At 47.4% G+C, this 144,179-nt stretch overlaps 1 protein-coding gene and 1 non-coding gene across 2 annotated transcripts; one reads left to right on the top strand and one right to left on the bottom strand.

Annotated features, from left to right (window-relative positions):
- Window positions 1–548: 548 nt before the first annotated feature.
- Window positions 549–119,418, top strand: NEU1 (neuraminidase 1). The gene is made up of 6 exons (XM_078645894.1): window positions 549–888; window positions 53,763–53,961; window positions 59,025–59,290; window positions 103,722–103,904; window positions 104,411–104,630; window positions 116,309–119,418. Exons 1-6 carry the CDS (start codon window positions 688–690, stop codon window positions 116,524–116,526), a joined length of 1,287 nt encoding a protein of 428 aa, XP_078502020.1. The 5' UTR covers window positions 549–687; the 3' UTR covers window positions 116,527–119,418.
- On the bottom strand, window positions 23,092–23,192 carry LOC144756933 (small nucleolar RNA SNORD16). Its single transcript, XR_013595412.1, has one exon. It is a non-coding gene; the product is annotated as a small nucleolar RNA SNORD16 (small nucleolar RNA).
- Window positions 119,419–144,179: the final 24,761 nt, after the last annotated feature.

The following is a 144,179-nucleotide window of genomic DNA, read 5'->3' on the forward strand; positions in this document are numbered from 1 at the left end:
GTAATTCAATCAGTAAGTATTTTACCTATATTCCTCCTATAACTTACTTCCCTTCCGTTGAAGTTAATGGAGAATTAAATCTACACAATTGTATTTTCCTAATTCTCCCTCTTGCCTGCGAATATTGGCATGTATATTCTTAATAGATGTCTTTTATGATCTTTTGTGGGAAGATATTGACAATAAAGCGCCAAACGTTTTTAGTGAGCTACCATTAGATCCCAGGTACCGTGGAACACTACTCAAATTCTTAAATTCAGTTGTGTCTCTTGCTCTCTCAGCTTATGCTGCTAAAAAGATAAACAATGAATGTTTTACAAATACTGATGTGTATATTTCCACTTAGCAGTGAATTACGTAAAACAAGGCTGCTGTTCCTCCCATTTGGACATCTAATTCTTTTTTTTGGTATTTTTTGTAAATGAGGTATAAAGGGACCCTTATTTACCTGCTCTGCTGCAGGCAGCTGGCAATAGCCTCTACAAGATGGCCGCCTGTTGGCACGGAGACGGCGTCAGTCAGGCTTCGCGCAAGCATTCAGACACTTCCGCGTGTCAGACACTTCCGCGTGCAGGTCAGCTGACCCAACCCAGGGCTGGAGATGGGAAGGAGAGATAGCAGAAGTGTCCTACCAGTGTCACAGGTTCTGGAAGCGGTTGTTTGTTGTAGGTTCACAGGAGGAGCGACATGGAATGCGGAGGGGCTCACCGTGGGGCCGTGGACCGAGGGGGTGCGCGGTGCCCCCGGAGCCTGGCTGTCACCAGCAGCAGAGACCTAGAGAACCCCCTTGTGCGCGCCCTAAGCCCCCACCGGCTGTCACTGATGCCCCTCTTCCTCGGTCTGATCTTCGCTCTGTGCCCCGGCCAGGGGTCTGAAGCCTTCACCCAGGTGAGGGGAGGCGGGGTCTTTAGGACTGGGTGTTGGGCACATCTATCCCTGGCAAAGGGTATTTGTGCCCAGTCAAAGTGAGAGAATTCTGAGAGAGGTAGCCCTGGGGGTGTTTATGTTTATTGAAGCATAACTGATTTTATTATTGTGATTAGTGAAGCATATTAAGCTGTCCTCTCAGTATGTGTCGATATCTAGGTAAGGTGCATGCCCCCAACAAGAGGAAGCTATGAGAACAACTTTGAAAAAAACCATTCTTCAAGGGTTTCTGTGATGTATGTGCTTTACCTGTGTACGTAGTTGCGTCTCCCATGTTTTCATACCTGAATAAAGTGACTGGGCTGCGTTATACAAAAAACAAAGACGTGTTGGTGTGTGCACGGTACGTGCGCACACTGAGTACATGCCTGCCCCAGTGTATGTACCTTTGAGGTTTGCCAGACAGAGAACGACAGGTGGTTGACAGAGGGTGTAGCTGTACTCTTTGGAGAAGGAGAACGCTCAGAAACAAACTTACGGTCTTACCTGTGCAGAGTGGGGTGCATTCTTGTAGTGTCATCCTGCCTGCTGTCAGGGGAGAGTGTAACTGTATTAAGAAACGTCTTCTAGACGACCGTATGTACTGAGGGAAACAGTGTATTCTGGAATGTCTAGAGCTTTTTTTTTTTTAAAGAGTTGTATATAACTACACCCGAAGATATCAGATGGCTTTACATGAGCACCATTATCGGAAACATATATTTTTGTTAGGCACAAGGAAATTAAGTCGTTCCCAATACTCAAACCCAGTTCCCTAGCTTCGAGGTCGACCGCCCTGGCCGTAAGGCTACATCCTTTCCCCAAGACCGCTTTGTCGGGCAGAGTCATCCTGTGAGTAGCAGTAGAGTAAGAAAGAGAACATCCTGAGATAAGTAACCTTTTTGTCTTACCGGTACTGATGGGAGAGGAGGAACTTCTGGTATTTGTGACCCTGTGTGTTTTTGGGAGACTGTAACTAAACAAACGTCATTTAATAGTGCGTTCTGGGATGGGTATTCCTGTATAGCATCTATTTGTTTAGAGGGACAGAGTCGTAGCTGTACTGAGTGAAAGAGAACTTTCGGTGACATATAAGCTCCTGGTCTTAGCTGTACTGACTGGGCGGGGGTTCTGGTATTTGCAACCCTGTGTAAATGTACTGAGAAACATCTTGAAGAGGGTTAATTTGCTGAGGGACGCAGTACATTCATGTGGTAGTAATTCTGGGGGGGTCATTTGTACTAAGAGAGACAATTATTTGTGGGCCTTGCAGTCCATAGTGGTATCAGTGATTGGTGAAAGAATGCCTCATGGGAACATAACCAGGTGTTCCATATTTGCATACATACATACTTCAACATGCTCTAATTTTATATTGCAAAAGACACAGATGATGGACGGAATGCAGAGCAAATCAAACATTCTCTCCCAGTCAATAGATGTGGGTTAAGTCCATTGTTCTTTTGTTCACCATGTCACCCCAGTTTAGACTAAGCTATAGGCAAATCAGTCTTGACTCTGTGTCTCATGGGAACAGTCCAGACCGAACTGCCAAGCCAGGTCCTCCCTGCACCGGAAACAAGCATTCTGGGGCCGGTTTCAGGGCATCACCCCTCATCAGCCAGGCTAGCTTGAATCCAGTGGCACATTGAGCCAATGATATATTGCAAAAGATACAGATGATGGACAGAATGCAGAGCAAATCAAACATTCTCCCCCAGTCAATGGATGTGAGTTAAATCCATTGTTCTTTTGCTCACCATGCCACCCCAGTTTAGACCCAGCTATATGCAAATCAGTCTTGAACGTGTGTCTCATGGGAACAGTCCAGACCGAACTGCCAAGCCAGGTCCTCCCTGGACGGAAACAAGCGTCTTGGAACTGGTGTCGGGGCATCACCCCATATCAGCCAGGCTAGCTTGAATCCAGTGGCACAGTGAGTGTAATTTTACATTGCTCTTTACGAAACATGTATTCTTAATTGGATATATTGCACTGATAGACCTGATGTAATTTAAGCCATGCACTACAGCGCCAGCATACTTCACTGGGTGATAGTGCACTCTACAAATCTTCATAACAATTAGAGATTTGCTGTTCTCCCAGGTTCTGAGACACCTAGTTGAACAAACATCATGTTATCCAATGGATGTGTGTGATTCATCCAGTACAGGTTAACTATTGACCGTGGACAATATAGGATCTCTGGTTTAGGGTATGTTTAGCTTTAGGCAGCCTTTAGAGCAGTTGCTGAGGCAGCTTCAGTTTGAAAGGAGATGCTTTGATGTGAATTACTTGGTTTTGTGCATACCACCACTATCTGAGGTTTGCAGTGGTGTGCCCTTTTTATTTTTTATTTGTCTGTTATGATTAAGGCAGGCATACATCATGCACTTTTTCACGCATCCAAAACTGAATACGACATAACATATACGTAGAAAACTGATATTTCTTCCATCACTGAATAAAGAAAGCTTGGCATAGTGTCTTGTAGGCACTATCTTGCATTAAGGGTACCATCTCCTTGAACCATGAACAGATGATACTACAAAATACTTGGCGTCAATCAGTAGTCCTCCAAGTCAAATGATGTATAAAGGGCGGTACAATTCCTAATAATGTATTAAGTCCACCAGCCTTGGGCAGTAAGTACACTGAGTTGTCCCTTTTTCAAAAGCCGACCCAGGTTGAGTGAATGTCTCGATGATATTCCCAATAAAAATAGCACAGGCCTCTCTAAACTCCTTGTATTGGCTGTTTTCAGAAACCCATAGTGGTTTCACCCTTAGATCTTCTCATGGGGGCTATTCAACCAAAGAGTACATGTTGCCAGACGGTCATTCCAAATGAAAGTACAGTTCGACAGTTTGAAGAAATTCTTCTAACTAATGCAAACATTTTGGTGACATTAAGTATTGTAAGCCAAACGCTGTAGTGTTATGTTGTCGATCTGGTTATCCTGTCTCAGTGAGTCCATATTATGAGTAAAAGAAAACCAGTTAAAATATGTGTAGACTATATTTTCTGGTTGGACATCCAGTTTATCAGATGAAGTGTGAATAGTGACACACAGCCCATCCCAAATTTAATTATGTCACTGCACACAGGCTAATAACATGTGTTGTCATGCAGTGTGACTTTTTTGACAGGTTTGTCTGTTTTCGAGATGGGGCATTTTCGCTTGGTACTCTGCCTCTTGGCATCAGGGTTGGTATTGCAGTACCCCACAGTGTGCTGAAGGTTTGGCCCCAGAATACACCTCGCCTACTTGATGAGTTGGCTTTGATTAGGCCACACTCGTGGTAGTCCAATTGCTGGCTTTGATGAGATACCTTTGCCCAAAACTGGTGGTGAAGTTGGCATTTAGGACGCATGCTGCAACCAGCCCCAGGACATTCAGACAGTACCCGACAGGCTGATCTGACTGGTCAGTGTGTGAGCCAGCCACGGCCAGTGGTAGGTGTAACTGCAGGGCGGTGACGTAGGGAGGGGGAGGGGCAGGGTGGGCGTTGTAATGTATGGATTACGGACTTTAACAGGTAAGTAAACATATAAATAAATAAAACGAATTTCTATGCATGCACTACATCGCATTTGGTGTCCTTTACAACATGCTCCCCTCCCACTGTTTCTGCTCCCTTTCACTTATGTTCACTGTCCTGCTTCCAAACCCCGCTAACACCACCTGTCCACTGCCATCTTCCATCTTCTTGCTTCACAGCTTCAAAATTATCATATTTACAGGAAAGGCAATGGTGCGAGTGTCAAACACATTTCCGCTGACAGAATTGTATTTTTCTTATTGCACTCAATGCAGAAAACAAATTGCACAAAATACATTAAAAACGTGAGCAAAGTGTCTTCGCTTCACACTCCACAGTCATCTTCTTGACAAACAAAAAGGAATGGCATCCTGCATTGAGCGGATAGGATGTGGCATAACAGGCAGATCTACTGACTTTGGAGCTGGGGATCCAGATGGGCAAATCACTTAATCTCCCCATACCTTTAAACCCAAAAAAACAAGTTCTTGTATAATTCAACTTTTACTCGCGTAAATTGCTAAAGTACCTTCTGGTCGGGTTCGTTCTTTATAAAACTGCTCCTGTGTTATTTGCTATAACTATTGACTTTTTGCATCTGAGCTCGACTATGACCGCATTTCTTTGATGTCTCTCCTTTTGTAAAACAACCAAAGCATGTAAAACAACCAAAGCATGGAAATGAGGATGGTATTAAGGAATGCGGAGTTCAGAGAAGAAGCATAGCAGTGTAAGATGCACAACTATAATTCTAAAGCAAGGAAAGCTCCTCCCCCACAGGCTTCTTTAACCAACTTTTCCATGTGTAACCTTTCCACTGTTTTGTTCTCCATTTTACCCAGTAAAAGCTTGTGACATTGTCAATCACAATGGAAATGTAGTGACCCTTTAAATAAGATCTTTCCATCCGGAGGAAATATATTAACAGAACAATCATGGAGGTCCTCTAACTTTAACATCTTGTGAATGCTAGGAGTATTAATGTGCACTGCCCTGTGGAAAACCATGATTGGTCGGATTATTTAACAGTTATCGCAACAGAAATAAACATCTTTAGATTGGGGCTTTCTTTACAATTTTGATTAAAAGATGTCTATAAGATTAATAAGAATTGCCAAGCACTTGAGAATCAAGCGGCGTCTAGAAATGCACAAAAGAAAAAGGCAAAGTGTTCAACTATAAAATGAAACCAAAACCACAGCCTTAAAAGTAGCTCCTTGGTCGAGTTTGTAAACGGACTCTTCCTCCGATGTGAAGCATGGCTGTATTGAAACAAAACGAGCATTGGCATTGCCCGTAGGTTTTGCCTGTGCAAGACCTAATGGTGTTGACATTTTTTTTAGGTCGCTCTTCCGCTATCTCTTAGAGACATGCTGTATTCTCGATATGAGCATTAAGCTCCGCTCATTTTTCGCCCATCTTCACAATTGGTTCCTCTTTCAGTTGTTTGTAAATTATGCCTTTTGATTCGTCAATAGGCTTAGTATTCCTTCCATAGTACATCCATCCCGTAAGGACAGCCCCTCTTACATGTGTCCGTACTCTGTACCTTTCATTAGGAGTTTGGGAGAACTGTTTACTTAATTAGTGTCTTGCTGAAGCACACACACCTGCCAGACACATCACTGCCTCTTTAAAGCAGCTTTAGCATGGCGTCACCCCCTCCTTCTTTTTTTTTTTTTTTTATTTGTGGCTTGCTGCACAATTTTTTCCCCATCAATTTTGTTTACTTTTTTAAGCAGTAGCAATGGCTGCTGTGCGGGTATAGCTGCTTGCCAAACTCTTTTTTAGTAATTCAGTGTGGTGTCCGCGTTATGGACGTTGTGAATGAAAATGAATGAAAAAAATTATTGTTCAGTTACTAAAAACTTACAATTAAAACAACATTATACAATTCTTCTTACATTTCATACATTATTAAGACCACATAATTAAAAGAAACTTCATCAATGTATAAAACCAAATATACATAAAACTATCCTCATTGTCCACAGTTAAGCAATTTCTTCTCCACTATTTCTATAAACTTCAAAAGTCTACCCGTGAATTGCAAGCTTTCTCCTTGTAAACTAGCTATGACTGCTTGTCGGCATGTTCGTATAATTTGACTATTAAAGTCCGACCATAACAGCCTCCTACGTTCCTCTATTAGTGCAGGGCAGCTACAGATGATATGACAAATGTCTTCCCTCTTGTAATAACAGAGGCGACACGCCCTCTCACTACTCATCAATTTCCATGTAGGGGCGTCTCCAAGAAATTGGCTATTTCCAAATCGGTGATTCATCAGTTTCAGCTTTGCCCTTTGGCTATTTGAGTCTCCTAAATATCTTTGGGGTTTTAGCATACCGTACGAAGCAATAACTGTCCATGCATGGGATCTCTTTGCCAGTACTGCTTTATCCCATAAAGACGACCTTTTTTTGCTGCACCCATTTATAATTTTATTAAAAGCCACCTGTGAAAGAGGTAAGGCCCATAGTTGTTCCGCATTGAACGTATCTATCGCCAGTTTGAAATATTCATGGGCCTGCTTGTGTTTATTATCGCATATTGCCTCCCAAACCACTGTCATAAGCGAGGAATTATTATCCCTTCTAATTTTGTGGCAGAATTTTAAATAAGCTCCTAAGCTATTTAGGTTCTGTCGTTTAAGTCCGAACTCAAGTCGGATTTGTGCCGGTGAAGAATGTCGCTGGAGATTAAACAGGCGTCGGTAGGTCCCTGTCACTAGCTTATCTATGGTGTTGTCAGCACAACCTCTTAAGGTCTCTACTCCATATGCAAGGGTTGGCACATGTTTAACTGACATCATTTGTAATAGTTGGTTAAGGGGAAGCCCTTTTAAGTTATTCTGAAGTTTGGAAAATGCAGCAATTAATGAGTTGTTTCTTCTCTGTTGTGCAGCACACTGGTTTTTACCCGTGCCCCTAGCATCTATTATAACACCCAGATATGGACGTTGTGTTATAGCTTTTAAATATGCTCCATTCCCCCCCACCCCTCGCTGCACAGACACTGAGCTTCGTGGTTCGTGAATCATGCACTGTATTAATTAAAGAAATCTGCGGATGCTTCCTCCACTGCCTTCCCCAATCCATGCCGTTCATTTTTTTTTTTTTTTACCAGATGTGGTGTCCGCTTCATGGTGTTTGTGTTTTGTTTTTGCGTGTGTCCCCATACTGGGGCAGCCCTCACCTTTCGTTAATCAGTCCCCCAACTCTGCAGCACACACAGCGCTACCTCTCCTCGGGTTGCAGTCAGTGCTCCTACAGCTGCCCAAGACCCGCCTTCGCCACTTTCAGGCTTGCAGCCTGGCCATGCACGAGGGGGAGGAGGAAGAGGAAGGATCCGTGAACCTCCCCTGGGCGCGGGTCAGAACTTGATTAAACTAAAAACTACACACTTGGAAGAGTTGTGCATGCATATGAGATTTTTTATTTATGTTGAATACATTATAATGTTTGCTCAAAAATAATTGGTGACTTTTAGCCCATTTCATATGACCATATATTCAGTTTATTTTTCATTGTTGTCATTGTCTTGGAAGTTACTCTGTTCACTACTTAATGTTAGTCATAACTAAGACAATGAAGGCGTGTTGGTAGACACTTAAGAGTGTGGTGGTTTTGTCGGCTTCCACCCAGAAGCATGCAGCATCAATATTTTGGCACAGTGACCACTTCTCAGGGCTGTGATTTATGACTGCGGTCCACTTAATGGTTTCCTTGTAGGTCAAGCCTTGCATGTCTCGCTTGTAAATATAATCTGAGCCCTCCATATGGTATGCAGATTTTCCACTTTCAGATGTACCCGCCCACAAAATGACTGTGGTATAACTCAATTTGAGTTCTGCTGCTGGGGCCTTTCTTACATAATGTTTTCTAATTGACTCCCATAGTTTAATAAGACTTAACATTTCACCAGAACACTGACATTTTTTATGAACAAAAATTGATTCAACCTTAGCGTGTTTATCCATTTTACCTAAAGTGGATAAACACGCTAAAATGGAACCTATATTTGTTAAAAAAAAGATTGTGCGCAGTGGAATATTAGCCATATAGTTAAACGGTCAGTGTGCATAAAATCATTATTTAGTTTCACGTGCTGCCAAGACTATAGAGCTGTATAAATATTTGAGCCGCGTGTATTTTAATCCCTCCCCCAGCAGTTGCCTGTTCTTTTTACACAGGCGACCTGTATTTAGAGAATAGTTTCTTTCTCCTTTTTCTATGGGTTTGTCAACCAGTAGTTCAATACAACGAATGTCTTGTGCACACGTTCTGTTAAGTATATTTTGGAAGTCCTCAATAAACAAAACAAAGTGATAATGAAATGAAACAACAAGGTAGACCCATATGTATGGTTTCTTTTCAAAAGGCAATGTATTGACTCCTCCTTGCTGGAAGAGTAACTTCAACGAAGCCGACACGTGTTTCGTCAAGCGAGCACTAGGCCCGTGGCTCTTCAGGGCTGTGTCAATCCAATGATGTGGGGTTCACGCTGCCGGTGATAATTCCGACCCGGAACGTGTGCACAAGACTTTCGTTGTATTGCATTTACGGAGTGGTCCTTGGCCACTCTCTGAAGAGGTTTCTGGGGGTCTCCTCTGACTTGTAGCACCGTCCAATATCTCTTTTCTACAATTTACACTAACCTCTACCAGCACAGGCGCCAATTTTCCTGTACACTCAGAAACTCCACACAGAACTTTAAACCAGTAGTTCACAATGTTTATATTTATCTATTTGCATTCGGTTTGCAATAGACGCAGCTCAGTTATGTCTATAAACTAAACTACCTGACCTGCCTTGCAAACTGAGTCGCTTAAAAGCATCCCATTCACATTAGTCTTTAATGGGTAATAAGGGCATGATGCAGTTCCATTGGTTTTTGGAGGGCCTTTCATAAATTCACATAGAACGGCGGACCTTCTTTTGTTTCCATACATTTTATACCTTATAATCTCATTAAAAGTAAAAGAATAGTTTACAGTGAAATGTTATCTGGTTAGACTTATCAAAACCAGTGACACGCTTGTTAGAATATGACTGCCTGGACCTTCTTCAGAACGGTCGCTCCCCTACGCTCCTGATCACTTGCAGCTACGACGCTCTGTGCTTACGCATAATCGGTATCGTTACTACTGTAATTACCATAACTCTGTTTTGCCGATCCTCATAACATTCTAGCGCTTTTCACGCGTAGCGCCGCACGAACTGATTGACACAATAGCGCGACCTTGCTCAGGGTGTTGTGATTATTATTTCTATTGTCTGCATCGCTGAGGCTGTTGTGCATATATTTCATTTGATTGCTCACTCGGCGCATTTGTGTATTTGCTGCCCCTGTCTCGCTTTCCCTTTGACCCTCCATTTTGTTGTTGGTATCCCCTGGCCCGCCCCTCATCCCCGCTACCGCCTCCCTGCTGCCCCTCCCACGCTCCGCCCCCTCCACTCTCCATTTATGACTGATGTCCACACGCGCAGCGTCCACGCCCTTCAGCCGCGCCGAAGGTGCGCCAAAGGTAAGCCCGTCTACGCCCGTCCGCGCCTGGACCGCGCCCAGAGCCAGACCCCCTGGTCCCCGCTTCACCCTTCCTCCCCGCATTACATACGACGCCTCCTCCCTCTTTGCACTCAACCCCGGCCGACTCACTAACTGCGCCCAAGCAGCACCAGGACACACCCATGGACCCTTCACCTGCCACTCCTGCAAATTCATCTGCGTCAAGTCCCAAACTAAATCCACAAATACCAAACAGAGAGCCAACACCAACCACCTCAAATGCATCCTTCTCAACACCCGCTCGGTTCACAAACACGCCATCGACCTTTGGAATCTACTCGACAACATTTCTCCGGACATCGCCTTCCTAACAGAAACCTGGATGAATGCCTCTTCAGCTCCAGACATCACCATAGCCATCCCGGACGACTACAAGATCATCCGTAAGAACCGCCCCATCCAAACAGGAGGAGGCATCGCCATCGTCCACAAGAACACCATCCGCGTCTCAACCAGCTCAGATGACAACCTCGCTATCGCCGAACACCTTCACTTCCAGATCCACACCGACCCCAAGACAACACTTAGGGGCACCCTCCTCTACAGGCCACCAGGACCCCGTACTAAATTCAACGAAGACATCACTGACTTTATCACCCCACACGCCCTTCCTTCGGAAGAATACATTCTACTGGGAGACCTCAATTTCCATCTGGAAAAGAGCAACGACAGTAACACCACCACCCTTCTGGACAATCTCGCCAATCTCGGACTCAAACAACTTGTCAACACCCCCACACACTATGCAGGACACACACTCGACCCTATCTTCACTTCTAGCAAGCATATCTCCTTCACTCATACCACACCCCTCCACTGGACGGACCACAGCTGCATCCACTTTATTTACAATAAGACCTCGATCCACAACCACCCTCAACCAACTTTGCGAAGAAATTGGAACAAAATCACCATCGACCAGATCTCAACATCGCTTCTTCAAAAACCCCCTGCCTATTCAACGAACCCTAACCAAGCCGCCATCAACCTCACACAATGGTTAACCCAAACCGCCGACAAATTAGCACCCTTGAAAAAACATCAAATCAAGCAAGGAAGCAAGAACGCCCCCTGGTTCAACGATGACCTTAAGAAATCCAAGAAATTCTGTCGTTCCCTTGAGAAAACTTGGAAAACAGACCCAAACACTATCACCCAAGCCGCCTTCAAAAACGCCACCCGCAAACACCACCAACTAATCCGGACAGCCAAGAAATCAGCACTCAAAGACCGACTAGACAACAACGCCCACAACAGCAAGGAACTTTTCAACATCATCAAAGAATTCACCAACCCTACCGCCAGCTCTAACGACATCACCCCCTCTCAAGTCCTCTGCGACTCCCTTGCCTCATTCTTTCATGACAAAATCGCCGACATCCATAACAGCTTTGACAGCCAACCTGTAAACCAGTCTACCCCACTCACCTCCGAACCGCTACCTCCTCCGAATATCCTTTTCGAATGGAACCCAATCACCACAGAAGAGACCATTCGCCTGATGAACTCCATCCACTCAGGATCCCCTACAAACCCATGTCCCCATCACATCTTCAACAAAGCAGACTCCATTATCGCACCCCATCTCCGAGATGTCATCAACTACTCCCTTAACTCCACCACATTCCCAGAAAGCTGGAAACACGCCGAACTCAGCGCCCTTCTGAAGAAACCCACAGCTGACCCCACCGAACTCAAAAACTACCGCCCCATCTCGCTCCTCCCATTCCCTGCCAAAGTCATTGAGAAAGCCATTAACAATCAGCTCGCCACCTTCCTCGAAACCAACAAATCACTCGACTCCTCACAGTCTGGCTTCCGAGCCAAACACAGCACCGAGACCGCCCTCATCGCAGCAACAGACGACATTCGAACACTACTGGACAACGGAGACACAGTCGCCCTTATCCTCCTTGACCTCTCCGCAGCCTTCGACACAGTCTGCCATAGGACCCTGATACATCGCCTCAGAAACATCGGAATTCAAGGAAAAGCATTGGACTGGATCATTTCGTTCCTCGCTGGAAGAACTCAAAGAGTCCGCCTCCCCCCTTTTAAGTCAGAGGCCACCGAAGTCATCTGCGGCGTCCCGCAAGGATCATCACTCAGCCCCACCCTCTTCAACGTCTACATGAGCCCCCTCGCAACCATCGCACGTCAACACAACCTCAACATCATCTCCTACGCTGATGACACTCAGCTGATCCTCTCACTCACCAAAGACCCAACCACCGCCAAAACCAACCTACACGAAGGGATGAAAGAAGTAGCCGAGTGGATGAAGCAAAGCCGTCTGAAACTGAACTCGGACAAAACGGAAGTCCTCATCTTAGGCTCATCCCCTTCCGCCTGGGACGACTCTTGGTGGCCAACGGCCCTAGGAAAAGCCCCCATACCAACGGACCACGCACGGAACCTGGGCATCATCCTGGACTCCTCACTCTCGATGACCAGACAAGTCAACGCCGTCTCATCTTCATGCTTCAACATCCTACGCATGCTCAAAAAAACATTTCACTGGATCCCCACCGAAACAAGAAAAACGGTCACCCACGCACTGGTTACAAGCCGTCTGGACTACGGAAACACCCTTTACGCCAGTTCCACCGCGAAACTACAGAAAAAACTCCAACGCATCCAAAATGCTTCAGCTAGACTCATACTAGACATTCCCCGCACAGACCACTTTTCCGCTCACCTGAAAGACCTTCACTGGCTCCCCGTCAACAAGAGAATAACGTTCCGTCTCCTCACCCACGCACACAAAGCCCTATACGAACTTGGACCCGATTGTCTCAACAAGCGCCTTTCCTTTTACACCCCCACCCGCCAGCTGCGTTCGTCCAACCAAGCCCTCGCCGCTGTTCCGCGCATCCACAAAGCCACCATGGGAGGAAGATCCTTCTCCTACTTAGCGGCCAAGACCTGGAATTCCCTTCCCATCCACCTCCGCCTTACTCAAAACCACCTAGCCTTCAGAAAACAACTTAAAACATGGATATTCGATAAGTAAACCTCCCCCCCCCCTTCCTCAAGCGCCTTGAGACCCTATGGGTATGTAGTGCGCTATATAAATTCTGACTTGACTTGACTGCATATTTGAATGGCTCACCCCAATTAGGAAAAAAAAAAACAAGAGCTTGGATACATACAAACAATTCTATTTCCAAAACCAATGCAACAGGATTTGCGAAAAAAGTGAAAACTCACAATGGTCAAAACTGGTAATCTAATTCGTATGGCTGTATACACTGCAATCCCTTTTGAATGGCAGTGGACCGGAGGAGGCCAAGAGGCATTCTTCTCTTTGCTGTTTGCAATGTTAGTTTTTTCGGGGGGGAGTTTCGAGTGTAAAGCTTGAATGCTCTTCTATGCAAGTTCATCTAGGAGAGTGTTTAAGATGGATGGAGGGTGAGGAGGAAGGAAGGATTGGAAAAAGACTCCTGATCACTTGAGCTTCGTTGAAGGAAGGAAATATCTAGTAGATGCCCGTCGGCCTCTGAACGGTCGGGGTTGTTGGCTCTGTGTGTGCACACCTTTGTTTTGTCGCGCTTCAATCAATGTCTGACCTGCTCATTTCTTTATCCTCCCTCTCTCTTTTCTCTCTCTGTACTTCAGTCTTGTTTTCGGTAGTGCTGCCTGATGTATATTCATACATTGCTATTTTTGAAACTCGTGACTTCACTGAAATTCAAGCACTCAGGAGAATGTCGCCCATTCCTGAATACAAAATGATGGCCTTTGCTCCTGAATTTTTTGGAATGTGCAAGTTTACTAGTTACTAAATGCATTTTTTTCTGATTAATTTTATTCTTTTGGTGCAGTTTTCCTGGCTTATGGGCACCTGGGTACTCTCCTTTGTAGCACACATATTTACATGATAAAAACATACACATTTTTATGCAATATCCACAGTTAAAGTGACATTCTGATTCAACATCAAAATATAAAAACCCGGAAATTCCTCAGTTTTGGTCTTCTACGCAAATCACAATTCATACCCCAGCTATGGAAACTATAATTTACCCCAAAATAATCTACTCATGATCTTGCATATGATGAGCCACTGACACTAATGGCCTAATTGGTGACCTTACATATTGCCCTAGTAGTGGCAGTGGCATCCGGCATGGCTTGCAGGTGCCGGGGGTGCCGGGGGTCCGCAATATAAAAAAATAATAATCTTACCTTGCAGCTGGGTCCCACGTCACTGCTCTCCTCATCTTGGAACAGCAAGCACAGCCAGGCCCCACTGGCTAATTGCAACACTGCAATGCAGCGTTGTGATTGGTAAGCACCCAGGTTCCCCTGTCCAATCACAAGCTGGTTGCGATTAATCTGAACGCCGTGACGCAGCTCTCAGCTATGGGCTGGAGGGGTGGGCATGTTCTCCATGCAGGCTGTAATGCAGCCTGCATGAAGAACAGGAAAAGTGCACATAACTGGTTTGGGCGGCCCGAGAGGACTGACTAAACAGTCATTTGGCACTTAGGAGTATGCAAACCATTCCTCCCCTGCTCGGAAAGTGGAGCAGCCCCTCCCACCAGCAAAGCAGCACGAAGCATAAAATGTTAAATCATAGTTATTATTATTTTATGTTTCGTACTTTGCACAGCTTAAAAGCAGTGGGACGACTCTCCTCCGCCAAAGTGATCCATTTCTTTCTTGTCGCTATGTAAATGTGAAAGCACCCGCTACACTCTAAACCAAAACATAAAAATTAAACGCTTTGTTATTTACAACACCAATAGCTCGAACTCTCGCAAATGCAAGACCTATTGCATTGTAAATACTTGTTTCTACATTTTGCAGAGCAGCGTGGGCTGTTGTGCAGCATAGCTTAAAGTAAACAAAAATAGCGCTGTGGCGCTGCTGGCGTCTACCGCGTCATGTCGATTTTTAAAAAATGTTTATTTAAAGACATGTTGCACAGCAGCGCGCGCTGTTCTGCAACATGTAAAACAAGCATTTACAATGCAACGGTTTCGCCTTTGTAAAAGTTAGAGCTATTGGCATTGTAAATGACAAATTTTTTATTTATGTGTTGGTTTTGAAAACAGATACATAAATGGCATTGTCATTTACAATGCCAATAGCTTAATCTCTCGCAAATGCGAGACCTATTGCATTTGCACCCACACGCACACACACAGAGAGCCACCCACACACACACAGAGCCACCCACACATAGAGCCACCCACACATAGAGCCACCTACAAAAAAAAGCTAGCCACACAGACAGAGCCCCAACACACACAGAGCTCTGTAATGAGTACACATTTGCAGGCAGCTGCACACTGTAAAGAATGCATGCTTATTTTGTACATATATATTCAACCTAGCTCGTTCACATATTGTAAGCACAAAAAATCATAACTTTGAAAAGATACAGTAAACTGTTTTAAACATGATGCTAATTTCAAATATTCATAGAATTCTTTGTAAGTTTGCAGAACAGGTTGAAAAAAGTCCAAGAAAACATTTTGATAAAGTTCAGCAAAATGTTGATAGAACAATCTCGTGGTCTCTGTTAAGAAGTCTAATTGACACTCGAGGTGTGTGGGGGGTGGAGGGGTGCAATAGTAAACTTTAAAAAATGAAGTGCATCCTCTGAAAAAATGGTGCAGACATTTTCCCAAAAGTGTATATATAACGAAAAGTTGGGTAAAACCTTCTGAAAAGGTGGGAAGAAATGTAAAAGGTGCACACAACTCTTTCAGAAAAATGCCTTGAAATGTTTGAAAAATAATTCATAACTCTGTTTAAGTATGCTGAATTATTTGAAAATGACACCAAAAGTTTTGAAAAAGTGTGCAGAACTCTTTGGAAACGTGTAAAGAAGTCTTTGAAAAGTGAAAACGAGTCTCAGAAACGAGGAAATCATTGTTAGAAAAAACAACCTAAACAGTTTATGCCGACAGAACTCTTTGAATAAGAGCAAAAACATCCCTTCAATAAGCGTGCAGATATTTTGAAAAAGTTTACTGAACTCTTTCTGAAGTCTGAAGAACTCACTGATATGTTAGCCCTTCTTTTCATGAAGGAACAGTCCTCAAGAAAGGTGCACACACTGCTTTATAGAAGGGACGGGACTGTGACAGGAGTGCAGAGCACTTTAAATATGTACAGGCTTTTCGAAGAAACCTGAAGAGAATGGTTGACAGAGGCGTCTCACAGCCCGAGGTGTCCAGGTAAACACCTGCCCTGTCCTCTTCAGACAGCCACTGCACCTCCCAGACGCGGAATACCTCCTTTAAGCCTCACAAGCCCAGACAGCTGTTTCATGGAGAGTTACGTAAGCAGGAAGGGCGCACTTGTCTGTGGCGAGCCATCACTGTGCATCTGACACTCGCTGGTGACAAGGCAGCGCCTGGGTCACTCTGCTCGCTCAGTTCTAATCCAGGCTGCCCCAAGAACATTTTGTGTGACTCTGAACAACCCCCCCTCCAAATTCCTCGGTGTTATAATCTGGTAGAAGTTTAGAAACAAGCTAACATATGACTAAAGACACACATACGCACATAAGCGCTATGTGTACAGAACATGTATCAGTTTACCAGAGAGTGTGCGCAGTGCAGGCCTCTCGGCGCTATGCTGATGTCCTGTCATTGGTAGCGTTTAGAATGCACTAGTGCAGCAGCATACTGTACAGATTAATTAATGCATGCTGTCATACAGCATGTGAAAGCAGACAGACTTGTTTCTAAGCACTACCTGTTTTAGCATAGTCATTTTAAGGTAAAGGGCGTGAAAGGGATTAGGTAAAGGGCGCGAAAGGGATTTGATGAAGGTCACACAATGGGATCAACAGATGAAGACAGCATTCCAGACCATGTCTGCGACCTAGCCACTCTAGATCACATGTTCTACCTGGATAAAGAGCAATGCGCGTGGAAATTAATAACAAAACGCCTGCGTGACGCGCGATCGGAGCCCCTTACCTGGGACTGCGCCTCTTCCGGCACCTCTCGGAGCCCCCCCACCATTCCGTTCAGCGGGCGCCCCTCTCCAGAGTTTTCCATTCACACACTGCCCGCACCATCCCTTTCAGCAAGCCCCGGCCACGCCCTCTGCCCCAGGCCCCGGGGTACAGGAGGCACTGCACACAGCAACAACAGCACGCTTCTATTCGGCGCTTAGAAGGGAAATCATGAAACAAGCAGTAAAAATACAGCGTTTCTCTGTTTTGTTGTTTGGGAGTACAGGCCACGCACAAAAGTGCAGTCTAAAACCTCTCAATGCATCTATCGGGGAAAAAAGCATTGTGTGCGAAGGTATAGAAGTCGCTCGTTCATCCTCAAACTACCAACATCTCGATGATCCCTGCAGGAAACGGACGGCTGGCTTTGGAAAGCGAGGCCGGTGGGGGAGACCGCCCGCACAGCCTCACTCCGTATAGCAACAGCTCGTGTAGTGCTCCCTCGCCCAGAAAGTGCCCTCTCGCAGCCGGACGCCTCTACTGAAACCCCGCCAGGAGCATGTCTGGGATGTTCAGCTGACTGGATGTGTCAGATAGGCTCAGAATGGGTTTTCGCGGGTCAAGTTCCGTCGGCTGCAGGAGCAAGACTATTACGGGCACACGGACAGCGGGAGGGGGGGCGGGAACACGAACAGCGGGAGGGGGGGCAGAACAGGCACACGGACAGCCAGAGGGGGGGGCAGGAACGGGCACACGGACAGCCGGAGGGGGGGGCGGGAACGGACAGCGGGACATCGCGCAACCCACCCCTACAAAGGACACTTCCGAAATGGTGGAAAACAAAGCTGTAAAAAAATAAAAATAAACACCGCCCACCGCCGCATGATGATCGCAAGGGGGCGGATGAGTAAAAATGTCCGGAACGCCCACGAATCTGCTCCGGCCATGACGGACAGATCTCTGTTCCAATGGCTAGCCTCCATTTATGGAGCTAGCCAATGGAAACGAGGGGCGGGACATGAGTACACATCTCTAGACATAAGCTTTCGCCTTGCGCGGAAAGTCTGCTGCGCAGCCTTTCGGCGAGGCGAAACCTAAAAAACCATTGACGATGCCAATAGGTTTCGCATATGCGAAACTAATTGGCTATGCCAATGCTTGTTACTATTCATTTCCCAGATATTAAAACACGCATTTCCTTCAGTAAGCTCAAATCTACGCGATCTTCCCTACCCAGAAGAAAAACGTATACACCTGTCTTTACAAGTTATGAACTGCCCTAATTTGCAAGCATGGATATTTTTTTGGGCTATCTGATTCACTAATGGGGCAACTTTTATTTTGGTGCCTGAGTTCTGCCCTGTCCCAGTCTGACCCTGGGTGCAGAACCCGACCTGCTTTAGGCTAGGATTTACACGGGCCCTGGGACTGTCCTAACACATTTTGTGCCTGTGAGTGTGGTTTTTTTTTTTTAAATATATACTGGCATGTAGGGCAACAGTGAAAGGACACAAGATATTTTGGACTGATGTAAGTATTTAAATGTTTTTTTCTTCAGAAAAACCGTCCTCTCGCACGAGAGGCTTTGTTCCTACATGGGTCTGGTTTCCTCCCACTCCTTCCTGGTCGGGGAGACTCTTATTTCAGTCACTAGGGTTGAGCTGTAACTTGAAACGTGTCTGGATTTCTGGCACCGGCGTATGACTGACTCCCACCCGACCCTACTGGCAAGCCATGGAGTTTTCAGATTCCTTTCCAGCCCGGTCCTGAGAGGTCACTCAGACAGCGGCACGCTCATCGGACTTCTCTCGGGAGGTCACCCTTCTCCCTGTAGGCCGCTTCCTCCTGCCTTGAACCCAGGCCCGGCTTCAGGAATATTTATTTGGGTGGGCCAAAAGTACATTTGGGTGGGCCACTGCTGCCCCGATTTATTGCTTATATATCTAGCCAGGCCTGCTTCTGGGCCCTCCTTTCTCTCCTTAGTCTTACAAGGCGCAGTAAAACGCACTCTATTCAAAGTCTCTTTCTAAATGTTATCACACTCAAAAGTGCTTTTCTTCCATGTAATGTCCCTTTGATGGGATTGGAAGGGGAGGTTTCTAAGGTGGGAGTATCAAGCAAGTGACACTACTGGGGCTCCCTCTGTGCGAGCCTTCGGGATAAACCCTCTCCATTACTACCTCCACCTGACCCCCAACTCTGCAGCACACTCCCTTACAGGCTTGATTATCCACTTTTCTACCACCCCTCTCCATTACACCTTATTTCACAGCTGACCGTGTTCCCCAGCCCCATATCAGCCACCATTCAGTTCCACTTTCATTATTCCCAGTAAAAAACAATAGTAAAATCACCTTCAAACTTGAAACATTGAATATAGCAGTAAATGTAATTGGCATGCATGTTAGTTCTAATCGGCCGACTTTAGTGCCGGTTCAAAAGTCTTTTTGACCTCTTCTTTTTTTTTTTTTTACCTCTTTCTCTGTAGATAACTCAACTACCACCCTCCAACAGTGCCCTTTATCTCTCCTTAGCCACTCCCCCTCATGGTCTCCGCCTCAGACTCCCCAACTACCACCCTCCACCAGTGCCCCTCATCTCTCCGTAGCTCCCCCACACCCCATGACCTCCTCCTCAGATTTCCCCACTGCCACCCTCCACCAGCACCCCTTATTGCTCCGTAGTTCCCCCCACCCTGTGACCTCCTTCTCGGATTCCCTAACTGCCACCCTCCACAAGTGCCCCTCATCTCTCTGTAGTTCATCCCACCCCATGACCCCCTTATCGGATTCCCTAACTGCCACCCTCCACCAGTGCCCCTCATTTCTCTGTAGCCCCCCCACCTCATGACCTCCTCCTCAGATTCCCTCACTGCTCTCTCCACCAGCACCCCTCATCTCTCTGTAGTTCCCCCACCCCATGACCACCTCCTCGGCTTCCCTCACTGCTCCCTCCACCAGTGCCCCTCATCTCTCTGTAGTTCCCCCACCCCATGACCACCTCCTCGGCTTCCCTCGCTGCTCCCTCCACCAGCGCCCCTCATCTCTCTGTAGTTCCTCCTACCCTGTGACCTCCTCCTCGGCTTCCCTCACTGCCACCTTCCACTAGTGCCCCTCATTTCTCCATAGCCCCCCCACCCCATGACCTCCTCCTCAGATTTCCTCGCTGCCACCCTCCACCAGTGCCCCTCATCTCTCTGTAGTTCATCCCACCCCATGACCCCCTTATCGGATTCCCTAACTGCCACCCTCCACCAGTGCCCCTCATTTCTCTGTAGCCCCCCCACCTCATGACCTCCTCCTCAGATTCCCTCACTGCTCTCTCCACCAGCACCCCTCATCTCTCTGTAGTTCCCCCACCCCATGACCACCTCCTCGGCTTCCCTCACTGCTCCCTCCACCAGTGCCCCTCATCTCTCTGTAGTTCCCCCACCCCATGACCACCTCCTCGGCTTCCCTCGCTGCTCCCTCCACCAGCGCCCCTCATCTCTCTGTAGTTCCTCCTACCCTGTGACCTCCTCCTCGGCTTCCCTCACTGCCACCTTCCACTAGTGCCCCTCATTTCTCCATAGCCCCCCCACCCCTTGACCTCCTCCTCAGATTCCCTCACTGCCACCCTCCACCAGCGCCCCTCATCTCTCCGTAGTTCCCTCCAACCTGTGACCTGCTCCTCGGACTCACTCACTGCCACAGTCCACTAGTGCCCCTCATCTCTCTGTAGTTCCCCCCACCCCATAACCTTCTCCTCGGCTTCCCTCACTTCCACCCTCCACCAGTGCCCCTCAACTCTCTGTAGTTCTACTCCACCCCGTGACCTCCTCCTCGGCTTCCCTCACTGCCACCCTCTACCAGCGCCCCTCATCTCTCAGTAGCCCCCAACCCCATGACCCCCTACTTGTATTCCTTCACTGAAACCCTCCACTAGTGCCCCTCAACTCGCCATTGCCCCTCTCTCATATCCATTCCATTTGTTGTATAGCGCTACTCATATCAGTGTAGGGTGTCACAGTACTTTACATAACCGCACACATTATACAGAGACAATAAATCAGTCTACGGGGAATGTCACATAAGCCAATGAGGATTACAAGGTGTAGAAATCACATGTCATCCATACTGGTGGGCAATATATTTTACAAGGGTTTGGTCTGGGGAAGCACAAACTCAAGATTTAAAGAGTACTCCAGTGGTTGGGGGTTGGCTTTACTGATAAAAAGATACAACTGCCCAAAAAAACTATTTTTAGTAACATTAGAAAGTTGAAATAATGTAAAAGCTCTAACCATATCACAACACAAAAAAGCGAAGTTTGTATTCAGCTCCTTGATGACATTTCATAGGTCACTGTCCTATGTTAGGATAGTAACTTCACTGCTGCAAGTAACACAAGGATATCTGTGACAGAGGTAGTAACCCACTGAGCGATTCCCATAAAATTCAGTTTATCTGCATTTAAAAACTACCAAAAGACAAATGGTTGCTCTGCAGCAGTATCGTAAATCACCAGTTATCTGAACAGTTGTTGTTGTTGTTGTACGTCAGTGGCAGGTTCAGTGCGAGGGCCAAGTCTCATGTTTGGGTGGGCCAGGCTCAAGTTTGGGTGGGCCTGGCCCACCCAGCCCACCCTCTAGAACCGGGCCTGCTTGAACCCACCCTGCCGCCCTGACTGCCAGGGCTCTCCCCGGAGCGGCGGGGCCAAGGGAGACTCATACCAGGGTGTGTTCACAGCCGGGAGGGTGAATGCCTCAGGTGAGGCTCACGTGAGCACACCTGTCTCCGCCTGGTCAACAGCATCACGAGGGAACTGCAATTATGTGGGCGGGAAAATACCAGCTTCAATAAATGGGAAAGTATTTAAAACAAGTATTTGCAATAGGTCTCGCTTTTGCGAGCATTTCAGCTATTGACATTGTAAATGACAAAGACTTTTGTTTTGAAATTTCGTAAGTGATGTGTAAACACGCAGTTTGTACTTATAGTTGTTGCTTACAGGAAGCAAGGCTAGCAATAACTGCGCCTCTTTTACTGACAGCTTTCTTTCTCGTAATCAAGGACTATAAGTACAAAGTGCGTGTTTATGCACCGCGTACAGGTGTTCAAAACGTATAAATAAAAGGCATTGTCATTTATAATGCCAATAGCTCAAACTCTTGCAAATGCGAGACCTATTGCATTGCAAATGCTTTTTTGTGAAGCACACAAGTCCAGTTGCATCAAAACGTACTCCTGGCTCCGAAAATGAGGGTGGAGGCTAAACCCCTCTTCAAGTAATACTCACACTGAGCATGTGGCGGTTGAAGGAGCAACTCCAGGGGGGCAGCTGGAAAACGTGCACTCCTGAGTGCTTACATAAAAAAAGTAGTTCTTTAAAAGCGAACCGTAGAAAGATACACGTCTGGCAATTAATTAAAATAATGGAAGGGAGGCTGTGGTTTAGACTGGTTTAGAGGAAGGACAAACACGAGAAAGTAAAACAAGGTATCGAAGAATTTAAGTGATAAAGCCAACCAACAGTACGGAATGGTTAGTTAAGCTGTAAGCTCATAGGTCACTGCAACCATTCAGCTTTCACTGTCTGGTAGGCACGACATAAAAAAAAACCAGTATAATTGGAGTGGTGAAAGCATCCCAATTTGCACCGAGGGTGAATTGTAACTGATCAATTAAAAAAAATATTGAAAAGAGAAGTACACATTGTGACCCATTATATAACTTGCTTTACTAATGCCATTAGAACTTTTATCATGGATTTTAGAAACGCAGACCAATGAAGTAGAAATCATCATTCTGTGAAGCGGTAATATTGATAATCCATTCTGAAATTAACTGGCACAACCACCACAATCACAAATTCAGAAATAATACAAGTAGAAAAAGCTTCATATCAGCTAATTCACTTACAGCATAGGGTTGTCTGTTGTTCTTCTGCAAGTTGGTGTGAACAAAGTTCACAATATCTGGACGAATAGGAGCCTTGAACACAGTAGGCAAGGTGACATTTTTCCCCAGATACCTCCCCCTTTTAAAAGTAAATAAATATCAAGGAAATTGCGCAGGCCTGAAGGATAAAGACATTCAGCATTAATTGAGCTCCATGTATTATGGATCCACACAAACACTTTACTTCTGGATATTAAATCCAGATCAATCAAGTTGGTCAGACTCAAAATGATAGTCAGCCTGTAGCAGTAGTTTAAGGACAGCATGCAACTGTCGCTGACCACCAAGTAAGGCGTAAATGACAACATCATAGCATCCACCATCCTATGTCAGATGGACATTGTTATTCAGTTTAGGGGCACACATTTTAAAACGAACAAAAATGGCCACTTATTGTCATATCATTGGTTTCAGAGATGAAGTCATGTTTTGCCATTTCAATACATGCAGATGACCGTTTAAAGGCAAGGTGTGAACAGTAGTACCTCAAACTTTAAGACCGTTTATTTTTATTTTTTTATTTGTTTGATTAATTAAAAACTTTAAGACAGTGGAGCTGCGGCTCTCATATAACACTAACAATCACATAAACAAAAGAATTCATAACCACCAAGGCATACATTGTGGAGGAGTGTGGCTCAATGGTTAGAGCGGCAGACCCTGATGCCGAGTTCTGGGCAGGGACCAGGGTTCGATTCCCACCTCGGCGGGATCTCGGGCTCAATTTCCTCGGACCTGTTAATTCTCGCCTCGGTGCCTATTCTAATCATGGGCCCCACGCTGCAACTCTGGGCAATAGCTTGCTTAGCCTCCACACCGGCCCCAACAGCGCTAAGGATGCCTGGCTTCACCCTGGGGGTGCCCAGGAGTGGACACTTCACAGGGAAAGCCAGGAGGGGTTCCACAGCGGTATGAGTATCAGCGCCAGGAAGCCGAATAGGCGACACCGCAAGGTGACCGTCTGGTGACAGTGCGCTCTATAAGTACCATGACATAAGTACCATGACATTTACGTTCCCACAGGTTGTATACTGCCTTGATACAAAGTAGCATACGTTCCCACAGGTTGCATACTGCAACCTGTGGGAACGTATGCTACTTTGTATCACGGCTGTGGCGAGGGACAGAGGAACTGTTAAATGGCACAAACCTGTTTGGGGAACAACAGCGTGGTACTTTCAAAAGGGACTGGCAGCAGGCAGCATACTGAAAGGTACTTTGAAAGGGAGAATGTTTCGTTTTTTCAATGTGCAATGGTGACATTCTGCACTGTTTATCAGAGACTTCAAGAACTTAAAACGAAGCCAGTAAGTACTATTTGAACTTGAGATACACACTGAGATATGGCTGCCAAAATATCGCTAATCAGAGTACGAACTATACCAGTCCTTTGTTGTTGTCAACTCATTTGAGCACTCCCAATGAAATCACCTGAGAAGTATTTAAACTTGTCATTCCAACATGTGGTTTGCTGGCGTTTTTGAACATGAGCACTGAGGAAGGCAAAAGCCGAAATGCATTTGCTCGCAATAAAATCTACTTGAGTCCCGTGAGCGCTGAGCCTGCGTTTTGGAGCTGTTATGTATAACGTGATTCACCCTTCACGTCTGCAGGAGAGAGCGCCCGTCCCGAGTTCTGTAGCGAAGGGTGAACCTGGAGCCTTGATAGATCGATCTATCTATCTATCTATCTATCTATCTATCTATCTATCTATCTATCTATCTATCTATCTATCTATCTATCTATCTATCTATCTATCTATCTATCTATCCTCCCCTCCTGGCTTTCCCTGTGAAGTGTCCACTCCTGGGCACCCCCAGGGTGAAGCCAGGCATCCTTAGCGCTGTATATATTAAAGGAAGCAGCTAGGCTGGAATTAAATGAGTTTATTAAATGGTTGTAAAGTAGCATGGAAATTAGATGTCTGGCTATGTTGGTGTTAAGCACACGGAACATCGATGCTCTCAACGTCCAAAATTGAATACTGCAGCAGCATTGCTGTGTGGTGACTCCAGGTCACGGGGAGATAGGCTGCAACAGCAGGAAACAAAAAAAAGATAAAGACAGTCGCTGAATACTTATGACAACGAAGACTCGAGCAGGGCTTGAATTTTATAGTCGGGGGGGGGTGGTAAGGTGGTGACAAATGGGCAGCAGCTCAAGACTTGCGAACCGACGGGGTGCAAGAAAATGTCTTCGATCTGGGGTGAAGGGCAACAAAGGAAAAAGAGATCTCCTAAACAATAGAGAAGTACTGTAATTGTATGAAGACTCTACTTGGCCGGTGCTCCAGTGCGTTGAACGGAAGTGAGGTATCGTCTGCAGAACCAGTAAGGAGAGAGTAAAGAAGAGCAACGCTGGAGTGAGCAAATTGTAAGCAGGGGGCGGGAATAAAGTAGTTTTATTCATTACAGCAGGTCTTTCAGACAGCGAATGCGCGCTGATGCTCGACCTAAGAAAGGTAAAATAAAACAAAAGACGTGAGACACCACATGATAAATCTGTTGAACGGCCAAGTAACCTTTAGGATACCCCAGTGGGTGATAGTGCGCTTTACAGATACTTTTAACACACGCGTCATGTGACATGAGAGTCCAATACCAAGTGGGCTAATGAGGGTGCAACTTGTGGGTGAGCCGGTGAAGAGAAACCGAGCCCCTGTAAGCAGGTTGGACAAACAAATGCACTTTCAAGCTTCAACCCCCGCAACAGTGCCCTGGAGCGCCAGGAACATTAATGGCGCAGAGCTCTCTAGTTCTGAAGAGTCTTAGAAATGTGTGCTAATTACAGTATGTGATGACATCATAGGAAGAGCACTCGACTCCTGAGGCTTCAGTCATGTGATGGGCATCCTCCCTGGCACTAGGTGGTAACTGAGGAAAGTCTGGATCTAACATTGCTTTGTGACTACTAAAGAAAACAACATGTTGGTAAAGCGGTCCATCATGCAGAAGATGTGGGTCAAAGGAGCCTGTCCAGTAAAGCTGGGTGTCTTCCTTCCCATCCAGTACGACCCAAAAGCCTCCGTTTAGAGCTTAAAATCACTGGTGAGGGGAGCATTGATGATGGCTGCAGGGGATATGAAGAAAGACATATTGGCAGCTCAGTGTTTCCATTGCATCTGATTCTGAATGCAAGGGTGTCGAATAGCCCTAGGATTAGAAATGTTCCTATCTAGGAGGTATTTCAAACAAGTACTATCCAGATCTTTGCACTTTCTTCCACACCTGAATCTGTACCTTCCCTCTCCTCCTGTTCTTTTGATCCACTTAACTAAACAGTTTACCATTCCTCCATCTGCTTAACTCCATCACCGTTGCTGTTATCGTTACATGTTAAGCACACACATGTTCTTGTAAAGCGTGATAATGCCTTGTTGTGCAGTTGTACTAGATAACCATATCCAACAAATTAAATAGCTTTTCGAAGCCATAAAGGACTATGAGAACGTGTCATTGCCGTAGCTAGTTCCACTTCAGTTAAACGTGTTAACATTAAAATAAGCATCATTCCGGTTAATGGACTTGGGACCAGTCCCCTTATGGGTAAATGGTGTCTGAATGGACGGAATCTGGGTGAGTTCAGTAAATTGAATTACTTTAGTATGTGCTTTACTGGTAGAGGGGGGTGTATGCCATACAACAAGCGCCAGCACACATGAGCACTGGATATATCGTACCTAGTATTGACATCATATCACACTCCTGGTAAAATGGTGACCGCTTGCAAACACAACAAGATGATGGATGGAGTGTTGAAACTTTTGAAACAAGAGATCTGGGTTAGATCCATTATTCTTTTGCTCACCATGCCACCCCAGTTTGGACCCAGCTATATGCAAGGGATGACAGCTCACATAATAAGGATTTCTTTATTTTGGGGAGGGGGAAGGTGCCAGGAGAAACAGTTTGGCTCTTTGTAATGATGTGCTAAATAGGTATTCAAGCTGGTCGTACACTTGAAAAAGAGCTTTAAGCAGCAAATTGTTTAGACATTGCGCTTTTTAAAATCCTCATTTTGAAAGAGTAAATAAAAATAAAAGATTCAATAAAAAAAAATTCTCATGAGGAGGAAGGTTAAGACTATACCTTGGCTCTGGCCTTACAATGGCTTTCTCTTTGCACATGGTGCATCTAAATAGATATATATGCCTTTTTGTAATCTGCGCCAAATTGGGCAAACTAGGGCATTCAGGCTGGGCCAAGTAAAACTAAGGGCAATCCCAGTCAACTGGTGTGCGCAATATATAAACAAAGGTAAGACCAGTCTCTGAGAGCAAAAGGAATAAGGTGCCCATGATGTAATGTCGTCCTGCCTCCTGTATGAGGGTGAACAATACAAAATTTGCTAGCCCCCACGGTAATAATTAGATAAGAATTTTTTAGAAACGCACAAACAAAGAGTTTCTTCTGCTCGTGCAGGTATTTTATTTAAACCTGTTTCAATTTTTGATCAAATTTGTTTTTTTCATGGAAGAGAAAGGTACTTATTACCTACATATAATACATATTTACAACAATTAACCAACAAACATATATACATTTATAAACACTTATTGTGTAATCTTCTTTTACACAAGGTACGTCTTCACAAATATTAATTCTTTGTGATATATTCCTCGTTTTATGATTACCAAAGAATGAAAAACAAGAAAAAGCAACCCAATCATAACAAGGGGGAGATCGAAAACAATAAATGATATGATCAGAAATAAATTCCTGTTCCCTTTGTTTAGATGCCGACGCGTTTCGAATCTGAAGATTAATAACAGATTCTCTTCAGGGCGCTTTCATTGAGGGTAATCTAAATGAAAATGTGAAAGAAGATCATTCAGTAACTCGTTCTACATACTTCTACCTCCCTTTGCAAATGCCTGGTGTCACACTGCCTGTTACCTCAATTTGTGGACAACGCGGTCCCGTGGGTCCCGTGTCTGTGACGAAGCTTATGACTCCTAGGGTCCTTTTGCTGCAACTGTGGACCTAATACACGAATGAGGGATATTTACTATTTACATTTCTAGCCATTCGAAAAGACAGTCTGTGAGACAAACTGAAAAGCTCAAAGTTCATACCTCTGGCGGTGTTTGGAACGTGGAAATATCTTTTTTTCTCTTTCAAATTCCTGTTTTTGTTGGAGACACCCTCCGTGCTCACACAAGGTTTTAAAAACTCCTAAAATATGTGAAGAATGACACTTATGAGGGTCTATTTTTGCTTTTACTTTTTGCTGTCCATTCACGCTTGATTTTACACAGGAACCCGACATACCTGCGCTGTTTTCTTTTCTTGCACTGAAAGATGTTTCGCTCGGGTCTCGTGAAAGTCAGCTCTGTTTATGTCACCAGTTGCTGCTGTGATCCAGCATGCTGCACGATGCCCTCGGCTGCGTATTAATTCGCTCTGAAAGGTCTGCAATGAAATATTGCGGTGTGGGTTACGGGACTGCAAAATCTATTTAGGAAAATCTATTTAGAAAAAGGGGGGCAAGCGGAGCGGTGTTTTCCCCTTCCTTCCTCGCTCACCTTCTGCTCCGTATGGATTCTTCACGTTTGTCAACCATCCACCAATACCAAGACCGCGGATTGGCTACTCTGCTATATTAAGGTACCGCTAAGCATTATGGTCCCTGTAGTTTGAAAATCTTTTATTGGGAACCAAGTGCTTACAGCCTCGCAATCTCTGACAGCGAGTTCAAGCCTGTTTGCGCACTGTTAAATTTTAAAATCAAATAGGCCTCCTTTTTGAGCAGCACTTGTTCGATATTTATTCCTGGTTTCATTTGATTCATACTGTACAGCACAGTCCACTGAAAGTTATTATCCACATGATGATTCTCAATGAAGTGCTGAACCAGTGGTGCCGTCTGGATTTTATTTTTGAGCCTTGAGCGATGTTGTGTCATGCGTGCATTTACTTGTTGGGTCGTTTTCCCTACGTATACTTTTGGGCAGGGGCAAATAATGGCAAATAATGGACATAAGGATAAACAAACCAAAAAGCGATCTGTTGTCAAAATGGGGCTTAAAACCAATCGAAGGACACCATAGGTGTGGAAATTGTGTGGCGTGTGACTCTACCATCGAAGGTAATACTTTTCACCATGCGAACGTGAGTTGGCCACATACTGCCTTCACAAATTGCAGGACAAAGAATGTAGTATATGCCATTATTTGCCCCTGCCCAAAAGTATACGTAGGGAAAACGACCCAACAAGTAAATGCACGCATGACACAACATCGCTCAAGGCTCAAAAATAAAATCCAGACGGCACCACTGGTTCAGCACTTCATTGAGAATCATCATGTGGATAATAACTTTCAGTGGACTGTGCTGTACAGTATGAATCAAATGAAACCAGGAATAAATATCGAACAAGTGCTGCTCAAAAAGGAGGCCTATTTGATTTTAAAATTTAACAGTGCGCAAACAGGCTTGAACTCGCTGTCAGAGATTGCGAGGCTGTAAGCACTTGGTTCCCAATAAAAGATTTTCAAACTACAGGGACCATAATGCTTAGCGGTACCTTAATATAGCAGAGTAGCCAATCCGCGGTCTTGGTATTGGTGGATGGTTGACAAACGTGAAGAATCCATACGGAGCAGAAGGTGAGCGAGGAAGGAAGGGGAAAACACCGCTCCGCTTGCCCCCCTTTTTCTAAATAGATTTTCCTAAATAGATTTTGCAGTCCCGTAACCCACACCGCAATATTTCATTGCAGACCTTTCAGAGCGAATTAATACGCAGCCGAGGGCATCGTGCAGCATGCTGGATCACAGCAGCAACTGGTGACATAAACAGAGCTGACTTTCACGAGACCCGAGCGAAACATCTTTCAGTGCAAGAAAAGAAAACAGCGCAGGTATGTCGGGTTCCTGTGTAAAATCAAGCGTGAATGGACAGCAAAAAGTAAAAGCAAAAATAGACCCTCATAAGTGTCATTCTTCACATATTTTAGGAGTTTTTAAAACCTTGTGTGAGCACGGAGGGTGTCTCCAACAAAAACAGGAATTTGAAAGAGAAAAAAAGATATTTCCACGTTCCAAACACCGCCAGAGGTATGAACTTTGAGCTTTTCAGTTTGTCTCACAGACTGTCTTTTCGAATGGCTAGAAATGTAAATAGTAAATATCCCTCATTCGTGTATTAGGTCCACAGTTGCAGCAAAAGGACCCTAGGAGTCATAAGCTTCGTCACAGACACGGGACCCACGGGACCGCGTTGTCCACAAATTGAGGTAACAGGCAGTGTGACACCAGGCATTTGCAAAGGGAGGTAGAAGTATGTAGAACGAGTTACTGAATGATCTTCTTTCACATTTTCATTTAGATTACCCTCAATGAAAGCGCCCTGAAGAGAATCTGTTATTAATCTTCAGATTCGAAACGCGTCGGCATCTAAACAAAGGGAACAGGAATTTATTTCTGATCATATCATTTATTGTTTTCGATCTCCCCCTTGTTATGATTGGGTTGCTTTTTCTTGTTTTTCATTCTTTGGTAATCATAAAACGAGGAATATATCACAAAGAATTAATATTTGTGAAGACGTACCTTGTGTAAAAGAAGATTACACAATAAGTGTTTATAAATGTATATATGTTTGTTGGTTAATTGTTGTAAATATGTATTATATGTAGGTAATAAGTACCTTTCTCTTCCATGAAAAAAACAAATTTGATCAAAAATTGAAACAGGTTTAAATAAAATACCTGCACGAGCAGAAGAAACTCTTTGTTTGTGCGTTTCTAAAAAATTCTTATCTAATTATTACCGTGGGGGCTAGCAAATTTTGTATTGTTCACATTTAATTGGTCCAGCTTCCCCTGCATCCCAGGACCACACTCCCCCTTTTTTCACATCCTGTATGAGGGTAGCAGAGATCTTTGTAGGAACGACTTACCTTTTCTATGTGGTGGTGCTGAAGTAAGAGAACTGCAAATGGTTGACCAGTAGAAACCTGCACTGGTGTTGTCTTGTGATAAAACCGCATTCAGCATTAGATTTTTAGAGTTTGCAGTGATTTTTTTTTAAATATATTAATGCACGTTAAAACTTTGTATGTAGTATGTTTTACTTTTTTATACATAGCTTGTATATTTATTTTGGCTGTTCACTGTACTTGTGTACAAAAAAATAAAATACATTCTGTGAAAAAAAGGTGGTAAAAATGACGTTATGGTTAAGTTTTGCAAAGTGAGACGTGAGTTTACTTTATAAGACTCAAATGCAACCGTTCTAATTTAATGAGCTAACTATAATTTACGCCCCATCATGCACTGCCTGACAGCATTGATGACCTCACTCAAGTTTCCACCTGGCCTTTAGATCATGCAACTTGTAATTGGAGCCAATTAGGACCCTGATGGAGGGGACAGACATGTCCAACCACGGACGACAATCATCTCTACCTAAAAACGTAATCCATCCGGGCCAAATTACAGGCAAGTTAAGGGTTCAGTGGGGAGCAATAACGAGCAAATGTAAGGTCTGGCTTTAGAAAAACGACGACACATTATCAGTGCTGTTCTCATGGAAATATTAGTGGTTGCACTTCCCAAATCATAACTTTATTTTAACTGTGGAAGTTTGTTAGTAAATTATGTTTATAATCGAATCTTTAGCTGTTCAGGTGGGGCTCATGCGTCCACAGAGGTAGCAATATTGCTTTAAATATGGCACCATAGAAATACATATATTAATAATGGTACTTGGATAAGTAGATAAAGACATGGCACATGATATACATTAATACGTTTTATAAAGTGCAAAACAATCCGAACACTGTATGATAAAGGTATGGGTAACTTAAAAAGGCTTATTCTGGAGGAAACCGGAAATGAATTTCATGCACAGTCACTGTAAATCAAAGGTCATGTTAAATCCTTGGATTATGGTTACCTAGGGAACGGCAGCTTGATTCCATGGCAGCTTTGAACTTCCTGTGTGTAAGGGGTTGAGTTGCTTGCTGCCTGCCCTTGTAATAATCTCCCCCTGAATTTATTTCGCTGTCAGCCTACGCTTCAGTTAAGGTCACAGCGACCAAGAACAAGGTGTTAAGGACAGAGCTCACTCTATCAAGATAGATGGTAGCCCCCAAATAGCATCAAAACCTGAGATTTGTCACTTACATATCTATGTTAGAATTTGTTTGCTTTGATTGAGCCCACTGATTTACCAGATGATGTCATGATGCTAAAACCAGGGATCACCCGATTAGACTAGTTGTCTGCAAAATTGCCCAAGTCCCTCCTTCTATTTTGGGGGAGAACTCCCACCTGTCCTCCTTCAGAAATGCTTTGCCCACATTGAGTATTCCACATTTGCAATCTTGTACTCTGCCCGATTTATCGCCATTTAGTAGTGCGGTGTCTCAACTATTTCATTATAATTGGGAATCTTGTGGCCTTGACCACTCCGCAGCTTGTACCCCTGTGTCTATTGATTGTTCCAGAGCAGTGGGAGTTGGAGATCCCATGCTCCTTGGTGATCCATTGGCAGGCAGTCCTGCATGTCCTTCTATGCTTGTGGGAACTTTCATATGCAGTTACTTTTGTAACTTTATGATAAACCAGATTCCTGTCACGTTTCCTGCCATGCTCACATGTTTCCTCATAACTTAAGCCTTATTTTCTGCACCCTTTGCCATCCTGGAAAGAAGCCATGTGGTGTGCTGAGTTTATGCAGCCTAGATGACAGAGGTTAGTAAATGTAAGCAGCATTTACTATGCATTTGCTAATGTGTTTACCCATCAAACCGAACCATCCATTGCTCAGTCATCCACCTCATTTGGCCTTGTATTTCTGCCGCTCACATGTCCATTTTAGTCTTCTCTTCAATTTTCTTTAATCCTTCCCACGGCGCTGGTGTTTTGCTTGTTGGCTCTGGACAGATGAGCTACAATTCACCCAGTTGTGGGAAAGATTAGAGAGAGTGAATTGGAGCAAAACACTAGAATGGCAAGGAGAAAGCCGGTTGAAGGAAATGTCTGTTATGGTATTCACTCTGTAGATTTGTAAATATATCTTGCACTGATAAGTTTGAAAGGTCTGCAGCAAGTGCTAATTACTCAGTAACTTTAATTCATGTGAATATGTTTTAAAACCTGTGAGTAAAACAAGCAAGCTTGAGGAAAAGAGATGCATTTAAGATAAGAATATTAACTATCCATCCTAATGCCACAGGAGTGGAGGAGGAAACATCAAGACATTAGCAAGGCCACTCAAGAGAAAGAAGTTGGTAGCAAGTGTGCTGCTCATGTGAAGGGGACAGTAGTTTCTTGTGAAGGGTAGCACCATGCGAAAGTGCTGCAGCGGCGGTGTCTTCATGTATTATACATGTAGATTGACTACTCTACAAGAGGAATCCGTGACCAGAGTCCCATAGTTGGATCCTTAGTGTGCAGCACTACTACTACAGCAGACGATGAGAACGTAAAATCTATACAGAACCTAGAAAAGGATTGGTACTTACTCAGAATAATTTTCAATTATATATGTACAAGTAAACAGTTGTGGATGCATTGTACGTGCCAGTTTCCAAATGCATACTTTTGTTAAACTTGTAGTGGAAATTCCCAGTGTCCTTTTACCGAAAGAGTGCTGTCTCTGTTTCAGAACACCGAGTATGGGTTGCTTACATTTGTTGGAACCTCTAACTGCAAATATCAGCCTATGAGCTACCTCTCATTGGAAGCACACTCTCTTTGGGGAGCAAAGAGTGAAAACCAGAGATGGAAGGCAAGGCCAAATCATGGAATGACTGAGGAGAATGAATAACCTTGTCAGAATGAAGTGCGATCAAGAGATGAAATGGCAGACAGGCAGAACACTGAATATGGCATGTAAAGCAGGAAAGTGATTCATGAAAAGAGTTAAGTGAGACTGAATGAGTGACGGCGAGGCAGTGAAAGCATGGGCACCACAATTTGAGGGAATTGAGAGAAGAGCAGGGGGTGGTAAGAGGGGAATAAGTAAACATGCATTGGCAATACTACTAGGCCTGTCTTTAATGTGCTGCACTTGGAAATCACATAGGCACACCGCTCACCTTGTCTTCATGTGGGCAGAGTCTTTTACCATTGGTGTATTGGGAATTGTAGCTAGAGACACAAAAGACAGTTGTCTGCTTGGATGTGATGGAACATGGGCGTAGCCAAAAGTGCTTTAACACCAGCGTAGTAACCGATGTTCATTTTGCACAGTTAGATAATTAGGTAAATCAGGCAAGATTTTATTCCTATAATCCAGAGGCGATGAGATAGCTGCCTGAATCACCAACCACCTCCTTTTCAACTCGGAGGCAATGAATAATTTTACTTATGTTCTTCAAAAGAGTAAAGTGTGCCAGCAGTTATGATCACATGTATGTGGATGGTAAGATCGTCAATGATAAAAAACTCAATGTTTGCTCATAGTAGCAGGGGCATGGGATGAGACAAAAGCCAGCAATTATTAAAAGGAGGTCTAGGTCTAAGAATGATTCGCTAAAGCCAGCACCTCGGTTGTATCTTGCATTCAACTTGAAAAAGTTAATTGTCATCCAACATGCAACTGAAGAAAGGCATTCTCAAATATAAATGAGGAAGTCAGAGGTCCTACCATTCTGTTTCAGCAGGAATAGAGTATCAACAGCATAGTTTTAAAAAGTAAATCCAAAAGAATGAAATGAAGTAACGAAAGGGGTTGTTTAAATGTTAAAGAATTCCACATAGTACACTAATTCTTTAAATAAAATAATGTTCAGTGTTTTTACTTATGAAATGAAAAGTAATTTAGTTAAAACATTAAATACTACACGTACAAATACAAATGTACACCATGAGGACAAGACCTCTCCTGCACCACTTGACCTAGAGATCTGTGTCAGACATTCTTCTTTTGGTGTTCAATATTGTATAGCGCCTCCATATGTTCACCAAGGAGTTCACAACACGTTCTTCCTATTGTGGTTACTACAGTGGAGTTCTGAGTGTAAACTCTTTCCTCTTTCATTTTGTCAGAGAGTTCACAATGTAAACCCCCTTCCTATTCCATTCTTAAAAAAGTTCAAGATGCAAAATGCAACTCTCAAAGTAATGAGCCAGAGCAGTCCATAGATGACGCGGGGAGTAGCTGTGGGCTAGAAACCTAGAATTGAGCAATGCAACAATAAGTCGGTGTCAAACCAATATTTATTTTCGTTAAAAATGACAATTACTTTAATGCAAACTAAATACTGTACTCCACATGACAAATATTTTCAGGTGGAATTACAAATTATAGCCACTCCTTTAAGGGCATCACAGGTTAAATATGGAATAGATCACTTACTGTAAAGAAAGATCAAAGGGGGCAACTAACCCTATAAAGGTAGTTTGCTTCCGTAATCTGGAGTAGCGTGTGGAAATTTGAGCCCTAGCCGATTTAATCTTTTTATATGGGCATATTGGAAATAATGAAGCTTTTCACGATGAAAAAGGTCAAGTCAGCAGGTTTGTCAACCCTTTTCACAAAGTAAAATGAGAGGCCTATTACAGCAGTGCAAAACCTCTTTCTATAATTTTCACAATATTAACCTTCCCAATGTATTGGTGGAAGGGCTACAGTACACAAGGCAAAAATATCTTCCTACTGTATTTGAGGGGGTCTTCTTTAACACTGTTCCTATCAGTTATGAGCAGCGGCACTACTTTTTTTTAAGGTGGACTAACCCAACAATATTTCAATTAAATGCTTTTCGATAAAATCAACATATGGGCAAAGCTGCAGCCTCTTTTTTAGGACCTCTTCTTACAGCTCTTTTTGTGCTGTTCACATTCATTGTGTGCTCTCAAGCCAGGCCTCAATACAAATAAATTCCAAAAAAAACAGGGCTTGTCAGAGGGGAGAACCGAAACCCTTGCCTGTCACTGTAATATGTGGGAATCCATGTCAGAAAATAGTTGCATGTAGGCTTTAACACACTGCAATAACAATCCACGCATGAAGGCCTATTGGCTTTAAAATGTTTGTTGCAATGAATAAGGCGGGCCTATGGTGTTTGTCATAACTTTACATAACTAACACATCTGACAGAACTTTTCCCAGTGACTCATTCGGGCCTAAAGACTTGATCATGTCTTGTCACCATAACCAACTCAGGCCTACTGCATTTAGAATAATGTGTGCAATCAAAGAAGCTTTTTTAAGTAGAAGAGCAAAATGTCAAAGACCCTCTCTCAGTAGTGTGTTTTTTCAAAGCTCTTTTTCTGTTGATCATGTAAGGTTAAGCAACCGCTGTGCTGCCAAGCCAGACCTAAAAAGGCGTGAAGAAGAGAAAACACTTCAGTGATTTAAGGGAAGTGAACGAAAAATATGGAGAGAGGAGTGGAGGTTTTAGAAAACCCTTGTAAGTTCATAATAATGCCAGTGACCTATCACGGACACTAATCATACATGAAAAAAGATTAGATATAAAATGAAACTACTGTAACTGCTAAAATAGGCCCACTCATCACAGGGTATGCATGAAAAGGGGTCTGGAAGAGTGGTCGAAACTAAAACCTGGGTTCCTAGATATTTGGACATAGTCTGTGTCTTCTGGCCTCATATGTTAACTGCATGTGTTAATCGACTTGAGAATTCTTTCAACTGAGGTGTGTGACATAGGGTGGATGACCAGACATGCAGCTTTTTCTGATCTAACCTCGCAATTGTAACTTGATATAATAGACCCTTAAGCCAGGTTATTTGGGCTTGCATCTCTCGTAATGCCGCACAACAAATTAACCTAAGCATCCGCTCAGTAATCAGCATTGCATTTCAGTAGATTATTACCGCAGGTACACTCTGTCTGCCAATATTTGCAAAGTCCTAGGAGGGTGATCTAGAGCGGGGTAGTTTTAAGAGGGAGAAAACTATAATAAGATAATTTTTTTACTTCTGATCTATCCTCTAACCTAGGTTTGCAGAGACCAAGACGAGGAATGAAAATAAGAGTGCTAATAATGAGAGAAGCCAATCTAAATGCATGAGTGCTAGCAATGAGTGAGTCCAATCTTTGCACGCGAGTGCCGGCAATGAGGGAATTCCCTCGGAGTACGCGAGTGCCGGCAATGAGTGGATCCCCTCGGAGTACGCGAGTGCCGGCAATGAGTGGATCCCATCGGAGCACGCGAGAGCTGGCAATGAGAGGATCCCCTCTGGGGGTCGCGAGAGCTGGCAATGAGGGGATTCCCTCGTAGCACGCAAGAGCTGGCAATGAGTGGATCCCCTCGGAGCACGCAAGAGCTGGCAATGAGTGGATCACCTCGGAGCACGCGAGAGCTGGCAATGAGTGGAGCCCCTCGGGGAGCACGCAAGTGCTGTCAATGAAGGAATCCCCTCGGGGAGCACCCGAGTGCCGTCAATGAGTGAATCCCCTCGGGGAGCACGCGAGTGCCGTCAATGAGTGAATCCCCTCGGGGAGCACGCTCGTGCTGGCAACGAGTGAATCCCCCTTGGGGCACGCGAGTGCCGGCAACGAGTGAATATCCTCGGAGCGCGCGAGTGCCGGCAACGAGTGAATCCCCATCAGAGCACGCGACTGCCGGCAACGAGTGAATCCCCCCTCGGAGCACGCGAGTGCTGGCAACGAGTGAATCCCCCCTCGGAGCACGCGAGTGCCGGTAACGAGTGAATCCCCCTCGGAGCACGCGAGTGCCGTCAATGAGTGAATCCCCTCGGGAAGCACGCTCGTGCTGGCAATGAGTGGATCCCCTCGGAGCATGCGAGTGCCGGCAATGAGTGGATCCCCCTCGGAGCACGCGATTGGGACCTGGGCCTGTGAGCCTGAAAGAGCCACAAACACCCTGGCTGATGGTCCGCGAGATCTCCAACCTGCTGCCCCGTGAAGGGGGGGACACACCCGCGCGGTTTACTGTGGAGACCCCTCTTCCCTCCTTCTGTCGCTGACTGTGTAGGGGAGATTGGAGCATTATCCTAACCCCCTTCCCCTCTACGCTCCTTTCATCTCATCTTCTATGCTCTTTAAATGTTTTTCCATGGAGACCTAGCCACTTTGCAGATTCCCGGTGGAGCTACTGGATAGCTATAGAGGAGATGGGCTGTGGACTTCACCCTCGGCCCTCACCTACCCAGCTGGACCTTGGGCTGACTTTCCCTTCGTCTCTCTGTCGTATCTCCCTCCAACCCCTTTTGCCCTACCCCTTTACCTTCCTTCTCTCCATTTCCTAGTCTTCTATGCTCGTTAAATGTTTTTGTCTGTGACTAGTGACCGTGGAGATCTAGTTTTCTGGCCGACGCCCGGTGGAGCTACCTGGTCGCTAAAGAGGAGATGGGCTGTGGACTTTCCCCCTCAGCCGTCACCTACCCAGCTGGACGGTGGGCAGATTTTCCTGCGTCTCTTTGTCATTTGCTCCCTCCTACTCCTTTACCCTACCCCATTATCCCCCCCATGCTCAATTTATTTCGTCCTCTATGTTCCCTAAATGTTTTCCCTTTGAGACTAGCTAATTGGCCAATGACCGGTGGAGCTACCTGATTGCTATAGAGGAGATGGCTTTTGGGACTTCCCTCCGACCATCACCTACCCAGCCGGACTTTGGTCAGTCTTTCCTTCGTCTCTCCACCTTAGATCCCTCCTACCCCTTTACCCTTACCCCCTTCCCCTCTACACTTTTACTTATCTCGTCTTCCATGCTCTTGTAATGTTTGTCTAGCAACTGATGCAAATTGTAACTGATGTAATTTTGAAATTTTGTGGAACCTCATGTAAAGCGCTCTGATACCTCCGGGTCTAGCCAGCGCTATATAAAACTCTTAAAATAAATAAATGAGTGGATCCCCTCGGAGCACGCGAGTGCCGGCAATGAGTGGATCCCCTCGGAGCACGCGAGTGCCGGCAATGAGTGGATCCCCTCGGAGCAGGCGAGTGCCGGCAATGAGTGGATCCCCTCGGAGCAGGCGAGTGCCGGCAATGAGTGGATCCCCTCGGAGCAGGCGAGTGCCGGCAATGAGTGGATCCCCTCGGAGCACGCGAGTGCCGGCAATGAGTGGATCGCCTCGGAGCACGCGAGTGCCGGCACCTTGCACACCTTCCCTGAGGTTAGTTACAGTGATATTCAGACACTAATAAACAACATGAAAACAGGATCCCCTCTTGATTTGATACCAGCTAAGCTAACTATCACCTTGAACAAAATACTCTGCCCCACAATTCAAAAGATTCTAAACCTCTCCTTTAAAGAAGGTCAGCTCCCTCGGCAGTGGAAGGAGGCAGTTGTGAACCCAATACGGAAGAACACGGCCTTGCCATGGACAGAACTTTCCAACCTCCGCCCCATCTCTCTTACCTTTTTTAAGTAAATTGGCCGAGAAGCATGTAAACATCCATGTTTCCAGGTTCATAGAGGCGACAGGGGGCCTGGACCCATCACAATCTGGGTTCAGGCCCAACTACAGCACAGAGTCGGCACTCCTCTCCGTGACAGATCACATCAAGATGTCACAGGATAGAGGAGGATCGATGATTCTGGTGCTGTTAGACCTGTCGGCCGCTTTTGATACTGTGTGTCATGAGATTCTTCTCGGCCGATTGCAGAGAGTGGGTATTGGAGGATTGGCACTGTCCTGGTTGGAGAGTTTTCTCTCCGGCCGCTCACAATCTGTCAGCGTGGGACCCTATCGTTCCATCTCGAGGGTACTCACCAAGGGGGTGCCACAGGGCTCATGCCTAAGCCCCACATTATTTAATGTGTATGTGGCCCCCCTTGCAGAGATTGTGAGAAGGTTTGGGTTCACTCCAGTGTCATACGCTGATGACACCCAGCTGCTTTTCCCTTTCAACTCTCTTACGCCTGATGTGAAGAACAATTTTGCCGAGGGCATGAGAGCAGTATCCAACTGGATGGCTACCAACTGCCTCAAGTGTAATGTCGGGAAGACGGAGGTAATGCTTTTTGGGAAAGCTAGCATGCTCTGGTCTCCCGATTGGTGGCCTTTAGATCTTGGCCCTGTCCCATGCCCAAAGCCTACTGTTAAGAACTTGGGGGTGAAACTTGATCAAAATTTGAGCTTAAAGGAGCATGCTAATTATGTCACAGGAGCTTGTTTTAGAACAATTGGCCAGTTAAGGCGAGTCTTCCCTCTGCTGCCTGACATCCACAGGAAGACTCTTGTACAGGCCCTGGTGATAAGCCGCTTAGGCTACTGCAACGGCCTCCTCATATCAGCAAATGAGGAGGCGCTTAATCGTTTGCAGGTAGTCCAAAATACGGCGGCCAGACTAATTCTAAATGCTCCTGCAAGAACCCCGTCCAAACCCCTGTTAAGATACCTTCACTGGTTGCCCATACGACAACGTGTTAGATTTAAAATCTGCTGCTCAGTGCACAAATGCCTTTATGGGCAAGGCCCTAGATATTTGCCACAAAAATTTCAGATATACAAACCTGAACGCCTTTTACGTTCCAGCAACCAGTGTCTACTGGAAATCCCCACTATAAAAAAAGTCAGACAAGGTGGACGTGCCCTATCATTTATAGGCCCTACCATGTGGAACAAGCTTCTATCTGACCTAAGACACAATGACAACCATTTGTGTTTTAGGAAAGCTTTAAAAACTCTTCTGTTTCAGGAAGCATAATCCATCCTGTGGTACTCCTCTGAGACAACATATTTCAGCACATATGCGAGCAAAGCGCGGAGATACCTCATGGGTCGATTCTGGCGCGATACAAGCAATTAAATAAATAAATAAATAAATGAGTGGATCGCCTCAGAGGACGCGAGTGCCAGTAATGAGTGGATTGCCTCGGAGGACGTGAGTGCCGGCAAAGAGGGAATCCCCTCGGAGGACGCGAATGCTGGCAATGAGTGAATCCCCTCTTGGAGCACGCGAGTGCTGGCAATGAGTGAATCCCCTTGGGGAGCACGCGAGTGCTGGCAATGAGTGAATCCCCTTGGGGAGCACGCGAGTGCTGGCAATGAGTGAATCCCCTTGGGGAGCACGCGAGTGCTGGCAATGAGTGAATCCCCTTGGGGAGCACGCGAGTGCTGGCAATGAGTGAATCCCCTCGGGGAGCACGCGAGTGCTGGCAATGAGTGAATCCCCTCGGGGAGCACGCGAGTGCTGGCAATGAGTGAATCCCCTCGGAGAGCACGCGAGTGCTGGCAATGAGTGAATCCCCTCGGGGAGCACGCGAGCGCTGGCAATGAGTGAATCCCCTCGGGGAGCACGCGAGCGCTGGCAATGAGTGAATCCCCTCGGGGAGCACGCGAGCGCTGGCAATGAGTGAATCCCCTCGGGGAGCACGCGAGCGCTGGCAACGAATGAATCCCCTTGGGGAGCACACGAGTGCTGGCAACGAATGAATCCCCTTGGGGAGCACACGAGTGCTGGCAACGAATGAATCCCCTCGGGGAGCACGCGAGAGCCGGCAAGGAGTGAATCCCCTCTGAGCACGCGAGTGCCGACAATGAGAATTGGAAGACAGCTAGTCCCTGGAAGTTGGAGTGAGATCCATCATGGAAACATTTGGGTCTATACAGTGTAAACATTCACTTTGGCAGAATGCGCCTCCATCTCATTGGTTCCCCAAGTTTAAACTTGGCTGCGAGTTTGCCATGCCGTGAGTTACACCTTCATCTATAGTAGCATTTTAGCCAGTTTTGTATCTTTGGCCCCTGTTGTATCACGTTTCTAGTGAGTCTCACAAATTCCATATTGCACAGTAATTTTAGCGAAAAAGCCAGGACAGGCTATTGGAGTCCCGTCTAGACATGGGCGTCTTGGCAGCTATGTAGAAATGTTTTCACTTACAGTTTGAAGGATTTTTTATCCGTGTTGGGAGGGGGTATAAGTCACGTTTCTTATATATCTAGGCTCGAGACCACATCCTTAAACATCACTCTGAAAGCTGCTGCTGCTAGAAATAGGGAGGTATGTGATGCAAGACGGTTTGCAGGAACTGTGTCTGCTCGCCCTAGATAACCGCTGTGCTGCTACCACTGCAGAATCTCAGGATGTTTCCGCCTTTATTTCCTCTTTTTCCAGTGTCCACTATTCTTGAACAAATGCAACAACTCTGCATAAGTGTTCTTTAGAAGCAAAAATGTGGACAGTTACAGAATGTAGATTATATGGGCTACCTTATTGTAAATCCACTAATCCAATTTGAGGAACCTAGAGTGGTTGTTCTAATTAAATGAGTGTGGAAGTTCAATTTCTAAATCCAGAGCGCATCGGCTCCCGTTCCATTCTGGATCACAACAGAAACTCCTGGAACCTGAGAGGTCCAAATGCTTATTGTGTTGCACTATGCCTCTTTTGCTCCCTTTTTATGGAGGAAGCGTGTTGGGTCTGCATGCTGAATGCATGTGGTCTCTTCATAGGCGACGATGAATGGAGTGGCAATGCCTTAAGTATAATGTGTTGCCTCCTCTTGGGATCTTGAGGTAGTCACTCGTTAGTAGGCGCTATTCTGTGTGTGCGGTGTGATCTATTCATTCCTAGTGTCTCAAGCCACAATACTGGTGCACTCCAGGTAGATGACCAAGCTACTCCATCTTGGAGCGCGGCTCTCTCATAGCAGCATGTCGAGTAGTCTGGGTTTACTCCAGGAGACGGTAAGTCTTGTTTACTGTGTCATACTGGGTGTGAGTGGCTTAGTCTCAGTAATATCTGGCCCTGTCAGTGCTTTTTAAAACAATAGAACTTTAAAAACGGGTAACTAAAACAGTGCGCTGAAAAATACACATTGAAAAGCAAGAGGCCAAAGCGCCTTCTGGGCTGAGTTATTAGGCCAAACGTTTTCTTGGGCACCAGAATTTTAGTTAACATTGAACCCTGCGGACAAAAATATCTTACAGGTAAGGTGTTAAGCGTTGACCTGAGTCTTTTGTGAAAGCGTTCGGGTCTCTTAGAAAAAGTTCAGGGTGGATGATTGGCAGGCTACAGGGAGTGAATATTGATATCCAAGCTTTAATTTAATATCACTGCTTGTGGTACCCAAAGATGCTGAAAAGTGAAAGGTGCCACCCATGCTGAAGGGGACACACCTACAAATCAAAATGTCCATTCTTTAAAACCTACTGCCTAAACAAAGTTCACTGTCCACAAGAAACCCGGGACCAGTTAAGACCCAAATAGGACCCTTTTGCTAGTGATTAGGATATTTTGAGAATAGTGATCCTGTTTCCATAAAAGTTCCCTTATAGGCGGAAGCCTCTCTGCAGGTGCCTGTACAGGCGGAAGCCTCGCTGCAGGTGCCTTTACAGGCGGGAGCCTTTCTGCGGGTGCCTGTACAAGCGGGAGCCTCTCTGCGGGTGCCTGTACTGGCGGGAACCTCTATGCGGACGACATGCGGAAATGTATAGGCAGGAGCCTTTAAGGGTGCCTTTATACATGGGAGACTGGAACTCAAAATCTACCTGCTGCAGTAGGGTTTCTGAAGGGCTCGCAGAGCGTCCTGTTTGGTGTGCATTGCCCATGGAGAGGAGAGATTGAGATCAACGGGCGGTGGAAGAGGGTAGTGTGTTGTTAGTCATTGGTCCGTCCTGCTGACAGAAACCTACCTCCCTGATGTGGAGAAGTGGGATGCGGTGATTGGTGAGAGGATCTCATAACAGATAATCGTGACACTGAAATTAGCACTCAGGATCACAGACAGTTAAAAGCATAAGGGGAAACAAATAAAAACTCCAGACAGCTTCTCTCAGCGAGGTCACAAGACGGAAACATTTGATGAGCAAAGCTGCCATAACCAACCCTCAATAAGTCATAAGCCTGGGATGTTCCACTGCCTGGTTCACTCTGTGACTCATGGCACAGACATATTGGTGTAATTCATATAACAATTAACATTTCTTGTACACAATTACAGCCAACCACAGAGCAATGATTAACTGCACTCGAGACCATAACAGCTTCTCCTGGCTTGATCTTTGCATAAAACACCTTCCAAAAAACACTGGGAGTTCCACCAAAGGTAATACTTAGCATATTACTCTCTGCAAATGTGATTCCCTGGTTTGTGTCAAGGTATGAGTATGGACCCTGAAAGTGTGAGTGTGAGAGTGAGAAAGGGAGTGAGAGAGAGCGAACGAGAACGAACACGTGTGTGTACATGTACATACACTGGCCTGGCTGATGAGGGGTGTTACCCCGAAACCGGTTCTAGGATGCTTGTTTCCGGTCCAAAGAAGGCTTAACAGTTCGGTCTGGACTGTTCCCATGAGGCACAGGATCAAGACTGATTTGCATATGGCTGGGTCTGAACTGGGGTGGCGACGTGAGCAAAAGAACGATGATGGATTCAACCCAGATCTGTGACTGGGGGTGAGTGTCTGAAAAGTTTTAGTGCTCCGTCCATCTCCTTGTGTTTGCTGGAAGAGGCAGGGGCACCACCAAACATTTTTTTTCTTCATCAGCAGTGAATTGCCAACTTTTTCAAAATGGGAAGAGTTTTGGGAGGAGTTTGTGAATACCATTAAACGGTTTAGTGAGTGTACATAGATTTACAGAGCACACATACCTGGCATTTTCAGCTTCACCTCTACTGTCAGCCCCTGGTTTTTTATTTTTTAAAACCAACTTTATTGGGTTTTACAGAAGATTCCAGACGTCAACAGTACTGCATAATTATCATGATAATTCAGTAGCAAACAAAAGGAATAGTGGTCACTACATTGATCATAAATTCCCAGCCCTCTCCAAGCAGCCCCATGGCCATAGGTCGTTCAGTGTTCGATTCTAGATCTGCTATACGTGCTCTCCGTCTTGACCTTAAATTCCCTTCCCGCAACTGTTCCCCCCCACCCCCACACCCTCAGGTGTGTCACTTTCTTTCAGATTACTAGTTTGCAATACACTTTTGCTCCAGTTTAGGTTTCACATTTGACTGAGACAGCTCTTTAGGATCCCACGGTAAGTAAGGGTGGCGGTGTACTGTGTCTGTTGCCTAACTCCATGAGTCCATGAGTTGCTCAGGGGTATGTAGCCTAGCCTACTCCTGCCAGCGGTTCCCCTATTGACTCCTCCTCCCTGTCATCAGTCAGCCCCTGGTATTAGCTGTGTAGATAAGTGGCAAAATGAGAGCTTTACTAGAATCTAAACCCTGATATAATATGGGCCCTTTGATAATCATAGCTGTTATTAGCAGAACCCTGATAATGAGAACGTTAACCATAGTTTGCCATATCACTGCATGGTACCCTAAGGGACACGTGAATTTTTAAAATACACTCTGTGCTTTCAGTCACAGCACTGAACCCCAGCCCCATCACAAAGAATTGAGAACCACTGGCTTAGGTATTGAGAGCGTTTGCAGAAAAGGGCAGCATTGCCTTGCCGTGAGCAGAGACGCTTTGGAAACTGGTCACATAAAATGGAGCCATTGCCTGCCTATGAACACAGTAGTATTTGTAACTTAGTTTTAGCATAAAATGGTGGCACTGAATGGGTGTGAACACAGAGATTTTGCAAACTGTTTCCATAAAATAATGCCAGTGATTGCCAGTGACCACAGCAGCTTGCGAAACTATTTCCATAAAATGGTGGTACTGTCTAACTATGACTGCCGCAGTTTTTAAACTAATCCATAATTCTGCTGCAAGATTGGCACTGGGATTTAGAACTGATAATTTCTTAGTGGCTTTTACATCCTTAGAGTGACTCGTTGTTAGAGAGAGGGTACATTTTAAACCCCCTTGCCTGGTCCACAAAGCTCTGCATGACAGGAGGCTTTGTACTCGAACGTATCATTCCATTTGGTAAAACCAGGCTCTATGTGGTATGTTTATTTGCATGTTCATTACTGGCATTCTCTTCTGCCCCTTTAAGTAGTAGAATATTCATATGTTTGGTATTTTCCACATTCTTTGTAAAATCTCTGTAGCAAAGGACTGGTCAGTTGCTTCTGGACCTTCTACCACTGCTGTGGAATCGTTGCAGTTTCTACTTGTCACACGGAGGTGTGTAACTAATTTTATTTTACTCGGTTCCCTGTCGGGTATTGTTATTCGAACCTTTGCTGTCTAAGTGTGACTGCTGGGCTCTCTACATCCTGCATCTTTTAAGCGCTCTGCTTGCGCCGCTCACTGTGTTGTACTCTGCGCTGCAGAGCTCTGGCTGCTGTCTCATGGCGTTCTCGCTCCAGCCCTTGTGGCCCATTCGGCTGTGGGAGCTCGTGATCCAGCTTTGAGGTGCGTACGGCTGTGGGAGCACGACCCTGCCTGTTATGGGGGTGCTCACTTCAGTCGGCGAGTCCTGAAGTACTCCTCCCATGAGCAGCTCTAATGCGCATTACTCTGACGCAGGTTTGTAGTGAGAGGCGGACCACAGGATGAAGTTTAAGGTAAGTTTATTTCAAAGTAAGAAGCCCACAGCGCACTGCGACCAGTCAGCAGGAATCCCAACAGTGAATGGTCAAGCTGTCTGGAATATTCATGCTCATAGCTCGCAGAGCACGAGTAGGGACTTGAACATACACAACTCTTGAAAAGCAAGAGAGCGCGAGGATGCACTCAACACAAAGCACGTGACTGTCGCTACATATGTAGGTACACCACGTGACAGGCACGATATACACATTCATTACATCACCCCCCACCCCCTTTAAACAGCAAGAAAACTCCTATGATTCACCTCAAAGACAATACAGGGAAGAGAGTGCAGTCAATTCATTATAAAATCCCTGAACCTGGAAAATACTTGGATCTCCCATGCAGACCCAGATCTACAGTGAGCCTGTTCAGCCATGGCTGAACTTTATGAGCACACCGACTTTTCAGTGTCGGTTGTGGAACATCCACCTGCCTCCGTGTCTACGGAGGTAGATTGTACCCAAGATGCCCAATCTGATTGTAATACAGGCCTGCACTTACTCAAAATGATACTGTCCTGTTGAGCGGACAGCTTCACTAGTTGGCGTTTGTTCCACCAACCTCTGCCTTCCAGTAATGCTAACTTGTACCACTTTGACAGGGGCAGAGTAAATGGATTCCCCCTTCCTTGCTTTGACTGGGCTCTTAATTAGAACCCATTCGCCTTTATTTATATCTGAACATGATATATAGTGTTTATTGTCAAAATTGTTTATCATTTTGTCCTGGTTAACTATGACTTTGGACTGAAGTCTTTCTTTACATGCAACCCCACTGAACTCTTCTGTCTCCACCTGTTTCTCCAGCCAGGTGGGAAACAGTGTGGTGTGAGCTCTCCTGCCTCTCAGCAATGAAAATGGTGTCACTCCTGTAGTGCAATGTGGTGCGGTATTGTAACACCACACTTTCTGATTCAGAAATGACTTAACATCCAAATTAGCAGCAATGGCCATTTGTGCTCCTTCTTTAATAACTGTGTTACCTCTTTTCCCTAGACCATTAGAAGAAGGAGAACAAGGCTACTTGTAAATGATTGATCATATACTTAATGAAAATGTTGGGCATACTTTCTGAGGTAAAGTGAGTACCAGTATCGGTGACTGCACTTCTGGGAGCATCTTCTAAGCTAAACACCTGTTCCAAATTTTTTATCACTGCCTCTGTGTCAGGTGATTTGGTAAAGGAATAATACATCCATTTAGAATAGTAATCTACTTCCAGAATCAAGTACTTCATGTAGTCTGGCAACAAAACGTAGGGTCCAGAAAAGTCAAGTCCCACTTTCTCCCATGCAGCTCTTGTGCAACCTCCAGTGTTTGTTGGATAATAAGCACTCTGGACACTTGTCAACCAGTAACTTGACCTGCCCTTTAATTCCCGGCTACCAGTAATGTGGTTTGATACACATTGTGGTTTTGGCAGCACCAAGGTGACCCTGATGTGCACATGTGATACTAGTTTCACCTAACTTGGTAGGAGGTACATACAAATCTCCTCTTAGTAGTAGACCATTAGCCACTGAGAGATCATCTACTACTTGCCCAAAACATTTAATTTCACCAACCAAAATGTCTCTTCTCAGGTCACCCTTGAATACCACACTCTTTATGTGAGTCCTCAATTGGCATGCGTGATAGACAATCCGCACGAAAGTTCCTGCTGCCTGGGACATGCTTTGTCTCAAATACAAACTCCTGGAACCTAGACACAAGCCCTGTAAGACATGCGGACAGGTTATTGCTTGAGCCGGTTGTGAATATCCGAACCAACTGTTTGTGGTCCGGATGCAATTCAAATTTGCAGCTGCACACATACATTTTGAATTTATGAATGACCCAAACACAGGACAGCGCTTCACGCTCAATAGCGCTGTCCTGTTTTTCATACTGTTTGAGCGACCTAGATGCAAAGGTCACTGTATGTTCTTTCGCTGATACCTTCTGACTCAGTACAGCGCCTAAACCCTTCTGGCTGGTGCTACAGTAATGATGGAAAACTTATTTTCTTGAAAAGCACTCAACGCAGGAGCCTTTTCTATAAGAAGTTTAACCTCGTTTGAATGCACTTTGTACGTCAGCTGACCAAAGAAACCTTTGCCCTTTATGTAACAGAACTTTTATTTCAAATAATTTTATTGGGTTTGGTAAACAGAACAAGAGACAATTATGTGATTGTATAGCAACGTAAATAATAAATAGATTACATACACTGGATTAGGTGATGGTCTATGGGTTCTAAAAAAAAGTAACTGAACTCTTGAATGCTCCACCGCTGACGCATACCCAGGCACGAACCTAGAGTAATACTCAGCAAGACAGAGAAAGGAGCCCAAAGCATCCCTGTCAGAAGGCACTTCCGCTTCCTTATGACCCTGATGAGAGAACACTCAGTCTGATACCAGTTCCGGAAATAGTGTGTCCCAAATATTCCAATACATGTGTGGCAAACTTACATGTGTTTTCTCTAATCGTCTTCTTCTTTTGTGACAAAATAAGTACCGTTTCTTAAAATGTCATTGTGTTCCTCGGTGGTGTTCGCATATATCAGGACATCGTCCTGATAGGCTTGTACCCCCTTGAGATTGCCAAACAGGTTGTCCATAATTTCTTTGAAGACACTGGCAGCTGACGCCAGGCCGAGTGGCAATCTCAAGTATTTGTATGCGCCGTATGGAGTGACAAATGTGGTTAATTCTTGCGATTCCTTAGCTAATGCAACCTAATGGAATGCTGCCCTTAAATTTAAAAAAACACTTCTCCCCTCTTAAAATGGCTAACAGCTCATGTATTCTGGGGAGGGGATGACAATCAATAAGTATATTAGGGTTTAAACTCCTCAAGTCCGTGCATAACCTAATTTCCCCTGAACTCCTATGTGCGACCACAATGGGCGTAACCTATAGCAATGAATCACAAGGTTCAATTAAACCTTGCTCACAAAGGTTTTGTTGAGTGTGTTATAACTATTCTCTTACACTTAATGGGACGGGACCTCACTTTGTGCACAACAGGATGAGCTTGTGGTTTTAGCCTTATACAATGTTCAAAATCTTTTACGCTGCCTACTTGTTCACGAAAAAGATCCCTGAACTCGCTGAGTAACTCTTTAACAAGATCAGTAACACAATTCCTGCGATCCTCTGGCAGATGTCCCAAAACAACTGGAACATCAGCACCAGGTGTCAATGATTGACCCATTTTCGCCTGGTCCTGCCATCCCAAAATGTTTTTCCTTTTCACAGCAACTTACATTTTTGTGAAAGTATCTCTACCTAGACAACTGACTTTGGCTGAGAAGAATCCGTGTATCTCAGTGCCTTTCTCACTGAAAGCGTTGGGGTTTACATCAGTGGGTGTCAACAACCTGCCCCAGTACTCCAGAAACGTGGTATCTCTTAGGAATGTGATGGGAGACCCAGAATCTGCCAGGACCTCTAATGCGACACCATCAATAACTGCTTTGCACATGGGAGATGTTTGAATCGAATTGAACACAATGGTCTGCACTACATTATTGATTGACTCTGTACAAGTGTCTATTTCAGTATCCACACTATTGACTCTAACTGTGTTTTTGTTACTTCTACAAACAAATAGAAAACTGCAAATTGTTTTGTAAAATAGACAACGCTTTCCAACAGCTGGGCACCCATGAAAGTTACTGATGTGGTTCCTAGAACCACATCTAAAACATACACTAAAACCTTTCTTTTATGTGCTCTTGTAGTTCTTAAACTTGGTGTTCACCAGACAAAACCGGTTCTGCTTGATGATTTACTTCAATAGTCAGCGCACCTACAGAAGCAGAGTACTTTTGAAGAAATAAGTGACATTTCAATACTTTTAGCTAAATCAATGACCTCGCTAAGTGTAGGATTGCGACACCTCAACAATCTTTCTTGTATCTTGCGAGACGAGCATCTGAACACAAACTGATTCCTTATACTCGTGTCAAAGTTAGCGCCAAATTCACAGGTAGAAGCCAGAATCATGAGCGCAGAAATGTATTCTACTACTTCATCATCGCTTGAAAAAAGTGTGGCGTTCTAACATAATGCTGGGCTCTTCTGAAAACTGCGTAGGTAAACGCACAACAGCCTCAATATATACAGTCCACTGGGTGTCACCAGACCGACCTGCAAGTACTTGAATTGCTGGTAAATTGTCAAACAATGTATTGTGCTGAAAGTCCTGAGCTGCCATACAGTAACACAAATTTCCTCTGAGGGCTGTAGCCACTAGCATCCAAGACCACTATATGATTTTCAAATAGCCTTAGCCAATGTGACAATTTTAATAGCAGGTTTTCCTAGACGTACCAGAAATGGCGGTGGCTGAGTAATTAGCTGTGGAGAAGCCATATTATTAGTATACCAGAATATAGTATGGATTTTTAACCAACAATGAAACAATGTCTTTAAAGTACAAATAGCTGTGAATACTGTGATCAGATCACAACAAAATTTAAGGTAAGTTTATTTCAAAGTAAGAAGCCCACAGTGCACTGCGACCAGTCAGCAGGAATCCCAACAGTGAGTCATCAAACTGTCAGGTATATCCATGCTCACCGCTCACAGAGCACGAGTAGCACTTGAACATAAACAACTCTTGAAAAGCAACTGATCACGAGGACGCGCTGAACACTAAACGTGCCTGTCGCGACATATGTAGGTATACCACACGACAGGCACGTTCTACACATTCATGACAGGGTCTTCAAATCCGGATCGCATAGTCTGCCTCAAAGGATTCTGGCAGGAACGTGAACACATCAGACACACGACGGACATCTTACTTCCTATTGCTTTGTTTCCTAAACTTCATACTTCAAATTGTCTACATCTTCAATTACGACTGCGTTTACACGTTTACCTCAACTTCCTTATTTCATTTACTTTGACATCGTACGTCCACCGGCCAGCATTTTCTTATACTATCGAATCAAATGATTCTTTATTTCAGTGCATTTACAACAAGCATTACTGTTGACTGGTCAGCGTTTTGCCTCATACTGATTTACCTTCTTTTATCAATTTCTTTTTCTTTCCTTTCAAATATTTTTTTCTCACGTATTATCAATACTGTTATTCTTTTGGAATGTTTTACCTGATTTACTTGATCGCTTGTATTTGAGTTGGACATTTCCGTTCACATTCTTTATTGTTGAGTAGCCTGCTGGAGACTTTACGTACCTATTTTGTTCAAGGTGTGTTAGTTTGACTATCATGGCCACAGCTCAGAATGTTGTGCAACCTCCACTGTTTCTATCTACAGAAACAAGGTAAACCTTAGATCAAATGGATTTGCATATTCGAAAACTATTAAGTGGCCTTAGATGGAGGCGGTCTAGGATCCCCGGATTTTCGAGGATACTACTATGCTAGCCAGCTCCAGTGGCTCTCCTACTGGACTGCGGGCCTAAACCTACACGAGATTGGGTTTACGCCTGAGAGGTTTGGACGAGGAGAGCTCCACTCCCTACTATTGCCTAAAGCTAGGATTCCCCCGGACTGCCCTCCCCTGTTGCGATGTGCACTGACTTGCTGGAAGAAGGCCCTTGCCTATACGTTGGTGACTCCACCTTATACGGTGAATATCCCGTTGTTGGGAATACCTACGACTCAGGGCAGGCTCACACGAACCAGACTCCAGGAGTGGACGGATTGCGGGATAGAGACTGTTGGTTCTTTCTTTTGGGATGAGACGCTCCTAGACCATGATACATTCCTGCAGATCACGGGTGCTCCAGCTCGCTTATACCTCTTACAGGCTATGGTAGCGCATTTCATTCGGACCACCTGGGCACCACAACGAATTACACCCACACAACACGAATTAGTGCACCTACTGTACTACATGGGACCGGGAGGGCACTTGGTCCATTGGCTCTATAATGGGATACGGATACATGCTGCGATCCCGCTTGAGGCCTTGAGAGTTAGATGGGCAGATGACACGAATGCGGAAATTACGGATAGAGCATGGCAGACTATACTGGAACATCCCAAAAAGGTGTCCCGTAATGTCAGGTTTAAATTTATTCAAACAATGATCCTTCATAGAGCATACCTTACCCCTAAGAGGATACATCTTATGTTCCCGGACTCCCCCCATTGCTGCCCTTGTTGTGGGGACGATGAAGCGGACTTTAAAAACATGTTATGGTTTTGCCCACGATTACGTGTTTATTGGAGTGAGATTTGTCGAGTTCTTACTACCCTAACGCATTTGCCGGCCCCTACGGAGGCCCTATCCTGTTTATTAGGGCTACAACGCCGATCAGGGAAGCAGAAAGTCGGCTTAAAATTTACAGATCTGTCATATATTTTGGCTATCAGGGCTATAACCATGAAGTGGAAGTCCCCTAGACCACCCTCAATATCAGTGTGGCGGGCTGACTTGTTGCAGTGGGGTAGGGCGGAAGGAGTGACCCTTCGTATGGAGGAACATAAACATCCTGTAGCTCTGGAGTGGGAGGCCTTGCTGATTGCCCTAGAAGAGATGGACCTCTCCCTGGACCTTATGGTTGGATCCCAGTGAGGCACATGTCTCTAGCTACACCTCAGGCTTTCTGGCCTCACTGATGTATAATGAATATACCGTTCCCTTTTTAGTATTCTATACCCTGTACTCTACCCTACTCTACCTGCAGAGAGTGCAGATAGGAGCAGAAATGACCAGGAGAGGGTGGGAGGGGTTTTGGTGGTGTTAAGTTAAATGAGTAGCTTTGTTTACTAGAAAATGGACATGGATACACATTATTGGATTCTATACTGCATGATACAGCACTACCTGATTGGGGGGCAGCTCTGATATGCAATGTACATAGACCATGGTTAAGTGATACTGTACAGGTAGAAGGATTGTAATTTGTTACATTCGACCGATATGTGATTGGGGAAGAAAAGTGAAAAAGACTGGTGATGTTTACCATTGTTTTGTACCTTTCTCCTGCTCCTGTTGCAGTCGATAATAAAGTGTGTTAAAAAAAAAAAAGTGGCCATAGATGGTCCCCCTCCCGGGAAACTTGCTTTGCTGTTTAATCTTTCAGGTTTTGCAGGTCATGATGTTTTTGATAACCTTCCCTCATTACTATCTCCTGGGGGTGATTGTGTTTGGAATGTTTATATAGAAGCCATGCCACAGTGTATTATTATCCAAGGATTTATTCCTTCTGCATATTTCCAAAGCAAGGCAATCTACAGTCGGTACAAGGGCTTCTTCTGTGGCTGAATCTCGCTCCCTCTGATCATTCACTCTGAATCATCTTTGCTAAAGTTGAGGAAAGTGCTGAAGACCTGGCCTTTCCCATAATAATTTGATTGCAAATGAACCTTTGTCCCCATCCCTGCCTTTCCTCGATCAGTTGGATTGCCAATTTTGTACATGTAGGCACCCATTCCTACAGAGTGTGGTACTGCGCACCAAAATACTTTTTGGGTGAATTGTGCCCTTTATAAAATTATTAAAAATAAAGATCACTGCCTGCCTGTGAACATAGCAGCTCTTGAAGGTCTTCATACTCATGTTTTTTTATCCCTCCAGGAGCAGGTGAATCCTCTGATCGTGAGCGAACAGCTGCTGTGGATCTCTGGCAAGAAGATTGCGAATGTGGACACTTACCGGATCCCTCTGATTACATACACCCCACGCGGGCACCTGCTGGCCTTCTCTGAGGCACGTAAAGATGGCGCCTACGACCAAGGTCCCAAGTTCCTTGCCATGCGCCGCTCCATGGATAAAGGTGAGCACGTGAGGAAGTGGACTGGTGTGAGTATGGTAGTCGTTGTGGGATGCGGTGAATCTAGCGGGCTTTCAAGTAAGTGGAGAGGATATGTCCTAACGGCTAGAGTGACCGACCTCGAAGCTGAGGAACTGGGTACGCTTCTCGGCAGGGACACGCAACACCCTGTGATTCTGGGCAAATCACTTAATCTCCCTGTGCCTAACAAAATGAATGTGTCAGTTTGTAATGGAACTGGTGCTCGTGTAAAGTGCTCTCAGTCCTGCCAAGTACCACACATCAGGCGTTAGACTTGGGCCTTTCAGTGAGGTGGTCCACAACACCGCTTTGAAATGCAAAGTCACGCATTATAGCGCCTTCTGAGGTGTCAAGACATAACGCTGCTTATGCACCATTGCTAACATCTGGAATGGCAGTGCAAGGCGCAGTGTTCCCGGCAGGCTTAGGGGTTGGCTCAGGCTGTTCTAGCTTCTATGGTAACAATGTATCAGTTTTGACACAGATAACCACACTTGTTAATTAGGCCTTAGGCCGTCCTGCAGTCCGCGGCGCGTGCAGAGCGTAGGTCATAGTTGGTTGGCTGCTACTAATGCAGCAGCACAGGCTGCTCACGAGAAATCTAAATTAATCTTATCCTGCGACGGGACCCACCCGAATGTCATGTCACCGGCGTCGGCCACTTGATAGTGACTGAACTGACCACAGTGCTGCTCGTTGGAGTGGAATCCAGCTCAACAGCCCACCACCAGAGTAGCACACCACAATCCAGCCTGTGCAGAGGTGAGCCGCCCTGAATGCAGCCCGCCCGCCCGGCATTCTGCAGCCCACGGGAGAATCCGAGTCATACTCGTGACAGCGGCCCTTTCTGAATTGCCGCACTCGCCAGCTTTAAATTTCAGCCAAGAGTAAGTGAAGTGAGATATTCTCCCCTTTTGTTTTGTAAATCATGCCACTGTTATGCAGTCGGTAATTGTTGGCAGAGTAAGCTCCTTTCAGTGTTCTCATGACTGCACAGCCTGTCTGGCTCTGTCAGTGCACAGCGCATCTTTCACCACACAGGATTAGGCATTTTTTTATACAAGTCCTGCTGGCCCCCTGGAAGTCATTCCTGTGACCCTCCAGGGCATAGGCAAAATGAACTACTCGACCTTCTGACAGAGAACTCACCGGGGAATTGGGGATTTTTCTGCCCAAAGCGCAGCCGGCGCTTGCATCTGTTGGTCCCCCCGCCTCCGCGACCGGAACTCCACGCGGCCGCCGAGCGGGGGAACTACAACCCCCACAAACCTTTGCCAGCCTTGCTACGCCCCTTCCCGCCCACTGACGCGCCCGGAAGGCGCAGAAAAGGACAGAGCTCCTTCCGCGTCGCGGGACGCGCGCGGGTGACGCCGGGCTAAGCCTGGGCAAAGGGCGGGCCCTCTGTGGCCGGAAGAGGCTGGGCAGGGCCGCCCCATTTGACTCTCGCCTGTCGTCGTATGTTGCAAAAGGAGGTAAAATGATCTAATCTACAACAGTGACTGCCTTTATCCACTCTTCGGCTCACTCGAAAGGACTATTCTCTGGTTATTAAGCTTCTAGCCCGATCAGCATAAGGTGACTCTTGTCATCATACTTACTTTTGCCACTCACATAAAAGATGACCGACAAAGGGGCTCTAAAAAACACTATCTATCAGGGGGGGCCACGGAAGGGGACACTGGACAACTATTTAACAAGGGTAACATCGGCAATTGAACATGAAATAGAGAGAGCAGAACAAAGCCTCTCAATAGAAACCACTTCTAGTATTCAATCTCCTCTGGTGGCAGCAGACCAAATCCAACATCTTACACTACTGGAAGAATTAAATCAGATCTGTAAAACCATATATACCAATGTAGATGAGGGAAATGAGCAAACCGGTGCCCCTATATGTGTAACAAGAAACAGAAGTCCCCAGCCTAGTATACCATCTCAATTAAATGTAAGCCATCTGGGTACTCCCCCCTCACTATCAGCTAGAGATAACATCCAACCGAAATCGAACCTTCCGGTCCCTAATGCTGCTAAGAAACGCAAAGGTACTAAACAAAGGGAAAGACTATCAAAAAAACAAAAAATAAATTTAAGTCCCTCTTCGGTCATTAGCAGCACCCCAGAAACACCTGAGGCATGTACAATTCTGGAAACCCGTTTATCCACTACATCATCTGACCTACTGGTGCAGATCGAATTTCTGATTAAATCCTTATTATCCCCGCTGGAAATAAGACTCAAGGCAATAGGGGAAAAGGTCGCAAGTATAGAAGAAACAACTAAGGCAAATGCGATAACTATAAAAAGAATGGCAGGTTATAAGCAGGTAGAGTGTGCAGTCACGACTGACACCCCCGATACTTCTGAACAAAGTAATACTCCCCAATTTCACTCAGCTGTCCCAAAAACATTATTAACATCAAATATACACCATGTACCATTAAGCTCCCCGATAGTCCAGAGCTCTGCCATCAGTGTAGGGCTGACTAAAGATTCCATACATATAGAGGGGATACCTTCCAACTATGGTATTGCGCAAAGAAAAACCAACCAAATAGACCTACCGCCGGAGGCCGCACCATTCGTGTGCATCCTCTCAGGCGTCCCTGAACTCCCTAATGGTAAAATTGAAGGACCTTCCCAACTGGTAAATAAGGTATCCTTCTGGCTAACTAAAAATAGACCCCTTCCACGGAACATTGATGGTAAAATTTTAAATGCCAGAAGGGTGGGGTGGGTAGGATCCCTCCCGAAGAAGATAGCCGGAGATCTGGTTATTATAAACTTTAGGGATACCCAAGTCGTCCCTTTTCTACAAAGTTGGCAACCACAAGTGGGAGATGGGCCTATAGTAACTTGGGAACTCTGTGACTTTTACCCCAGAACCAGATATCTGCAACCTGTAAGATCAATTGTAGAAAAGAATCGCAATATGGCCAACATAGGCCCTGTATTCAGTAGCTACAATATTCCCACTCACAACCGATTTGCCTTATTATCTGGATAGATACGATGCACTGACTTGCTAAATTGACCTCTTAGTGGTTTACTAACAATGATAAATCTAAACCCGGGGACGGCCTATACTAAAGTAAGCATCAATGCACATTGCTCTTTTGCACTTTCTGAAGCCTATTTGTTTTTAATTTTGTTACTACTAGTGGAGGCAACTGTTTTAGTACCGAAAAGCTGCTAGGAGTAGACTGTTTTTACCAAGAGAATTGAGGGGTGCTTCTCTTTTATAATTAATTGAATTATGTATGATGTTTCAATGTAAATATGCTTTTTTTTATCGTTGTCACTTTTTTTATTTACTGTATTCAATGTATTGTGACTTTTGTACTGTGCTTTTATGGTTGCTTGTTTCAACCGAATAAAGCTTACCGAATTGAACTACTCGACTTGTTACCTGTCATTGTGAGGCTGTTTTTAAAAACTCATAGTGCACATTGCAACTTAAGTTCTACTGCTGCTGAGAGCATTTGAACTTTTTGCCCCAGTCATGGTCCGGCAATTTTACACCGTCAATGCAAATTGTCTGTGGTTCTGAAAGCAGCAGTAGTGATCACAAGTGTAAAATTATGTAGAATGTGAGTAGATTGTAGGTATACAATCGTTTGTCAGCAGGATCATGTACTTTGCAGCAGTTTCACATTCTTTTCATGGGTGGTCCTTACTCAAATGAGTGTCATTTCTTATGTTTATCTGTTTCCATGAACTTAATTTCTTGATTTTGCTCGCAAAAAGTGTCCCTCTAAGTGTCATACACTTAGTAGTTGAATGTCATTCATAAGTACTCTGAAACCATGAAAATGTCACACATTAGCACTCTTAAAACGTGGCAGCTTTGCTGTCTGTGTTTCATGTTGAATAGTGCCCTTCCATTTTTGGTGCTTTGCAATAGTTTTAAGATCTTCGTAGTTTCTCGTTGCTGAAATGACTGTAATTTCTCATATATGTGTTTCCCTCATCTTCATTGGTTGATTTTTGCACACAAGAAAGTGTCACTCATAGTTGTTGAATGTCACTCATATTTACACTGAAATTATAAAAATGTCACACGTAAGCAATCTGAAATCTTGACATTTATGCGCTCTGATACTTTCGGGTCGATTTCGTGCTATATAAAACAAAAAAAGTCTAACATTAACGGGGAGAATCCAAAGTATGTGGCTGCTCCCTGAATCTTTTGTTTCCAGAACCTTCTCTGCCACGCTAGTTTCCCATGTCTGTTCTGCATTCTGAAGTGGCCTTGGTGACACTTCATAAGACTCCTTAGTAAATGAGGGTCGACTCGACACACCTGCTCCAAAGAATGTGTGTTTCTCTCGATCTGAAGCCTGACGCTAGTGCATGGTTGTTCATCTGGGTGTGGCAGGAAGTAGTGCAGTTTTTGAGGATGCAAAGACTCCAGTTTGCCCTCTGAAAATCTCTTCCAGCTGCCATCTTGGTGAGACACTGACCGGTGAGATATACATTAGATGCTCCAACCAGAAGCCGCCGTATGAGCACCCTTGGCAATGCAAACTCGTGTGTTAACAATTCATGCACACCAAGGCTCTCTTCGGTAAACAATCAAAGGAGAACTTTCACTATTGAAGAGCGGGGTCTGGATAGGGGGCTGGAGAGTTTGGGCGTTTGTTTGTTACATCCATACTTAAGTTGGCATGAGAATGAAATTCTATGCTAGCCAATGGTTGTAGGCAGGAGTATGTGTCAAAACGTCAATAAAAAATAATTGTTTTTAAAAGATCGGTTCTGTTCGCACCCATTCACTTAAACTGCCTCAGAATGATCAAAGGCTGAGTTGACATTACCCCACTCAGTTATTTCATGGCTTTATTTTCACTTTTCCTTTTGTGTTGTGGTTTTTGCATCTTTGTTCTTTGCTTCACTTTTTCCATCTCCATAGTTTGTGGTTTCCTTTTTCTCATTCTTCACCCCCTTTCTTTCCCTCCCTGTTCTTTCTTGATCCTCTTCTCCCATGCAAGTCCTTTTTTGTAAACATTACTCCTTCACCTCGTGTCTTCCATTCCACCCACCTACAGGGGCGACCTGGGAGCCGACCACCTTCATTGAGGATGATGGCACGCCGCTGGATGGCCTGAGCCTTGGGGTGGTGGTAGTCGACGACGAGACGGGCTACATCTTCATAGTGTATACGGTGTGCGCCCACTACATTCATTGCAGCGTGGCCAGTACCATGATCATCGCTAGCGTGGACGATGGAGTCAGCTGGAGTTCGCCCCGCAATCTCTCCAAGGAGCTCAACTGCACCAAGATGTTTTCACCAGGTCCAGGCTATGGCATTCAGGTGAGCATTGGCATACAGTTGGGGAAAGGGCCACTTGGGCCTTGATTAGTGAGTAGTGCTGGTGACCAGAGATTTTCTCAAAAGCCCGCAGCTGGCACTGACAAATGTCAGTGTGACAGATAACAAGGCTGCATTATCTTGTTTCCACCTCATACCTCTTTCTTCCACCATCTGACCCTCCCTGCTCCTTTCTTTCACTTTTGTGTGTTCTTTTTCATTCTTGCTTTCTCCCTTTGTCACTGTCTTTCCTGTCTTTCTTTTACTATTCCTTTCTTCCTTTGGTATTTTTTTCTCTCTTGCTATGGCTCAAAGTCTCTTCCTTTGGGACTTTTCTTTTGCTTGCTAGCCCAAAGTCTAATAAAGAAAAGTAAGGGCCTGGTCTTAAAATTAGGCCCTGGTAGGCCCAACCAGCAACCGCCAGCTCAAACTAAGCACCTGTTTTACTGTCAGTTCTGTAGATGCAGGAGGAAAGGACTGCTCCAGTCTTATTGTATTACCGGTATATTAATCCTGCCCCTCTGCAGCATGGGGGATAGCCTTTGATGGTGTTGGGTGCTTCTTAGATCATTGCTCTAGTCCAGGGAGAAGAGAACAAGAGGCTGTACTGCAAATTTTAGGTCAAAGGATTCTAGAAAAGGATTGAAGGTGGGGAAGAGATTTGAGTTGGAAGAATGCTCCTTGTGCCATATTTTTAAGATTGTTGTTTGTCTAATCTGAATGCTAAGGCTTTGCAGATTCAGCAATTTGAGGTTGAAAGTCAGCAGCCAGGACTGCATGCATCCATTTTTCATTTGGATGGGAATTAGGATTTGGCAAGAGAAGAATACATTTCTTATGCATTTCATTCATCTTCAGGTACTTTTGAATGGTGGGTAAACAAGAGGACAAGGTTGAGTGGTTGGAGTTACTTTATTTTATTACTGGGTAACCCCTGCATGCAGTTGATACGGAATTTCACATTTTGTTAGAAGGAATCCAGTGGGTTCAGCATTGCTCCTAAATAATAAGCGAGCCAGTATTGTGAATATGGGATCCAATAGATTTCAAGAATGGAGCTCGAGACCCATTTTTAGGTCTCGCATGGCGTACTGCGCACATGCGCAGTCAAGCTCGGGAGATTTTATATTTTAGAGTGTACTTCACTAGCGAGGGTTAAGCCCTCTTCTCCATTAGCTGGCATCTTAAACGGTGGCCAGCCATTGGAGAAGAGGTCCTAGTGACGTTCTTCTTTCTCTTTGAGCCCCAGCCCCGTCCTTTTCAGACTGGGTTCCTTGACTTACTGCTGAAGTAAAAGGTTTCTTATCTTCTTTATGGGTCCAGATGGCCCCATAAAGAAGATAAGGAACCTTTTACCACAGCAGGAAGTCAGGGGCGCCCAGTCTGAAAAGGATGGGCCTTAGAGACAAAAGGCTGTGTCATGGCGAGCGCTTGTTGTCCGTCATCTATAGTGGATTAGGCTCTTTGAAAAACATGACCGGGAGACAAATTACAGTTGTCCGTCATCTATAGTGCATTAGGCTCTTTGAAAAACATGACCGGAAGACAAATTACAAGAATGACATCGGGCAAGAATAAATTGCAACAACATAAAACATTCAATGATTAAAGTGTTTTCTTCTTTAAAACCCGAATATTTGTAAAATAGCCTCAAAGATAGTTTAATCATTTTTTTAAAATTTGTGATATGTAATTTTGCCGCCTGCGTGGAGTGTGCAGGGTTTTACAAAGTATTACTGCTTTAAGATGGACTCTAATATTACTCCTTTCGAATGCATTGTTTCGGAGTGACATCTTTGGCTAACAGACTCTTGCGTGATTTGCTAGAGGAGCAGAGCTTAGGGGAACGGGAGTCTGGGGCTGAGGATCGGACACCAGAGCTGGCCAAGGAGGGAGTGACTGTCGCCCGGGCTCCAGGAGGAGGTAGCATCGATGGAGAGAGCGGCCCGGCGTGAGGTGCGGGCCGAGGAGGGGCCGCGGACCGGAACGGAGCTGCGTGCCAAGGATCTCAGCTCAGCCGGTGCTGTGGAGCCGGGACTGGGGGCAGCGGAGCAGAGGGGTCTGATGACAGGAGGAGCAGCGGAGCCAGGAGCTGGCAGAGGATTTTTTGGATGCTCGATGGACGGGCACTGAGGAGCAGAGCGCAGGGGAGTGGGAGTCTGGGGCTGAGGATCGCGGGCACCGGAGCTGGCCAAGGAGGGAGTGACTGTCACCCGGGCTCCAGGAGGAGGCAGCCTCGATGAGGAGAGCGGCCGGCATGAGGTGCGGCCGCAAGAGCAGCAGGGCTCCGGGGAGAAGGTAACCGACCCCTCACCCTGTCCCTCCTGCATGACCCTCTTTGTCTGGAGGCTCTTCCCCCAACTACCACTCAGTATGTGTGTACCCTTGTTAATGAGTCGACCTCCTCGTCCTCACTCCTATGTGTATGCCCTTTAACCTCCCACTCTTTCCTGCATACCCTTCCTGCAGAGCCCTCTCCCATCTCTTATGTCACCACTACCCATGAAGGGTACACCCCTCCCCTCTTGCCTGTAGCTCTGCCACCCTCGCCACTGCCTGCATGCCCCTTCCCATGGGCCAGTCCTCTCCCATCTCGCTTGCCTGCATTCCCTTCTCTCCTCTGACCATGTTACGCTGTTTGAATACTCTCTCCTCCCATGTCTCATCCATGTGCCCTTCTCCCACAGCTGATTACTGCGTGGCATACCCACGGCCTCGTTTGTTTCCCCCCACAGTGTTTCTGCCTCCCTCAACTTAAATTATCTTTAAGTCTCTCACTTTCCACCTGATGCACGATTCTTTTGTTCTCTTCTTCACGCCATTTCTTATCCCACCGCCCACCCTTCTTGGTTCCCATTTCTCCTACCCACTCAATGTCTCTCTTCACCCACATCATCGCTTTCGCCACCTTTCCTGCTGTTTCGTATCCAAAGTGCTATGGGCCACAATGTAGTCATGGATTATTTGCCCCAGCCCCAAGTGACGTAGTAATAATAGCTGTAATCCGAGTGTCACTGCATCAGCTGTGCACTGAAAGCTAACCCTCTGCTCGCCCCTTCCTGCCTCAGGCCTCTCTTTCTTTCTTCCACCTTTTCCTCCTCTTGAAGTCGCTGTGGTCTAAATATTCCCACTGTCCGTTTTATTGCTCTCATCTGATCAACTCCTGTCCATCTCTCCTTCCTTTCTCTCTCCCAGAACCATTTTCTCCCTCTACCAGATCCTTTCTACAACATGTCATCCATTTTATCACGTTAGGCCCGTCTCTTCCTTTCTTAAACTCCCTTCCTGATACTTGTTTTACATTTAGCGCTTTGGCTGGAGCCGAGAGCTGCACTCTCTCTCTCACTCTCTCGCTCCCTCCCTCCGAGCAGGGAGAGAGAAAAGAAAGATGAGTGCTGCGGGAGGAGGAAGTGCTGCATGGCAGCCACAGAAAGAGCCCCCGCTCCCCGAAAACAGCCCCACATACCCCCCTGTCCCTCCCGAAAATCACCCATCTGCAACGCCAAAAGCGACCCAAAGGACATTCTTACCAAAAACCCTGGCATAGCGTGGAAAAATACAACCCCCACCACACTGATTCCATCAAGCTCAGAGAGGGGGAAAAACATGTTTTGGAGATTTTCTTGCTCAACTAGTTTTCTTCGCAATCTTGCTGCAAAGTAAACAACACCCGGGGGAAGAATACCGAGAGTGGGGTGATCATTGCCAACGCAGATAGGACACACCAAGAGCCGCATGGTCTGTGGCTCGGTGTATGTGTGTGTGTGGCTCTGTATGTGTGTGTGTGGCTCTGTGTGTGTGTGGCTCTGTGTGTGTATGTGTGTGTGGCTCTGTGTGTGTGGCTGTGTGTGTGGCTGTGTGTGTGTGTGTGTGGCACTGTGTGTGTGTGGCTCTGCGTGTGGCTCTGTGTGTGTGTGTGTGTGTGGGGCTCTGTGTGTGTGTGTGGGGCTCTGTGTGTGTGTGGCTCTGTGTGTGTGGCTCTGTGTGTAAATACAATAGGTCTCGCATTTGCGAGAGATTAAGCTTTTAGCATTGTAAATATCTGAAAGAAACAGGTTAGTGTTAGATTCCTTACCTTAGAATATACCAAGACGTCAGACTGGATCCGGAAAGTTTTGCGTAGCAGTACCCCTGCGCATCGGTAGGCGTCCTCTGCGGCTCCGTGTCCGTCGTCGGAGTTGTTGGCACCGGGATGACATCGCTAGAGTACTTAGACGCCGCCCTCGCGCGCTGACGTCAGTTCTTCTTTTTTCCGCGACAGCAAGCGCAGATCCGGAAAAAGCAGTACTCCTTAGTCACTTTTTGACTAACTTTTTCGATCTTTTTGATCCTGTTTCGAGTCGTAAGACTATCGGTGCCGGTAGGGATGGCCGGGTTCAAGCCCTGTGCCGCCTACAACCAACTGATGTCGGTTACCGACCCCCATTGCTGGTGCCTGTATTGCCTCGGGGCCGACCATGATGACAAGTTGTGCCCCGACTGCCAGGCTTTGACGTCGAAGGCTAGGCGGGAGCGGTCCCGTAAGCGCCTCGAGCTCTGGCAGTCGGCCCCGCGCCGTTCATGGTCCAGGTCGAGGAGGAGGTCGAAGGACCGGTCGCGGGGCCACAGTCTTAGAAGCTCGGCGAGTTGACACCATTCGACGGGCTCCAAGTCCTCAGGTAAGAGGCACAAGAAGTCAAAGAGACAACATCACTCTTCCGACTCCCCCACCCACCCCCCAACGCAGCCGGGGGTTCGGGCGACACCGCCCACGCGGCTCCACCAGAGCCGCAGGTGCCGCTGCCAGCTCCATACCCGCCGGTCCCTGGGCTGAACGCGACGCCGGAGGAGATCAATGCCTTCCTCATGGCCATGAGGTCGCTCTCTCTTCCGTCGGGTCCCGCTGTGGCGCCTTCGGGCCCTGCGGCCTCGACTGGGAGCCCTAGCGGGCCGGGTGCTTTGGCCTCGGCGCAGTCGGGTGCTTCAGCCCCGGCGCCGTCGAGTACTTCCGTTCCGACACCGCAGGGCCCCACCGGATCCGGATCTGGATCCGGGTCGCCGCTGGTTGACCTTACGACCCCTCCGCCGGCGCCGAACTCCAGGGTGTCGCCCCCGACGCTGTCCCCAGACGTAGTCGTCCCTGGTCCCTCCCTCGGTCCGGATCCGGCGTCGGACCGGCGTCGCTCGACGCCGCATTCAACGCCGAGAGAAGAGCAATTCTTCTATGATGCGGCCCCATCCTTTGAACCTGACTATCAGGAGATAGGGGGCGAGCGGGATTGGAAGGGGTCTGAGGACCCTTTGGCACGGGTGTGCCAGTCGTATCAGGACTGGGCAGTGGATCTAGGGCAGGCCAGTGGTTTGGACACTTCGCCCGACACTGGCTTTGTCTCCCCTCCCACCATGGCTACGGAGGAGGGGGCTGCTTACAGCGTGGTGCTGTCGAGGGCGGCCAAGGCCTTGGCTCTTGAACTTCCCGTCGCGGCCGTAAGGACTAACCTCCTCACCGAGGTCCTTAAACCGCAGGCAAGCTCTTCGGAGCCTCTACTGCCGTTTAATGAGGCCCGCTATAGGTCCCCCTGTAGATCGGAACGTGGCCAGGCGCCCCCGCCCGGCCCCAGGTGACCCTAGCTTCCTGTCCACCCACCCGAGAACCTGGTTATCCAGGCCTCTAACTCCCAGACCGTATTCTATCCGATGTGGGCTAGATACCACGAACTCGCTGGGCAGGGCGATTTCAACTACGGTGGTGGTTCGCCATTCACGCCTGGCTGAAGTCCGCCAACTTTTCAGCTGATGTCCAGAATTCCCTCATGGACATGCCTCTTTGGCAACAAGGCAGACAGTGCGCTTGAGCTTTTCAAGGACTCCAGGGCTACGGCCAAGTCCTTGGGCCTGTCGGGCCAGCGCCAGCAAACTTCTGCCTTTCGTGACCAAGGAAGGGGCGCCCCTCACGTCCTGCCAGCCACGGGCCGCAGACTAACATCCAGCGCGGCAGTGGACGTGGTAGCCGCCGTGGCAGTGCCAGGGGACAGCGGCGAGGCCAGTCCACATCCACCCCCGCAGCATCAGCCCCAAAGCCCTCCTAGTCCGAGCTTTCAGGCCCATTTGACGCCAGTGGGGGGCAGGGTTCGCCATCACCTCCTCCACTGGCGCACCATCACATCCGACAGGTGGATGCTGCAAATTGTCCGAAGGGGCTACTCCCTCCCCTTCGAGGCGACCCCTCCAGCCATGCCACCGCAGTACCACCGCATGTCGGGGGATCACTTGCGACTTCTGCTAGAGGAAGTTACGACCCTCTTGGCCAAGGGGGCCATCAAGTGCGTTCCTGGGCCGGAAGTAGGGTGTGGTTGTTACTCCCGCTCCTTTCTGCTTCCCAAGAAGGACAAAGGGGCCTACGTTCTATCTTGGACCTGCGGAACGTCAACAGCTTCCTCCGGAAGGAGCAGTTCAAGATGCTGAAATTGGCTCAGGTCTTAGCTGCCCTAGACCCTGGAGACTGGATGGTGGCGTTGGACTTGCAGGACCCTTATTTTCACATCCCCGTCCTGCCGGCCCGCCGGCGCTACCTGCGGTTCAGGGTAGGCCACGAGCACTTTCAGTTTACTGTGCTCCCCTTCGGCCTTACCAGCGCCCCTCGGGGTTCACAAAAGTGATGGCGGTGGTCGCAGCTCATCTGCGCAGATTAGGGGTGCCAGTCTTCCCCTATCTCGATGACTGGTTGTTGAAGGTGGGCTCGCCCCAGACAGTCGTCAGCCACCTCCAGACAAAGGCCGACCTCCTGCACCTGCTGGGGTTCTCCATCAATGTGCCGAAGTCACACCTGTGTCCCTCTCAGAAGCTCCTCTTCATCGGAGCGGTTCTGGACTCGGCGCGGTTTCGGGTTTATCCTCCCGAACAGCGGGTTCTGGATATTCAGGCTCTGATTCCGATCTTTCAGCCTTTATCCTGAGTCTCAGTCAGGTTGACGCTGTGGTTTCTGGGACTGATGGACTCCTGCATCCTTCTGGTGCATCACGCCGGGTGGTGGATGCAGGCTCTGCATTGGGACCTGAAGTTTCAGTGGGCCCAGCATCAGGGCAACCTGTCCGTCCACGTCCTGATCTCGGAGGGCACTGCGAGACAGTTGCAGTGGTGACCAGTCGGGTCAGTGGCAGATACCTCTCCCTACCCAAACCGGAGCACGTAGTAGTGACGGATGCATCCCTCCCGGTCTGGGGGGGCCACATGGGAGAGGCGCGGATCAGAGGCCTCCTGTCTCCGGCGGAGTCCCGGCTCTATATCAACCTTCTGGAGCTGCGGGCGATCCGACTTGCACTGAAAGCATTCCTCCCCTCAGTCCGGGGGAGTGTAGTGCAGGTGTTCACGGACAACACCACTGCCATGTGGTACTTCAACAAACAGGGCGGGGTGGGGTCGTGGACCCTGTGTCAGGAGGCTCTGCGCTTCTGGCAATGGCTAGAACATCAGGGCGTGACCCTGGTGGTTCAACACCTGGCAGGTTCCCTGAACGCCAAGGCGGACAAACTCAGCCGTCGGTGCATGATGGATCACGAATGGCGTCTGAACTCGGACGTGGCGCAAGGTCTCTTTCAGCAGTGGGGAGAGCGTTGGTTAGATCTATTCGCTGCAGAAGAGAACGCGCAATGTCATCAGTTCTGCACGTTGGAATTTCCAAGGCGGCATTCGCTCGGCGACGCTTTTCGTTGCAAGTGGAGCTGCGGTCTGTTGTACGCCTTTCTGCCTATACCACTTCTGCCCAGAGTGCTGAAGAAGATCAGGCGCGACCGGGCCCAAGTCATCCTTGTGGCTCTGGACTGGGCACGAAGGTACTGGTATCCCGAGCTACTCAGCATATCAGTCGATCCCCCGATTTGTCTGCCTCTTCGGGAGGACCTTCTGTCGCAGCAGCAGGGGACGGTCCTCCACCCGAACCTGTCCAGTCTCCACCTCCATGCGTGGAGATTGAGCGGCGGCAGTTGAGGCCATTCGACTTGCCTCCTGAAGTCTGTGATGTGATTCTGGCAGCCAGGCGTTTCTCCATGAAATCGGTATACGCCTGCAGGTGGAATAAATTTGTGGCATGGTGCACAACAAAGGCTGTGGATCCCCTTTCTGCCCCCCTTTCAGAGGTTCTCCTCTTTCTTCTTTCTCTTGCCCAGCAGGGCTCTGCTCTGGGCACTATCAAAGGCTACCTCTCTGCCATTTCTGCCTTTTTAAGGCTACCTGATCAGCCTTCTCTTTTCAAGTCCCCCGTTGTAAATACATTCTTGAAGGGCATCACTCACATGTTTCCTCCTGTTCCTTTCGTGATGCCTCAGTGGGACTTGAACCATGTTCTTGCTTATTTGATGTGCACTCCTTTCGAGCCACTTCACAATTGCCCTCTTCGTCTTCTCACTCTTAAGACTGCCTTCGTGGTTGCCATCACCTCTGCCAGGAGGGTGAGTGAGCCCCAGGCTCTTTCTTCCAAACCTCCTTTCCTTTCTGTCCATCCGGACAAAGTTGTCTTGAGGACGTGACCCTCTTTCCTGCCCAAGGTAAGTCACAGCCTTTCACATCGGGCAGTCCATCACCTTGCCCACCTTCTTTCCGCCTCCGCATCCCTCGAAAGAGGACGAGAGGCTCCACCGTCTGGACCCAAAACGTGCGCGCTCATTCTATCTGGACCACACACGCCAGTTTCGGGTGGACGACCAGCTCTTTGTTGGTTACGTGGGCGCTAAGAAGGGACGGGCGGTGCACAAACGGACCATCTCTTGGTGGGTCGTGTAGTGCATCAAGATATGCTATTCTTTGGCTAAAAAGGAGCCTCCTGTTAGGCTGAAGACTCATTCCACTCGGGCCACGACGGCTACTACTGCCCTGGATCGGGGAGTCCCCTTGCAGGACATCTGTCAGGCAGCTACGTGGGCCTCACTGCACACGTTTGCTAGACACTATTGCCTGGACAGCCAATTCCGGAGAGATGGCTTTTTCGGCCGTTCTGTTCTCCAGGACTTTCTGGTGTGATCATTGGTTCGCAGACCCACCACCGGGGTTGGTATTGCTGGGGTATCTATTCTAAGGTAAGGAATCTAACACTAACCTGTTTCTTTCAGATGCACAAGTTACTTACCTTCGGTAACGATATATCTGTAAGAAACAGTAGTTAGTGTTAGATTCCTTACCTCAACACCCATCCTCCCCGTTCTGCGAACCGATATCTAGGGTTAAGGTACATCCCTTTGAGGGCCCTAGTTTTATGACACCAGTGTCTGTTTTTTTCATGGCTCTGCGTTCCTGGCGCGGAAAAGCTGTGTATAAGAACTGACGTCAGCGCGCGAGGGCGGCGTCTAAGTACTCCGGTGACGTCATCTCGGTGCCGACGACCGATGCGGAGCCGCAGACGATGCCTACCGACGCGCAGCGGTACTGCTACGCAAAATTTTACGGATCCAGTCTGACGCCTGGGGATATTCTAAGGTAAGAAATCTAACACTAACTACTGTTTCTTACAGATATACTGTTACCGCAGGTAAGTAACTTGTGCGACAATGCCATTTATTTCTCTGTTATCACAACCAACACATAAATATAAAGTTTGTCATTTACAATGCCAATAGCTCTAACTTTTTCAAAGGTGAGCCCGTTGCATTGTAAATGCTTGTTTTAATAGTGCTGCATAGTGAAGCACTGTGCGAAGCGCCATGTAAATAATCTTGAAGAGTGCTAAATGGCATGTTTCTACAGCTGCTAGTCCCCTTTTGTTGCCTTTGGTGAGCGAAATACTCCTGCTTCCCCTATTTACTCCTGCTCACACCCACCGTAGGCTGCCCGAGAGGCTTCCATCTTCCCCTTTCATGCTCCCGGGAGCACCAACAACTGTCCAATTGACCTCTGGCTGCCCAAGCTCACACGTTTAGTGGTTCCCCTCCCCCCAGGTATTGCCCCTTCTACCCTACTCCCGGCCCTGACTCTCATCCTTCCACAAGGACACCGGTCTGTCCTCCCAAGAGGGGTGCAGCACCCCAGTGCCGATCATATAAGGGAGAGAATAGGCGGCATCATCGAGCCAGAGGAAGGAAAGGTTCCAAAACACAAGTCTTGCAGTAGTGGTAGATGTACTTTCATCTGGAATTATATTCTGAACATTTGTCTGGATGTGCATGCATAAGGAGTGTATACGAGTTGTGCTCACTGCCTACCAGGGTAACATACTTGGTCAGTAGTGGTAATTCTTGGCAGCTTTGAGTATCCACGGGAAGATTTCATTGCCTTCCCCGGATAACATGCTAGCTCTGGCACAGTGGTAGTAATCCATGACCACTAGTGGTTCATCCATTGTATGAGTCACATGTCACCAATGCTGTCTGTTTAACGGTGGTGGTTATTCTTGCCAAGGTTTGAGCACCTGCTCGACTGAGGGAGGGAAGGGGAGGATCTTGCTAATTATATTGGGCAGACTGACACAGTTAGTGGTGTGTGATTTCTTCAAAAGATTGGAGATTGGAATCGAAAGCAATTCCTAAGTTTCTAGCTTCTTGGACAGGGGTTGGAAGGGGGCCCTGGTCTACCGACCACCTTCCATTGGACCATAGAGTGGGGTTACCACAGTTAACCACCTCTGTTTTGACTCCACTTAGAGTCAGGGAATTGTATTTCATCCAGTCCACAACTTCTAGTGATCTTATCATGAACAAAGTCTGACATGGTTTTGCACATCTCTTGAGGAGGGATATTTTAATTTACTTTTGCGGAGGATGTGCCATACTTTTGTATACAGCATAGACGTCTCTCCTGTGTCTTGTTGACTTGCTCTTTATATTGCTTTGATTGAGCTTTATATAGTTGGCTGCCTCCATGGGTAGAATGTTTCCTTCAGGTCATTTCAGTTTCTTACTCTTCCGCAAGGCAGATTGCAAAGTCTCGGCGTACCGCAGTCAAATGTTTTTTTACTAGCTATGATCCAATAAACTTAGCAAGAATCAGAGCATCTAAAGTCTAGGCTTTCCACTCATTAACCTGAGTCCTGTTTCGGGCCAGATTCAGGATCACAAGAATCAGGCCAGGGACTGTAGATTTGCAAGAGGGCCCCAGGTTTTGGTTTCTTTATTTTGGTCAGGCCCTAGCAAATCCTCAAGATCTGCCCTCAGAAGGATGAGTAGTTTGTTTAGAATTGATATAAAATATAATAGAATTATGATCCATCTAAAATAAGTTATTTTTATTATTAAAATTAAGGACAGATGGTTGCCGAAAATTAAGTCTAGGTAAAGACCTACTTAGTGGGTTGAGCTGGTAATCAAAAGCTGCAGATCTGGGGCGGCACAGAAATGTATCCGGTTTCTGGCCTCTTTGTTTGTACATATTAAACATGTAAATTAAAGTGACCTAAAACAAATAAATGACCAGAGTTAAGTAGACCAGTAGTAGCCTCTTCTAAAAAGTAAGTAGTAAAGTTACCTACCGGACCAGGAGATCTATCAATCAAAAAGCTTTGTGCCGCGGTACAATTGGAAGTCATTATCGTAAGAGATGATATTCTACATCCTTGATGGGTGGGAAACTATAATTAAAATGTTTAGCATTTTCTTTGAAAATGCAAACTGTCCCACCATCCCTTCGATCCGGATGGACTAAGTGTTTTATTCGGTGGCCAGTTGTGGTGGCATGCTCTATGGCCAGCAAAGAGCCAGGTTTCTGTGATAAAGAGACACTCTAAATTCAGATCTAAAATCAGTTTAATTTCCAGGCAGGCTTTACTAACGAGTGAACATTTACAAGAGTGTAACTTAGATAATGTGCCAGCATGGTCTAGGTTCTGAACTAATATTTAAAGACGTAGTGTTACTTTTGGGACTAGGATAAGGTTTATGAATAGGAAGGTTTTTTGAATATTTGCTGAAGGTAGTATGGGGGAGAACACGACGATAGAGCATACCGCCAAGTCAAGAGTTCATTTGTACTAACCTTCGATACACATCTTGCAGCCTTCTTGGCCGTAGGCCCTGCTGAGTCCTGGAAGTGCGCAGATTTGCTTGCCTTTGGCATACCATTGGAGTGACTGCGCCTATGTTTAAATGCCTGTTGATGGTAATAGTCTAGACAATAACAGTGAAAACTGCAGAGTATCCTCACCTAAGATGGCGGTCCGAAGGCTGAGCAAGAGAAAATACTATCTGTGTTCGGCCGGCTTGGGAAATGAAAAAGACTCAACCAACCCACTACTAGTGACACTTGGGTACAAATCAATCAACAAGTAAAGTGCACAGTACCATATATATTGCAATTTACGAGTCTAAAAAGGAACAGAAGCTCAGTTATAGTAAACATTTACCAAAGGACATTTATGTTAAAAAATGTCACTGTAGACACCAGAGATTCTTGCATCAAATGGGGTGTGATGTGATGCACATTACTCATCTGTGCTCACCCTCACATAGTGATCGTGATTGTTTGCAACTTGTGGGCATCCTTGGGACGATGCTCTTTGCCCACTTTTAGTAAAATGTAGGCCCTGCATATTGGTGGTAATTTTTGGCAAATTGTCGGTGTCCATGAGATGTTACCCATTGCTCATCCATGATCAAATACATAGCCTTGTATAATGGTAGCATCCGTGGCAAGTTGCCAAACCTGGGTAGTCTGCTTGCTGTGGCACAATGGTGGTAATCACTGGAATATTGGGGGCATCCTTGGTGTGATGGTATCTCTCTCTCTGGCTCCATGATGGGTCTAACAGAGTGGCAGTAGCTGTTGCCATTTTTGTAAGCATTTTGTAAGCAATGCTGACTTAATGTTCATCATGGCATTATGATAGTAATTCTTGGAATATACTGTCGGCATCAGTGGCACCCATACTTGCTGTAATGCAAACCCCTGCATTATGGTGGTAATTTGACATATTGTGAACTTGCATGGCATGATGGTTCCGACAGAAGCTTAATGATAATCCCTGACTTAGTGTGGGCAGTCCTAGATTCATGGTACCAAGAAATGAATGTAAGTTAAATAAATTAAAGTTCAGCTGGCTTTGAAGAGAGGAACCAGTGCAAGTAAACATATTTCACATACGGTGTATATGCATGGCTCAACCCTCCATTCGCAACCTAGGACAGATGCATATTTGCCAGAGTTCAGGTACTGGAGACACTGTTGGACAAGGCGAAACCAACTACGTTTGTAAATGTTGATTATACATTGATAACTGTTAGGATTTAAAGCAGGATAACAAAGACTTATTCATTCAGAGCCTATGTTTGAGGTTATAACGGACAATTGTTGCAAAGTAAGTTCCGTCAACTTAAACCCCCTTGATTTTTCACTTTTGGCTACTCTGCATTTGACCTTTTGCTTTGAGCGAGTCTCACTACTTGAGTCTCACACTATATAGGAGGCTCTGCCTGGTTAGATATGAACATGTGAGCAGACGTGTGTATGCTGCACATGTAAGACTACAATCTTGAGCAGTCTGGAATCTATGCACAGGTAGCCATTAGAACAAGAAGTGGTGAGGTGAGGAGGTGCAGGCCGGTGTGCCTGCTTCCTGATCTTGGGCAGGCGACAGGTAAAAACAAGCAAGGACAGTGCTGTTGTAGTGCTGAGTGATGATGTGGTTGGGCTGAGTGATGTGGTGGTGTATTAGGGTGCTGTGGTGGTGTATTAGAGTGATGTGGTGGTGTATTAGAGTGATGTGGTGGTGTATTAGAGTGATGTGGTGGTGTCCCAGAGCGATGTGGTGGTGTCCCAGAGCGATGTGGTGGTGTCCCAGCGTGATGTGGTGGTGTCCCAGCGTGACGTGGTGGTGTCCCAGCGTGATGTGGAGGTGTCCCAGCGTGATGTGGAGGTGTCCCAGCGTGATGTGGAGGTGTCCCCCGAGTGATGTGGCGGTGTCCCCTGAGTGATGTGGCGGTGTCCCCCGAGTGATGTGGCGGTGTCCCCCGAGTGATGTGGCGGTGTCCCCCGAGTGATGTGGCGGTGTCCCCCGAGTGATGTGGCGGTGCTCCCCGAGTGATGTGGCGGTGCTCCCCGAGTGATGTGGCGGTGCTCCCCGAGTGATGTGGTGGTGCTCCCCGAGTGATGTGGCGGTGTTCCCGAGTGATGTGGCGGTGTTCCCGAGTGATGTGGCGGTGTTCCCGAGTGATGTGGCGGTGTTCCCGAGTGATGTGGCGGTGTTCCCGAGTGATGTGGCGGTGTTCCCGAGTGATGTGGCGGTGTTCCCGAGTGATGTGGTGGTGTTCCAGAGTGATGTGGTGGTGTCCCAGAGAGATGTGGTGATGTGGTGGTGTCCCAGAGAGATGTGGTGGTGTTCCAGAGAGATGTGGTGGTGTCCGAGTGATGTGGTGGTGTCCCTGAGTGACGTGGTGGTACCCCTGAGTGCTGTCTCTGAGTGATGTGGTGGTGTCCCTAAGTGATGCGGTGGTGTTCCTGAGTGATGTGGAGGGTGAGGGTGAGTGAGGGTTGTGAGGGTGAGGGGTGTGAGGCTGTAAGGACGAGTGAGGGTGTGTGAGGATGAGTGAGCGTGTGTGAGGGTGAGGGGGTGTGAGGGTGAGGGTGAGGGGGTGAGGGTGGGTGAGGTGTGTGAGGGTGAGGTTGAGGGGGTGTGAGGAGGTGAGGGTGAGGGTGGGTGAGGGTGAGTGATGGAGGGTGTGTGAGGGGGTATGAGGGTGAGGAGGTGTGAGTGAGGGTGAGTGAGGGTGAGTGAGGGTGAGTGAGGGTGAGTGAGGGTGAGTGGGTGTGTGAGGGTGTGTGAGGGTGAGGAGGTGTGAGGGTCCGAAGTAAATGGTGGCAGGGCAGACATCATAAGATAGAGAGAAGAGACTGTGCTGCGTTGGTCAGTTTCAGAATCAGGAGGGGCAGAGCCAGCACAGTCTACGAGGGATCCGGGGAATTGGGTCAGGAGAAGAGGTGCGGCGCCGACAAAGTGCGAGGTGAGGTGGTGGGAGGGGGTGTGCTTGGGGGGGGCTGCAGTATAGTGGGTATAGGAGAGAACAGGTGGGCGAAGGGCACGGGGGCAGCAGGTGGGGTGGCTGGGGCTGGGGTGTGGAAAAGGAGGCAGAATGAGAGAGGGGTTTAGTTGGACAATGCAAGTAAATGTTAAGCATCAATGGCGGAAGGGCGAGGACAGTTGTTAGTCACTAGGCAATATCAGCCGACCATTGACAGTGCAGGGGGCGGCGGAGGATGGGGGGAGCGGCTGGGGTCCTTGGTTTGCTGGCTTTCAGGCTCGGGACGGGTGGGGGGTCAGGCATGGGCTAGTGTGGGGTTGGTTTAGGGGCGGCCTAAGGGTCAAGGTGAGGAGGGAGGCATGCGGGCGAATGCAAGGCTCTTTGCGGCTGGCATGGCGGGGCTGTCTGAGGGGCTGGAGGTGTCGTGCCGCACGCAGGCAAGTACATCGTGGAGTTTGCTAGTGATTGTGACAAAGGTATAGGATACAGAGGAGGATGAGGCGGCGTCTTGCGGGACAGTGGCGTGCGTCAGAATGGGGATAGACGGGCACTCGGGAGGACTTGGGCGCAGGGACTGGCGTTTGGGAAAGTGTTGGACTTGGCCCTTCTGGCAGGTTCACCCCTAAACTTTTTGCTTATTATATGTGACTTGGTGCTAGTGGTTTTTGGCTTCTGCGCACTTTCACTGTGTCCCAGTGGAAAGTACGTGCGCACTCTGATTGCGTGTGGTGAGATTGGCCTGCCCTCCCATAGGAATGCATGGGGAATGTCTGTGTCCCTGGTAGTTCCTGATGCGTGAGGTGTGCAGGCTCGAGTTTGGTATGTGCGGACTCGTGTGATTAAATGCTGTGCGATGATGTGTGCGGCATGATTGTGTCTAGTGTGGAAGTGCCACTTCTAGAAGTTGACATGTTTGTGTAATTTGTGTCTGGCTTGTGATTGGCTGAGGCTGGCTGGTGAGTCATGATGGGTCTGCCCCGGTGGTGAGTGTTGAGATTAGCATGAGTGATGTGAGGGAGGAGTACACCTGGGACCTGAATAGGGCTGGGCTTTCCCCACACAATGCTGGCTCCGCCCCCTGTGTTGCGTCTAATGACCCTAGCCTGCTTAGTGAATGGAAAGGGTGGCTGAGGAAAACAAAGAGCTCCAAAACCAGCTGTGACTGGTTTACCCCCCACCCTGCACACAAAGACAAAGGGAAAAAATGTATAAAAGAGGGGCTGTGACCCCATGAAAATGTTCTTGCTGATCTTAATTTGGTGGGGGGCCTGCTGCTGCTGTGGGGCGCCAGAAGGACCGCCACTGGGGATTGCCTCCCTTCCTAGGAGGACCCTGTGAGCTGGCACCTGGGCCCAGCCCTGCCCCCCCCCCCACCTCCTGAAGGACCTGGTACTGGATTTTTGTGCCCCTAGTGCTTGAGAATCGCTTTATTTGGCCCCTAGTGCTCGAGAGCGCTTTCTGTTCGTAGCCGGTGCCCACCCGGCATTTTCCCCGCAAGGTTGCAAGTGTGGAATCCCTGGCGAGTGCCCACCTCACCAGGAACCTTGTGCCCGTGTGTTTTGAACCCTGACGGGTGCTCACCCCGCCAGGGACCTCATCAATTGACGGGAGCCCACCCCGTATTGCGCCCAAAGTCACATCCGCCGGCCAGGCGAAAGCAGGAAGCAAAGCGGGCTGCCTGACCGTGGACGGGCCCGCAAGACGGAAGCAGTGGCCGGAAACTGGAAGTAGGAGGGCGGGAGCCTACTCAGTCTCCCCCAGAAGAGTCGCGGTTGAACGAGCACCGGAGCGGGCAGGAGCCTCCTCTGCGCCCCGGTGCACTCGCCAAGAAGAGGGAGAAGCCGCCTGTCCAGCAGCGGGACCCCCGTGGTGTGCGGAGAGCCCCGCAGCTGCCGACAAAGAGAAGCAGGTAGGCCTCCAGAGTCAAAGGAGAAGAGCCCCGCGGTGATAGCCGCCGCCGCACCTGGAGAAGCCGGTGAGTGGGGCCCGGGGTTCAGTAGAGGAGGAGGGCGTCAGGGCACATTGCCGGTGCCCGCGTCCCCCCCCGTGCGCTCTCTCCAACGTGTGGGGCATTTTTGTTAATCGAGCCCCGAGGCCAAAGCGGCATTAGTAATTAGAGCCCTGTGAGGCTCGTGGGGGCATAATTTACCTCGAGTCCCCCGAGTGGCACTCCAACGATTTGGCGGCATTTTTCCTGAGCCCCCGAGAGGCTCAAGGGGGCATTCTTTCCTCCGAGCCCACGAGGCTCCAGGGGCGCAGTGTGATTCGAGCCCCGGAAGCTCCTAAGGCCCCAGTGTTTGTTCGAGCCCACGAGGCTCCCACTTTGCCCCCCAGTTGTTCTTGAGCCCACAAGGCTCACGGGGCCACAAGTGTTTTGGTCGCTAGAGCCTGCGAGGCTCCCACGTGGTTCTTGGGCCCCAGTATTCCTTCAGAGAGCCAAGAGGAGAGCCCCAGCTGCCCAGCACTTAGTGATTCAGAAAAGGGGGTGGTGATGAACAGAGTGCCTGAATTAAGCAGACCACTCTTACCCAGTCCAAAGATCAGTGCTTGATCCATCACCGTTTTTTAGCTCACTGCACCATCCCAGCTCAGAACTTGGCTATATGCAAATTAGTCTGTTCCTGTCCCAGTGCATGATGGGAACAGGGCAAACCAAACTACCAAGCCAATTCTTATACTGGGAAGGAAACAAGCTTCCGGGGACCGGTTTCTGCCATTTCAGGCGTCGTCGGCCCGGCTTGCTTGAATCCTGATGGTGCAATGAGCAAGGGACTCACATCTGAGTATACCCTTCCACGCTTATGGTGGACAAAATGATTCAGAAAAGGGGGTGGTGATGAACAGAGTGCCTGAATTAAGCAGACCACTCTTACCCAGTCCAAAGATCAGGGCTTGATCCATCACCGTTTTTTAGCTCACTGCACCATCCCAGCTCAGAACTTGGCTATATGCAAATTAGTCTGTTCCTGTCCCAGTGCATGATGGGAACAGGGCAAACCAAACTACCAAGCCAATTCTTATACTGGGAAGGAAACAAGCTTCCGGGGACCGGGTTCTGCCATTTCAGGCATCGTCGGCCCGGCTTGCTTGAATCCTGATGGTGCAATGAGCAAGGGACTCACATCTGAGTATACCCTTCCACGCTTATGGTGGACAAAATGATTCAGAAAAGGGGGTGGTGATGAACAGAGTGCCTGAATTAAGCAGACCACTCTTACCCAGTCCAAAGATCAGGGCTTGATCCATCACCGTTTTTTAGCTCACTGCACCATCCCAGCTCAGAACTTGGCTATATGCAAATTAGTCTGTTCCTGTCCCAGTGCATGATGGGAACAGGGCAAACCAAACTACCAAGCCAATTCTTATACTGGGAAGGAAACAAGCTTCCGGGGACCGGTTTCTGCCATTTCAGGCGTCGTCGGCCCGGCTTGCTTGAATCCTGATGGTGCAATGAGCAAGGGACTCACATCTGAGTATACCCTTCCACGCTTATGGTGGACAAAATGATTCAGAAAAGGGGGTGGTGATGAACAGAGTGCCTGAATTAAGCAGACCACTCTTACCCAGTCCAAAGATCAGGGCTTGATCCATCACCGTTTTTTAGCTCACTGCACCATCCCAGCTCAGAACTTGGCTATATGCAAATTAGTCTGTTCCTGTCCCAGTGCATGATGGGAACAGGGCAAACCAAACTACCAAGCCAATTCTTATACTGGGAAGGAAACAAGCTTCCGGGGACCGGTTTCTGCCATTTCAGGCGTCGTCGGCCCGGCTTGCTTGAATCCTGATGGTGCAATGAGCAAGGGACTCACATCTGAGTATACCCTTCCACGCTTATGGTGGACAAAATGATTCAGAAAAGGGGGTGGTGATGAACAGAGTGCCTGAATTAAGCAGACCACTCTTACCCAGTCCAAAGATCAGGGCTTGATCCATCACCGTTTTTTAGCTCACTGCACCATCCCAGCTCAGAACTTGGCTATATGCAAATTAGTCTGTTCCTGTCCCAGTGCATGATGGGAACAGGGCAAACCAAACTACCAAGCCAATTCTTATACTGGGAAGGAAACAAGCTTCCGGGGACCGGTTTCTGCCATTTCAGGCGTCGTCGGCCCGGCTTGCTTGAATCCTGATGGTGCAATGAGCAAGGGACTCACATCTGAGTATACCCTTCCACGCTTATGGTGGACAAAATGATTCAGAAAAGGGGGTGGTGATGAACAGAGTGCCTGAATTAAGCAGACCACTCTTACCCAGTCCAAAGATCAGGGCTTGATCCATCACCGTTTTTTAGCTCACTGCACCATCCCAGCTCAGAACTTGGCTATATGCAAATTAGTCTGTTCCTGTCCCAGTGCATGATGGGAACAGGGCAAACCAAACTACCAAGCCAATTCTTATACTGGGAAGGAAACAAGCTTCTGGGGACCGGTTTCTGCCATTTCAGGCGTCGTCGGCCCGGCTTGCTTGAATCCTGATGGTGCAATGAGCAAGGGACTCACATCTGAGTATACCCTTCCACGCCTATGGTGGACAAAATGATTCAGAAAAGGGGGTGGTGATGAACAGAGTGCCTGAATTAAGCAGACCACTCTTACCCAGTCCAAAGATCAGGGCTTGATCCATCACCGTTTTTTAGCTCACTGCACCATCCCAGCTCAGAACTTGGCTATATGCAAATTAGTCTGTTCCTGTCCCAGTGCATGATGGGAACAGGGCAAACCAAACTACCAAGCCAATTCTTATACTGGGAAGGAAACAAGCTTCCGGGGACCGGTTTCTGCCATTTCAGGCGTCGTCGGCCCGGCTTGCTTGAATCCTGATGGTGCAATGAGCAAGGGACTCACATCTGAGTATACCCTTCCACGCTTATGGTGGACAAAATGATTCAGAAAAGGGGGTGGTGATGAACAGAGTGCCTGAATTAAGCAGACCACTCTTACCCAGTCCAAAGATCAGGGCTTGATCCATCACCGTTTTTTAGCTCACTGCACCATCCCAGCTCAGAACTTGGCTATATGCAAATTAGTCTGTTCCTGTCCCAGTGCATGATGGGAACAGGGCAAACCAAACTACCAAGCCAATTCTTATACTGGGAAGGAAACAAGCTTCCGGGGACCGGTTTCTGCCATTTCAGGCGTCGTCGGCCCGGCTTGCTTGAATCCTGATGGTGCAATGAGCAAGGGACTCACATCTGAGTATACCCTTCCACGCTTATGGTGGACAAAATGATTCAGAAAAGGGGGTGGTGATGAACAGAGTGCCTGAATTAAGCAGACCACTCTTACCCAGTCCAAAGATCAGGGCTTGATCCATCACCGTTTTTTAGCTCACTGCACCATCCCAGCTCAGAACTTGGCTATATGCAAATTAGTCTGTTCCTGTCCCAGTGCATGATGGGAACAGGGCAAACCAAACTACCAAGCCAATTCTTATACTGGGAAGGAAACAAGCTTCCGGGGACCGGTTTCTGCCATTTCAGGCGTTGTCGGCCCGGCTTGCTTGAATCCTGATGGTGCAATGAGCAAGGGACTCACATCTGAGTATACCCTTCCACGCTTATGGTGGACAAAATGATTCAGAAAAGGGGGTGGTGATGAACAGAGTGCCTGAATTAAGCAGACCACTCTTACCCAGTCCAAAGATCAGGGCTTGATCCATCACCGTTTTTTAGCTCACTGCACCATCCCAGCTCAGAACTTGGCTATATGCAAATTAGTCTGTTCCTGTCCCAGTGCATGATGGGAACAGGGCAAACCAAACTACCAAGCCAATTCTTATACTGGGAAGGAAACAAGCTTCCGGGGACCGGTTTCTGCCATTTCAGGCGTCATCGGCCCGGCTTGCTTGAATCCTGATGGTGCAATGAGCAAGGGACTCACATCTGAGTATACCCTTCCACTCTTATGGTGGACAAAATGATTCAGAAAAGGGGGTGGTGATGAACAGAGTGCCTGAATTAAGCAGACCACTCTTACCCAGTCCAAAGATCAGGGCTTGATCCATCACCGTTTTTTAGCTCACTGCACCATCCCAGCTCAGAACTTGGCTATATGCAGCACTTAGTGGGCAGCTGCTGCGTTTAGGTTGTGCGCAATCTTCCTTTGGCTGCTTTGCGCAGCCTGCCCTGACATTGGGACACAGGGCGTCCTAGCCCCAGAGAGGTCAGTTGGCCTGGGGACAGTTTGAAATTATACCTTATGTGATTTCTGTGCAATTGTTTTTTGCTGCACCTCTGAATGTGTTTTTAATACGTCATGTGTTTTTCCCTACACCGCTGAATGTATGTTTATGCATCATGTGTTTTCTTCCCTACACCTCTGAATGTTGTGATGCATCATGTGTAATGTGTTCATGCCTATACCCCTACATGTATTGTGATACTTAGGTGGTTGTTCTTCCTAGTATAGGTGTTGCTAGTGAGGTCCGGGTTCCCTGCGTAATATTCTCCTAAGGTGGTTAGGGTTGCGTAGGTGGTACTTACCTGTTACTAGTGGTTACTGCTTGTGTGCTTTATTTTCTATCTGGTTCTACAATTGTTCTATGTGTAGAGGGTTATCCCTACAGAGTGATAATTCTACCAAGTGCTAGTTCTAAAAGTGTTTCTTCCTGACAGTGGCACCTGTGGCCCTGTCCCATGCACCTAATCCCCTGTAAATTCTGCCACGTGCCTATGGCACATTGTAAAGTGTGTATTTATTATCTAATGTGTTTTGTACAATACAAAGGCTATTTTTTTATAGAACCTTGTGTGGAGTTTCCTTTGTGGTGGGCCTTGGGTGTTGTTGCTGGGGGTGCGTGCGCAAACACTTAACTTGCATTGCCTCCGAGTTTAGCCTTACTGCTCGTGTCACGTTACCAAGGGGGTGAGCAGGGGTTATCTTGGCGTGTAACTCCCTTGCCCTAACTTGGAGCGGTGGTCTCTGACTGACTTTGGAGCGAGCCTTGGCCAGCCAGAGATCCCATTTTTAACAGAAAGGGTGGCAGGTTGTAAATTGTGGGGGCTTAGGGGAGGCTTGTGGATGCGTGGTGGGGGTCGGGAGCACATGGGGGCTTGGCATGACAGTGAGGAGGGGTGTTCGGTGGGGGTTGCGGGTAGGAGCGTATGCAGAACTGCCGACGCGAGGGTGATGGGTGCGGGGGTGCCGGTTGCCCTCAACAATAAGGGTATGAAAATATTTAAAGCGACACTGAGAGTACGAGGTCAGGGCGACCAGGAGTAGGGAGGGGTGTGCTTTGTCACGGGTTGGGTTGGGCCCGGGCTCAAGGAAATAATGGGATGGATGGTGAATAGGGGCCGGTTGGTGCAAGTTGGCAATGCAGGTTGGGCACGCTGGACACGGGGGGAGTCAAGTTTGCTGGAGATGCGTGGAGAGGTGGGCATCCGTCGGCGGGGGGTGGCTTTCGAATTGGTGGGGTCTCTGTTTTCGGAGGGAAGGCTCGGCAGGTGACAAAAGGTGGATGGGTGTAGGGCGGGCGCCGATGCAGCGGCAAAAGTGCGCATTCAAGGGATCGATAAGATTATGGGCAGAGGGCAATAACACCGCTTAAATAGGATCAACGTGCAAGTGCCGATTAAGATAGGGAAGGGGCAGGAACTCCGGGTAACGAGGTCAATGCACGGGGTTACAGTTTCATGCATAATTCTAGGAGGTCGAGGGACGAAGAAAGGTAGCTTGCTCTGTCAGTACGGTGGAGTGACTATGGGAGGCGTGAGAACGTCCCTCAGCGCTCGAAACTGAAAGCGTGGTGAGAGTGCACGAGATGACGTGAGCGTGCACATCGGCTGTCCCGGCGCAAGCTGAGGGTCGCCGGAAAAGACACGGCGTTTACCTGCCCTGAGGCTCCGAGTCTGAATTGGAGGTTGAACTGTCCTTGAGCCTGGCATGCTCCTAAGGCAGCACGAACAGCGTGACAGCGGCCGCCTGGGCTGAGAAGTACACCGAGCATCCTGTGAGCTCTGGGGACACGCTGCAGGGCATCACGCTGTAGCATGGCGGAACGACGGTAGGGAATGCGGGGAGAGAGTAGCTGTTGGCAGATGGCGCATGGCTGGCTGACACTGGAGGGGGTGCAAGGAGAGCTGGGGATTCAGGAGTTGTGTGTGTGTGTGCGTGCATGTATGTGCGCTCGTGTGTGTGCGTGTGTCTCTCTCTCTCTCTGTGTGTGTGTGTGTGTGTGTGTGTGTGTGTGTGTGTCAACCCAGCGCCTTGAGACCCTCCGGGTGAGTAGTGCGCTATACAAATGCTTTGATTGATTGATTGATTGATTGTGTGTGTCTCTCTGTGTGTGCTTTCAAGGGAGACAGGAGATGGTGAACGCGCGCGCGACCTGATCCGATTCCGGCGTGCTGCGCGTGACCATCTCTTGTCTCCTTGGAAGCAGAGCGGACGGCTATAGGTCTCGCGGCGAGAGCGCACTTCGCGTGCTTTTTGCCAGGGCGAGACCTAAAAAGGGACCCCTCAGGCATTGGTTCTTACTGGGGGGCATACCTTATAATGTAAGTGGGCAGTCAAGTTTAGGTGCTTACTGAAAATCTGTGGTACTTGATTGACACCACATTATAGGAGGAACCTGTACTAAAATACAGTATTGTGCTACTTAGGATTACATGGTTCAGAGAGATATTATTCTAGGGATATATATGCATCCTGAATGGCACTTTAAGAATTGTTATGTTTCCCAGACTCAGCTGTTAACTTGGCCCATTAGGCCTGGAATCCAATTATGAGCTCTGCTGTCCAGCAGGAAGATCAAGGGCCTCCACACACAATTGAGCAATTAGCTGTGCTTAACAAAGTTCCTGGGAAAAGTTGTGTGTGTGTGTGTGTGTGTGTAGAGGAAATCTGTATCAGTTAATTAGCTTGTCACACTGGACAGCCTAGGCCCAAGCCCACATAAACATAGGAGGAGGGCAAGACCTCTGTAGCTAATCACAGGAGGGGGCTCCCCTTTGTTGGTTTGGTGGGAAGAGATCAGGCAGCTGAGTCAGACGGGGGTGGAGCTGGGGCTCTCAGGGAAGCTCTTTTCACAGTCTACTTTAAATCGCTATGTTGGAAGGTCCCAGAATGCTGTGCAGAAAGGTTGGGATAGAGGTGGACCGAAAGTGCCACCCTAGGATTGGCCAGGAGTTCTAGAACGTTCCACCTCCACTTAAAAACCCTTACACAAGGGAGAGACTGAGAAGACATTGGACCTGGGAGGGATGATACCGAAAGAATGCCCAGCTGGAAGGAGAATCCACCTGATGCCGCTGCAAGGATGGACTAAAGGACTTTAGTTCCAATTGACCCTCAGATCTATGATGGGTCTCTTAAGGAGCAGCAGTGCTGGCCACCCTTTGCTCCCTGAGGTACAGTTGGGGAATGGACCCGCTGGGGGCTTCCGTTGCGACTTCTGTGGACTGTTCCTGCAGCTGGGTGACCCCCATTAGGAAGGTTACCGCTGACTCTACTGACACACAGGTCACAAGCCAGCCAAAACCATGGTGCCTGTCATGTAGGATGTTCTTCGTTGGCTGCAGAGGGGCTGCACAAGTTTCAGAATCCAGCTCCCCACAAAAAGGCAGGCAGGAAAACGTGCATATTGCTGTGTTGTTTGAAGGCGATATTCCCCGGGGAGGGCAAAGCCTCTAAGGGCTGGCACATCCTTAGTAACTTAGGGCCATATGTATCAACAAACCCTTTTGCGATTCCTAAATATCGATTTTTAAGGAATCGCTATTTAGGAATCGCAAAATGGTATGTATGAAGAAAATCGCTATTTTTTAGCGATTCCTTATTTGCGAATTCGCATTTTGCGATTTCGCAATTAAGGAATAATTTCCAATGCATTCCTATGGGCCAGGAGGCCCATAGGAATGATTTCAAAATAATTCTCAAATTGCGAATTCGCAGTTTGCTAATCGCAATTTGAGAATTATTTCAAGGGTGCAGTTGTGTTTCAAAGACATCCTGCTGCACCCCTGAAATGTACATGTGTGTGCATATGGCGCACATATATGCCCTTCGGGCATGTGTGTGCATCACATGCCACCTTCAAAAATGCCACGTTGTGCATTTTTGGAAGAATTCGCAAGTTACCATCAACTACAAGTTGCCCCACTTGCTCGGCTTGTAAGATCCTTTGGTTTGGAAGTCTTGCCGTACGCTGACGACACCCAGATTATGGTCTCCCTCTCGCAATCTGTGGAGAACAGGGCCTCAAACTTCAGGAATTGTATGGAAGCAGTGGCAGGTTGGATGACCTCTAACTTCCTCAAATTAAATGGGGAAAAGACGGAGGTCCTCATCTTTGGAGGTAAACAAGAGGTCTGGTCGCCCGACTGGTGGCCTATTGCCCTTGGAACATGTCCCAAGCCCTCTCTTGTCGTTCGTAATCTGGGTGTTATCCTTGACTCCACACTCTCCTTCGACAAGAAAGTCAACAGGACGATCTCCACTTGCTGTGGTGTTCTAAGGACTTTAAGAAAACGTACACACTATCTCTCCCCGGAAGGGAAGCACGTAAACAAGTCTCGGTGGCACTTATCTCTCCTCGTCTGGACTATTGTAATGCCTTATACCTGGGCATTAGCAAAAGACTGGTCCATCGCTTACAAGTTGTCCAGAATGCAGCAGCAGGGTTTGTTGATGATGCACCCAGACGGTCCTCTGGATCCCTTATCAGAAAGAATCTTCACTGGCTTCCTGTGCAGGCCAGGATTAACTTCAAGGTGCTGGTTCTTACTTTCCGTGCTCTTCACAGATCTGGTGCAGAAGACCTCAGGTCTCTTGTGTCTCTCTACACCCCGGGCAGGGCCCTACGTTCCGCCAGTAAAAATCTTCTGTCGGTCCCTCGAACCGTCAGGGCCAGATGGGGAGGGAAGGCTTTCTCCTCCCTGGCCCGAAACTCTGGAACATGCTCCCTGCAGAACTTAAGGGCCTGGCGTCCCTAGACCTGTTCCGTAAAGGTCTAAAAACCTGGCTCTTTGCAGAGGCCTACCTGTAACCCTTTATTTGTGTTCACTCTTCACTCAGTTGTTTTGCCATCTTATGCGCCTTGATGCCTCCGGGCTAAGTCGCGCAATACAAATTCCTATTCATTCGTTCATTCAACCATAATTCGCAACCCAAAAATGCTACATACATACCCCTAGATTCATCAAAGTCCAGTTTTGCGAGTCTGTAATAGCGATTATTAAGGAATCGCTATTGCAGACTCGCAAAACGGGATTCATGTACAAATCGCAGTTTATTTTGCAATTCCTACAGCTTCCTTATTTGCGATTAGCTAATTGCTAATCGCAAATAAGGAATAACTCCCCATTCATTCATATGGGCCTAAAGGCAGGCAGGAAAACTAAAGGCCTAAAGGCCCATAGGAATGAATGGGAAGACATATCAATGTGCAAATCGCTATTAGCGATTCGCATTTTGAGTTTGCGATTTCAAGGGTGCAGGGGTGTCCAAAGGACACCCTGTTGCATCCCTGAAATGATATTGGACGCTGGTGTTACACACACACATGTCCCAAGGACATGTGTGTGTGTAACATACAAAATGCACTGAAGTGCATTTTTCTAAGTTTCCGCTATTTACCATGAGGTTTGACTTCGCGGTAAATAGCGGCCCTAAATTGCGAAATCACAATTTTTAAATGTTTCATGAATTGCATTTAAGGAATCTCAAATAGAGATTCCTTAAATGCTATTCCTCGCAAAAATGCGAATTCTATAATAGCGATTTTTGCATTTGGGATGATGAATCCAAATGCAAAAATTGCGCTCGCAAACGGCCAGATTCTCAGAATCTGGCCCTTTACGAGCGCAATTTCCCTTGATGAATCTGGCTGATAGCATTTAAGGAATCACAAAATTGCGATTCCTTAAATGCTATGGCAAAATAAGGAATCGCAAATCTTTGCTATTCCTTATTTTGCGAATGTTTCATACATCCCAAAACATGCAAAAAGGCCGTTTGCGATTCGCAAAAGGCTTGATACATATGGCCCTTAATGGCATACTTTTTGCCCCAGGTACACATCCTGTGGGGGCTAACGGAATAGAACTCTCCTGGGGAAGACCCTATCTCCGTGGGTCAAAAGACAGTACCTTCACTTCGGCCCATGCTACCCCTGCCCACGTGAGGGAAACCGGCGCACGCCGCACCATCACCGCCCGCGTGGGTGGGAAAGATTCAATACTTATTGACAATGTCAGTGGTTAACAGTTCATGGTTTTATAGTATAATGAAGGCTGTTGAATGTTGGTACTATCCCCAATGGTTTCAGTTGTGGGCTAGAACATGTTTTGCATATTGGTACTGTCCCCATTGGCTTAAATGGTGTTACAATGGTGAATTATAACATACTGCTGCTTTTACTGGTGTGGTGATTCCCTGACAAAGCCAGTAGATCTGCCTTATTGATAATGAACCCTGCTTGTATTGTGATGTTGCATCTTGTGTAGTTGGGGATTTTGTGGTCATAGGGTGCAGGACCCACCAGGCGTGTAATGTGATATGATGGTGTCACCAAAGGTATTACCATCTACCCCAGAGGTCTTCAAACTGCGGCGCGCGCCCATGGGGGGCTGTGGCTATGTTCCTAGGTTGGCGCAAAAGCCTTTGTAAATAAAATGTAAATGAAGATGGCCTGGAAGTGCGACTTTCTTTATTTATCGCGTTTCCAGGCGGTCTACATTTACATCCAGCAGGTAAAGGGCATATACAATGATGGTAACTGTTATTGTTGGTGCCGTGGTGGGAGGGTCAAAAACTTGGCTTAGTGGCTACAAAGAAAGGAACAACATTTTCTGTAAGTATTTTGGTGTTTTTTGCACATTTAGCCAGCTACATATAACATAATGCACATACCGTAAACGAAAAACAAAGGCAAATTGAACTAAACCGTGAAACCAGAGAATCCTACAATTGAATCCTACTTGGCAACGTGTGGGATCCTGACTTGTGTATTTACAATGCTCTTATGTCCCTGCCTCTAACACATAGCACTGTGAATATGCAAGTCATTATTTAAAAATTGTATTATACACTGTATAAGCAAAGGCTGCTTGAATTATGTGGTGAGAAGGATGCAATTATGTGGCAGAGTTGACTAAATTATGTGGCAAAAAAAATCCAACATATGCGGCTTATCGCAGTACTTTTTGTGATAGTGTTACTTTATTATTTTATCAATCTTACGCATGCTAACACTGTGGGGACAAATATTTCCCCTCATTTGTGCCAGATTAATACCCAATTTCAGCAATAAATAACAAAAAGCTGACTGTCAACCTTTGAGATTGGCCTTTCACTACGTGGCAACATGTGTTTTTGTCTTTTTAGTAAGTTTTGATCTGTCTGAGCTAGAAACACATTTTTTTTGAATCTATAGAATATGCAGCAGATGGTCGATTATGTGGCATATGGATTTTAAATGGCCATCACTACCATGAATGCAGCAGGTGCAGTGTCACTAGGGCAGTGCACCCCAGTTTTGTCTGTTACAAGCAAAATAGCGGATGGGAACCTGTTTTTCCTTGTTGGCATTAGAGCCCAGGTTACCCTTGCTGCGCAGGGAACAAACCGGTCCTAAGCCACAGGCGGCGAAATGTAGGATTTACACTTTTTATTTTTTTATTTTTTACACAACGGGGCAGACAACCTGCTTTGGACCTCATGTCTAGGAGTGATGGACCAGTGGGCAGAGTAGTAGGTATAATTTGTGCTACAGATGCAGTGTTATGGGTGCCCAGGGGTGTGAGGTATCAAAATAACCCCAATTAGTATTGTGTTACTATCTTTTCTTGATTACTTTGTGGCCCAGGGCAACACTATTGTGCCAGTGTTACTCTGGGCCTCGGACCAATGGTCCAAAAGAAGGGCAAATTGAATCAGGGGAGACACATTAGCTTCGGCCTCAAAGAGATGGCAGAGCTGGACAATGGGCAAGAAGGAGTGAGAGGCCCACTGCATAACAATTATGATTGCCTTCATTTATAAAAGAGGGTCAGAGGCTCACCTTTCTTCCCAGCATTAGCGGTGAGGGCACCTTTGCTGCAAAGTGGTGGGAAGCATACCGGAGCGAATTTTATTCTGAAAGGGACAGAGAGTCTGTTCCAAGTTTGGAGTGATGGTCGTGCATGGTGGGGAAGAGGTGAAAGAGGAAGAGGACACAAACTGCCACTCAGGGTTGCAACTATGATTAGTGCAACAGTTGCAGCTGCATTTGGTCTAAGAAGTGTGAGGGGCTCACAACTCCCCAATTATCAGGAGTTGTGAGAATGCTTTATTTATTTGGTTTTTTATAAGGGTCACATTTAGGGGCACATTATGATGGCGGACGGACCTGAGTCCGTCCGCCACCATAGAGTAGGAGGGAACCTCCGCATGGGCTGCGGAGTTCCCTCCTGTGCAATTAGGATGTGACCGCCACCCTGGCGGTCACATCCTCTATTTTTAACATTGCGGCGGGTGCGGCTTCAAGCTGCACCCGCAGCAATGTTAAAAATGCACGCATTGCATTTGTATGTAGAAAGTGGCAGGCACCGCGCGGTGCCTGCCGCTTTCTGCATACAAATGCAGGGGGGTACCATAGGTACCCCCCATGTGCACCCCCCAACCCCCTTCGCAACGGGCCCCCGCAGTGAAGTTACACATGCTTTTCAACGGCGGAAAAGCCGCCGCGGAAAAGCATGTTTCAGAGCCCATCCTAATCTGGCTGACGGTGTCTGAGAGACACCGTCACCATATTAGTGCTTTTCCGCCGCAGTTGTAAGCCAACCGCGGCGCAAAAGATGCGGACGGAAACCAGGACCCACCAGCCATCCTAATGTGGTGGTGGGTCTTTGGTGGGTCCGCAGAGGATTTTCCGCATCCTCCGGGCCAGCGGTGGCTTCCGCCGGCCCGGAGGATGCGGAAAATCCTCCATCGTAATAGGCCCCTAAGTGTGGATTATTAGCTACAGAAAAAAAGTACTCCTGAAATGGTAATCCCACCCCAACTGCACTCGGCCCAAATATTTCCACTCCCCCAAAGTACTGCCATAAACACTTGGAGGGGGCCCGACTTGAAAACGTTTTGCTCAGGGGGGCTCACAGCAAAAAAGTTCGAAGACCTTAGATCTACCGGATTGTACCTGTTTTGTAATTTTAATGCTTAGCATTTAGTAGTGTATGTGTAATAAAAGTATTTTTCCTTTCTATAAGAAATGGCACTGGACGATGATTTATTGAGGTTTGTTGTTGTGCAGCAGTGAGCTGGGGTTACTCGCCCACACCATCTCTTCTGAGTAGGCCTTGGACCGCTTTGCTATGCTACCCTGAAAGAGTCAAGTAGTACAATGGGCCGCTCTTGTCCCAGTGAAGAGAAACTTGTTCCTTGTAAAGGACTCACATCCTTCCCAATTAATAACCACATTTCTTACTAGACTTTCATGGTCCAGAGTATCAAAGGCCCCAGTTTGTCCATGTTGTTTAACACTGTCACCACAGATGTAGTGAATTCGGCCATGTATCAGTGTCATTCTTGGGTGGTGTGTCTTTGCACCTTGCGTTTTTAGGGCGCACGTGCCGTTCTTTCACAAGCTCAGGGAGTGGTGGAATATATAAAATACCCAAATGATGAAATATTAAAATGTTCATGACCAAGTAGTGACTTTGCATTTCTAGTATTAACAGTAATGTAATGGCGTCACCTAGTGGACATATGGGAAATAGCAGTCTTCCTTATCACGTAGTTCCTTCCTCCAACTGTGTTCATGCCTAGGCACAGAGTCCATTTCAATCACGCCACTGCAACTTGCACAATTATGCAGTACGTTTCTTACGCAAACCTCCTGTAATTACGCCCCTCCGCCTAATTACGCCCCGATCTTTGTGGGGTTCTAAAATGATGTAGCCCACTAGTGATTGGGAGGTTGAATCTTTCTTTATTAGACCCGGAGCGCCGGGATATACACCGCTCTATAGTTGCGGTCGGCGCCAACAATCATGGCCGCCTTCCGCTTCCGCTGAAGCCCTTCCGGTTCCGGTCATCTGAAACTAGACCGTCACCACATATCTCCCCCCTTTACATAACATTGAACAATCACTATGTCTTACTGTTAGTCCATCTCAAAGTCCTTGAACTTCTCCGGAATTCTCACTCTTCTTCCGGCTCTCGTCACCTTCGCTCCCTCGCTTTGTGCTCTGCTTTGTCCTTCTGCCTTCCGTTCCACGGTTCTCGCCTTCATGCTGATCTCACCAGTTCCTTTATATCCTCTGTCTTCGCCTTTCTCTTCCTGAGGCCCTCTGACCTCCTCGCTCTCCTTTCCCGTTCCAACTTCCACTTGCTGCATGCCTTCTTCCACTTGCTCGTTGATCTGTCCGCTACATCCTTCCTCGTTCATCTCCCTATTCTCTATCTCCTCACCTCCTTCTGTACCCCAATTCAAGATCTTGCTACATTTAGCCATCCTGTCCTGCGACCACACTTTACCGTCGCTTAGCAGTGCAGATCTTGCATAGGGTTCTAGTACTTGTAGGGGTGCAGTGAACTTGCTTTCCCCCTTTCTTTTGAGTGTAGGTATTTTCACTCTCACCCAATCGCCTTTATCCAATGTCACTCCTTGGACACCATGTCGTTTGTTAAAGTGTTCAGTGTATGTTTCCTGCGCTCTTTCCAGGTTTCTCTTGACCACCGCTGGAGACCACTTGCTCTGCACCACCATCTTCCTCCACGCTGCATTGTCCTTTGTGAAGGGGTCTTTTCCCCGTAGCACCTTGAACGGACTGTAACCAGTGCTACCCGGAGTGATCCTGTATGCCCATATCATTTTTGGCAACTCCTTCTCCCAGTCCAATCCATCATTGATGGCCGCCTGAATGGTGCCCATGATCACCCTGTTGAAACGTTCCACTTGTCCATTCCCCGAGGGATGATAAATAGGCGTGTGTATGACCTCTATGCCGTTCCTTGATGTGAACGCGTCCCATTTCACAGACGTAAATTGTGGTCCGTTGTCACAGATAATCACTTTCGGGATTCCTTCCTTGAGGAACGCGTTTCTGAGGAAGGATATGACGGCATCCGTGTCCATAACTTCCTGCACATCTATCTCCGGCCATTTGGAGTACTTGTCAATCAACACTACCACATATTTTTGCAGTCCTTCCTTGTCTAGGACGGGTCCCATGATGTCAACGGACACCATCTGCCAAGGTCCTTCTGGTATGGGGAATCGTCCCAATGGAGGTCTCATCACGCTTTGTGATTTGTCGGCCCTTGCACACGACTCACATTGTCTTACATATCTTTCTACCTGGGAGTCGATGGCTGGCCACCAGTACATCTGTCTGGCCAGGGCTTTGGTTTTCGTAATTCCCTGATGTCCTTCGTGCAGCAACGCCAGTAAATGGTCTATCACTCCTTGGGGGGGCACGACCTTGTCGCCCCTTAACAGGAACATGGGATTCGCTCCCAGTGACATCTCGTCCCGCACTTCCCAGTACCTCCGTAACGTTTCTCGGAGATGTCTCTTCTCTGGCCATCCATGTACAACATACCCTTTGATTGCTTCCAGATTATCGTCCGCTTTGTACGCCTCTTCCCATTCTTGTGCACTTATTACTCCTTCCATGTCCTGAACGGTGGCCACCACATAGCCATCCCAGTTCGGAGTCTCTTGCATGTCTGTTCTTTCCTTTGCTGCCGCCCGGCTCAGGAAATCAGCCACCTTATTTTGCGGCCCTGGTATGCGCTCCACATCATACACAAAATCCAAAAGTCTCAATGTTATTTTGGCTATACGTGGAGTGGCGTGGGCGTGGCCACTTGATGTCAATACTTTTACCAATCGCTTGTGATCAGTTCTCACGAGGAATTTGGCTCCCCACAAATACTGCCTGAATCTCTCCATTCCCCACACCACCGCCAACATCTCTTTCTCAAGGACGCTGAACTTTTCTTCATTTGGCGCCAAGGACCTTGAAGCAAAACTGATGGTGGACATCTCTCCCATCGCCGATCTCTGCATCAGCACCGCCCCCAGGCCTTTTTCACTGGCATCTGTGGTGAGGACCGAGTAAGCATCAGGATCAAACCCGGTCAGAGGAATTGTCGTACTGAGTTCTTGCTTGAGCTTTGCGAATTCTTCCTGTTCTGCCTCCTGCCATTTGAAACCATTCTTCTCTTTAAGTAGTTGTCGCATGCAATGAGTTTTTGTGGCAAAGTTGGGAATAAACTTACTATAGTACTCCGCCATACCCAGGAATGATCTGACGTCTTCCTTTTTCTCTGGGGTTGGCGCTTCCACAATTGCTTGCATGTTGGCCCTCTTTGGCTCTATACCTTTCTCACTAACCTCATGTCCGAGGTACGTGACTGATGGCACCCCCAGCTTGCACTTGGACCATTCTGCTGTCAATCCGTTGGCCTGCAGCGTGCGTAGCACCTGATGCAATTTTTCGTTGTGATCCTGTTGGGATGTTCCCATGATCAGGATGTCATCTTGGAAGAACTGGACGCCACTAATTTTCCTGAAAAGTTTATGCATTAGGTTTTGGAACACAGCGGCAGCTGACGCCAACCCAAAGGGCATTCTCGCGAATTTGTAGCAGCCGAAAGGGGTGATGAAAGATGTGAGGTGGCTGCACGATGGATGGAGTTTCACCTGGTGGTACGCTGAAGATAAGTCCAACGTGGAGAACCACTTGATGCCTTTCGTTTTAGCCAGCATCTCGTTGATGCGGGGAAGAGGGAATTTGTCGACTAAGATGTTTTTGTTCAATTCCCTCAGGTCGATGCATAGTCGAACCTTCCCGTTGGGTTTCTGGGCCACCACTAGGGGCGAGAGCCACTCCGAGCTCTCTATAGCTTGTATGACCCCGGTTTTCTCCAGTCTGTCCAGTTCTGCCTGGACCGCTTCCCGACTTCTGAGCGGGATGTTCCTCACTTTATGCACCACTGGCGTAGCCCCTTCCTTCAACTTGATGAGGTGTTGGTATTTGGCTAGTTCTCCTATTTGTCCTCCAAACACCTTGGGATACTCTCTGCGCCATGCTTCAGTGTCGTCGTTCTGTTCCATGTCCATCAATAGAATCTTCTCCACTCCCCCAGGGTTGAGTTGTATCCCTAACGCTCCCTGGTCTTTCCAACTGAGTACAGACGGTCCTTTCTCCGCCACGTACAGCTTACACATGGCTTGACGGCCCCTGAACTCGAACAGCAAAGGGCAATACCCTAGCATTGGTATCCTCTGCCCCGTATACGTGACTGGTCGTAAGTCCATTGGACGGAGCTCTTCCTGCACCTTCGCTGCAAATTCTCTGTCCCACTCCTGTCTTTGTATTATGGTGATGGGTGCCCCGCTGTCCGCAATCATCTCTACGGGCACTCCACCTATGTGCATGTTCAATCTGGGTTTGTCCGATTCCGTGCCCCCCACATCTAGTATTTGGGCATCAATGTATAGAAACTCTTGTTGTTCGTCCTCATCCGTTCGGCTCCCCTCTTCTTCCTGGTGCTCCTGGTCCACATACCTGATTGTGGCTCCTCTTGGCTTGCGACGGCACACCTTCTCGTAGTGACCGAAGGTACTGCAGTATGCGCATTTCGCTCTAAATGCAGGGCACGCCTTGTCGTTCCCCAAATGCGCTGTGCTCCCACACCGGTAACAACTTGGCCTGCCGCCCCTGCCTGCCTTCTGTGCTGTACCTCCATACTGCTGTGGACCTTTCTTGCTGTCCTGATTCCTATTCGCGTCTTTTTGCTTGGCCTTCTCTCCTCTCTGGTTCGTCATGATTCTGCAAACCGTCTGAGCTCCTCCTACGTCTTTTCTGGCTGCTTGCGCACACCTCTTTGACATCTCCGCTTTCTTCACCATGGCCCAAACATCCTTCAAAGGTGCGTCTCCATTCACCCACAGCTTCTCTTGGACGTGCGTGCTCGTCGTGTGCATGATGATGTGGTCTCGGACGAGTTCATCGTGGAAAGGACCAAATTTGCACGTGAGGGCCAGTTTTTGGAGAGCTGCCACGTATTCATCCACCGTCTCACCTACTCCTTGTTTCCTGTGGAAGAAACTGTGTCTGCCAATTGCGACGCACACCACGGGTCTGTAGTGCGCATCCAGGTCTGAAACAGCGTGGCTGAACACATCATCATTGTTATCGTCTCTTTGCCCTTTGACGATGGTATCGAACACTCTGATGCCCTCCGGCCCCAAGTTGTGCAATAGTATTTTCAACCGTCGCTTACTTGAATAAGCCGCTCTGCTTTCCTCTTCCAGCGCCTCCAAATAGTTCTGGAAGTATCTCTTCCAGTCTTCCCAGGGCATCGCCGGCTCCCCTCTGGAAGGCAAAAACGGAACCATCTGCGTGAGAGAAGTGGATTGTGCCGCCATTTTCCTGGCCAAGTTGGGATTTGCCGGAACTGGGGCGTCGCGGTCGGGGGGGCTGCCCGGAGCTTGACGTTGATCCGTGTCTGTCCCGCTGCTCCCGCCGGCCGTCGCACTCTCTGACTCTGCGGCAGTGGCTCGTTGGGTGCGTGGCCCTGTACCACCGTCACTCACCGACCTTCCACTCTGGACTAGATGCCAGCTTTGCATGGGGTGCAATGCCACGAGGTAGTGAGTCTTCTCCTGGAGTTGATTGTGCGACCCCTTGGGATAGTCACACCGGCTGCGTGCTGGCCCCGGCTCTACCTGCTGCTCTCTTGAGGCTGTTCTCCGGCACCGGGGTGTAGGGAATACGTGTGCCGGGCAGCAAACCCTCTTCTGGACTCTAAAGTCCGGGTTCAACGTTTCTGGCCGTGGAATAATATATTGGTGGCCCCCTTGCGGGCTGTAGGCACGTTTAGGGTCGGGCGCGGGCTTAACCGGCCTCTCTTGCCGTCCTCTCCCGCGCTCCGGGTCAAAACGGACCCCCCCCCGCTGGGCGGGAATGTCCGATGCGTTATACTCGCCGCCGCGGCAAACTCCGTGCAATTAGGAGTCGCCGTGACGAGCACCACTCGTCGCCATTGTGGGGTTCTAAAATAATGTAGCCCACTAGTGATTGGGAGGTTGAATCTTTCTTTATTAGACCCGGAGCGCCGGGATATACACCGCTCTATAGTTGCGGTCGGCGCCAACAATCATGGCCGCCTTCCGCTGAAGCCCTTCCGGTTCCGGTCATCTGAAACTAGACCGTCACCACAATCTTCTGTAAAATTATAGAGTGGGATGGCAGGAACAACGCGACCTAGCACTCGCCCCCACTTTCACAAATTCATTGGAGATGCAGGCGAGGAATCGAAAATATTTATTGCACACTCGAATCACCGGAAGTTAACACGAGGGATGCAGAGCCAACGTATACCTCTATTGCGTAGTGCAGAATATTGCAGTAAGACTCGGAGATCATTGTTTCTAAACTTCCTGAGGTTTGAATTGGTGAAAGTCCAATGTTTCCTTTTCGGTGTCTGTCCTCAGAAGTTGGGAAAAAAAACGTTCCTAGTGCTCTGAGAAAGAAGTGATGCTGGAGGATTTGACACCCGTAATGGGCTACAATCAACACGAGGGTAATAGGTTCAAGCAAATACCGTGCACCCTTATACATAGTAAAAAAAAAAAAATCTTACTCCATGTTATCGCCACGTTCTGTAGAACTGTCTAAATTCAGACATCTAGATTGGGACTGGCTAGCGGAGTATGAGCACAATTAGTTAAAGCCATATTGTCTGTCATGAAATGCCAGTACAGTAAATGAGACTGAAAACCTGTAACACCGACAACCTATACGATCTGGCAAGTACAGACATTTCTGTAGGCTTGCGGCCTCCCCTTTTTTTGGCAGCAAGAAACTTACAAAACCAGTGTGAATTAGTAAGAAATATGGAAATACCATTTTTTCTTTTTATATTTGTGTGGTTTTTTTAACAGCTTGTATTAGAGGACAGCGGAGTCCTTTGCATAGCACAGAAAGATGTGCCAGTTCTACTTGGCTATAGGGGACTTCTGGGGTCATCTGTGTAACTCGTCAGGGTACATATAATATTGATGCATTACAATTCTAGAGGCAGATTGGTTAGGTGTCTTATTGCAAAGCCTTCGGGTGGTGACCGGGATCTCACAAAAATGTGAATGTTGCCTTCCTTCCTGATTTGTTGGTGAGAGCCAGCAGCCTTTGAGCTTCAAACACCAGCCTCCCGTGGCTCCAGCCACCCAAGGACATTCTTGGAGAGCCTAAAAGTTCTTTTCAGATCTTCAGTAAATGGACAGCAAAGGTTTTTCTCTGTCTGTTCCTTCTTCGATTTTTGGATTTTAATCTTTGGTGGAGTTAGGGTGAAGGTTTAGTTGATTCCAGACTTTCCCAGAAAGCTCTAAAGGATTGATTGTGATTGTGGGTGACGGAGAAGGCAGGCGACAGGATGCTGTAGGTGATGGAGACACATATTTGGCAGTCTGACCTGGATCTTGAGCCAAGTGTGCCACTGTTGATGAACACAAGTCTTCTTCCTCCGTAGTTGCATCTGAAGGAACCATGCCTTTGTTACCACCACTGGCAGCCCTCATCATTTAGTGCGTGTGTATTCAAAATCTTTTCGAAGAGGCCAGTGCCTGTCTAGAGGATACTTCGTTACGCCTAGGTGATGATGCTCCAAATAACAATGAAACTACTAAGCGATGGCTACTTCTCCATACATGGAACACCAAAGAATCTACACAAACAGCAGATCTCCAAGTGACAGCAACAGGATTTTCAAGATGCGGGCAACTGTGAGACAGCTAAGAACTATTCAACCGCACTAACCAGTTAGTTCCCCTTTGTTAATTAACTAGTTGCCTACCTCCCTGGGTCAGCTGTCTTAACACCCCAATAATTAAAACAAAACAGAAATAGAGTGCCAACATTAAATCTCCAGACACCTTGAAAGGATGTGATTAAAAATTACATTCTTTGTTGTTGTTTCCAATCTCCTTAATAAAATACAGCCAGATAGCCAACGTGTTTCGCCCATATACTGAGTGCTTCCTCAGGGTTTATAATCTATAAGTGATATCCAGAACGTCTTATTCTTGGTCATCCACACACCATGCATTGCAGTCATTAACGGCTCTACTCAGCCCACTGGAATGTCCGTTAACTCTATGCATAATCACACCGTGTTCGGTGTGCCAGCCACGACGCCCTCCACCCCCTCCCTCCCCCCATGGAAACCGGCAGACCAGTTTACATGGGGATTCACAATAACTGTACTGGGAGTTAAACCTTCCTATGATCTTGAGCAACAAGATGATACAGTTGCTGAACACCATAGGGCATAGTGGTGACCATGAAGCATTCCACAAGTCAGCTGTGTCACAGAGGAAAAGAAAGCCCCCCCCCGTTCAACAGGATGGTTTAAGGGGTTCAGTGAGGAGGTAACCAGCTCAAGGCCAGGGCGAGGACAAGACGTAGTCTGTCCAGGACTGGGGTAAGGTGGAATAATCCACCAAGTCTAACGTTGCACTGGGATACAAAGGAGTCCAAAATTCTGCTCAGAGTTGGTTTGACGATCTGAAGTAGCTGAACACACAGTCACCAGTGCCGTTTTGGTACCTTGTCAGAGTCTGCAGTCCAAGTATCTGTAAGCCAGACTACTTTTTAATCCAAGAACTTCTGCAATTTCAAAGTTACATTTTTCTGCATCACTTTGGAGATGCTTTCAAGGTTGTTGTCAGTCTCTGAAACACTCAGGTTTAAAGAGATCCAGGGCAAGGATGTTTTCTATATATAGAGTTAGTTAGTTTGTTAAACTGTTCTAGATGGTATGAACCCTGGCTTAAAATATTAGTCCAGGATTAAACAAGAGCGTGCTGCAAAAAAACAGTGCGTTCTTAGTTAGCCCTTTTGGCAGAGGGTCTAAGAGAGAACCCATCAGATGCAGGTGGGTAGCAGGTTTACCATTGCATTCTCCTTCATTGGGCACCAACTAAATGCAGAATTGAACCTAGGCTGCCATACTGCCCGAAGGATTAAAGTTATTTATCAACTTTTTAAACCTGGATTTAGCAATCTTGATCCCCTATTTAGCCTGGCAGTTTGGGTAATATGAATGCTGGCTAAACAAGAAGCAGCTAATCCATCGCAGACTATCAACTTAAATATTATGCTCTAAAGTAGTCAAAGGATATATGTAATTTGACCCCCAAGTCCTGTTAATGGTGCTAACTATGCTAACTTGATACCCAGGATCTTCAATTCTTAGATCCCAACTAGCTACTGATGAGTTTGGGGTTATGTGTGATTCAAAGTTCGGTTATTCCAAGAATTTAGATAAATTAAAATTTTCATCTGGAAAACATGACTAGTTGATATATAACTAATCTTGGAATTAGCATAGTTAAATCTCCAACAAACCAAAAAATAAGATTACTTCCATTTTACTAAGTAATATATGTAATTTGATACCAAACAGGTCCTTAGAATTTACATTGTGGACCTCCGTAATGCTTGAAAATGTGTCCAGTTGAATTGCAGGTAGTCAAGTCAAGTCAAGTTAAAATTTGTATAGCGCACTACTCACCTAGAGGGTCTCAAGGCGCTTGAGGGGGGGTGCTCGCTACTTGTCAAACAGCCAGGTTTTGAGTTGTTTTCTGAAGGAGAGGTGGTTCTGTGTAAGGCGGAGGTGGGTGGGGAGAGAATTCCAGGTTTTGGCCGCTAAGAAGGAGAAAGATCTTCCACCCATGGTAGCTCTTCGTATGCGTGGAATCGCGGCGAGGGCTTGATTGGACGATCGTAGTTGGCGGGTGGGGGTGTAAAAGGTCAGGCGCGTGTTGAGGTATTTAGGTCCTAGGTCGTAGAGAGCTTTGTGTGCGTGGGTCAGGAGACGGAACGTTATTCTCTTGTTTACGGGGAGCCAGTGGAGGTCTCTCAGGTGACCGGATATGTGATTGTGGCGGGGTATGTTTAGGATGAGTGGGGCGGAGGCGTTGGAGTTTTTTCTGTAATTTGACTGTGGTTCCGGCATAGAGGGTGTTTCCGTAGTCCAGTCGGCTTGTGACAAGTGCTTGGGTGACTGTCTTTCTTGTTTCGGTGGGGATCCAACGGAAGATCTTTTTGAGCATATGTAGTATGTTAAAGCATGATGATGAGACGGCGTTGACTTGTCTGGTCATCGAGATGGAGGAGTCTAGGATGAATCCCAAGTTGCGAGCATGATCCGTTGGTTTGGGTGCGCTGCCCAGTGCCGGTGGCCACCATGAGTCGTCCCATGCGGAGGGGGATGATCCTAGGATGAGTACTTCCGTCTTGTCTGAATTCAGTTTTAATCGGCTGTTCTTCATCCATTCGGCTACGCCTTTCATTCCTTCGTGTAGGTTTGTTTTGGCGGTGTTTGAGTCTTTGGTGAGGGAGAGGATCAGCTGTGTGTCGTCAGCGTAGGAGATGATGTTGAGGTTGTGTTGGCGTGCGATGGATGCGAGGGGGCTCATGTAGACGTTGAAGAGGGTGGGGCTGAGCGATGATCCTTGTGGTACACCGCAGATGACTTCGGTGGCCTCTGACCTGAAAGGAGGGAGGCGGACTCTCTGGGTTCTTCCGGCGAGGAACGAGATGATCCAATCCAATGCTTTTGATTGTATCCCGGCGTTGCTGAGGCGTTGTACTAGGGTGCTATGACAGACCGTATCAAACGCTGCGGAGAGGTCCAGGAGGATGAGGGCAGCTGTTTCCCCGTTGTCGAGTAGTGTTCTGATGTCGGCTGTGGCTGCGATGAGGGCGGTCTCGGTGCTGTGTTTGGTTCGGAAGCCGGACTGTGAGGGGTCGAGGGAGCCGTTGTACTCGAGGAAGGCTGCGAGCTGACTGTTGACGGTCTTCTCTATGACTTTGGCAGGGAAAGGGAGGAGCGAGATGGGGCGGTAGTTCTTAAGTTCAGTGGGGTCTGCTGTAGGTTTCTTTAGTAGGGCGCTGAGTTCGGCATGTTTCCAGCTTTCCGGGAAGGTGGCGGTGTTGAGGAAGCAGTTGATGATATCCCGAGATGGGGTGCTATGATGGAGTCAGCCTTGTTGAGGATGTGGTGGGGGCATGGGTCGGTTGGTGATCCGGAGTGAATGGAGTTCATCAGGCGGATGGTGTCTTCGGTGCTGATCGGGTTCCAGGCGCAAAGGGTGGTGGCGGGGGGCTTCAGTTCGGTGGTAAGGGGGGTGGACTGGTCGCCGAAGCTGTTATGTATGTCAGCAATTTTGCTGCGGAAGAATGAGGCCAGAGAGTCGCAGAGGTCTTGAGAGGGAGTGATGTCTTTGGAGACGGCGCTGGGATTGGTAAACTCCTTGACGATGCTGAAGAGTTTCTTGCTGTTGTGGCGTTGCTGTCGATTCGATCCTTAAATGCTGATTTCTTGGAGGATCGGATCAGCTGGTGGTGTTTGCGGATGGCGTCCTTGAGGGCGGTCATGTTGTCTGTGGTTGGGTTTTTTCGCCTGGTTTTCTCGAGGGTGCGGCAGTTCTTTTTGGAGTTCTTGAGGTCGTCATTGAACCAGGAGGCTTTTTTGTTACCTTTGTTGTTGTGATGGTTTTTCAGGGGTGCTAATTCGTCAGCGCAGTGGGTGATCCATTGTGCGAGATTGATGGCTGCTTTATTTGGGTCCGATGATATGGCGGGGGGGTTTTGGTTTAGCGATGTGGTAAGCTGGTCGGTGGTGATTTTGTTCCAGTTTCTGCGGAGGACTTGTTGTGGGTGGTGGTGAGTCGTGGTCTTTCTAAAGTTGAAGTGGACGCAGCTGTGGTCTGTCCAGTGGAGTCCTGTGGCGTGGTTGAAGGAAACGTGCTTGCTGGAGGAGAAGATTGGGTCGAGCGTGTGTCCGGCGTGGTGGGTGGGAGTGTTTACCAGTTGTTTGAGTCCGAGATTAGCAAGGTTGTCCAGGAGGGTGGTGGTGTTGCTGTCGTTGGCCTTCTCCAGGTGGAAGTTGAGGTCCCCTAGGAGAATGTAGTCCTCGGAGGGGAGGGCGTGTGGGCTGATAAAGTCGGTGATGTCGTGGCTGAATTGTGTGCGGGTCCTGGTGGTCTGTAGATGAGAGTACCTCTAAGTGTGGTCTTGGGATCGGTGTGTATCTGGAAGTGAAGATGTTCGGCGGCTGTGGGGGTGTCGTCGGAGCTGGTCGAGATGCGGATGGTGTTCTTGTGGACGATGGCGATGCCTCCTCCTGTTTGGTTGATGCGGTCCTTTCGGATGATCTTGTATCCGTCTGGGATGGCTATGGCGATGTCGGGCGCTGATGAGGCGTTCATCCAGGTTTCTGTAAGAAAGGCGACGTCCGGTGATGTGGTGTCGAGTAGGTTCCATAGTTCAATGGCGTGTTTGTGGACCGAGCGCGTGTTGAGCAGGATGCACTTTAGGTGGTTGTTGTTAGGGTTCTGTTTGGTGGTAGTGGTTGCAGTGTGGGACCTGATGCAGCAGAACTTGCAGGATTGGCAGGTGAAGGGTCCATGGGTGCGTCCTGGGGCGGCTTGGTGGCAGTCGGGCAGTCGGCCGGTGTTAAGTGCAGAGAGGGTTGTGGCGTTGTACGTTAGGCGGGTGGAGTTGATTTTGCGGGGCCAGGGGTTTTGGCGCTGGGCGCGGTCCAGGCGCGGACGGGCGTAGACGGGCTTACCTTTGGCGCGCCTTCGGCGCGCATAGGGCGCGACCGCTGCGCGTGATCGCTGCACGTAAGTTGCTCTGCCATAAATGGAGAGTGGAGGGGGGCGGGGCGAGGGAGGAGCAGCTGGGAGGCGGGAGCGGGGTGGCGAGTGGGGATGGTAGCGGTGAAGCTGGGGGGAGCGGGGGTGGGGCCGGAGCAGCGGCAGGAAGCGTGGCCGAGGAGGGATGAAAACAAATGGAGGCACGCTAAACACAGGGTCACGGAGGATGATATGGGGCAGTAAATGCAGGCACAATACTACAGGAGCACGAAAAAGATGCAATAGTATGTTATAGGGGTACGATTTAAAATACAGCTGAAGGCACAATATACTTATCGGAGTCGGAGGCAGGCAGGCAGCTGCGAAGGGGCACGAGTTCACTCGGCGATGGGGCACGATTATGAGCACAGATTCATCAGCAGCGATGGGACACGACTTCCTAACGCAGATGCAGGAGGAAGGAGCGACCGGCTCTGACCGCGTCAGAATGGGTCACAGCTCCTTGCTTGGACGATCTCTGCTTTTGGTCTCTGTGGGAGGGAGGAGCAGCTGGGAGCCCGGCGCGGGGTGGCAAGTGGGGATGGTAGCGGTGAAGCTGGGGGGAGCGGGGGTGGGGCCGGAGCAGCGGCAGGAAGCGTGGCCGAGGAGGGATGAAAACAAATGGAGGCACGCTAAACACAGGGTCATGGAGGATGATATGGGGCAGTAAACGCAGGCACAATACTACAGGAGCACGAAAAAGATGCAATAGTATGTTATAGGGGTACGATTTAAAATACAGCTGAAGGCACAATATACTTATCGGAGTCGGAGGTAGGCAAGCAGCTGCGAAGGGGCACGAGTTCACTCGGTGATGGAGCACGATTATGAGCACAGATTCAGCAGCAGCGATGGGGCACGGCTTCCTAACGCAGATGCAGGAGGAAGGAGCGACCGGCTCTGACCGAGTCAGAATGGGTCACAGCTCCTTGCTTGGAGGATCTCTGCTTTTGGTCTCTGTGGGAGGGAGGACCAGCTGGGAGGCGGGAGCGGGGTGGCGAGTGGGGATGGTAGCGGTGAAGCTGGGGGGAGCGGGGGTGGGGCCGGAGCAGCGGCAGGAAGCGTGGCCGAGGAGGGATGAAAACAAATGGAGGCACGCTAAACACAGGGTCACGGAGGATGATATGGGGCAGTAAACGCAGGCACAATACTACAGGAGCACGAAAAAGATGCAATAGTATGTTATAGGGGTACAATTTAAAATACAGCTGAAGGCACAATATACTTTTTGGAGTCGGAGGTAGGCAGGCAGCTGCGAAGGGGCACGAGTTCACTCGGCGATGGGGCACGATTATGAGCACAGATTCAGCAGCAGCGATGGGGCACGACTTCCTAACGCAGATGCAGGAGGAAGGAGCGACCGGCTCTGACCATGAATTTTGGTGATTTGTTGACCGTGGCTGCAGATGTACCTGAAGAAAGTGCCTCTCCTATGACTATCTCTGACTTGCGTATTCTACTCTCTCCATTCTCCTATTCCCCCACATTTGTAGTAACTTGTTGAGTTCCTTGTTGTCTACTAGAGGTCCATTGCCTATGTGGCTAGGTCATACTAAACTGACATCTTAAACACAAGACCAGGAATAATTTTACTCCAAATTTGCCAGTAATCTGGGTAATTTGGCATTTAATCTGTGGTGTAAATGGTGACTGTTGATGATGCAATCTTCCATCAGTCTGGCTAGCTAAAACCACCATCGTACCAAGAAATGTGTGTAACTTCCGCTCCCAAAACATCAATATTCTATCCATTTGTGACCGCAGCCATGTTGTGAATTGTTTTTATCATTTTTCTGGAAGTTCTTTATCGTTTGACCTTGAATAGATGTGCACTCTTTGCTATGATTGGGTCACTGTGTGTTCTCTGCTTTTCTTCCCCACAGAAGAAGCTGGCTCCTAGTAAGGGGCGTCTGATTGTGTGTGGTCACGGGACTATCAGCGGGGACGGGGTCTTCTGCCTGCTGAGTAATGACCACGGGGTGACCTGGCGCTATGGAGGAAGTCTGAAGAGCATACCCTACAACCAACCCAAAAGGGCCCAGGACTTTAATCCCGACGAGTGCCAGGTGCTGTTTTCTCTGTCGCTAGGTTTGCACTGTGTAAATCACATGCATGCATGCCTACATATGTGTGGTGCATGAGACAGCACCTATAGGGTCTCAAAACACGCAAATCTGTAGGGCATACACTTACAACTGAGCATGGACTGGAGGTGTGAACTCTCTTAACTACTCTCCGGAGAACTGAACTCGCACTGAGTGAGACACCCTCTTACCTACCAACACATTGACTCACTCACTGTTTCACTTAATCCACCAGTCATTCACTTTCTTCCATCTCACGGACTTTTGTAAATGTTCTAGTGCACTTAGTAAATCACTCCTACACTTACACACTCACTGTCTGCTTACCCACGCAGTCACTTCTCTTTCACTCATTCTTTATTCACACACCCATCCACTCACTCATGCATGAAGGTAGAGTGCGGAGCTGAGTGTTAAATCACTGTCAAGATAGAATGCTTTACTGGCGCCCTTATTGCTTTAACATCACCTCTCGCCTTCCTTTACAGCCCTATGAGTTACCGGATGGATCTGTGGTGATCAACGCCCGGAACCAGAACTTCTACCACTGTCACTGCCGCATCGTGGTGCAGAGCTTTGATGGGTGCGAGAGTCTCCTGCTGGAGCACGTCACCTTTGACGAGACACTGGTGGACCCCGCTGTGGCTGCTGGCGCACTCTTCAAAAACAACATTGTCTTCTTCACCAACCCAGCCCACTACAGCAGCCGTAAGACGAGCAGCGTACTCTGGCCTTTGGGGGGCTCTCCATTAGTGGTGTAGCACAGACCTTATGAGCATAATGCTAGCAGGGGAAATGGCTGTCATAGTCCTCTTAGTGCCACTGCACTGCTGCAACATTGATAGCTAGGTTCCTCCAAGACTCGGAGGGAGAAGGGAAGGGCAGGGAAAGGAAAAGAAAGGAAAGGAAAGGAAAGGAAGGGAAGGGATTAGTGAAACCTACAGGAGGACCAGATGTCCTCAGAGGCATCCTGGCTGGAGGGTGCAGTCCTCAACTATCGGGACACTCTCCATACAGTATTCCTTCAGGAATGCCATCCTTTTGAGCCTACGTTTAGCATACAAGACTGTCCACGGAAATGGACCAAAGTTCATGAAACACTTCACCTGGTACCACCCATCAAGGCTCTTACGCTCAGCACAGACCTAACTCCTGTAAACACCAAAATTCAAGAAGGCAAACTGGGGAGGAAAGAGCTTCGTCCTGGGTACTGTGAGGCTGTGGAACTCACTTCCACTAAATATCAAAAGCTGCCCAACACTGCTCGATTTCAGAAAACTGCTAAAGACATGGCTCTTTTCAAATTAATGCACCACCTCTGGCTATCTCCTCCGTAATGCGCCTAGACGCTCCAGGGCAATCGTGCGCTATATAAATTCCAGAATCAAATCAAATCTCTGCCCTGAGTGCCTAAGTGGCTTCTGTGTGTGGCCAGTGTGGTGTATACATTGTGTGTATGAGTGAACCAGAGTTATGGAAACCAATGGGTTCCATTTTGGATGCCCCTGGCTTGCTTATGTGCACAAGATGGAGGTGAGGTTGTTTTCCCAGGCAGTGGAAGTGTATTGCTAATATTCCTGAAACTGGAAAAAGGAAACTCAAACACTGGAATGGGGAGAGAGAAGACAGGGCTTGCTTTAGAAATTTGATTAGGTGCTGTTGCGTCAAGGAGCTGCTGATGAGCATTCCTGAGCACTGTCCTTTGATATATGGTGGGGAAAGGGGTGAAGGGTGGGGACTTTAGTCTCGGTTGTTCATAGTGCAAAGAGTCATTCAGGTGAGACCAGCCTTTTGTTTTTTTTCCTGATCACTTTTCAGAGTGGCAGTTCATCTCCAGGTGCAGAACACTCCCAGCTGTTTGCGCCTCTGTTGTGGGTGTTCCAAATTGGGGATGACCCTGCTGTGGGGAGCATCATTCTACACAAAGACTGAGAAGGACACATGAAACTGGTTCTGAGTGCAGACAGCAAATCTATATCCTCTGTCTGCTTTATCTGTGTAAAGGTAGGAGCTGCTGACCCTCTTGTTCCAGTCAAAGTTCTCTTTGACAACAGAAGGGCGTGCTCCACACAGTACCCATAGGACCACTGTAAACCGGATTTGGGGTCTGCCTGATAGCCAGATTCCCAAATGTGTGCGAACATGACCTGGAGGGAAGAGCTGTCTCCCTGTCCTGAAGTGCCTGGAGGTTGACCTGTCTGAATTGGAGGAAAGCAGAGTGCCAACACTGCAGGAGGTGTGAACTACATGGGCTAGCAGAAGCATTGGAGCTGAGGGTCTGTTCATTGATAAACTTGAGAGAGCGCAATCGGCATTCTCCTTGATTGGAACGTCCACTCTCCTACCTGAAGCAGCTGTACTGTGGGACTGTAGAAGTGTGCTTGATCAGACCACACCAACTGTACCGTGAAAGTAGCCTACACTGTGGCACTGTAGTAAGCTGGCCTAAGCGGCCTGTGTTGCTGGTACTCTGAAGAAGTTGTACTGTGACACTGTTGACATGTGCCACAATGACTGTGCTGCTGTGAACCTGAAAGTGGCCTGTACAGTGGCATTGTCCTGAAGTGTGCCTAAGCGGACTGAGATGTTGTGACCCTGAGCATCTGTGCTCAAAGTGGACTATGCTGCTGCAAGTCGGAAAGTGTGGTTGAAGTGGATATCTGAGAGACTATTAGTTATAGATTCCTTACCCCCCAGGCATCAGACTGGATCCAGAGAATTTTTTTCGTAGCAGTACCCCTGCACGTCGGTAGGTGGCGTCGGTCAACTCCGTGTTCGTCGTCGGCATCGTGATTGGCGAGATGACGTTGCGCTATCTACTTAGACGGTGCCCCTGCACGCTGACGTCGGTTCTTTCTTTTTCTACGCTAGCCAGCGCAGATCTGGAGAAAGCGGTACCTCTAGTCACTTTTTTTACTGTCATTTTTCGACTTGTCGACATCTTTTTTGAGTTGTTCGACTCCTGGTGCACAGGGATGTCACATCAGTGGACCAGCTTCAAACTTTGTAACTCCTGCCACAAATTGATGCTGGTTACGGATCCGCACTTTGTGTTCCTTTGGTGCTTGGAGTGCGACCATGACCCGAAGTCATTCTCCGACTGTCGGGCCATGAATCCGAAGTCTTTACAAGAGCAGTCCTGAAAGCTCGAGATCCTGGTCAAGAGTGTGGTCGTGGGACCGGTCACAAAGTCACCACCAACACTCCTCTTCGAAGTCTTCGGGTAAGTCAAAGCACAAAAAGAAGGCACGAAGCACTGTTACTCTTTGCGTTCTTCTCGTCTGTTGGCCGATGCGGCGAGGGATGTGGAAGGTTGTCGTCCTCCGGCTCCGTCCGCGGAGCCTAATGGGTCGGCTCCGAGCTTCCCTCCCTTCCCGGGAGTTGGAGCGACCCCTGCCCAACTTCGTAGTTTTTACGAAGTACTCCACTCCATCTTTGGGCAGCCCGACTCCGCAGGTGCACCTTCACACCCCGCAGACTCGGCTGGGGGTTCTATGCCTTCGAAGCCGACGGATTCAGCCCTGGCGACGCAGGGCCCCCAGGGATCCAGACCTGGAACGGATCTGTGCCGGTCGACCTTACAACACCTCCTCTGACACCGAATCCATTAGTGACACCTCCACCGCCGGTTGTGTCTCAGCCGGTGTCGACCCTAGCCTCCTCCTCGATCTGGACACGGAGCCGGACTGGCATCGGCCGACGCCAGTACCGGTGCTGGCTGGTACTTTTGTACCAGTGTTCTACTCTGGTGTTCCTTATCGCACTGAGTGGCAACAAGAGGAGGGTGAGGAGGACTGGGAGGGGTCAGTTGACTTTTTGGCAGGACACTTATTTCCAGTGGGCACAGCATCAGGGGAATCTTTATGATTGCATCCTGATTTTGGAGGGCACTGCACACCAATTGCATTGGTGGCTAACAGGATTAGGAGGATCTTCTGTCGCAGCAGCAGGGGAACGGTCCTCCACCCGAACCTGTCCAGCCTCCACCTCCTTGCAGGGAGATTGAGCGGTGACAGTTGACCGCTTTTGCCCATCCTCCCAAAGTCTGTAATGTAATCTTTGCAGCCAGGCGTCCCTCCACTAAAATGGTATATGCCTGTAGATGGAAATAATATGTGGCATGGTGCACTGCAAAGGCTGTGAATCCCCTTCCTACCTCTTTCAGAGGTTCTCCTCTTCATTCTTTCTTTGGCCCAGCATGGTTCTACTCTGGGCACCCTCAAAGGCTAACTTTCGGCCATTTTGGCCTTTCTTTGGTTTCCTGATCAGCCTTCTCTTTTCAAGTCCCCTATTGTAAATAGATTTCTTAAGGGCATTACTCACCTCTTTCCGCCTGTTCCCTTCGTAATGACCCAGTGGGACTTGAATATGGTTCTAACGTACCTATTGGGTGCTCCTTTCTAGCCATTACTTAATTGAGCTCTCAGACGCTTGACTCTCAAGACTGCTTTTCTGGTTGCCATCACCTCTGCTCGCAGGGTGAGTGAGCTGCAGTTGTCCTTAGAACTAGACCTTCTTTTCTTCCCAAAGTAGTTACCACTTTCCACATAGGACACACCATCACTTTGCCCAACTTCTTCCCACCCCGCATCCTTCCAAGGAGGAGGAGGGACTCCACCGTCTGGATCTAAAACGTGCGCTACCTTTTTATCTGGATCGCACAAAACGATTCCAGGTGGATGATCAACTCTTTGTTGGCTAAATGGGCGCCAAAAAAAGGTCAGGCCGTGCAAAAACATACCATCTCTCGATGGGTTGTCCTTTGCATTAAAATATGTCATTCCTTGGGGAAAAAGGAGCATCGAGTAGGGCTGCGCTCCCACTTCACCAGGGCGACAGCAGCCACTACTGCTTTGCGACATGGAGTTCCCCCTCAGTGACATCTGCCAGAAAGTCTTATGTGCATCTCTGCTCATGTTCACAAAACACTACTGCCTGGACAGCAGCCTAGTCCGGAGAGACGGCTTCTATGACCGATCAGTTCTCCAGGACTTTCTGGTGTGAACTTCGTTCGCAGACCCACCTCAGGGGTTGGGATTACTGGGGTATCTGTTCTAAGGCAAGGAATCTATAACTAATAGTCTCTTTCAGATGAACAAGTTACTTGCCTTTGGTAACAATATATCCGTAAGAGACATATATTAGTTATAGATTGCTTACCGCTCCACACATCCTCCCCATTCTGCGAACTGAATTCTAGGGTAAGGGACTCCCTTTCAAAGCCCTAGTTTTGTGCACCAGTGGTCAGTGTCTTGCATGGCTCTCCGCTTCTGGTGTGGAATGTTGTGTAAAGAACTGACGTTAGCGTTCAGTGGCGCCGTCTAAGTAGATACCGCGATGTCATCCCGGAGATCAGGAGGACGAACGCGGAGTCGACCTACGCCACCTACCGACAGGCAGGGGTACTGCTCCGAAAACATTTCTACGGATCCAGTCTGACGTCTGGGGTAATTCTAAGGTAAGGAATCTATAACTAATATATGTCTCTTACAGTTGTATCGTTACAGAAGGTAAGTAACGTTGTTCTGCACCGCCAATATAACGGACTGCTCCGCCCTGCCCGACAACCTCGCCTACCTCGGACTTAAACAACTCGTAACCACAGCCACCCACGCCGCTGGACACACACTCGATCCCATCTTCTCCACAAGCCCCCACGTCTACTTCAACCACACCATCGAACCTCACTGGACCGACCACAGATGCGTCCTCTTCACCTTCAGGAAACCCACCACACACCACTGCACCCAACCGCTACCATGCCGCTGCTGGGGCAAGGTCACCAAGGACCAACTGACTACCACCCTCGCCCTGAGACCACCCGCCGACCCCACCGACCCAGACACCGCCGCGACCAACCTCAAACAATGGATCAACGACTGCGCCAACACCCTCTCAAGACCTCCACTACTAACCACACCAACATGAAAGCTGCCTGGTTCACCGAAGACCTCCGGACCTCCAAGCGCACCTGTCGGAAGCTAGAGAAGAAATGGCTCCACGACCGAACACCAGACAGCCACACAGCCCACAAAAGCGCCACCCGCAGACACCACCAACTAATCAGGACCGCCAAGAGGGCCGCCTTCAAAGACCAGTTAGACAACAATGCACACAACACCAAAGATCAGCATCGTGAAAGAACTCTCCAACCCCAGCTCCAACACCGACATCCCACCATCACAGGACCTGTGCGACTCCCTGGCCATCGCAAGATCGCCGACATCCACGACAGCTTCAACTCCGACACACCCACACTCACCACCGTTTCCACCACCCCCACGACCACCACCCGCCTGCCCACCTGGACCAACGTCAGCGACGAAGACACCATCAAAACCATGAACTCCATCCACTCCGGATCCCCTTCTGACCCCTGCCCTCACCACGTCTTCAACAAAGCCAGCACAACCATCGCACCCCACCTCCGGAAAACAGTCAACAGCTCCTTCGAGACAGCAACCTTCCCGGCAAGCTGGAAGCACGCCGAGATCAACGCCCTTCTGAAGAAACCCAAGGCAGGCCCCAAGGACCTCAAGAACTTCCGGCCCATCTCCCTGCTCCCGTTCCCGGCAAAAGTGACAGAGAAGATTGTCAACAAACAGCTGACCCGTTACCTCGAAGACAACAACGTCCTGGACCCATCCCAATCTGGCTTCCACAGCAACCACAGCACCGAGACCGCCCTCATCGCCTCCACCGACAACATCAGGATCCTGATGGACAAAGGAGAAACAGCCGCCCTCATCCTCCTGGACCTATCAACCGCCTTCGACGCGGTCTGCCACCGCACCCTATCAGCCCGCCTCCACTACGCTGGAATTCAAGAGAAGACCCTGGCCTGGACCACATCCTTCCTCTCCGGCAGAACCCAGAGCATCTGCCTCCCTCCCTTCCACTTCAGAACCACCGAGATCATCTGCGGCGTCCCACGGGGATCCTCCCTCAGTCCGACGCTGTTCAATATCTACATGGCTCCACTCACCCACGTCGCACGACAACACAGCCTCAACATCCTCTCCTACGCCGACTACACCCAGCTGATCATATCCCTCACCAAAGACCCCAACACCGCCAAAGCCAATCTCGACAGAGGAATGACGGCCGTTGCCGACTGGATGAAGGACAGCAGACTGAAGCTGAATTCAGACAAAACGGAGGTCCTCATCCTCGGACCCACCCTATCAGCCTGGGACGACTCCTGGTGGCCCACATCGCTAGGCACCCCCCCGGAACCCACCGACCACGCACGCAACCAGGGTTTCATCCTCGACTCCTCCCTCTCCATGATCAAGCAAGTCAACGCCGTCTCCGCATCCTGCTTCAAAACCCTCCGAATGCTCCGCAGGATTTTCAAGTGGATCCCTCCCGACACGAGAAAAACCGTCACCCAGGTCCTCATCACCAACAGACTCGACTACGGAAACGCCCTCTACTCAGGAACAACAGCCAAGCTCCTGAGACGGCTACAACGAATCCAGAACGCCTCAGCACGACTCATCCTCGACGTCCCTCGGCGCAGCCACATCGCACCCCACCTGAGAGGCCTGCACTGGCTCCCAGTCAACAAGAGGATCACCTTCAAACTCCTCATCCACGCACACAAAGCGCTACACAACACCGGACCATCATACCTCAACAACCGACTCAGCTTCCACACCCCCACCCGCAACCTCCGCTCTGCCACCCTCGCCCTCGCCACAGTTCCCAGTATCCGGAAAACCACCGGCGGCGGCAGATCCTTCTCCTATGTCGCCGCCAAGACCTGGAACGATCTCCCTGCCAGCCTACGACAGACCCAGGACCTGCTGGCCTTCAGAAGACTTCTCAAGACCTGGCTCTTCAATCGGTAGCAGCCCCCCTCCCCCCCCCCCCCCCCCCCCCCCCTAGCGCCTTGAGACCCTCACGGGTATGTAGCGCGCTTTATAAATGCCTGATTGATTGATTGATTGACAGGACCTGGGCAGACCAAGCCTCTGTCCTGTCACTTGGAGTGGTGTCAGAACTGCACGGCTACTCTGAGAAGTCCTTTCTGACCTCAGACCATATGCGACTCACCGTGTCTGAAAGAGGGTCATCAAAAGACTAAGTCTGCCAGCGATGCCGGTTCTTTCCTGCCTGCCAGCCAGACTCTGAGTAACTTCCTCCGCAGCTGCTGTTTCTACAGCGGGGACAAAGTACCAACACACTCAACCGGCAAGTCTTCTTCTCGGAGGAAGGAGCCTGCAGCCTGCAAGAGAAAAGGACTCACATTGATGAGATTTACATAACAGGACTAAGTCTGCTAAGCTGAGCGTACAAACTCTAAACTAGAGGGGTAGCACTGTACCTGTACTTTAAACCTGCCGTACCTTACACTTTAAGATACAACTTAGGAGAAGGTTGGAGGAAGGGTACACTGTATCCTGGATAGAGTAGTCCTATTCATACCTGGATATTGAAGTGTGTAGTATTTTGTTTTTGACTGTATTTTTGTAATTCCTTTTTATAAAATAGAAGCATGCGGTTAGGCAATCAGTTATTGTGCTGCTGGGTGATTGAGTTCTGAGCGTAGTTCACTTCCACACTTCTTGCATGAGAAGCCGTTGACTGCTCGCCCAATCTACCCCGAGAGTCAATTGTGGAAAGGTTTGCTGAGCAATTGTAGGATGGACTCCAGGACACCATTAGCAAACCATCTCAAACCACAACAGCTGGTGTCCAGTATACCTTGTCTGCCCTGTGAAACCCCCCGGGCATCCAAATAGGGTCTGATTCTGTTGTATCGGTTTTAACCTGAGACATGGCAATTTTTGTTGAATGCTTGTGTTTCTAGAGCCGGTCTTTTGAAGTGCACTTTCTGGCATATGCGCTTGGTTCGCCTGTGCTCCTGATCAGGGATACACATTAGTATCACCCACAAGCACACCCACTTATCTTACCGAATAGCTCCGCATCTCTGGTGTCTCTCAGCACACCCACAGCCAGGCCACCATTTGACTTGAGAATAAAAAAGTGTCAAGAGAAACAAGGCAGCAGGACCTTTCTCCAACAGAGATCCACACAGGATCTGGAACAATTTCCTCAGTATTGTTAAGGACTCCCGCCAACGCTGCTCCAATGTATGAAAGAGTGGAAGAACACCTCATAAAGCAGTTACAATCCAATAGCTAGGGACCTCTCCTATCGCTTGTTGATTTTATGATTGCCTATGTCCCTGTACAGCGCCCGCTGCATTTTTGACTAGAGTGTACTTTACACATGCATACATAAAATTTTTATAAGATATATTGTAGAATTTATATAGCTGTTACTACCCCGATGTGAGGCTCTGATGCGCTTACCCTGGCAAGGAGCACACCATGCTCTGATTATTATTTGTAATGTGTTGGCATCTGTGATCATTCTTATGTTTATGATTTCTTTATATTCTGGGTGCATGTTTATATGCCATTTGGAGCAGCGGGTGATCCACTTTTGAAATTGTAAGGATCTGAGGAAGCTGTGGCATAAAGAGAGAGGCAAGAGGTAGATCTGCCAACCTGGAGGCTCTGGGTTACACTCATCCCTTGGATGACTTCATCATAAGTTCTTAACTGCAAGGTGTCAAGTAAAAGAGTATATTGCTGTGCATGGCTTACAGACCTATAATAACGTGTTCAGTGGCCAACAATGTGTGGGAGATCTCTTTAGCCATTATATGCTTATGCCAAAGGTATAAAATGGTCAGGTGTGGGTATGGGTCACATGGGCATTTACACGATTGCAGAGCTATTCTAGTTATTTTTACGTAGGAGTAAGGGCAGGTGTCTGACATAGATAGATTACCAGTGTCTGTCAATATTTAAGCAGCTGGCTAAATGGCATTGATACACAACAGGTGATGGAAGGAATGCTTGAAAATAGTCTAGCTACTGGTAATCCATTTGGGTAGCATTCCAAATCATGGTTTTTTTTTGGTCACTGTACCACTCTGTACAGAAAGGCCTAACTTACGCAAATCAGTACTAGCCCTGCTTCTCACAGAAAGTCCAGCTCAAACTGCCAAGCAAGGTCCCTCCAGAAGCTCCAGGTTACCATGAATGACGCGGCCAGGCTGATTTTTAAATTGCCCAGAAAACCACATGCCACCCGTCTCTTGCAGCACCGGCACTGGCTCCCGGTAAGGCAGAGAGCCAAGTTTAAGGGTCTCTGCATTGCCCATAAGGCCATTCACGGCCAAGCCCCACAGTATGTAAAAGATCGTCTAGCTCTCTACACTCCCATTCGGACTCTACGGTCCTCAGAGGCTTGCCTGCTGAAGTGTCAGCGTTTTAGGCTGGCTACCAAAGGGGGCAGAGCGTTTTCAACTGCCATTGCCCCTTTATGAAACAAACTACCAGAGCGTGCGTAAAGAGCTCGCTCTTCTTCCATTCAGGAAGAAGTTGAAAACGGTTCTCTGCCAAGAGGCGTGGGGGTCGGATTCATCTCTGTCCCTGTGCTGGGAGGCTAGGTTCCGTTTTTTCTCTCCTTCTACAGCGTTTATAGACCTGCAGGTGATAATTGCACTCTATAAATATAAATACCAATACCAATACCAAGTGTCCACAAGCAACCTCATTCTAGTTTCAACCTTAATAAGCCTTGTCAGTGAGGTACAGCTTGGACCCTTTGGCACAGAGAGCAGGGCCAGTACTGGTGTGCATAAGGAAGGGTTCTGTCCAGAGAAGCAGATTGGGTGAAAAAAAGATGGGCTGGACTGCCACCCAGAAGGATTGGCAGTGGTTTAGCCTGTATGCAAGCATTCCTCCCACCACCCTTTGTGTCTTTGAACCCATTATTAGCCATAGTCTGCATAGGTTGGCAGTAGGTTGCAGTTCCAGGTTTTGGGTAGAAGTAGTAGTCTGGGTTTAACTCCGAAACTGCCAGCTTCTCACCTTTTGTATGATTCAGTGTATGCATGTATACTTCATATTTTGATTGTCAAGGAGTTTCCGACTTTTGTCTTTTGCCCTGAGAATGTGGAACCTCTTATAGATTTGTATTTACTACGAGGTACGACAATTTGTTGTGCTAATCTCAAACATAGTGTCCTGTTTTGTGAGTATGGTGTAAACTTCAACCATGGGAAGCTGTGTGAACAGTGAGGGGGGCCTTGAACATTGATCGCCTAGCTATGGGTAGCCTGTGAAGGGCTAGTATGATTGGTGTCATGTATTCTTTGAGGGTGTAGACTAGGTCTTGCCTTGGCCTTCTGGATTTTTTGTTTGTGTCTGTATGAGGTCCGTAGAAGACTACTTTGAGATTATGCCGGCGAGAACAGTTTGTCACTTTTGTTGGTATGCAAGGTACAGTAAGATAAGTCTTAGTCTTTTTATTGTGCTGCTGGAGTCCCCCAGGTATCTGATTGGGAGACTCCAGAAATCCAGACTGTGGTGGCCAAGCTTTCTCTAATGAGACCACGATGGTCCTCAGCTTCTCAGGACCTTGCGGAGCTTCACTGGCTCCCAATATTACAGAGGATTCAATTTAAATCCATCTGTATTGTTTTTAAGGCTCTGCACAGTCTTGGGTCCAAACCGTTGCAGGGCAAATTTGGATGGTACGTTCCCATCCCTAGTCGCCGCTCATCCTCTGCCAAATGCCAAATTGGTGAAAGTGCCAAGGACTAGAATAGCAAAATTGGGGCGGGCGGGGAGGGGGTAGGGGGGGAAAGGTTTTAGCTTCGCAGCAGCACAGCTTTGGAATAGCCTTCCCATGGACCGGAAACAGATGAAATATCTGCTGCTGTTTAGAAAGAAAAAAAACACTTAGCTCTGCCCCAGAGTATAATATCAGTCCTTTATTTGCCTCTAATGCAGAGTAGCTGTTCTCTTCTGTATTTATGTTGTTAGGACACACGTTTCTCAGCGCCACGATACCCGTTGGGTCCCAGTGCGCTTTATAAGTACGAATAACATTAACATTAACATTGTGTAAAAGGCGTTCCTAGTGGCTTCGCTGACCTGTAGATCCAGGGATAGTTCTGAGTACATGGTAAGCTCCCTTGATATGACTGGCAGACAATCAAATACTTTGGACTGCATGGTTAAAATTTGAGGTTTGTGTCACTTCCTGCAAGGCATGATCTCATTTTATACAGTGTTGCCTTTTAGGTAGTTATTCATGATGATACATATTCTCTTTGATGTATTCATGCGGAGGCTATCCCTTGAATACATCAAAAAGAAGAAACGCCCCTTCCCCATGAATAACTGATTGTACGATTTAAAGGAGGCAGTCCTACAAGACCTCAGTCTAAAACTGGGGCATGGGTATTGCTGTGGGATTCTGTGTTGTGGGTCCGAGATTTTGAAATATTTCTGACTGCACCTGAATGGACGTTGTTTTTCCTCTCACAGCATTGTCTTGGCCCTTGGTCTCCCCAGGTGTGAACTTGACCCTGCGTTGGAGCTTCTGCAATGGCAACTCATGGGTGAAGGAGACGTCCCAGATCTGGGCTGCTGCCAGCGGCTACTCCTCCATGACAACGCTGAACCACACCATTGACGACGAACAGTACATCTATATCATCTACGAGAAGGGCCGAGTTGACATCACAGAATCCATATCCATGGCCAAAGTCAACATCTATGGGCTGTTATGACCTCCCAAGGGCTCAGACCAGCTTCCCAGGCACAGTGGTAGCTTCGGTGCGAACTCTTGTCATGCTCTACTCTGCCATCAGGAAAGAGTAATACAGATACATCATGTGTGGGATTCACTGTGCCACTGTGGACCATTCCATGCACTTGAACATGGTCAACATCTGAAGCCGCAATGACCACCCTAGGGGGAGAGAGAGCTGTCCACTTGTGGACACCTGCTACCTTGATATCGACTCTTCAGAGACAGGACTCTAGAATACCTCTTTAAAAACAAAAAGCACAATTAATGACAAAAAACGATACATTTGAGAAAACAATGTTGCCTGTTTATTGTCTTTCTTTTTTAGGGGACAAGCGGTTTGCTTATAAATGAACTTCACCCTTAAATTTTTGCGGGAGCTGATATATCACACCACACTCAATTAATGATAGTTCAGTTGATTTATGTGCATAATGCAGAAATTTGTGTATAAGCTGCAGGTCTGAATTCCGCTTCCTCCTTTCGAAATTGTTGAATCATATCCTATTAACATCAATCATGTGCATGACCTTCGAAAACAGTTCAATTATGGCTATAGAGTTGTTGACTGGCAATGTTCATTGCGAAGAAAATCCTCATGCACAAACACCTGATGTTTGATGGAAAGCCAATGGAGCCAAAACAGAACTGGTCCTGATGGAGGCAACACCAGATGGTTCTTGCCTGAGGCGAAACGGAGCTAGTCCTGATTCGTACAGATAGTTTACCAGAGCTGGTATAGTGGTACAGATAGTTTACCAGAGCTCCTTTTACTATAGCCTCTCATCTGGGTACTCACCAGTACCCCCGTCTCTATAGTACGACCCCGAGAATCACTGTGGATCAGGAATGAGTTGTCATACCCCATGTTGGTGCGATAGAAGGAGGGAAACGTATGTCTCCAGCTTTCTTACTTCAATAATAGTTACCCTATCACTAAAAGTTACTTTAATGAAACACATACAGGGCTTTTCTGTAAGCTGCAAGCAGTTCACTCAAAGCAGAACCACCCAGCTTGTTTACAGATTTGGGCAGAATAATGACATAAGGCCTCCCTTACAAAGTCTGCACTGCTTTCTTAAGAACGTTCAAATTATATCTGTTAGAATCTCACCAGCTAATATTAAAGTGTGCATTGCAGGATGAAGGCCTCATAGTTAGAGAGGTTACTGGGGGGAAGACGAGACTCGCGGAGGCTGGATGCTTCCCTGGAATGGCTGAAGAACCACCTAGTAGGTATCTCAAGTGTGATCAGCCTTTTCGTGAAGGCAAATTGAGATTGTGAGTCACCACTGTAGTTCTCACCCCTCCATTGACAAGCAGCCATGCTATGCATGTACTTGGCCACAATTCAAGATAGGAGGCCCCAATATGGAGGTTAAAGTGTTGAAAAGGGCAGATTTGACAGTTTCCAGAATCAGCAAAAAGTGATATCAGCTCTGCCGATAATTAAATGTCCCATCTAATCTTTTTCAGCTCCTCAAATTTGATGTCCTTTGAGGACTGATGCATCTATAATTGCGGGAATACCTCGCACTGATGAAGCCTCCTCATTTGTACCTGAGTTTCCTCTTTCTACGTAACATGTTCTTGCACACAGACTCAAAACTTTTCTTTCATAGATCTATGTGTACACGTAGAGGTGCCTGCATGCTACGCCTGGTTAAATGTATGGATGTGTTAATTAACATATTTTCAGTATCTCACTGACTTCTGAGCCAATTACCTTGAGTATGTAAAGGTGTATATATAATTTCGTATGCAATTACTATTTCTGGAATACTTTGACAATGTATTGCTTTGAAATTCTGTCTGGTGAAGGATACAAAATATTTCTTAAATTAGCCAGCCAATGCCGTGTCTTTGCTTGGCTTCAAAAAGTAACACCTCATCTTGTTAATGGATTTGTCCCTAGCAGGGAGAATGAAGATCCAGGTTTGCAGAAACATCTGCAGTGCCTTATTAATGGTCTTCCTTTCAAAGGCAACAGGGTTCAAATTTGCCAGCAAACAAGGGTACATTGAGCAATAATTAATCATTTAGTAAAAACAGGGATTAAAAACACAATAAAGTTTATACCCTCAAGATAGAAAAATTTATAAAAATGTAAACAATGCGATAAAGAAATGTGCAAGTGATTCAGTTTAAAAATATTACGGTAAGTTCTGTTTTTTTATCCAATTCTTTTGCTGCAGCGTCTCTACAGGACAGTTAGATCGAAGAGCCTCCGAGGCATTTTATAACTGCCGCTCTGCAAGTTCTTATTTGTTCTCTCCTTCATAATTCTCGACGGTCAGTTTTTCCAATTTCTGATACTGATGGACAGATGCATAAAAGATGTAATAGAGACTCATCACCTTGTCCGCAGGGACGGCATTCCTTTGTCAACCACGTCTGTTTCCAATTTGGGGTAAGATCTTTCGTGGGGAATGACCCCAGCCTTAATAGCGTGAAATTTTGCTTTTTTGGTGGGAAAAGTGTTCAGAAAGGTACGGTTGAGGTTTCAGCGTTTTATAAGATTGTATCACCGCCCATGCATGTTGTAATTTTTCCAGAACTGGACACCCGTATACAGGTGGAGGGATATACCTATTCCCAAACCTTTACAACTTAATAATATGATACATGATGCCTAGTTGATGTTATCTATTCGTGTGGGTACAATATTGACCTCAGATACGCCACATGTGCTTTGCTGATTTAAATAATTTATCTAAACTATCTACACAATAAACAACAACAATTTAAGGAACCTGTTTGAGCCCAGAAGAAGTCCCAAGAAAGGGATGAAACGCGTTGGCAGGCAATTTTGTTGTGTCTTCTAAGAATAACATTTTTGGGAATAAAAGGACCGTGTTTTCTACAATCAAAATACCATAGTTTGGCCTTTTTCATTGGGAATCTATTTGCTTTTACTTTGTTTTTCCTTTGAAATATGATGCAACACTGCTGTTACAAGATAGATTATTTTTGTTTCTCGGGTGCTAGGTCAATTGTGGGCTTTTATTTTTTGCGAAGGCTGTTTAGTCCATAGACCGTGAGATCCGTTTGGTTGCGTTATTCACTGTGTTTTTAAATCCAGAGTAGATGGTGTTTGTAAGCTACGCCTCCTCTAACTGTAGTGCCGAAAGCGATTACAGTTTAGGGCTGTAAAAATAGATTTGTTTGGCCTGGCTTGATTTTCAATCTCCTGCCAACAATAATGGGCTACGGTGTTCTCTTCGGCTGCCCTCCTCCTCCAGTAATATTTAGCCAGAGCCCCTTGTCTTGCTGGTATCTGTTTTTTTAAGCCATATTCGAAACGTATGTGTGCCTGTGAGATGTGTCGAGGGATTAGAAACAAGTTCTTAAAGAGGCTAGATTGAGCTGTGTTTAAGACTGTTGCGTGCAATAAACAATTCCTAGGCAATCATAGATGAATACATACATACATGTGCAGAGGGTTTGTAAAAAATCAAAGACAATAGGGTATCTATAAAAATATATAATGTATTTATTATTCATTAATACAATTTCATAGCTAATTAAAAACAATAACAGAATCATTTTATAACAAATCAATGTCGACAATATTTCTTACAATAAACATACAAGGTTACATCTACAAAAGGTTTCAGTCGATATGTAACTATCATTAATATAGTAATAGTTAAGTTGTTATTCACGTAGTAATTTTTCGACGCGTGTTTCGGCGTATCAAACGCCTTCTTCAGGAAATTACCACAAACCTAAAATAGTTTATTTATAAAAATGTTAAAACACCTTGGCCAGCTACAGTTCTTTAGATAGTATTAAACCATGATTATCTTAGTCTATGATAATCCACTGTGTGACTCCTTGTATCTATATACATTATATCAGTTTTATTTTGAATGCCATGTACAATAAATTCATGTATACACATTACCCTATGAAACATTTTGTACAAATACCACTCCATTGATCATAAACCAGACACTGCTTACATTACTTATATTGGCCATATCCATTTTTAGGGCACCCACTCTAAAAAGAAAGAAAAGCAAACAAAGGATAGTTTACTTTAACCTGACTAAAAAGTCAGGTATGAGGCTCAAGTCAGGATTTAAGGAGAGATTATTATGGACCTATACAGAATTAATATTATAGATCTACTTACTTCATGTATTGTGGAACATGAACAGAAACTTTGAATGTAGTCACTTGATTCCTTGATAGTATTAGTTCTTTGAACAATTATTTCTGTAATATAGAGATAAACAGAAATATGTACCATGATTGTATAGTTAAATGTCAGATGCCAAATATTCTCGCTAAAAATAAAGAATACAGCACTTACTTAAAAATCATACTGTGAAGATACTGGGATCGTAGAGTCATTTGTTACGTTTAGAAATTATTCAGTTTTCCATCCAGGAATGAATGAATAATGTAAGTTTTGTCATGCGCAAACTTTGCCCAATGGGCGTCAAGGCGCCTAAAACAGAAAATACAGCTCGCAGATCAACTCAGCAGTCCATCATTGATAGGCTTTGATAAAGTACCACGTCTTCAGGCCTTTTTTAAACAAATCAATCGAGGGTAGAGATTTAACCTCAAATGGAAGGGCGTTCCAGAGCTTAGGAGCAACAACAGAAAAGGCTCTTGCTCCCCATCTGGCTAGACGTGTACGGGGCACTACCAGTTGAAGTAACCCAGCAGATCGGAGAGATCTAGTTGGGAGATAACGAAAGAGCAGGGACCCGAGTGCATCATCCGAACCGGCCGCGAGAGCTCTATACGTAAGACATAAAATCTTAAAAGAGACTCTGTGCTGGACCGGGAGCCATTGAAGGTCTCTCCTAGCCATCGTAGCGGAGGATGCCAGAGGAAGGGCCAACACAAAACGCGCTGCCGCATTCTGCACTATTTGTAGTCGATGGATAAGACCCTTGTTGGACTCCGCATACAAGGAATTGCAATAATCAAGCCTTGAGCCAACAAGAGCGCCTGCAATCTGCTTGCGGGCATGGAGAGAAAGATAGTTACGGATCCTGTTTAGGATCCTAATAACACCCCAACAAGTGGCCACAGTCCTGTTTACTTGGAGCTTCATGGAGAGTGAAGTGTCAAAGACCACGCCGAGATTTCTGGCTGATTGGGAGGGGGTGGGGCAGGTGCCAAGAGATGAAGGCCACCACTCGCTCGACCAGGCGTCTTGGTCCTTCCCAAAGACCAAGACCTCTGTCTTATCGCCATTTAGCTTTAGGGAATTGATGATCATCCAGTCTGCTACATGCTGCATGCATGTCCTAAAGGCAATGGCAGATGTATGGACAGAGGAGTGAGCCAGAGACACCATGATCTGGGTGTCATCGGCGTAGGACACCACCTCCATCCCCTGCGATCTTACTAGTCTAGCAAGGGGGGCCACATAGATGTTAAACAAGGTCGGACTAAGGGCCGACCCCTGTGGCACCCCACATTGCAATGACTTAGCAGGGGAGAGGAAATTTCCAAGCTTTACTCTCTGTTCTCTACCAAGGAGAAAGGAGTTAAGAAGATTCAAAGCCGGCCCAGTAACCCCTGCCTCCCTAAGCCGAGATGTTAAAATGGCGGGAGACTTCCTTTTATCTAAAGATAGGAGATTTAATTGTAAGAGTGATAAACCTATCTATCTAATCCATATCTGATATACTCCGCTGTCTATTTATTTTTATTCATTACAGAATGCCATTATAAAATTAGATGCGATTTTGCCAACTCTTCACGCATTTAAATGTTCGCCTTTATTCAAAAACATGTTTTTATTTATTTGCTAACCACAAAATTTACCTTTGATAAACTACGATGATTTTGTCTTGTTAAATCCTGTTTATCTGCAAACTCAGCAGATTTTATAGTATGCTGATAGCCTCATCTAATGTAGTCCTCAAACCTAATGGCAGACTAAAATCGTGGAAATGTATAACCTTACTCATAGGAAAAAAACGTACTTGAAACTTAAGGGACAAACTCATACCTGTTTAAGAAACGTGCCCTGACAGATAACAATGATATATAAGGCACTGTAATCGTGTCCTTATGCCAATAGCTTCAGGGGCGGTTGAGGCAGAGCTAAGAAAGTAGATAAGAAATTTGAGGCAGAGCTAAGAAAATAGATAAGAAATTTGACTAGCCTTTTCACTATCGTTATGCGTTACAACAAGTCTTGCACATATTTATCGATTAATAGTGACAAAAGACCTGGACTATGTGCATTACGTGATACGTACCTACTAGGATATTAGAATACTACAGACATACAATGTGTTTAGTCAAAGGGATTTGGAGCACCCTGCTGACACGTCACAGCTGAATTACCTCATGCATCATGGTCGATGTGGTTCAATGTTGCTCGCTTCACACACAGTTCTCACAGTTTGTTGGCCAGTGCCAGTACCAGTATTCTTTTCAATGTGTTTAGGACTGTTGCGTCCTTTGTGTTCAACATTTCCGACCCATGTGATATAGATGGCAAGAATTTTGCTGCAGTTACCTTATGCGGGTGACCTGTTGAACTACCTTTAAGCTTATTTTGTAAGGTTTTAAATGCACAAAGCAATTGTTTGGCTTTCGTTTTTCCTTGTTCGATATGTTGCTTAAAGTTGAGGTTATAATCTAAGTGGAACCCCAGGTATTTATATGAACCTACCCTGGACAGTGGTTTCTCATTTAGCTTCCAGACGAATTTGCTTTTTTCTTTGTTTTATGGCGTTTAGAGAAGCACATGACCTTCATTTTTTGATGGTTGATTATTAATTGAGCAGAGCTGGTTTGTGCTCCTAATTGGGCAATCAATCGTTGCAGGCCTATGGGTGTTTGAGCTAGAAGGATGATATCTTTCGCATATTGAAAGCTTGTTATTGGTGATTTGCCCAGTTTTGGGGGTCAGCTTGGATTGAGCAAAGGTTCTTTGCTGTCGGCTGTATAGATGTTAAATAAACAGGGAGCCAGCACTCATCCCTGTTTTAGACCGTTCGTTGTTGGAATTTTGTTTGTTATGCTACGCCCGGCTCCTTTCCATATTTGAACCCATGTTTGTGAATAGAGATTGATAATTGCCTCCAGGAGTTTGGTTGGGGCACCCCAGCTTTTCATTTTAGCCCATAGCTTAGCTCTCTGTACTTTATCGAATGCTGCTTTGAGGTCTACAAAGCACACGTACAGAGTACTTGATTTTGCGTAAGCTTGGTTGGCTAAACGAATGACCGCAGAGATGTTCGTGAGGGTGCCCATCCCAGCCCGGAATCCAGTTTGAGTACGTGGTATCAGATTTGTTTGGCTGACACAGTCCTCCAAGTCTTCCAACAAGTTTGATGCATACATTTTCCCCCCGACATTGAGTGCTATCAATCTCTAGTTGGACGGGTCAGAGCGTGCGCCCGATTTGTATATTGGGTGTAGAATGCTACTTCGATTCAGCAATCATGCTGGTCTCTAAGATGTGTGTAAAAAGAGGAGTAAGCCGGCCAGACCAAAATGGTGGATGTTGTCGAAATAAAGCATTTGGCAGGCCATTGGGCCCTTGTGCTCCCTCAGATTTAAATTTGTTGATAGTTTTTAGTGCCTGCTCTTGTGAAATCTGTGTTCCGGGATTTTGGGAGGGGGATTGCATTGTATGTAGCTTCAATATGGGCTCTCCATGTGTCCTCCATTATATCCGAGTTGTGATTTCGGTTCTTGCCATTTGATAACTGGTTGATGGTTTCCCAGAAGAGTTTGGAATCTGTTTGCTGGCATGGAGGAGTTTCTCCGAAAATTGTTCTATGTACTCTTTCTTGGTTGCCTTAATGTCCCTTTTAGGTCTTTTTTTATTCTTGTTATTAACATGAGGGTTTCCTGAGAAGGTTCTGGGCCCCGAGTTTGCAGTACTCTTAATTGTTTGTCCAGTTGTTATTTTTTTTGTCCTTAATTTGTTTGTATACCAAACTGCCCCTGTCTGTCGTCTTGTTTTTTAGCTATTGCCCTGTCTGGAGAATTTTTTGTTTAGGTCACTGATAAATATCTCCCAGGCCTTTATTCGCAGTGGTTCGGCTTTGAATCCCGCAAGTAGACTATTGCATGTGCCCATGATGTCACCTAGAGACATAGCATTGTCTTGGCCTGATCTTTCAGTAGTTGTGAGCAGTGTAAAAGTTTGAGGTCCCTTTCTTTTATTTGGAAATGCAGAATAACAGGTAGACGGTTGTGGTCCGTGAATGTGTAATCAATAATAGAACCTCTTTTATGTGTTACTCTTGTGAATGCTGCTGTGCTATCTTTCTGCCCTTGTCCGTTAAGCACGCACATTGAGAGGTCGTCCAGTGAAGCTGCGCATCTCTGGCCGTATGTGTCTCGTCGTTTTGTTGCTGATGTGCAGCCGGGTGTGAGTTTTTTTCTGCCATGTAATAGGTTCATGTTGAAGTCTCCAGACAATATTGTATTGGCCTGTGGATAAGCGAGTTTTAATGTTATTAGTTTTGCTATTAGTTTCTCGATTCTTGACCCCTTTTGTTTTGACAAACGGTGGATATAGATGTTCAAAATTAACAGACTGTTGGAAGACGAAGTGTCTAGTTTTATGCATAGCATCCATGAGGAGTCGAGATCTATAACCGAAACTTGCCATAAGATGTCTTGTTGAGATAATGATAGATAGGCCGCCTTTTGCTCTCCCGAACTTTGTATCTCTCTTGGCCGGGTTCAGGATTCCTTGTAGCAAACAAGGGTATATGTCTTCTTGCAATTCAGAGGGAGTAAAAGGTGATATTTTGATTCTGTAGTAAAGGTGGGTGTAAAGGGTGGTTCACTTCACTTGAATTTGTACCAGTAGAACTATAGCCTTCCCACATATAGTTGCAAACCTGAGCCCTCACATTTTAGCTGTTTTGGATCTTGAGCAATTTTCTGATGGTAGCCGAGAAGAGAGGAGCTCTTCTTGATTATTGTGGTTGACAAAACACTAAAATACGCTGGGGACCAGTAAGGTACCCTTCCTCCTTTTTGGCTTGAGTGATGGCTCTTGAAACCCCAATTGCCAAGGAAAGCTTTTTGGCCTTTATGTAAGAGTTGGTGAAAAACATGAGCTATTGCAGTGCTTAATTTGTAAAATTTGAAGTGCAGGTGCTCAAATGTTTGTCGAAGGCCACGCCTACTTTTCTCTGGCTCCACCCATTGCCTCGACTGACTCCACCCACTTACTCTATTAGCTCCATCCACAACTACGAAAAGTCAGACGTTAAACCCGATCTGAATATCTGCAAGGGAGCCTTCCTCATAGTAAGGTTTTGTTTGATAGGTTCCCCTGCCCTGTGAGCATTTTGAAAAACATTAAATCAAACGTGCATTTAAAGCACAATTTTGGAATAAATGAGCTAAAATCACTAACGCATTGAAAAGGGACAATATTTATCCAAGGACAGTGATGGCATAGGACCTTCTGTGATATGTGATTTTGAACACCTAAGGGCCGATTCACAAGGGGCCTCCGCACTCCCGGCAATCGTAGAGGGGCACACTCGTGGCGGGACCTCCCCACTGCAGTTACTCATTGTGGAGGTCCCACGATGAGTGTAGAGGCCCCCACCATGAGTGCAGGCACTGTTGACACAACTGAGGGGCCTCTGCCATGAGTGTGAAGGCCCTTTGTGAATCGGCCCCCTCGTAAGTTAACTTTAGTGAAGTATTGATCGCATGTTTTGATGAATTTCTTAGTTTAAATATGCTTGTGAAATTTTGCTGCTAGAATTTAATGTAATGAAGAACCAGATGTAATTCAGCCTCCAGCCTTGAATTGAAATCATTTTGGACTGTAGGTCTCCATATGAAACAAAAGATAACCATCATCACAGAACCTGGGCAAAGGACAGCCTTTACAATCAATCTAGGAAAGCTAGAGTGTAACAATTGAATTGTGGGGAAAAAACAACTCTGTTAGGATCACTGTGCTAGCTGAGTACACATCAGCCCTTGAAAGGAGCTTGTGAGAAATAACATTGAAAGCCCTGCACCAACTTTTTCTAGGTCTATGGCCAATTTCCTACCGTCCATTCACCCGCTCCTCACCCAAGAGGAGGTATGGTGTAACTGTTGTCTTTGACTTTCATTTATTATCCAGTATTTGGGTGTCTGTCATAGATTCACATGCCTGAATCATTCCCCGTCGTCGAGACGGGAGCCTCCGGTATATAAAAAGTAATGTCCTAGAGACATACATAGAAAAGAATAGGCCCAAAGGTCTCACCTTAGTAGCCTATCCACGTCCTTTTGCAGGAAGGACCAAACAGAGCAGGCCCCAAGGGTCCCACCTTGGTGGCCTATCTGGATCCTTTTGTAAAAAGGACCAAATAAAGTAAAACAGCCAATCAGCTACTACCTCCTTCTAGAACCTTCCTGCCAGGAGCCCAAGTCTCTCAGATTTTCTACCGCACGTTGTGCTAGGGAGTCTCCACCTGAGTTCTCCTCAGGAATTTCTCTTTTTTCTTCAAAAACCACTTTAATTATTCTCTACAGTTATGTCTGATAGTCAGAAGAAAGGTCTTTTCCGGGCTTGTTCCTCCTGCAGCAAGAAAAGACTTCACATTGAGGATAAACATGAGACATGTTTATATTGCCTCTACCCTCACCACCAGGCAAAGGACTGCAAAATATGTCGGACCTTCTCCAACAAGACCCTCAAGGACCGAGAAGGTCGACTTCTGTTGTGGCTCAACAGGCTCGAGACCAAGACTGATGACTTGGTGTCCGAAGGTGAGAGTGTGTCTGGAGTGTCGCATTTTTCCTTGAAGAGGCCAAGGGTTTCTTCCTCTAGCCCCACAGACACCCCTCCTATGAAGACTTCTAAAAAGTCCTCAGAGGGCAAGCCATCAGTGTCTGGAAAGGACCTGCCTGTCCCCGGGAAGCAGCCACTAGTCCCGGCGACGACGACGACAGCGTCGATGGTGCATTCAGCACAGAAAACCGTCTCCACGTCGACGACGACAGTGTCGACGACGACGGCCTCATCGGCTTCCTCCTCGACGACGAGGACGACGCCTTCATCGTCGGCGAGTAGACCTACGCCGTCGACCATCCCGGTCACTCCATCGACGACGAAGATATCGTCGTCGACGACGAGACCCTCGTCGAAGACGCCGACGACACCGTCGACGAGAACAGCGCCGTCGACGAAGTCTACCTCGTCGACGAGAATCATCCCGTCGACGGTGGGAAAGCCGTCGACGACGAGTACACCGTCGACAGTGGGGACTTTACCGTCGACAAAAATGACGTCGAAGAAGACACCGTCGTCGCAGCCACCGTCGACGACGACTAAATTACCGTCGACGAAAATACCTACCACGACACCGTCGCTTCCAGCGTTGACGTCGACAGGACCCTGGAAGGAGTCTGCACTCCTCTCCCACGCCATGGATGCCTTTCCACTGCAAGTGAGCCATGTCACAGTGAAAATTACTAAACGACCTATTACGCCGCAGCAGACCTCGCCCGGTAGGATACAACAACTTCCTCCGGCCTGTCTACTACAAGGTCAGGAGTCGGACGAGGACTCCTTTACGCAGGCTACTAGTCCATCGGACCTAGTCCTGAAATGCCAAACCACAGACGAGGAGCCGGAAGAGGAGGAAGACCTTCTACAACAACAGGTCCAACCTCCATCCCAGACACAGGTTACTCCTATGGTGCGTCTCCCCGCATCCATCGTCTCGGACCTACAATTCCTCATCCAGGATTATAAGGAAAGGTTCCCGGAGAAACACTCTGCGCCAGCACTTCCAGCAGCACAGGCGCCAGCTCCTTCATCTCGCCATAGACCAACTCCCCTGGTCATTGAAAAGACACAGGTACCAATTCAGGACGCTCCCTCATCTGACGAAGAGGAGAGGGAACAGGAGGAAGGTGAAGTCGATGACGACCAGTCGGACCCGGATGCAGACCAAGATTATGTGGCACATTCTCCAGCCTCTCCGGATCCACAGACCTCGGAGTCTCCACCCGCAGACATCGGTGGATTCCACAACATCATTGATCGGGCTGCCAAGAGGTTCCATATGTCCATGGAAACTCAGGAAACTGAATGCTTCCTTTATGACTTCAAGGAGCCCACTAGGAAGACTTCAAGATCAATCCCCATAATTGACTATATCAGGAAGCAGCTGCTTCTATACAGGTGGTGGTGCCCAGGCTTGATAAGAAATACAAGGCCTCCTCCACGGCACCGGCATGCCTGACAGGTCACCCCAAACCAGATTCCGTGGTGACTCAAGCGGCGCAGAAGAACTCACGAAATCCAGCCTCGCCTCTATCGACGCCACCTGATAAGGAGGGCAGGAAACTGGATGCCGTTGGCAAACGCTTTACTACCACTTCGGCCATGACGGTCAAAGTGGCTAATTCAATAGCCCTACTGGGCCGTTACAATCGCCAACTCTGGGCGGACATTGCACCCTATCTTTCAAATCTGCCGGAGGATGTCAGAGAGGAGGCACATTCACTTCTCTTGGAAGGACATACCTCTGCCTCAGAGCTCATCGATTGTGCCATTGATGCCGCCATGACTGGTTTCCGGCAACTGGCAGGGGCTGCAGTCCTGAGGCGACAGGGTTGGCTCAAGGCCACCACTTTCCGCCAGGAGGTGCAAACCAGGATATTAGATATGCCTTACGATGGCCAGCACCTGTTTGGGGAACAGATTGACGCGGCCCTTACCACCATAAAAAAGGACACGGATACTGCCAAGGCTCTGGGTACTTTACAATTCCGGACCCAGTCCTTTCGTGGCAACCGGGGAAGAGGCCAACCTGCATACGAAGGTTCCTATCAGAATCGGTCTTCGTACACATATTCACAGTCCAAGCCGCAGTTTCAACAGCGACAACCTCAACAAGGACGACAGTCTTCCTACGGCAAGTCCAATTACCGAGGAAGAGGCCAAAAACGACCTGCTGGCAACAGACAATGACTTGTCTCCCTCGCTAGCCCCTCCACCACTACATTCTTTAAGACTTGGAGGGAAACTGAAATACTTCCATCGCAATTGGCAAACTATAACAACGGATCGGTGGGTACTCCAACTCATTCGATTTGGACATTCCCTAGAATTCACCTCTATCCCCCCAACAACGCCACCTTGCCAGCGATCACACAGGCACCTACGAATACTTCTTCAGGAAACAGCTTCCATGCTGCAGAAGGGAGCGATAGAGAGAGTTCCGCGGGCCCACAAGAATCAGGGTTTCTACTCTCACTTCTTCCTAATCCACCAAAAAGGAAAGAAATGGCGACCAATCCTGGATCTCAGGGCACTCAACGTGTTCCTAAAGAAACAATCATTTCGTATGGTGACTCTGCAAGAAATCCTTGGTCTTCTGGAGAAAGGGACTACATGACGTCCTTAGACCTCCAGGACGCCTACTACCATATACCTATTCTCAAAGGGCACAGGAAGTTCCTCAGGTTTGCGGTGGCAGGACAGCACTACCAATTTCGGGTCCTTCCATTTGGCCTCAAATCGGCCCGAGGATCTTTACCAAATGCCTATCACCAGTGGCAGCATTTCTTCGTCAACAAGGCCACCAGGTGTTTCCATACCTGGATGACTGGCTGGTGAAGGCACCGACGGCGGCCGCCGCAGCCTCACCCTCCAGCGCCTGTCTGGATATTTTCCACCGCCTAGGACTGACCCTCAATACCGCAAAGTCAACTCTGGAACCCACCAAAGTCATCACGTTCCTTGGAGCGACTCTGGACACGGACCGTGTCAAGGCTTTCCCCTCTCAGGAGAGAAAAATCAAACTCATCTCCTTGGCCAAGGCAGTGGCTTCGCGGAAGACTCTTCCGGTCCGCACGTTCAAGTCCCTCCTTGGCATGATGTCTTCATGCATACTGCTCATTCCACACTGCCGCCTGAAAATGCGTCCACTTCAGGAGGCACTGACAAAGCAATGGACTCAAGCCACAGGTTCTTTCGAGGACCGCATACGAGTCACTCGACCCATTATCAACCATTTGCAATGGTGGACATCTCTCCACCATCTGTCAAAGGGTCTGCCGTTCCTGCTCCCAGCAGAGCCACACGTAATAACTACGGATGCGTCCCTGGAAGGCTGGGGAGCAGTCCTCCAGGAACTCCAGATCAACGGCAAATGGACGACACAGGAAACCAAGCTCCATATCAATCTGTTGGAGTTACGGGCGGTTTTCCTAGCTCTACAGGCGTTTCTTCCATGCATTCGTCACTCCCCAGTGCTCGTCAGGACGGACAACACCACGACGATGCACTACCTGAACAAACAGGGGGGGACGCGTTCCATCTCGTTATCTCGAGAATCGCAAATAATCTGGAACTGGCTTCTGGAACATGGAATAGCGTTGAAAGCGGAGTACGTCCCGGGCATGGACAACGTCTTGGCGGACGCACTGAGCAGGGAGAAGTCTCCTTCCCACGAATGGGAACTGGACATGGAGGTGCTGGACCGTATCTTCCAGGAGTGGGGCACCCCGAACATAGACCTCTTTGCCACCAGAGAGAACGCCAAATGCCCAAGCTTCGCAAGCAGGCATCACCACTCAGGAACCCTCGGGAATGCATTTTCCATCGCATGGCGCAACGTCTTTGCGTACGCCTTTCCGCCATTCCCACTGATACCCAGGGTTCTCAGGAAGATGAAATCGGAACCCTGCACTCTGATCCTCATTGCTCCGTCCTGGCCGAGGCAGCACTGGTTCACGGAGCTTCATCGCCTCTCTGCCCGGCCCCCTCTTAGACTGCAGCAGTTTCCGGCCCTGATCACGATGTCTCACGGGCAGGTTCTCCACCCGAACCTGAGCTCTCTGAAGTTATCAGCCTGGCTCCTGAATACCGCGAATTCAGCCATCTGAACATCCCGCAGGATTGCAGAGATGTCCTTGCGAAAGCTAGAGCGGTCAGCACTATCAAAACCTACTCACTAAAATGGAAGCGATTCTCTTCCTGGTGTGTGGATCAAGGCTTGCACCCCTTCCATGCCACTCCACAGCAGCTGCTACCATACCTGTTACACCTTGCGCAATCAGGCCTTGCGCATACATCCATCAAAGTGCATCTAGCGGCGATTTCAAGGTTCACAAGGACGGCTGCAGGCCCATCTTTGTGGGCGGACAGGCTCATCAAACAATTCCTAAAAGGTCTATTCAGGTCCTTTCCACGACCACGGCCTATTCCTCCATCGTGGCACCTCAATGTGGTTCTTCATCAACTAATGAAGCATCCCTTCGAACCCATCCATAAGGCAGAGATCAAGTTCCTCTCTTGGAAAACGGCCCTCCTCCTGGCACTAACCTCTGCCAGAAGGGTCAGTGAATTGCAGGCTCTATCCATCCAGGATCCTTTTCTTCAATTCAGAGAGGACAGAGTCATTCTGAGGACTAACCCTCGCTTCATTCCAAAAGTCCCCTCGGACTTCCATCTTAATGAACCAGTGGTGCTTAGATCGTTCTTTCCGAATCCTACCACGGCAGCTGAAAGAACTCTACATTCTCTAGATCTAAAGAGATGTCTTAAATTCTACATCGATAAGACACAACACTTTTGAAAGTCCTCCCAGCTCTTTATTGCCTTTAGTAGACCAAGGCTGGGCATGCCCCTGACAAAGCAGAGCATCTCAAGATGGATCTCTTCTGCGATCACCTTTTGTCACGACAAGGCCGGACGGCCTTTAGACTCACGAGTCAAAGCTCATTCGACTAGAGCCATGTCCACGTCTGCGGCGCTGTTCGTTGGAGTGCCGATATTGGACATCTGCAGAGCGGCGACGTGGAAGTCCCCGCACACCTTCACCAGGCACTACTGCCTGGATACTGAGCTGATGAAGGATGCAGCAGTGGGCCGAGCAGTGCTTCGCCATCTATTCCAGTGAGGTGAGCCCTACTACATCCCTCCATCCTTTACGGGTATGCACATTCTCTTACGGTATTTATATGCCATTGCATTTTGTGCTTTATAGTCATGTGATATGTATTATCTACATGTTCATACCTGATCTTCATACAGAATGTGCATAATGTATTGCTCGCTACTCTGATTCAGGCATGTGAATCTATGAAAGACACCCAAATACTGGATAAGAAATGCGTTACTTACCTGTAACTGCAGTTATCCAGTATTAGTGTCTTTCATAGGTTCACATGGACCCAGATAGGCCACCAAGGTGGGACCCTTGGGGCCTGCTCTGTTTGGTCCTTCCTGCAAAAGGACGTGAATAGGCTACTAAGGTGAGACCTTTGGGCCTATTCTTTTCTATGTATGTCTCTAGGACATTACTTTTTATATACCGGAGGCTCCCGTCTCGACGACGGGGAATGATTCAGGCATGTGAATCTATGAAAGACACTAATACTGGATAACTGCAGTTACAGGTAAGTAACGCATTTCTTCTGTCCTCTTTTGAAGGCACTACCCAAATATACTTATCAAGATTTGAACTATGAACGTCTTGTGCAGATGCACTGTCATCTTCCTGCTAGGCACACATTTGGAGATTATTAACTTTAGCTCAGGCTGAGGTGCCTTATCTGTGAATTCCTCTTCTGTTTCCACTTGCCAAAAGAGAGGTTAAGCTGAATATTAAACCTCTGCTCCCTCTCTAAGCTTTGTTGTTGTTTTAAGAGTGTCCATTTATGCCTGAGTTTTACTCGGTGCTTAATTTGAGCTGGCGGTTTCCAGTGCTCAGCACCAGCACTTAATCATCAACATGGCACTTAATCATTAACATCGGAGCTTTTCATGAGCACCAGTTAAGGACACATTAATTTACGGAGAGATTAAGTGATTTGCCCAGAATCACAGGATGTTGAGCTGACTGAGGAGACTTGAACCTGGTTCCCCAGCTCCGAAGTCTGCAGCACTGGCCATTAACCCCTTCGCTGCGGGGGTTATTTTCCCGCTGTGCTGGGGGGAGGGGGGCGCGCACGGCGCCCGCATGCTCATGACGAGCTGAGCTCGTCATGAGGCATGGCGCTCCTGTGCTCATGACGAGCTCAGCTCGTCACAGGTGCATTACCTGCCGTGGAACGCTCAGCACAGCAGGGGAATTATTCCCGCGTGTGAGCGTTCCACGGCTGCTCGTCATGAGCACCAGAGCGCCGTGGCTCATGACGAGCTCAGCTCGTCATGAGCATGAAAGAGATTAAGTGACATTCTCTGCCCACTTTCATGGTTAGCAGTTGCTTCTGTTTTAGGTGGTACAAGCAGGTGAAATTGGCTGGTGCAAGCTGCCTCCTGACGAGACCCCAGGCACTTATTATTATTTATTTTTTTTACAAATTAACCACTGAGTTTATTAGAGGTGGGCGAGCCAAAAATTAACAGAGAGAGTCAAGTCAGAGCCGAGCTACTGGTCTGGCTCAGATCTTAAAGCCTGTGCACGAACAGAGCCCTGGAAAACATCTGCTATGTAAATCATAAAACAAACATTATGTAAACTATTATAAGGTCTCTTCAAAATTCAAAAAAGTGGATTTCTTTACCATGTGGAAGCTTTGCCATTAATAGTCAGATTATAGAAGTGTACTGAGAAGTACTTATTAAAAGTGATAGTTTCTAAACATAAACCATTAGTGAACTAAGAGACAAGACAACTGAAATGTAATCCCTATACATAACCCAGATTATTTTAGAGCAGCATTAGCATTTTATTAAATCAAACACAATAGGTTGTTGTAAAACTGGTATCCTGAACTCAACGTTTGAAAGGGCTTTCATGCATAATTATGAAGAAAAAGAAGTGTTTTGGTAAAATAAAATATTTGCCTATGGTCACACAATTTAAGCTGGTAGCTGCAATTTACCAAGGTTTTCCGGTTTTACTTTGTACAAATCAGGCAGGAAATGGGTATCCATTTGTCTTTCCTATATTAAAGCTCTGTTTTCACCTTTCTGCAGCTTTTATATAGCGCGAACGTGGCACACTTTACATGAGCACCTGCTACAACACACATTAACACAAGGTCGCATTCATTGTTTATAGGCAATGAGGATATTAATCGCTTTGCCCATAATCACAGGATGTTGAGTGGACCCCGAGACTCCAACGGGGTTCTCCAACTGCAAAGGTGGCACATCCTGGTTAGGGGCAAGCAGAAGCCATATGAAAAAGCTCAGCTCCAGGTTCCAACAGGACCTCGATTTGAGACAGAGCCACGCTTCAGGCTCGAGCTTAGAGTCTAGTCATAAATACTGCATTATTTCCTATCAATAATGTGTTTAGTGCTACTGGGCCTAGGCAGATTATACATACTGCACTATTTACATCATTTGATTTGTTCATCCGGCACAGTCCCTCTACACTATCTGCACAATGCTTATAGTGTAGCAAGACTGTAAAACGGTGCACTACTTGAATCGTGCTTGATTCAGTCAGACAGCCAGACTGTGAGATCTGCCCTCTTTGTATCATGTTGTTTGTGTAGCCAGACTGTGCACACTGGCTACAGGGCGAACGTGACACTGGCCACAGGATGAACGTGTTACAAAAACAGCAGTGTGCACAGTCTGGCTACACAACAAACATGGCACAGAGTGCAGTGTTCACACTTTGCTGGATTTTCTCATGTTTGTCCTGTAGCCAGTTTGTGCAGCCTGGTTACAATAGAAACTTAACAAAGAGTGCAGTGTTCACAGTCTGACTACAGGACGAACATGATACAAATCCAGCAGGGTGCACACTGCACTCGGCGTCATGTTATTTGTGTAGCCAGCCTGTGCGCCCTGCTGTATTTGTGCCATGTTCGTCCTGTAGCCAGACTGTAAACACTGCACTCTTTATGTTTGTCTTGTAGCCAGACTGTGCACACTGTCATGTTCTTTGTGTAGCCAGACTGTGCACACTGCTGTGTTTGTGCCATGTTCGTCCTGTAACCAGACTGTGCACTGCACTCTGTGCCATTTGTTTTGTGTAGTCAGACTGTGAACAATGTACTGCTTCTGCCCTTCCCATCTCCTCCCTCACCTAGTTACATTCGCTGTGGCAATGCCCTCCACCTAGGGCTGCCCCAACCTAAATACCAAACCTCCAGAAAAATCTGAGCTTTGTTGGTCAGGTCTTGTTAAGGGAGGAAAGCAGCGGGCAGCCAGACCCACTTAAAGCACTGGATGGCTGTGAATTCCTTGGTCCCCTTGGAGAGTTTATGTTCACATTATAGTGCCTTGAGGCATCTGTGAAATCTCGTGCCCTGAGACACCCCTCTATCACCACCAACCCTACTCTGCCCAAGGCTCCTGAGGGTCACCAGAAACTAATGTGGGAGCAGCTGAGGTCTTCGGGCAGTTGTAAAAACACCACTGTTGCCAAACAGGAAACCTTTATTCAGAAGCGAGCAAATAAATGCACGAACATGCAAAAAACTGTACTGCACTGTTGCTATAACTGTCAAAATCACATTATTGTAATAAATATGTACCCAGAATAAAAAACACCCGCAACCCCAAACTCCAAAATCTCACTATAAGATAAAATTCTATGAACAGTTTCAGAAAATGTCATGTTAAAAGAATGAAAGGAAGTGAAGGAGGAATACCTCAAAAATAGGGATGAGGGGGTGTGGTGAAGGGAGGATGAAGATATCGGGATACAGAAAAGGTACATAGGGCCAAAAAGGGGGAATTAAGGGGGAAGGATAAAAATAGCATAAGAAACAAACAGCACTATTGAGAACGAAACATATGCAAATAAGCTGTTGCTAAAACAGTAACTTCTTAACACCATGGGTTAATATTCAGAATCCCGGCAATCATCTCTTTAATATTTAGCAAATAAATCTCATTGCCTATGAATGACAGATGAACCCCATTGTGCCTAAAGAACTGAAAATCGGCCTTGTTAACCTCCTCATGAACTAGCCAAAAAATTCGATTTATAAAACAAAAATGCTACAAATACCGGTTTACTGTTCTGCGTGCTCTCTCTACAGCAACGAAGCTGTCTGCCCCTCGCCATACTCTCCGAGGCAGAAGTGCAGTGAGGATTATTCGTAAAGTCGGCCATGTCTTTATGAAATGTTCCAGACCTTTTTTTCATGTCAATTAGCAAACCTAAGCCTGACAATTGGACTAAATAATTCTCCCCAAGATGATTCAGCAGGATATCTGGCATATTGTTAGAAGAAAATTTGCTCATCAGTGGTAAGAATTGGCCCCACTTCATTCCACTCTTACCCCACCACGATAAATTAACTGCCTCAGAGGAAAAGCCCAGGTTTCTGCCCAAATATATTTTATCCGCCTGAGTAGCCCCCCATTTTATGAATGAATGGCTGATGAGCCAAACTTGCTTGTGGAAGAAAGTCACACCTGAAAAGAAATGATAATTAATATCTCTGAACTCAAAGTACATGTTCCAATTGCCTGATGTAACGTAAAAAAACACAGAAAAACCCCACCTGGCAGCTTCTGAAGCCGCCCCAATGCGGAAAGTGTGTACCAAAATTATGGGGGTTCACGCCAATACTCTTCAGAGACTTTCGAAGTATTGCTAGTAATTGTGAAGCTGTAAGACGTGAGCCATTTTGATGGCGAAAAAGAAACCTGGACATGGCCCCTCCTATGCCCAAAAAGTCCAACCAAGCATGTAAAGGACAAAGAAAACCTCCTATAGCTTGTAAAGTTACTGTAGAACCCTTACCCATTTGATCTGTTTTTGAATGTTCCAGAAAAATTTCGATGTGTGAATCAAATTTTGACACCTGCAAAGTTTTCAAATCATCATAAATGGTGGAACCCAGCAATTCTGACACCCTGAAAGCCCCAAAAAAGAGCCATACCATGTACAATTTCCTCAAATGGAATTCAAATTCAGAAAAACCAATCTTGGGAAGAACCATGAGTATCTTAGATAACAGCTGTAGTGATATAGGCTCTCGTTGATAAGAACCCTGCTTACGTGACTTGGCCCAACCTTGAAGCATTCGTTTAGCATTCGTTTACCCAGCTCACGTGCTGAAGTTTCATATCTCTACGCTGTCGTGCACCCAATCCATCGCAAAATCTAAATGTAGCACCGGACTATAAAAATTCCAGCCAACGTCTTCTGTAAGCCAACTTGGTGCTTTGTGCTAGAGAATTCTCGACGAGCTGATAAGCCTTCACATCCCCAAACTCCAAATCTCCCTGGGAATGGAAGTCCTCCGGGCGCCAAACCACGGAATCTCTCCCACTGAAAACGAGACAGGGCATCCACTATATTATTTGCCATGCCTGCAATATGTTTGACCTTGAAAACAATGTTAAACTTTAAACATCCCAGCATGAACGTCTGCAGTAACTTCAACATCTGTTTGTCTTTTGCCCTCTGACCATTCACCAAATCCACCACTATTTTGTTGTCAACATTAAATAATACTGTTCTATTGGCCAATTTGTGGCCTCATACCGCAAGATCTACTATGAGAGGAAAGAATTCCAAGAAAGCAATGCTCTTCTGCTCAGCAACCCAATTTTCAGGCCATCTCTCAGCACACCACTTACCATCCCAAAAGAGCCCGGAACCATGAGCGCCAGAAGCGTCAGAAAAAAGCTGCAGCTGCCAAACAAAATCTTCATCCAGTGACCAAAGCATTATGCCATTGAAATCAGATAAAAATGTTGACCAGACCTCAAAATCAGCTTGCATATGCGCTGTTACCCTAATTCTGTGGGGTGGCAACTTCATACCAGACATAGAGAAACCCAACCACCTGCAAAAAGACCTACCAGCGCGTTTGACTTCATATGCAAAATTCAGATGCCCCAGCAAACACTGTGCCTCCACCAGTGTCAATTTCTGTACCGTGCGTGCATGATCTAAAATGCCTGTTATTTCAACAATCTTCTTTTTAGGAAGCCTAGCTTGCATCTTGATAGTATCTATCTCTATGCCAAGATACGTAAGGCAACAACAGGGGCCCTCAGTTTTGTCCTGTGCTAAAGGCACATCCAGTGTCTCTGCAAACTGTTTAAAATCGTGCAAAGCAGCATTGCATTGGTGAGAATCAGCTGCGCCCAAGAAAATAAAATCATCCAAATAATGTGTACTGCCCTTATGTCCTGTGAGGAAAGAAAAACACCACTGCAGAAACGGACTAAATGCTTCAAGAAGTCTGCAGGATATGGCACAACCCATAGGGAGAGTCTTTTCAACAAAATACGAACCGTCAAAAAAGATGCCTAGCAATGAACAAATCGGACGGATGTACAGGCAACAGCCGGAAGGCAGATTTAATATCACACTTTGCTAACTGCGACCGCTTGCCCATATCCCTGATCATAACCAAAGCAGAATCCACCGATTCAAAATGTAACATGGATGCCTCTTTTGCGATGAAATCATTAACCGAAAAACCTTGTGGCCATGATAAGTGTTGGATCATCCTGAATTCTCCCTCCACCTTCTTAGGCACCACACCCAATGGAGATACAATTACATTTGCCAAAGGACAGTATTGAAAGGGACCTGCCATTCTGCCTTCCTGGACCTCCTTCAACATCTTCTCCCTGACTACGTGCGCAAAAGCATTTGCAGATTTTAAATTCTGTGCAAACCTGGGACTCCTTGGGCCTTGATAACCTAGCTTGAAACCTTCTCAAAAACCCCAATAGAGCAAGGCAGCGTCTTGAGTGTCTGGGTAGAACTGCAACCATTTACACAAAATGTTCACCTTGATTAGTGTAAAAGCCCTTGTTGCCAAGCTGTGGTGTAAATCCTCTCCCTCTGTCTGGGAAACTATTCCCCCACTGTTGATGTTCCCCGAAACATTGTGTGACTGCGTGTTTACCCCCACATCTGGAGTATTCGTGTTTGTATTTGCAAGGATTCCTAACGCAGTACCCTTTGTTGAAATTCCAGCAAGCCCCGGAAAACATGGTTTGAGGTCTGTTCCATGCCCCCACCTCCCCTGGGGTGGGCCTAAACTGAAAGGGCCGGTAAGCTACCGCCAACCCACTGGCTGTGTGCAAAGATGGGGGCGGCCTTTGAGGATACATCCACTGTATCCACAATTCATTGTCAACTTCCCCCCCAAGGTTTGTCCGGCATTAATGCCAGCCTAACCTGAAACTCTTCATCGTAATGAAGCCATGCGTATCCCCCAAATTCAGTAACTGCCTTTCTAATGAGATCAAGATATTTAACAAGCATTTGCAATGCAATAGGTCTCGCATTTGCGAGAGTTTGAGATTGACATTGTAAATGACAGTGCCTTTTATTTATGTGTTGGGTTTTAAAACATAACTAAAAAGCATTGTGATTTGTGCTTGTTTTATTTTAACCTGGATTTTCGCCTAATGAATTTTTAGATCTCACTTCTGACCAACTGGGATAGTTTGAGAAATGGCACGTTATAAAAGGGAAAACGAGTATTAGCGCTCATGTGGCACTTAAGTATAAACGTGTGTGAAATAATTGTGTATCAACGCTGGATTCTCTCTAACACACTTGTACATATGATGGCTAAACTTATAGATTGTTCAGTCTTTTAAGAAGCTGGGACTGACTTGTGACGGTGGGAGTCATGGAGGAGTTGCACCACTACTGTGTCATCTAGAAAGGGGTAAAAAGCCCTGATGTATGGTATGTTCATAAATGCTAATAAATTAGGCAGCAGACGATATCCCGATTTGCCCAAGACCACGCAATGCTTGTACTGTGCCTATGGACTTTCATTAACAAAGTCTACACAGTATCCAATACACCATAAAACTGCAAAGACATAATATAACAAGTTACGTTGATTATTGTTTGCTGGTTTAAGGTGCACAAACAGTGCTGTACGCGTGCTAGCAAAAAACAACAAGCGCGCTAATACGTTGGCAGTCATGCTCGCGCATATTTCTGAGCATGGCGTTTTGCTAATGATGCCATATGCGTGCACAATGTGGGTGCGTACGCATGGATATGCAAGCGTGTTGCGGGGAGCCGAGCAGCTTTGCAGGAGATTCCAATCTAACTAAAACTGTAAGTTTGCTAAACAATAATGTGTAAATGTGGGGTTTGTATTACAGAAAGGTTTTTAATCGTTATAAATTTGGAGCGTTTTTTTATTGGGTGGGTTTGGAGGCAGTAATATTGAGGTTAGTTGATAGTGGTGTTTGCTATAGCAACTGTGTGAACCGCACTAGCGAGTTTTTAGTTTGGGAACTGGAAACATAGGCATTTAATGTATTGTGACCACGCTTAACAGCGGATAAGATCACAGGGTATAATAAGACGTATGAAATGTGTGGTATGCATTTTAACTAAGTATTGCGTTGCATATGTTGTGATAGCAGGCTAACTTGTTCAGTTGGAAAAGTGTTACTGGTGGTAGGCAGCGTATTTGATGGGTGAGTAAAGTTAGGCAGAATGCAAGAACAGTTTAAAAGTAGTTAGAGGGCTGGCAAAGAGTTTGGCAAGATTTGGGCGTTAGCAATAGGGCGTGTATGTGGACGGCTTTAAAAGTGAACTCGTTGCGAAAAAGCCAACGTTTGTAAAACCACAGTTCGGGATATGAGCAGTAGCATAACAATGGCTCTTACTAGGATAAGAAAACAAGGAAACTGCGTATCAGCAAGTTGTTAAACAATAGCGCAACATAAGTCTAATTGTACTATATCATAAAGGAACAACAAGCACATAACCAGCTCCGAAAGCGAAACCTTCCTTGGGGCGGGACTTCCGTCTTCGGAAGCCCGCGCACGCGCCCACGGGAAAGCAGTGCTGGTGACGCGGGGCTCATGCCCGAGGGAGAGCCCCGCGGAGGCTGCAAGACCTTAGAATCACGGTAAGGGGGGGGGGGCGCTTGCATGTATGGTGTGGGGGGGGCGCTTGCATGTATGGTGTGGGGGGGGGGGCGCTTGCATGTATGCGGCACCTGGGGGGGCACTTTTATGTATACGGCGGTGGGGGGGGGAACTTCTATGTATGCGGCGGGGGAGGGGGGGCTTATATGTATGCGGCGGCGGCCAGGGGGAGGGGGGGCCCTTCTATGTATGCGACGGCGGCGGCAGGGAGGTGGGTGGGGGGCCCTTCTATGTATGCGGCGGCGGCGGCAGGTGGGGGGGGGACTTCTATGTATGCGGCGTCGGTGTGGGGGGGCTTTGTATGTGTGTAGGTGCGCTCCTGTGTATGTGTGCCTTCTTGCCTGCATGTGTGTGTTCAGTGTGCCTTTCTTTGCATGGGAATATGAGGGACGGCGACGTGCGCGCTCACGAGGTAGAATCTCCGGCAGGAGACGCTCGTGACAGTCTGCTGTCTACATTCCCCTGAAAGTGATTACATTAGTTGTCTCGCTAGACGCAAAAGCTTCGCTTTTGCGTACGTCTAGCGAGACCTAAAAAGGGAAACCGATCTTTCTGCAAACTTTTCACAATACACACTAGCAAATATGAGAAAAGTAGAGGTCGATGAATCTATGTTGGTAGGCACCCTCGGCCTTTTTGAAAGTTCCCAAGCCTCTTCCTTGGAGCCTTCCGTAGCCTGTATCTCCCTGTGAAGCAGTTTAAAGACATCAATGAATTCCCCTTTCCATATCCTGTCCTTCGTGGTCTTGCTCAAATGAGCGCCCAAAGGAATGGCAACACCCATATAGAATAACCTTTTAAAAATACTTCCCGGTTTAGGATCAGATTCCTGTTTGCTGACAGACCCTTCAACTATTGCTGTTGTAACTGTGTTCAAACTTGTACCCCCGTGCTTACCGTCATGAGTGCCACTATGTAAAGAAACAGCAGAATGCGCCCCATCGGTACCCACACCCTTATCCATTTTTAGACGTTTCGGAAACCTTAATGAATCCTCACCTGACTTATTCATTGTTTGATATTCTGTCAATGGACCATGCTTCACCCCTTTTCTCTGCTTCTTTGTATTGCTTCCAGAAGTATCACTGTCCGATCGGGAATTCTGTAGAAAATATAAACTGGAGAAGTCTTTAGTGCACCCCTCAAACTTTTATCCAAACCAATTTCCCTTTCATCAGTATCCGACAGTTCCCCTTCCTCTAAAGATACATCATCCTCATCCCGTGCCAAAGAACCTACCACCCCCTCTGTACTTCCGCTGCCACCCCTACCACTACTCCCAGGCAGCTCACCATCCCTGCCATCCCTCCAATTCACAACTGTCTTAAATCTAGCTGCTCTCCTGGCATCCAATGGTGTAGGAAATATCGCTGAAATACTCCTTGCGTTCTTGCTTCTGGCGTTGCAGGACGCCTGATGCCTGGTTGTTGAACTCTCACTGCCCTTTTTTGTGCATGACAGTATTGTGCCATCGGAGGACTGCAAGATGCCTGATTTTGCAGTCGTGTTCCTACAGTTCCCCTGCAATTTCAACAACCTGCCGACATCTGAAATGTCCTGCGGAATCCACACCCATTTGCCCTGCCCTTCGAGGCACGGAGAACCATAGCTTGAGTCACCCCCAACTGAGCAGGAATGTCCGGAGAAAACTAAGACAAATGTACTGGACCTGGCATGTCGTTAAGCTTATCAGACACAATGCCGGGCCCCGGGGGAAGCACAGTCGCAGACTAGTCTTCCCCCGGGGTCATTCGCGCGAGACCAAGGCTAGCTAGGGGGAAGGGGAGGAGTTAGTGGGGAGGTTATAAGTGCAGGGGAGGAAGGGAACTTCCTCTTCCTGCACTCAGCACCATCGGGAGGGTTGTGGAAAAGGTAGTGGGTTTAGTTCAGGTGGCCTTGTAGGGGGCAATTTTTCAGGCATTTTAGTGGCGAGGTTGCTGATCGGCGACGGGGAGCATTTGTGTGCCGGTAGGAGCGTCGGTGATTTTGCGATGGCGGAGGTCCCGGCAGAGGAGGTGAGGGCGGCATTGTTGGTCATAGCGAGGGCCAGACGTGAGGATTTACGGCCCCCACGCGAGTACCCTCAGCTGGAGCTTGTGGCCGCAGGGCAGGGGGCAGCCCATTCAGCACTGGCCCCTATAGTGGGGGGAGGCATCTGGAGAGTCTGGAGGAGCTCTGGGGGGGGGGAGGCATGAGTCCGGGGGGTGGGGGGGCTTGAAGTTGGTCTCGTGGAGTGCAGGGAGGGTGCTTAAGGAGACTAGCCTGGCAGCGCTGCAGGTTCTGGCGCCTGGGTGTGCTGGTAGGGGGGCAATGGTAGGACGCTCCCAGTGGCCTGTCTGCGGGGTATAAGGCGGGGCCCCCGGCCCCAGACAGCGGCGGGGGGGGCGCCGTGACAGCCAGGGGAGATAGGTGGGGGCGGCCTCCCTGGTTGTCCTGGGGAGGGTCGGTGGTCCTGCCCTGGGGGCCCCTCATGACTGGTATTGACACCTGGAGCGGGGTTCCAGGGCTAATGCCCGCCCCCTCCCGAGTTGGGGGGCCAGTGGCGTGGGGGGATGGGTCAGGAAGCAGAGGCTCCTGGCGCTATGGCAGGAGGCGAGGTGGGCCGGACGAACCGTGGCCCGGGTGGGAGCTGCCTGGGGGGATGAGTTTTAGGGACCCCCACACCGTAAGGGGAGTAGGTTGGCAGAGCAGGAGCAGTTTGGTAGGAAGGCGAGGGGCATGGAGGTGAGCAGAGGGGGTGCATGAAGTCAGGGGTCAGGTAGGGACGGCCAAGACGGCTCTGAGGCCCGATGGTGCTGGGGCCCACTCAGGCTGGAGCGACCTGAGGGGTGGGGTGGGGATCCAAGCCGGCAGTTGTCGGCAGAGGT

The sequence above is a fragment of the Lissotriton helveticus genome, chromosome 5_1 (assembly GCF_964261635.1).
Source record: "Lissotriton helveticus chromosome 5_1, aLisHel1.1, whole genome shotgun sequence".
Taxonomy (NCBI): Eukaryota; Metazoa; Chordata; class Amphibia; order Caudata; family Salamandridae; genus Lissotriton; species Lissotriton helveticus.

Bases quoted from the DNA above. Each gene is read 5' to 3' on its own strand.
- NEU1 (XM_078645894.1), top strand. From the start codon at position 688: ATGGAATGCGGAGGGGCTCACCGTGGGGCCGTGGACCGAGGGGGTGCG. The intron at 103,905-104,410 runs GTGCTGTTTTCT...CTTCCTTTACAG, and splicing joins TTAATCCCGACGAGTGCCAG to CCCTATGAGTTACCGGATGG. The intron at 104,631-116,308 runs GTAAGACGAGCA...TGGTCTCCCCAG, and splicing joins CCCAGCCCACTACAGCAGCC to GTGTGAACTTGACCCTGCGT.